The sequence below is a fragment of the Diadema antillarum genome, unplaced genomic scaffold, assembly GCF_040938485.1.
Source record: "Diadema antillarum isolate AM-2024a unplaced genomic scaffold, OU_Dant_1.0 seq00001224_RagTag, whole genome shotgun sequence".
Classification (NCBI taxonomy): Eukaryota; Metazoa; Echinodermata; class Echinoidea; order Diadematoida; family Diadematidae; genus Diadema; species Diadema antillarum.
Window position 1 is genome coordinate 121,356 of NW_027272014.1, and position 132,966 is coordinate 254,321.

At 38.6% G+C, this 132,966-nt stretch overlaps 2 protein-coding genes across 2 annotated transcripts; one reads left to right on the forward strand and one right to left on the reverse strand.

The window, feature by feature from the left end:
* Positions 1-21,388: 21,388 nt before the first annotated feature.
* Positions 21,389-84,211, reverse strand: LOC139744977 (dimethylglycine dehydrogenase, mitochondrial-like). Its single transcript, XM_071655386.1, has 14 exons — positions 84,108-84,211; positions 81,623-81,791; positions 63,468-63,566; positions 59,204-59,368; positions 54,350-54,554; positions 53,504-53,752; positions 29,421-29,619; positions 27,734-28,008; positions 26,444-26,664; positions 25,877-26,007; positions 24,871-25,088; positions 24,030-24,187; positions 22,662-22,856; positions 21,389-21,751 (listed from the first exon to the last, which is right to left on the reverse strand). The coding sequence occupies exons 2-14, from the start codon at positions 81,680-81,682 to the stop codon at positions 21,542-21,544; spliced, it is 2,385 nt and encodes a 794-aa protein (XP_071511487.1). The 5' UTR covers positions 81,683-81,791; positions 84,108-84,211; the 3' UTR covers positions 21,389-21,541.
* Positions 84,212-98,708: 14,497 nt separating this feature from the next.
* LOC139744978 (betaine--homocysteine S-methyltransferase 1-like) lies at positions 98,709-129,058 on the forward strand. Its single transcript, XM_071655387.1, has 8 exons — positions 98,709-98,901; positions 113,135-113,276; positions 120,670-120,788; positions 122,486-122,689; positions 124,217-124,364; positions 126,447-126,629; positions 127,250-127,478; positions 128,902-129,058. Exons 1-8 carry the CDS (start codon positions 98,875-98,877, stop codon positions 129,056-129,058), a joined length of 1,209 nt encoding a protein of 402 aa, XP_071511488.1. The 5' UTR covers positions 98,709-98,874.
* Positions 129,059-132,966: the final 3,908 nt, after the last annotated feature.

Sequence of the window (132,966 nt, forward strand, 5' to 3'; positions counted from 1 at the left end):
CAAAACTCGAACTAGATCAGTATAGTTCGATCTGCACACACAGATATAACTAAACAACACAGAAAACACTAGCGGAATCCTTGTACGGATGTACAGTCTTCAGGCATAGACTGCGGCACTATACAAAGTAGGCCTACATTGTGTCTTATGTGTCCTTAATTTGGCTTAAAGCACCACAAAAACACATATAGAGACGGTGGTTGTTTGCTATTTGTTTTGCAATACCATGTACCTCACTATTTTGGGAAAAACAACAAGGGTACTGACGGATGGGTGAATATTGATCATAATTATGTGATGACCGACATATAGACTGTGTTTTTCACGTGTTACTCCATCCAGGTCAGAGTGACTGAGAACTTTTTCTCGATAAAAACATATTACGAATGACTCACAAACTCGTGCGTGATTCCTATAAACGTTCGTATTCTGTGAAAGAGAAAGGGAGAGAAAGAGAAGGACACACATACTGGAGATCTGACATGTATACACACAGAGAGAAAGAAATAAAGTGAGGAGGCACTCGAGAAAAGAAATCGGAGTTTATATAACGATGTCTTTTGCGCGTGTCTTTTGCCTTTTGTCAGACTGTCTTTATTCATCACGTACGGTAGCTGTTCAATATCACGCTGACTTTAACGAGATCTTCGAGTTAACAGTAAAGCAGTTGCAGCAGAGCAGAGATCAAACTATTCACCGGCTGCCTGCCTTCCTGTAGTCCGACACATAGGTTGCAGAGACCCGAGTCTTGTACATGTACTAAGAAACTCCGTTATACATCAAAGCTCATGTATATAAGCTTAAAGGGTCATAATAGTTTTGGATGAGACCTAAACTTCTCTTTTCTAACATTTTTGGGTGAAATGATTAAAATCTTGTTGTGAAATATGAAAGAGCATATAATTTTTCCCAGAGGATGATACACTGTATTTGATGAAAATTGGTTTTGAAATGGCTGAAATATCCAAAACAATGTGATCCTAATAAAAGGTGGGCCCACCCTTTATTAGGATAGCTTTGTTTTACTTTGTTTTTGGATTTCTCAGCCATTCCGAAACCGATGTCCATAAAATAGATTTTGAATTTTGTGCTGTTCGAAAAAACCCCACAAACAAACAAACAAACAAACAAAAGCATGCCAACTATCGTCTGGAAGATCCCTGAATAGCAATGCAAGTACGTATACAAAGTATAGTCGCATGGAATTCGAAGGAGAGCTAAGGAGCATCAAAAATCTTCATTTAAATTGTTTACTCTTTGTCAATTTGATAGTGGGATGTTTTTGAAGCTTTCCGGATACCTACCACTTCAGGATTAACTGTCATTTTCATCGCAACCTACCCAGCAAACACTTAACGTTTACAAAGCGTTTCATTCTTCTTCTTCTTCTTGTTTCTTTTTGAGGTTCCGTATTAACAGGGACGATTTTGAAAACGCACATACAAATACGTCAAATTTTGGACTTAACATTTACCGCAAAGCACAGTTTGTGTGTTCGTTTTTTATAACGTTTTAAAAACGTCAATGGACGTTACAAAAAAAAAAACATTTTTAGTATGTCTGCTACGTCTTTGTCATTTATAAACGTCAACAAGACGTTTTTATTAGGTCTGCTACGTCGACTTCGTCTTAAATGAACGCTTAAAAAACGTTTTTATTGGTCCACTTCGAATTCGTCATTGGTTTCTATTTCATGAATAATAATGCTTGTTTATGAATATTCAAAAAAGAAAATCTAAAATGTGAAAACCAGTGGAAATAGATAAAAGACATTGAATCTAGATTACTTATGCTGAGTTCAAACTTTCTAACTGTGTTAAAATTTGTACTTCCGTTATTGTTCAGTTATTCACAATTTCAAATTGTGTTACGAAGAGGTATTTTCATATTTCAGTAGACCTAATTAAGGTATGTGTAATTAAATTTTAGTAACCGTGTCTTCACGCATTACATTTCTACTAGTATATAAAAGAATGTGATGCAGATACATCAGTTTGGAATAGGATGTAGTTTACCTGGTAAGGCATTAGGAACAGGTAAGGGTAGTATTATAATTACAGGATTAGAATAAGGGTAGGCCCTGCATTAATGCCAAATTGTACTTGTATAATCTCATACAATACTTTTATTCGATACAATTCTCAATAAAAAACAACAACTAGACGTTCTTAAAGGTTTTCTGGACGTTCTAGACGGATATGAAAGGTTCTCTATACGTTCTGGAAATGGTCATAAGACTTTTTGAGACATTCTTAAAACGTTTTTGAATGTTCTGGACGGTTTATAAAGATTTTTTTGGACATCCGCAGAACGTTGAGAGAACATTTTGAATATTCTTTAAAAGGTTTTCTGACGTCTATAACGTCCAAAAGGTTTTCAATAGGTCCTTAAAAATTATGAATTTTTTTTTGGTTTTTTTTAACGTATTAAGAAAAATTAATGTCCATTTGAAACGTTTTAAATACGTCGAAAACCTTCCACTAAAAGACGTTCTGAAAACGATTTGACAAAACGTCCAAATAACGAACTTGGAATGTTTCAAAAACATTCAGAAAACGTCCAATTGTTAGCTGGGTACCTCCCTTTCTCTCACAATTATAGTTCAATCCCTTTCGAGCTTTTTATATTAGTGTGCGCTCACGTGATTTGCAAATATCGCTTCGAGATGCAGGTGACAGCATAAACGCACATTAAAATTAGAACATAATTCTCAGAAGGGCTCAAATTCGTTTTCCACCATTATTGTATTTTGCTTACCATTTATATATCAGAAGGTCTATACAAAGAAACTTGTCTGGCTGACGCGATTTGCTAGGACAATGAGTTGTTTTGGAGTATTTTAGATTAAAAATGTGAAATAATAAAAGTGAATCATCCACACAATCATCACTCATGATATCTTCGTCATCAAACTCAATATCCACTTGTAAACCAATATCCGAATCAGAATTAATTCAGACACTTTGTCGACAAGATTTTAGAAGATCGAAAGAAAGTAGTCTATTATTGCCCTTACGAAAAAGTCCTGTGGTACTCCTGTGGTAATTACCACAGGACGGTACCACAGGACAGTACCACAGGAAAGTACCACAGGACAGTACCACAGGACAGTACCACAGGAATTGTCCTGTGGTATTTTGGGACATACCACAGGACAGTACCACAGGAATTCCTGTGGTATTTTGGGACGTACCACAGGGCAGTACCACAGGAAAGTACCACAGGACCGGTACCACAGAACAGTCCTACCACAGGACAGTACCACAGGAATTCCTGTGGTATTTTGGGATGTACCACAGGGCAGTACCACAGGAATTCCTGTGGTATTTTGGGACGTACCACAGGGCAGTACCACAGGAAAGTACCACAGGACCGGTACCACAGAACAGTCCTACCACAGGACAGTACCACAGGAATTCCTGTGGTATTTTGGGATGTACCACAGGGCAGTACCACAGGAATTCCTGTGGTATTTTGGGACGTACCACAGGGCAGTACCACAGAACAGTACCACAGGAACTGTCCTGTGATATTTTGGGACAGTACCACAGGACAGTACCACAGGTCGATCATTACCACACAGCATTTCCAAGGTACCACAGGAGAGTACCACACAGGACAGATCGAAAAAAAAAATCTGGGAGACTTTTAGCCACATTTCACGGAATATTCCTGATAGGTGAGTGATGGATTTCAGGACAAACATGGCCCTACTTAATAACCTGTCCTACTCCTAACATATAACCTCAAACGAGAGTCTAATGCCCAAGTGCCAATCTAGTCCTATAATAGATCTATATTCTATTCCTAGGTAGCCATCGACCCTATCAGTACATATATATATGGCCGTCTATCCGTAAAGCATTAAGGCATGGTTACTAACTCGATTATACTTTATTATCAAGATATGAAATTACACTTTCATAACAATATCTATGATATTGGGAATAACATAACATAATTAGACAATCTTTCATAAAGTTCAAAGTAAGTTCCATCATTAATACTTTGATTTTTTAAGACATATATGTATTTTCTAAAATCTAGAGTGCTTTTTATGAATATCCATGAGCTATGTAAAAATTTGTACCACAGGAGTACCACAGGAGTACCACAGGAGTACCACAGGAGTACCACAGAAGTCCTTATGAAATTTCTCATGCTTTACATCAGCACTTTCACTAAATAGGTAATACTGTAGGAGTATAGGACAGGATAAGTAATGGCAAATCAATTGTTATAATTCACAGCATAACTCATCTATCAATTAATTGAGGAATATTAATATGTGCTTTTTTGTTTGTATTTTTGTTATAAATTTCAGTTGATTCCGCCTTACAATTTTCCTGTGTGGTACTCCTGTGTGGTACTGCTGTTTGATATTCTCCTGATGTGATAGTCCTCTGGTATAAAATGTTAAGAAAAAAAAAGAATATCCTGTAGCATTTTTCTGTGGTACTTACGAATTTAATTTGCTGTGTGGTACTTCTGTGTGGAATAGCACCATATTATGATTTTCCTGTGGGATTTTGGACAGTTCCTGTGGTACTCTCCTGTGGTATACATCGAAAATTACCACAGGAATTCCTGTCGTACTGTCCTGTGGTACGTTCCAAGATACCTAAGGACAAGTCATGTGGTACTGTCCTGTGGTACTATCCTGTGGTATTGTCCTGTGGTACTGCCCTGTGGCACTGCCCTGTGGTACTGTCCTGTGGTACGTCCCAAAATACCACAGGACAAGTCGTGTGGTACTGTCCTGTGGTACTATCCTGTGGTACTGTCCTGTGGTACGTCCCAAAATACCACAGGACAAGTCGTGTGGTACTGTCCTGTGGTACTATCCTGTGGTACTGTCCTGTGGTACTGCCCTGTGGTACGTCCCAAACTACCACAGGACAAGTCGTGTGGTACTGTCCTGTGGTACTATCCTGTGGTACTTTCCTGTGGTACTGTCCTGTGGTATTGTCCTGTGGTACTGCCCTGTGGTACTGTCCTGTGGTACGTCCCAAAATACCACAGGACAAGTCGTGAGGTACTGTCCTGTGGTAATATCCTGTGGTACTGTCCTGTGGTATGTCCCAAAATACCACAGGACAAGTCGTGTGGTACTGTCCTGTGGTACTTTCCTGTGGTACTGCCCTGTGGTACTGTCCTGTGGTACGTCCCAAAATACCACAGGACGAGTCGTGTGGTACTCTCCTGTGGTACTATCCTGTGGTACTTTCCTGTAGTACTGTCCTGTGGTACTGCCCTGTGGTACTATCCTGTGGTACTTTTCTGTGGTACTGTCCTGTGGTACTGTCCTGTGGTACGTCCCAAAATACCACAGGACAAGTCGTGTGGTATTGTCCTGTGGTACTATCCTGTGGTACTTTTCTGTGGTACTGTCCTGTGGTACTGTCCTGAGGTACTGCCCTGTGGTACTGTCCTGTGGTACGTCCCAAAATACCACAGGACAAGTCGTGAGGTACTGTCCTGTGGTACTATCCTGTGGTAGGCCTACTGTCCTGTGGTACGTCCCAAAATACCACAGGACAATTCCTGTGGTACTGTCCTGTGGTACTGTCCTGTGGAACTGCCCTGTGGTACTGTCCTGTGGTACGTCCTAAAATACCACAAAATAAGTCGTGTGGTACTGTCCTGTGGTACTATCCTGTGGAATTCCTGTTGTACTCTCCTGTGGTACGTCCCAAATGACAATTCATGTGGTACTGTCCTGTGATACTGTTGTGCGGTATACATCCCAAAATACCACAGGACAATTTGTGTGTATACTGTCTTGTGGTACTGTCCTGTGGAACTCTCCTGTGGTAATGTCCTGTGGTACTGCCCTGTGGTACATCCCAGAGTACCACACGAGCCTGTGACACAGTACCACACAGTTCCTGTGTTAACATATATTTGTGTGGTACATTGTGTGGTACCAACCAGTACCACAGGGAGTACCACATGAGCCTGTAAAACAGTACCACACAGTTCCTGTGGTAACATTTATTTATGTGGTACATTGTGTGGTACTGACAAGTACTACAGGGAGTACCCTACAAGCCTGTGGTACAGTACCACACAATTCCTGTGGTAACATTACAAGTGTGTGGTACATTGTGTGGTACCGACAAGTACCACAGGGAGTACCACAGGACTTTTTTGTTAGGGTGGGCCTGATTTACCTTTCACCGGATATTATACGATTTTAGCATTATGATCATTGTAACGTTGTACAAGAATTGCGTAGGTGTGAATAACTTGACCGTTGAGCTGAACAAAATCTTCCATATCCTGCAATTTATATTTCGGAGAATTGAATCATCTACACGTCCACGTCTATACTCAATTGATAGAATTCCCAATGACTCGAGTCTCTCAGAATATGACAATTAAGCTGATCTTGTTTTTAGATACCAACGTGGTCGCTCTCCTTTGAACCAGTTCAAGCTTTCTTGCATCACACTTTGTGAGTTCACCCCGTTATACACGAGAACAATAATTGTTAGAGCGGCGTGACTAGGGCCTTATACAGTACGAGAACCACTTCCTTTAATAGTCTAGAGAGTGAAAATCCTTCTGATATTTAAAGACCAAGTAGGCCTACTAAGGCTAAGTATATAGTTTGGCAGCGATTTCATGATTGTGTAGAGTAAAATTGAGGTATGTATTTATAGGGTTGAATGATTGAATTTGAGCTGCGCCACATACATGCACGTGAGGAAGCCTCGAGCTTATGAATGGCTTGCTGCAGTTAATACTGTAATCTTCAGGACCACTGATAAGTTCAAGTATTACAGCCATCCCCTGCCAAATGGGGGCGCTTAACTCATAATAGCATGGACTCACACGGGCATTTTCCAAGCTTATGCATTATGCCGCTTTGAAAAAAGTGAAGTGCCTCACTAACTGAGAAAAAAAGAAAGGTAATTTGTACCAAAGTCAGGGCTGCCAACCTTGAGTGAGAGTTTGGCGTGAGACACTGCGAGGGAGCGGAGCGGCCTCCTGGCTAGCACCTGGCGGCCTGCTGTGCGGCCGTACGTACGTACGTACTACATACACAGTCAGTGTAGGCCTATGTAAAGCGATGTAAAGCACACGTCATAGCCATACATGTACTGTAATTTGCCAAAAGTACAAGCTACGCTCACGTGGTATAGGTAGAAGCCAATCGTAATCCAATAGCTCATCTTTGCGCGCGAACCGAAAACGATTATTATTGGTTAAGCTTTACACCCGGGCTGGAAAATCTCGACATTTTGGGCTTCGGCATATCGATATTCGGAATATCAGAGAATTTAGATAGAAAATTGGGGTTCTTGTCTATATATATATTTTTGTAGTCATGTACAGTCCATTTAGGGGGTTTAGCGTGAGATTTCGTTTATCAGAGTGAGACAGTCAAAATTGGTTGAATTGCGTGAGTCTCACGCTCAGTGCGTGAGAGTTGGCAGCCCTGCAAAGTGTAGGCCTACATGAGCTAATTACGAACTGGCTTATTACAATAGGGTATAGCCCTACTGGTGACTATACAAAGGGGTATGTAACGAGGATATAAAACAACCTTTAGTTACGATCAGCTCATAATCATGGCAAGACATTAACTTAGTTTCCTTGTTCAGTCTTATTCGATGTTTTTAGAATCCACTGCATAAATTTATTGTTAGCAACATGTCTACAAATTTCCATTGTCAGCACGTATCTTACTATGTATCATTATCAATACAATATGGCTCCAATAAAGAAGTCCAAAATTTTCATTGTCATTTTGAAGGTAGAATATCACACCATTTTTATGTTGGTCTGCCGTTTTAAGATCCGCATGGCATCTTAAATCTTTTGTGAAACACCCTGAATGAGAAATCGACTCATGATTAGCCGTAACGAGTTTACAGCACCTGAAAAATGATTTACACATGCGTAGAAATGAAATATTTCACCGCTAGTAATTAAGTGATTTGCGGGCCATCTGATTGGACCCTGCTCTATTTAGCGTATATTTGGAACAAACACTAATTTCTCCATTTTATCACAAGATGGTGGATATCAACACTTTATAGAGGTTTCTGTCTAAGAGTCGCATTAGAGGAAAAATGGATATAGCACATTTTGAAAAGGTACTCTTCATATACTGTAATCTAATTTTTCCCTCTTTGTATTTCCTTTGAATCACGACATTTTATCACCCCTAAATGTAATAAAAACGCCGAATGTAATATTCAACCGAAATGTAATACACTTAACCCCAAATATCATAATCAATATACAGTCAAACTCGGATACCTCGACATCGGATAAGCCGAATATCACTTACCTCGGGGGCAAAATGAAAGTCCCGATTGTTCCTATGGAGTTTCCGTGTATTAAAATTCGCGTAGCTCGAAAAAGATAACTCGAAGTTCGGTTACCTCGAAGGGAAATCTAATGTCCCGATCTTAATTAACTTATTGTTTTTCCCAGCATGTTGCTCGAATCGAAATTGTAAACATCACTCAGCATCTCCGATTAAGCGCGCGTGGACAGCGAAGACGTGTCACATGTTTTCACACTCGATTGTAAATATTCTGAGACCAGAACAATCGCGCGCCCAAGAAGAAATACCCGATACACAGCTGACAAGGAAAATCCCCAACACCACACGTACATGGGTATGCACATAGCACCCGTGCCAATGGAGTGCTTTACGATAGAGCACTACGCGCTGCCCCATCATTTGCTTTTCTTTAACCACTGTGTTTTGATTTTTGATCGAGACATTCATACCGTGCGCGTAGATTTCTCAACCGTCGGGGCGCACCTGCTTACGTTGACAGTTATATCTTTGCCATTAATCACGCTCCACTGTCAAAACATCAATCTACCTCGTAGTGCCTTTTTTTAAACTATTTTTTTTTTTGCCTTTCACGAAGTTTACTTCCCCGAGAACGCAAGCACTGAAACTTTTTTTTCCAGCAATGCGATTATGAAAATCTGGAAGTATAGGCCGATCACAATGAAGAATAGAATACACAGGGCTCCGCACTAAGTTTTATCGGGCCACCAATATCATTGATTTTTATTTTCTGGTGGTCGAAAGTAAAATCTGGTGACAAAAAAAAAATCAGGAAAAACATTAGAAAAACTAAATCGGTCCTACTAAACATAGACAAATTAATATTAAGCATTATTGAAGTGATACAGATGTCCATGTCTAAAACAAATGAATAGAAAATTCAATCATCTTACTTAGTGTTTAAAGATTTGACAAGTTAATAGGCGTAGATATTATTATAAAAGTTGATGCCAATATATTGAGGAGGTCAAAACTTACGTTTGAAATGAGAAAATGGGAGCATTTGCTGACATTTGTTAGCATCCGACATTTGTTTTAGCATTGTAAAAAACCGAAAGTTACCGTTATTCATTTCCTAATGTAAAAGCAAACAACCGACATTCATTTTAGAATCTTACGGAGCTGAATACTATCGTAATCCATTTCCAAACGTGAAAGCAAACATCCGCTATTTGTTTTAGCATCTAACTGAGCGGATTAATACCATTAATCATTTCCAAAATTTAAAGCAACAATCTGTTATTTATTTTTGCATCGTACGGAGCAGAATATTACCGTTATTCATTTCAAACATCCGACATTTATTTCATTATCGAACGGAGCCGAATGTTACTGCTGTCCACTTCCGAAAGTGAAATGAATCATCTGACAATTATTTTATCATCGCACGGAGCCGAATGTTACTGTTCATTTTTGAACGTAAAGGCAGACATCAGACATTTTGGACTATGAAACGTATAGCTGAATGTTACTGATATTTATTTTGAAATGTACCGTAGCAAATATCTAATATATATATATTTTTTTATCATCGTATGGGGCAGAATGTTACTGCTGTTCACTTCCAAACATGCCAAACGTAAAAGCAATCATTCGACATGTATTTTAGCATCTTCCGGAGCTGAATGCTATTGACATTTACTTTCGGACGTATCCGGCATTTATTTTATCAGCGTACGGAGTTGAATGTTATTGTTATTCACTTCAGAACATCAAAGCAAACATTCGACATTTATTTTAGCATCTTTCGGAGCTAAATGTTATTGCAATTTACTTTCGAACATAGAAGCAAACATCCAGCATTTATTTCATCATTGTCAGGAGTTGAATATTATTGTTACTCTTTTCCGAACGTCAAAGCAAACATCAAACATTGACTTTACCATTAAACGCAGCTGAATGTTACTGTTATTCATTTCGAAATTTAAAAGCAAACATCAGACAGTTATTTTAGCATCATATGGACATGATGGAGCAGAATATTACTGCTATTTTCTTCCGAACATAAAAACGATCATCTGACATCTATTTTAGCATCTTCCGGAGCCGAATGCTATTGCTATTTACTTTCAAAAGTATAAGGAAACATCCGACATTTATTTAACCATCGTACGGAGTTGAATGTTATTGTTTTTCATTTCCGAACGTCATAGCAAAAATTCGACATTTATTTCAGCGTCTTCCGGAGCCGAATGTTATCCTTATTCATTTCCGAACGCAAAATCAAATATCTAACATTAGTTCTAGCACCATACGGAGCTGAGTCTTATCGTTATTTCATTTCCAAAAGTATGAGCAAACATCCGACATTTATTTTAGTATCATACCGAGTCGAATATTACCGTCATTCATTTCCACAATTAAACGCAAAACTCTGACATTTATTTTAGCATCTTACGTAACCGATTGTTACCGCTGTTCATTTTGAAAAGTGAAGGCAAACATCCGACTTTTTTTTTTTTTGGTGGCGCGATCGGGCCACCAAAATCTTTATTTCTGAAATTTTGATTTCATTTCCTATTTTCACTCAATTCATTCATATAAAAGTTGATTCAATTCAAATTGACAAGCATGCAAACAATCACTAGGCACTATAACAGACACCATGTTGAACATCGATAAACGTTGAACATCGATAAACATCGGACAAGTCGAAGAAAATTCGACGTACGCGTACCTCGAAATTCGCGTACGTCGAACCATTTTCTTCAGTCCCGACGAATTCGAGGTATCCGAGTTTGACTGTAGTCAACCTTTAATGTAATATCATACTTAAATGTCATACCTCTTAACCCTAAATGTAAAAGAGCTTAACCCTTAAAGGAAACCCAAACCCAAAGAGAAGTGTGAATTGAGGGAAAACAGCAACATTAGTAGAACACATCAGTGAAAGTTTGAAAGTTTTGGTGTTGGAACCGCTGGATGAGGAGACTACTAGAGGTTACTAGTATGACGTATGTGTGGGCAATAATATAAAGAAAATTATAAAGGGAAATCCACAAAAATTCACTTTTCTAGCATAATGAAAGAGCACTTGACTAACCACTTTCAGAAAGAAGGGGGAATAATTGCTACCCTTAACATATATATCAAGTTGATGGAATGTGTAATTTTCATGAAAAAGGAATTTTTGTGGAATTCCCTTGATATTTTCTTTATATTGTTGTCCACACATACGTCATAACCTCTACTAGTCTCCTCATCTAGCGGTTCCAACACCAAAACTTAAACTAGAAATGTCGCTATGGCGACTGGTATGCCTCCCGCCATAATGCATGATTCTCCTAATAGGTCTATAGTATATGTGGACAATGTGTGATTACATTTTCACAAAATTGGCAAAATATTAAAATGACATGTTTGTCACAGATGTGTCGAATGTTCACCTTCCTTGACCTAGGTTTAATTGTATGAATGGGAGAGCATGTATTTGGAGATTTTAGGACTTTTACTTATTTTTTACAATTTCATAAGTTTATGCATTGAGCAATTTTCAAGGTACGGAGAAAAAGTGCAATTTCTGTATTGAATAGTAATGGTTACCATTTTCATCTGGCATTTGACCCTTGACCTTTGACCCTAAAATTCATAAGGGAATCATTATCAGGCAGAACATGCATAAATATGTACTAAGTTTCAAGATAACTTGAGCCACTTCCGAGATATGGAGGAAGAAGTAAAATTCAGCACTTTCACTTGATCTTTGACCTTTTTGGCAAAAAACAAACTTCCCAGAGAATCTCTATTGGGTTAAACATGCATACACCAAGTTTTTGAAAAAATTTTCCTGCAGGCACTGCATAAATATGAAGTGTTACCCTTGACCTTTGACCCCTGACCTTTGAACCCATGAACCCAAAATTCCCTAGATAATCACTGCCAATCAGTACATGTATATATACACACTATGTTCCATGAAGATAATTTGAACCATTTCCAAGATATGGAGAAAAATGTGAAATTTTAAAATTTTTACTTGACCTTTTGACCTTTTACCTCATGACCCCAAACTTTCACTAGAGAATCCTAATTGGGTAATACATGTATACACTAGGATTCAAGAAAATATCTGCAGGCATTGCATAGATATGTGATAGTGAAATTTTGAGCATTTGACCTTGACCTTTTGGCCTTTGACCTTGAGCATGTGCACTCAAAAGTTGATAGGCACAACTTCACCCCCTAATACACATACATGCCAAGTTCGATTAGGATACCTCAAAAGGTTTTTTAGTTACGCTGTCCACAAAATTCATTACAGACGGACGGAAACACGGACAGACAGAAGGACGGACAATCCGAAAACATAATGCTTCTGGCACCACTTCCAGGCAGAGGCATAAAAATTCATAACTTTTGCATTGATTGTCCAATTTTCCTCAAACTTTCAGAGATGTGTTCTATTACTGTTGCTGCTTTCACTCAATTCACATTTCTCTTTGGGTTTTTCATGTAATATCGACCCTAAAATACCAAGGTAATGTGTTTTGCCTGTAAATGAAGTACAAACCCTACACGTGATGCATTTCAATTCTAAATGTAACATAGACCTCAAATGTGATATTGGCCCTATAAAGGCAATATAAAACCCTGAATGTAAGTCATTTCAAACCTTAATGTAATATCAACTCAAAACGTATGGGAGCAGACATGAAAAAAAGACAACAGTACTATTTCTTTTTCCTCTTTGTTTGTCTTTGTGTCACCATTTATATCACTGGCTTTCATGTGGGACATGAATACAGATTAGGCAAACTAATTTGAGTGAAGTCTGAATTATTGTTGGGATCTTGATTGCCGCACAAGATATGTGTAACGTGAATCAGCAGGTACACATGTAACTAGAGATTGTAATTTGTCATTACTGACAAATTAAGGTGATCCGATTTTTTTTTTTAATCAATGATTCGAATCCTGATGACCATCATTACAGGTTTCATCTGTGTTTAGAGACATTGGCCGTGTGATGTTTGGATTCTCATTTAGAAAAGGAAGTCTGCCATCTTTGGTACCAAATTCTGTATGCACTAGATAACGAAGATACAGCAACAAATACATATGACCTTTGACCCACCTTTACACTCCCAAGATGGCATCTGAGGAAAAAGTGGTTATTTTGTGAAATGATTCTTGCGACATCGTCTATACGTGTGCAAAATATGGGAAAGATAGGACAGGTATTCACCAAGATACTAGATGAAAAATTTATGACCTTTGACCCTAATTTACATACCCAAGATGTTGTCAGATCAAGTAGTTGTCATTTTATGAAATAATGTACGTGACATGAACTAAACATGTGCCAAAGATGGGGGTGATAGGGCCTGTTTTTTTTCTTGAGTTATTACAAAGAAAGTTGCAGAAAGAAAGAAATATGAAAATACATCGAAGATAAGCTTTCATTTCACCAAGTTTTTTGACGTGATGCCGACGTCGTATGAAAAAGTGGAGGGCACACGTTCGATAGCCCAAAGTCTCAGCTACAACATATTAAAATCTGGGAGAAATTCACCGAAGGTTAAGTGAGCTAGGGCTCGATAAAGACAATCACGTCAATTTTCACATCTAGAAAAATTCTCTCCCATAGACATAACACGTCATAGCGAAGACACAGAAAGATGTACATATGACCTTTGCCCCCACTTTGCACAGACAAGATGGCATCTGAGCAAAAAGTGGTTATTTTGTGAAATGATCCTTGTAATATGGTCTTTGCGTGTGCAAAATATGGGAAAGATAGAACAGGTATATACCAAGATACAGGATGAAACATTTATGACCTTTGACCCTAATTTACATACCGAAGATGGTGTCTGCTCATGTAGTTGTTATTTTATGAAATAAGGTACGTGACATGAACTAAACATGTGCCAAAGATGGGGGTGATAGGGTCTGTTTTTCTTGAGTTATTGCAAAGAAAGTTGCAGAAAGAAAGAAATATCTCAATACATCGAAAATAAGCTTGAATTGCAACCAAAATTTTTGACGTGATCCCGACATCGTATGAAAAAATGAAGGGCACACTTACGGTAGCATAAAGTCTCAGCTAGAACGTATTAAAATCTGGGAGAAATTCACCGAAGGGTAAGTGAGCTAGTGCTCGAGAAAGATAGTCGTGTCAATTTTCATTTCCAGAAAAACTGCACTCCCATAGAGATAACACGTAAACTGGTCAAATTTGACAAGATTACTTTCAATCCATTTTTACGAGGTGATGCTGATATCCAATCAAAGTTTTGTAATCTTATGTTTGAAAGAACATTAAATAAACTACAACATACTGAAATCTGGGTGAAAATTGATAAAGGATTGATAAGATACGTTTGACTAAACTTGAAATTTGATGACGTCATTTTGAAAATTTACTTTTTTTACTTTATTAAGAAATTTGATATCTTTTAATCAATTTGCCAGCATTGCCACCCCATGAAATGACATGTACAACTCATCAGCTTTTAAAATATGTAAAGAAAATTGGGGGTCACCGTCCATCCTGACGAGTAAAATCGGATTTAAAATTGGCGGTTTTTTGGCATAGTTGCACTGTATATCGCCATTGACGCGCGCGCGGAATTTCAACTTTGACGGCCCGTATGACGTCATATAGAGTCGGATTGACTTGAAACTTGGTAGAAATATTCCTTGACATTTCAGACATCCGATTCATGTGAAAAAACGGGAAATTTCTATTGCATATGAGCTGTGCATGCGTATATGTGCGCGCGCGTACGCGTCCGTCCAATTTTTTCAATTTTTCAAAAAATGCTCCAAATGGTCTGAAACGTGTGCAAAAAAATTTTGAGCTCGATTGGAGCATACAAATATTTCAACGCGCGCGTACGCGCACGTTTTAAGGGTATAGATAAATTTTGAAAACATGAGTAGAATCAAGTTAATTTGAACTATATGTGACGTAAATTTCATTGAAAAATTCCATTCCATTATTGAGATATGAATGAGAATGTGTTTTCATATAATGACGTCATAGTGACGTCACGGTCGACTGATCACTATGATTTTATTAGATCTGTCGTCTTTGCGACATGATACATATATGGTATAAGTTTGACATTGATAGGTAATGCACTTTCTGAGCTAACCTCTGCACAACTTTTGAGGAGAAATAAAGAAAGAATCAGTACAGATACAGAAGGTGATCCGAAGGATACTCGGATCACCTAATAATGTTCACCTTGGAAAGGCAATTAAGCAGCATACGGAAACTATGGACAATTTCAAAACTCTCATGCCATTGTCTATTGCATGATATGTAAGAGAAGTAATCATACCACTACTGTGGCCCCTCTAACACACAAGATTTCCAACCTTACGTTTATATTTCATAACATGGGATTGTGATTTTCTCTATCAACCCTTGGCTGGCTTGCATGTGCAGTTACACAACCAATGCTTTCACTATAGACTATCGCTATACACAGAACTTACTCAACATTGCTCAAGGCAAGTTTTCTGTAGACGGGATCATTGCATCAAGTAGGCATCTTGTCTCTATCTTTCTCTATCTTTAACCCTAATCAGGCTGGGCTTTTTTAGCTATGCTATATCTGGGGGGGGGGGGGGGGGGGGGGGCAGATTCCGCCCCCCCCCCCCCCCCCCCCCCTCTTCAGATCTCGCCTATGGAACGCGTGATCGCGTCGAAAATCGGCACACGCGACGCCCGCGACGTACTAGTATACTATCAAAATGTATGGTTGCTTTCTCCGAAAAATTTTTCGTATATTTTGTATTAATTAATTATTGTAATTTATGCATAAAATCAGTTTTGGGCTCTAAATCACTTATTAATGCTCTAATTAAGCTAATTTCTTTTTAAAAATGTTTCTTGTATCATTCTCCTGAGACATAGGATAAAAAAAAATCTGTATCGAAATTAATTTCTTATGTATTTGATGGTTTTTTGAATTTCTTATGTATTTCGTTGTTTTTCAACCTTTTGTTTTTGTTTGTTTTTTGGCCAAAATTTGTCACAGACATTTTTTGAAGCTTTATTATGCTAAAATAAATTAATTTAGTCCATTCTAAGTCAAGATATGAATTTTTATGTGAATTAATTGAAAAAACACAATTTGCATTGGATTTGTACACAAAATCACGTTTTGGAGCAATTTTGGGGTTGACAAATTTTTTTCGAACGGGCGTCGCGTCAAAATGGTACGCGCGGGCGCAACAATTTTGGTCTCAAAAGTTGCGCGATACTTGAAAGAAAAAAGTCATGAAACATCGCGGCGGGAGCTTATCGCGCTGGGAAGATATCGCGTGAAACGTCGAGGGGGCGGATTCCGCCCCCCCCCCCCCCAGCCTGATTAGGGTTAAAACACATCACATTCACAAACAAAGCCACTTGAGCAATGATAACTAAAGAAATTATGAGTACTGTAAAACGAGGAATTTTCGCGTGCATTTTAATTTCGCGAATTTCGCGAGCACCAAAGTTCGCGAAATTAAACTGCACGTGAAAGCTTTTGTCTACACAACATGCATTGAATGCCAGTAGCAATTCGCGAAAATTTCATGCCACGAAAAAGGCTGTCGGCTCCAATTCGCGAAAATTTCATGCCGCGAATATATCATGTTTTACAGTACTTGCTAACATTTCCTTTCAAGCCAAAAGAATGAAGCAAAGCTTCAATTACCCCATCATGGTCAAAAACATCATTTGTCAACATATTTATCCCCAAGAATACTTGTGTTATATACAATGTATTACCGGTATTATTCTCCAACATGAATGAAATTAATGTAGAGATTCACTATGTGTGATGACTAAAATAGGAACACCAAGAACAAACACACAGGTTGAGGAACATGATAGAATTTAATGCATGCCTCTATGTCTTGCCTTTTGGATTTTTACCTGTACTACACGACAGACCAGTTAACGAAAATATTCAGTTTACAGGATCACTGTTTTATTTTTATTTTATTTTTTTATAAATTCCACTTAGAAAGCTTCCACACGTCTTGACCAACATAGTGACAACAAATTCCTGCAAAATGGACCATTATTATTCGGTATAAACTGTTGAACATCATTTTACAAGCTTCTAAATTATGGGGGATGGTTTCACTTCAGCATAGAACTCAGCCGATTGGTTTCATATACAGTATTAATTTTTGTGGAGGACAAAGGAAATGAAGCTGTTGACATCCGACGACTTCATGTGAGATAGATGGAGATACCAAGTCAGCTCCTTCCATTCTTTGGTGAGCAAACGCAGTATCCTACCTCCAAGCTTTGCCTAAAGATAGAATTAGCAGAGCTGCCAAATTTCACACATCCATCCAAATCGGAGCAGTTCCCAAGCATTATTACTGAAATACCATTATACATGTATTTGAATAGAAGATAATTCTAAAATCAGGGAGGCTTTTTTTCGAATGATTATTCATTAGTAAGGACATCATCATGAGATATTCAGAATCTTACATGTGAAATCAGGGGGGCATTTCATGAAGGAACTTGTCGGATAAAATATCTGACAAGTCAATTATATCCGACAAGTTTTGAGAAATTCTTTAGTCTGATTGGCTGATTTCTCTGAACTTGTCGGATATACTGTAATTGACTTGTCGGACATTTTATCCGACAAGTTCATTCATGAAATGCCCCCCAGAGAGACTTGAAAGGTCTGCTTGAAGCACTGTAATATAATGTGCTGGCTATCAGCTACAAAGTCCAAGACAGAGAGCATGGAATGTTTTGATCTCTATTTTCATAATAAAATGTCTTAGCTTCCCAGCTTGCTACCGTACGTGTAGCTAGGTTGCATGAAGGAACAAATTGGGCCGGTCCTATTAAGAAAATGTAATACACGTGGTACAGTGTATGACCAGGAGTTGGATAATGCATTTTGTTCATCAAATAAACAGTCACCCAGCATCTCATGCAGCACATCACTGGCCAAATGCTTATTTATTTTGCCAAAACATAGTCCTAGAAGGGTTCAAAACTCATCTTCTACCATTTGGAATTTGCTTCTAATATACATGTATCCAAAGTGTTTACCACGAAACTAAACTTGGTTGATGGGATTCGCCAGGATGATGAGTTGTTTCGGAGTGTTTTGAGATCAAAAGTGTAGAATAATTTAAATCCTACATGTAGTTTACAACTTCTAGTCCAGAAGAGCTCTCCCTGTTTAGAACCGTGGGAAGGTAGAATGTTACTTGACGACCGATTATGTCCAAACAATCATATTTTGCAACAAGCTCCATGCAATGCAGTCTAGTGCGAAGATTGGTGATTACTCCTATTGCCCGATTTGTCGGTTATCGATAACGAATTACAAAAACAAATACATTGCAACCACAATCAGGTATGCTCTGAGACTGTAGTACTGTTGGCCAACATTTTTGGCTAATTCTTTGCATTTTGTCATTCCCAAACTGAAACTGTGGTATCACAGCATTATTTCACACATTCCTTATGCGTATGGGAACCAACATTTTAGAACAAAACATCAACAGTCCTGCAGGCACATGAGAACTGTGTTTACACTTTAATAAACACTTTTTTCCCCTTTTTGGGGGATGAGGGTGTTAAAAGCATAATAAATTGTCACTGTGGATGAGACGGACTGACAGAAAACATGAAACTACACCCTTTGGGACATACAGACATAAAAAATATTCCTGAAAAAGTAAAGATGCTTTGCAAGCCATTAGGCTTCCCAACTGATCACAGAGAAAGGCAGATTTTGTCCAAGTCCTTGGCATACTGCAGCATAGCTCAAATGTGTCCACTTTTGTCAATACATATTTTGGCAATAAATCAAAACAAGTTATCACAGAATGGCATCTTGTCAAGATAAAGTGCACTGCTGCCACAAAAAGACAAAAAAACAACAAAAGAATTTAGCAAATTGAAAAAATGAAGGCTACATATACAAATCTTTGGTTACAATGTTAACCCACTGAAGACCAGTCCCAAATATACTTGGGCAGATGTCTATGGGAATGCATGTTAAAGCTAAATCAGCTCATCTTCAGTGAGTTAATGTGGCAGAGCAAAAAAAAAAAAAGAAGCATTTGTAATAACATACACTTCATTTCATTTCCTTTATCCATTTTCAACAAGGAATACAAGTGTACAAAACCTATCATGCTTTAAAAAAGGCAAGATACATATTCTCAATATATCAAAATATAGTATAATCATACAATAGGTTGTGAAGCCAAGATGCATGATATTTACTAGGTTAAAAAATTCAAACATTTTCTCGAAGATTTTCTCGCACTGACATGATAAGATTTTTATGCTATGTGCAAAGACATCTTAAGATGTGAGTTTACTACAGATGCAGTAAAAGTGGTGATGATCCAAACACAGAAAATCAAGTTAAAAATGACCAGACTAACTCATATGATAAAACATAATTGTCACAAACATGTGATGTCAGAAACTGTCTAATCTCTGGGTTTGAAATTTCATTTTGGGAAAGTTTAAAGTCCCTTGAATTCACCTTGTGGCATATTGTCTCCATCAAGAGTTTTTAGACCCTGCGGATGGATCATTATGTGTGTTCTCACCAATGCAGGTCACCTTCTATATAATGTCTTACACTTACAACAAATTTACCTTAAATGGGAAGCAGTAGAGACAGGAACACACCAAAGTTAGCCCAAATAATGATTAATTGATGCAAGTTCTTCTCATTCATCTAGTTGAAGAAGATAATGATGACTATTCAAATCAAAGAACTGAAAATAAACTCATTTTAAGTCATGTTTCCATAATTTTCAACTGGCTTCCATGGGCAAGTGGAGATCCTGTAGAAGGAACAGCCCTTTATGAGAAATTCTTAAGTTGGGGAGACCCAGAAATCTCTGAGGGCTTGTATGAATCATTGACTCAGAGCTCTACACCCACTGACACTCAAGTTAACATTCATTCGATACCAAGGGCATGATAATTTTGGACAAAGAATCCAGATGGTTTGAGCACGGTATCAAAGAGGCCATCTGGGAATGAGTGGAGGGACCCATACTCAACCAAAAAGGAGGCTTCCTCTACAACTTGTTGCACACATGGGACTGGGGCCCTCGCAGGATTTCAAGTTGCCTTTCAAGCACTGGACCTTTACACAGACTCTCCGCACAATCCAACTCAATATAAGGGCTGCTCCTTCTACAGAATCTTAATTTGTTCGAGGAAGCCAACTGATTACTGGCAAATGCCACTTCTTGGGAGCTTATTTCCAGTTCTTTGATTTAAATATACACAACACTGCACACTGGCACTGGTACTACAGTCCCTGACCAGTAAAAATTACTGTCGGTCCAGTAACTTTTTCTGGAATGGACCAGCAAAACTGGGTACCTTCTGGTCTGACAGACAAGTCAGACCAGTAGAAAAAATAGGTTAGTGAGGATCCCTGATATACGTCATCACAAATAATGATATTACATGTATTCATATTCTGTACCATCATGCTAGCTACTATAGAGCCTCAAATACAGGCAAATCACATGTACTCAATACATCCTTCATTTTCTTTGTCATAAAGAGCACCAAACTTCTGCCAAAGAATAGAGAAACACCTCCAGAGTTTATCATATAGAAGACAACTGCACAGGATGGTATAGCGTGAGCCAGCCCGCAAAAAGCAAAAGCAGTACGACATCAGAAGCAGGTATCACGATATGTCAGTTGACTAGGAAGTGAAACGGTTAACCCCAACACAACAGCCACAAAAAAACAAAGGTATTTGATAGAGAATCAATACTGCGTATACTAATGTTGTCTGAAGTGTCTCATTCACCACTGATTCCTCCACATCATCCCAGCTTAACTGTCCGTACTTTCATTGATTTGAGGAAGTCCCTAGCATCATGTGACAAATCTTACCAGCCTCCCTTTTTTGCTCTTACTCTACGGCAGCCAGGAATGTTGAGGATAATATTCAGCAAAGGGAAAGAAAAAAAATCCCTCAGAAAAGTAACTTTGAAATCATTCAATTCGAATCAAAGTGCACTGAATTACTGTCCAAACACATGATTTCTTTAATGCTACCTTCCTGATTACTCTTATGTTTTTGATTGTCAGTACTGTACATTATTTCACGTGTCTCATCCCATAAGGCAACAAGTAAAAATACAACATATTTCATATTCAGTTTTGTAATTGAGTTATATGTAGCTCGACACACTGAGTTGACTGTAAGGTAAAAAAACACCGACGTTAAGAGAAAGGTCCATAAATCATCCCCTGGCCTCTAGCACTCCTGTTTTCCTGCGAGCAGGCTCAGTCAACACAAGAGGCTCTTTCATTACTGTTGCTGGCCACTTCTTGCCCAGCAATTCCACCTCGACCTTTGACCCTACTTCCTGTAGATGCATGGGGAGGTAGGCATAGGCGATGGGTTGGTTCAAGTGGTAGCTGAAGCAGCCGGATGTGGTGTTCCCTATGACCTGGTGAGAAAGCAAAATGATCTTGGTTGCTTTGGCACATCACTGCAGTGTCAGTCCAGTGACCAGTAACTTTCTGTTGACCCCAGTGTCAAGGCAAAACTTCAGCTGCCATTTTAATTCAACTTTGCAGCCTGCATTTCACTATCTAGATCTTTAGCAGCAACTTAACAAGGTTTACAGTATTTGCAATGTTATTTGAATTACCAGGGGGCTGGTCCAGATTGGTTTTTAAAGGCTGCAAATCATCCTACAACGCATGGATTATGTTCTTTGCTATCTATTTCTACAAGGTGAATTCTTTCAAACCTTTGATGGCATGTTTAGGAGCTCCCTACAATCCAAGTGTATGTTTTCTACTATGGATGTATTTTGGTCTGTACACAACAAAATCACTAAATACTTCCATGACAATATGCATCATCAATCTTTAACATTTTTTTTTCACTATTTGTTTTTTTCTGTCCCTTGTACACCTCACCTCTAATAAAAATCCTCCAGATCATCTTTATTCATAATCGAGCTGTGACATCATTCTCCTGTTACACTTGAGCTGAACAACAGACGCTGATATGTGCCTAACCATTCATTGGTACAGTACATCAAAAAATGGTCAGAAATGCTATTATACAAAGAATATGCTTTGTGATGCCGTTATGAGTGGTATTTCTTGTGTAAAAATGCACATTTTGGAGATGTTACATTGTGTAGAGAAATATGTTACTTTATAGCCAAATCACAAAAAGTGAAGTGCACTGATCCTGGCCCAGCGTACAATACAGAAAGAAAAATAAATGAATCAAACAGGTCATTAAAAGAATCAAATAGTGCAAAATATTCCTTTCATTTCATATTATTACTTGTGATTTTAGGTTGGAAGATGATAACATGAAAGAATTTACTGACGCCTCACCTTCCCATCTTGCCAAATCGTTTCATTTCCTTCTGGGTCAACGTCCTCGGCATCGACCTTCAAAAGTGTGACCTTCCTACTTAGGCCATCCTTCTTGATCTTGCGAACCGCATCTTTCCCAATAAAGTTGGCTTCTTTCTTCATCTTGACGAATGGGGAAAGGCCTGCCTCAATAGGGTTGTTGTCAACCAACATCTGGGGAAGGAGGGTGTACAAAAATCCCACTCTTTAATAAGGTATATCAAACTCGCTGCTTCACGGCATCAAACTCATCACTACATCACTACAGAAAGGCAGATATTGTGACTCTATTAGAGTTTAACTGATATGTTGAAGCCAGCAATTCTTTCATTCAAGTCCCCCAAAACCTGGCCTGGTTTCTCCAAACCATAAGAGGACTATTATTGCACATGCTTAATTGGGACATCCTTTGATAGATTCCCATGATTGTTATGTGTAAGGTGGATTGTCTGTTCTTATCTGTTCTATTCTCAGTAAACTCAGTTTTCATTAAACTACCCCAGAAACAAATTTCTAGGAAAATTTCAAAATTGAGACTTTGATCCACACATTTTTTAAAAGGCTCATCCCAATGATGGAGTGTACCCCCTCTCTCATCACCCATGTCTGTCAGCCTATTTACCAAGGTGAGTTAACTCACCACAGCTATCCTTCCAACCCAAGTGCTGAAACAAATTGACAACTATTAGCTGGGTGGTAAAACACTCATAATTGCAAGTGCCCGTGTAAATTTTAGGGTTTGATTTATTTACTGATTTTTTTTAAATACTTTTTGCTGTACACACTATCAATATCTATATGCCACAAGTGGAAACACATGTAAAATATGGGCAAAATTCAAGGACAGAATACTCGAAGAAATTAGAATGTTGCGATGAAAGATAATGGACATACCTTTACTCTTTGGAGCATGAACACGGTTATTGAGTAAATGTTGAATGGGTGCTAGCTTTTCTTCAAAACAGAACTTTTAATTTTCTTTTCTTTTCTGTCTGACTATTACTTGAAAGTACATTTTGTGTTTTCAATACTTTTGATATGTTTCCAAACGCTGCTTTGAATGTGCAATACAATTTTACCTCAAACTGGTGATATTTTCAACAGGCTCACTTGGAAAACCAGCCTCTTGCTTTGAATTTTGACTACTAGGTACCTTGTTTGTCTGATTATAACTACTGCATATACTCAAACAGTTCATATTATTATACATTGCAATGACACACAACACTGCTCACACAGGACCTATTCCACAAGTTCTGTCCGAAGCTCTCGATCTTCGTACTGCAGCAGCACTGTAACTCATATTTTTCATGTACCATGACCCAACCTAACAAAACTTTCATTTACCTCTGCACCCCAGGCGCGGAAGCCCTTCTCAATCCGCAATACATTCATGACGTATGTCCCAAAGTCACCAATGCCGTACTCCTTTCCTGCAGTTAGCAAGGCCTTGTACAAGTCTGCTGTGTCTGAACGGGCATGGTAGATTTCCCAGCCAAGCTCACCTAAGATTAAGTAACAAGGAAATACGTTGAATAAACAAAATGTGTCTCCCTGGACACTTGAAAGATGGCATTGTCCATTTTCGAGAAAATTCATGATAAACATTCAAAATTTCCAGGCTTCACTTCCAAATTCCAATTTTAGATATATCAAGACTTCAGTAAACCATCAGGGAAGCTAGAAAGCATGAAATCTTTGGCATGTTCTAACAAGGCAGGCAGATGCATAACTAGTATGTTTCAGACAAAGACCAATGATTTCAAACAACTCCAATTACCCCAATACCAACCAATGTAAAATTAATCCACCAGAGATCCTCAAATCGGACAAACACATTCCATAATATGCAAAAATGTACAAGCAAAGCTTTGACTAAGCAAATCATGGTGTGTTGGGCACCTGATTTTTCTTTCACAGTATCATCATGATGATAGAGGTAGTTCCCACGCTTTAAAAAGTTTGAAAATAAATTTGCAGCCTCTGATTTTACTTCATTTTAACAGCATAGCAAGGGTAGACCTGAGACAAAAATAAACTTCTTATGACTGTAAAAGTTTGCAAGAATCCGTTTGAAAATATCCCATTATTCCTGATGCATTTCATGTCATTTTGGTAGCATGTGTCATACAAGTATATGAAAACTGGACACTATCTGACCAATACTCAACCAAAACAGCAGGCCCACCTGTATACGTGATTCTCAATGCCATGCACTTGACACCACCGATCACTATATTCTTGGCTGTCATGAACTTGAACCCTTCCTCGCTCACGTCTGCATCGGTCAGGGAAGCCAGAATGTCACGGGACGATGGACCGGCCAGACCTAGGCAGCCTTGCTCCTCAGTCACATTCACGAAGCTGACGTCCAGGTTATTTTCATATGCCTTCTGCTCCATCCATCTATCACAACAACATAGTAAAAACAGCAATACTAGGCACTTGATGGATAGGTACACTTGGTCACCTTTGGCATGACTTACTTTAATAGTGACAGGGATGCAAGGTCTTCCATTTATGGATGACAGTCTCCTTGTCTTTTAGATGCAAATGTTTCCACGGAGTTATTATTTTTTTTTCTTTCATGTTTGCATATGCAGTGTTAATACTTTTTATGGCAAATTTGAGACCCAGTGGAAGAAGTTGTATTCTGTAGGAAAAAGGCTGAGAGGGCAATCCTCCATTTCTTGGTACTGTATATTTCTTTGATACCGTACAATATCTTATTCGAATAAAGAAATAGAAACAACATCTCAAGAGGGCATATCCGCGCAATTACCCCTAGAGGGCAATTACCCCCCGGTTAAATACTGGTTATAGTGTTAAGGTTAGAGTAAAGATTAGGGTTAGGGTTAGGTTTAGGGTTAGGAGTTTGGATTAGGGATAGGATTAGGTTCAGGATTCGGATTGGGATTAGGGCCAGGGGAAGGGTCCAGGGTAATTGCCCAGGTGGTAATTGCCCTAGACCCCAAGAGGGACATGTAGTAAATTGTCTAAAGATGTGGGCACAGGTAGGATGTGAACCGTGAATCTCTCATTACCAAGCCCAGAGTTCATACCACAGCACTCCAACAATGCCCCCTCTTCCGAGACTGTATACAATGCACATAATCCTGTGTAATATGCACATCTCCATCATCCACGCTTTCTAAGCAACCAATCATTCATCAACCCGCCATGACAGTACTCACCTCAAGTCATGATTCTCAGAGCCAGAACCTGTGATGCAGAAGAACTGGTTCTCGCCGGTCTTCGTGACCGTGATCTCTGCGTAAACTTTGCCCCTTGGGGTCAGCATGTGACCTACCACACAGCCACCAATCTGAATACACAAAAATCAATATCGAACATTGGAACTCGCTGTAGTAAAGCAAAATATAACAACAAACAAAAAGTGGAAATGAAAACTCACAAGTCACTCAAAGTAGTATAAATAGCAATGCACCAGAATTATAAAAATAACTCTTCCGTATATTTGACATTACCATTTCTCTCTAACATCAGCTACATAGTGCAAATCTACGGTGTATGCAGTTGGAACAGCCAGCCAACACAAGATGTCAGTTTATAAGAACATTTGTATGTCATTTTATGAATTTTAAAAGCTACACTTAACTGCACTCGTAAGATTCCTTTCTTTTCCTGGATGAATGATATGGAATGCATCTCAGCAATCATCTCCTGCATTTGCAGAAAACACCATCTCCACACTGTATACATCACTTCTTGTATGCTCACATTCCCTAAAAATGTCTTACTGCTGAAGGTAGTCTGTTGGCCAGGACAAGGTCTAGGAGTTTGGTTGCATCTGAACCACTGATCTCAAACTTGGCGAAAGGAGTTAGGTCGATGACCCCAGCTCGATCCATGACGGTCTCATACTCTCGCTGAACGGGGCTGTGCCAGTTGGTTCGGCGAAAGCTGGGTCGATATCCAGCCTCATCCCCATCCAGGGCAAACCAGTGAGGTTGCTCCCAACCTGGTAAGATGAGATGACCTTGGATTAGTCGCTCCTATCCAACATAAAAATGTTGAGACACCCTCCTCCGCCCCACAACCACACTCAATCCCATCCATGTTTGTTGTACTACCCCTCACAATCTTTCTCGCCATATGACTGGGCACATTCTCAATGCCCGACATATACTGCACTAATGAAGAATACCAGGTACAGAAAAGGGGAATGACTATGTGGCATGCTCTGTCAAAATGAGTCATAAGTCAGGGAAAATGAAAATTTTGCTGAGTCCAGGAGATTTTGAAACAACATATATGAAAATCAACGTCTTTGAATAAGGAAACTGGCAAAACCTCATATATTGGGCGAATTAGTAGATAGTCAAGTTGATTGTTGCACAATTTGTTATCACAATTTTAAGGAAACTAGTTTCTGTCTCGCCCATATGGGCTTCATACAGCCTCTTATAGGCCTATTCAAGGGAAAATTGGCAATTCCAGTTGAACAAACTGTTGTTCTAGTTCAGTTTACTCCATCGTATGAAACAGCTAGACCCATACAAACAGATCTTAGCCAAATACTGCTCAGCTCATCAGATTTATACAATTTTGAAGTTTCTCACCAGACTGTGTGCCAGTCTTTTGTTCTCTAATGAGAAGGATTATAGGTCAGGAGCTATGGCTTATTAGCATATATGCCTTTCAAGAATACCAGCGTCTCAAGCTGCCAGAGTAGGAGCAAAGCAAAACACGAAAGCTATGGTTTGAAGAAAAAAAAATATTCATGCCTTAAAAAATAATTGACATAGAAAGCTATGATTTTAGGGACTGAACTCCTTTCTTCACACTGAGTTTTCAGTACTGGCAGATAAAACATAAGGGCACAAGAATCTGTCATAATGAAAGTTTGAACCTTGAATTGCTTTCCCATCACTTTTGACCCATCACCTGAAAACTCTGAACGCTACGTATGATTCATGTTGATGAAGTGGTAGTTATAATAAGCCCTCCAGCTGCCTGAACACCAACCAGTTTTTGAGGAGAGACAAATGAGGGCAATACACTCTCAATCCACAAAGAAAAGGACGTACCAGCATGGAAACCAAACTGGGCCCCTCGTTCCTTCATCAGCCCGTAGGCGCCAGACATGCGCGTTGTCGGCCGTCCAGCGAAGCGCTCTTCTTTGGGGAAGGCTACAGCATTGTTCATACCATACGACTCGGAGACTTTCACACGCTGGTAATCCAGTGTGCACCACTTGCCATACCGGTCCGGATCGGCTTCTATGAGGTCATAGGGGGGCTCCCCATCCATAATCCAATCCTTAAGGTACCTCCCTACTCCTCCAGAATGTACGATACCATATCTGAGGAGGAGCAATGATCGAGACCACACAGCATAATGAAATATTACAAGGAGAGCATGGAAATTTGGAAGGAATTACTACTGGATATTTATTGTCAACTGTTTAGAAAAAAAAAATTGTTGGTTTCGTTTTCATGACATGGAATACTCTGCACTATGAGCAAAAAAAAAAGCAATACAAATCCTGACTGAATACAATAATAAGGCCTAAAGAATCTAAAGAGGTACAATGTCTTCAAGTACTTTAAAAAGGGGCCCTGAAATTCAAATGCATGCTGATTTATGTTGATTTATGATACCCTCAACATCACTTTTGCGGTGAAACGAATATCTAGAAACATTCCATATTTTTTTTACAATTTTTTCTTCTATTTTTCTTCAGATTACTTGGGAACGCCCACAAAAAAAATCCTTCCAAACCAATATTCCTCAGATGACCTCATCTATCAATCATTGCTAAAGAACTGAAATGTTTAACAAAAGACATTGGAATGCACCTTCCCCTCGACTCAGCATAACTTGCATGTTTCTAGTGTGATATTAATGTGACTAACAAAAGACATGGTGAGGGAACAAGCAAGTTATGCTGAGTCGAGGGGAAGGTGCATTCCAATGTCTTTTGTTAAACGTTTCAGTACTCTGGCAATGATTGACAGATGAGGTCATCTGAGGAATATTGGTTTGGAAGGATATTTTGTGGGCATTCCCAAGTAATCTGAAGAAAAATAGAAGAAAAAATTGTTCAAAATATATGGAATGTTTCTAGATATTCGTTTCACAGCAAAAGTGATGTTGAGGGTATCATAAATCAACACAAATCAACATGCATTTGGACTTCTGGGCCCCTTAATCTGGAGCAATATCCAATAACATGACTTTCACTATCTTTAACTTATGACTGCCAAGCCCTCTCAATCTTCCTTTTCTAACTGGACTGTTCTGGTTGAATTTCATACCTCACTGATTTAAAGATATTGTAATTCCCTACAGGGTTATTACTGGCACCCAGTTCCTTTGATCAATGAGCATATACTTTCATGAGGCAAGGTGTGTACCTGAAGCCACTATGAGACCCCGGCCCCACTTCATAAAAAGTTGTTATGATAGCAACTCTTGCTGGAATGGCAATTGTCATTGTAACGACAAATATCCAGCTTCCTGATTGGCTGTTGCTATTGGAAGTTGCCATTCCAGCAAGAGTTGCCATCCTAACATTGTTTATGAAATGGGGCCCAGATCTGGCTGAACTTTGCATCCTTGTCTACAAGTATGGCATGACCATGTGCACTGATCACAGACCACATGGCAGTGGACTGCCGAGCCTAATGCACATTATGATTGCAGAACCTGGCAAGCTTTGTTGCAATGTGAATGAAGTATCACAATTTTTACTGTAAAAAATGATCAACATACGAGAAGGGAGCTGCCATCCAGAAGTTCTTTAGGCCGCGAGAGGGTCCAATCAGAGATACAATGTCTGGGGTGTACGGGATGGGGCCGGACACTACACTCTGGATGTTGCCCGTGGCGAAGCAGGGGAACATCTCCATGGCAGCTTCCACGTGCTCCTGCAACCGGTCCAAGTCGCTCTCGAACAGCTCCTTGCCAAAGCCTGCCATCATTGTCAGAGAGAGGGATAGGAAATGTGAGAGGGAGAAAGGGAAGGGAGGGTGAGAAATGAAAAGCATAAGAGTCATCTTGTTTCACAAAGGTAGCCTACTTGTTCCACCCTTGAGCATGCAGTGAACCTGTTCCATACTGAATTCTGAAATGCCCACAGACTTAATACACAGGCCACCAGGTTCCTGTATGGAATGGGTAAGGCATATACCATGCTGTGTTTCTCTCTATGACATCAAGTGCCTAATCTGGTTTAGAAGTGATACTCAGCATTCCTTGTCATTGAAAGGCAGTCCATCATCACTGACTTTCTTTCATCTGGTAAGATTTCAAATTTAATTTCTTCCCAAGTCATTAACCAAACATGATGTATTAAAAGTTAGAGCTACAGTGAAATGCAGTTTTCAATTCAATTTGAATTCAAATTTAATTCATTTCCATCAAACAATGTTTTGAAATACATTATACAAAATATATTTTTGACAAACTATATTGTCAAACAATTTTAAAGATGTACAAGTCATAAAGTTTGGGTGTAGATTGGAGGTGGGGGTGGGATTGAAAATCCTTAGATCTGTGTTTTTTCATTTGTTTAATTTTTCCATCTGAGAAGATGGCTAGCTGCGATAGCTGGTCTTCCATGTAGTCCAGGTGGATGTAAGGTGGCACCACTTCGCCGGTTTTGATATGCACCCTGCTCTTAATGAGCTGTTTATGATGAATAAATTCAAGCAAAGCAGGGACTTTAAAGTGCATAAGCTGTGACTCTTTCACACACATAACCTCAATTTTATGTCCCATCCGAGCCTCTTTTTTTTTTCATTCATTTATTTTCATTTCCAACAGAAACATATACATATATTACAGAAATTGAATACAAGTACATAGATTTCATCATAATACAAAATAAAGGATAAGTTTACAGAAGAATGGTAAAGTATACGAAAATGGTGGAAATGGGGAGGAATGCTAAAAAGCTAGGCTTGTAGGGTGCATTCCCCCCACACATAATACAAGAAATTATATGATCAATGGACTGATATACATTGAAAATGGATGAAACAAAGAAACTAAGACAAAAAGACCTATAACTAACCAAACTAATCCGAAACAAAAACCCTGAACAAATCCCTATTGACCGATTTTGTGACGCGCTATGTGTATTTTTGGCATGGGCAGCGCCATTACGCGGTGTCTTAGCCGACCCCCCCTCCCCTCTCCCCCACCCCCTTCCGCGCGTGGAATGAAAAACTGATGCATGGTTGTTTTAGCCAATGGGCGTGTTGTACTGAGTGCGTGAACGCTTGCTTAGCGCGCGAACCTTTGTTACAAGTGCGCGATAAACATGTTGCCTGTGGGGTGGGGGAAAGGAGGGGGGTCGGCTAAGACACCTCATGGCTGCGCCCAGTGCCTCAAAATGTCTGCTGCCCTCAACAAACCCGAATCGGTCAATACGCTAAGTCGCTGTCATGCCGGAAGAGAGAGGAAAGAAAGAGAGACAGAGAGGGAGAGAGAAAGAGTGGGGACATTATGATTACACCCAACACTGCTCAGTTAATCTCTGGAATTGAACCAGGTCCTTCAGATCTGGAAGCAAATGCAATACCAACTGAGCTAAATCATCACACTTTCCTGCACTTATGCAAGAAGCCCTGCCTGTGTTATGTTAAAAAGAAAAAAAATGATCCCATCATGAACTGCAGGAATAAAATGTACACCACTAAAGCATCACAAATTTGTGTTCAGAAGAAAAATGGACGACTGACTGAAGAACTCTTCACAGCAACGGTTTGATTTTGCTGCAACATGCATTTATTATAAACTTTACAATAAATTCCTCGTAGAAATGTATGCTCTTTGACATTTCATACAGCGGTTTCTAAGTATCTCGCATAAAGTTAAAAGCTGAATCCTCATCTGATCCAATACCATACCATCCCTTTAAAACTAAAGTCAGCACTGAAATTGGCCTCTAAGACTCACAGGTTGTGACAAAAACTGGTAATAATGATATAACCAAGGAGCTATACAATAGCTTCATGATGACACTTGTCTTGTTACACTAATGAAAGGGCAAAGCCCTTTGTTACAGAACAATGAAGCGAAAGTGACCATATAAGACCCGTTTACAGTGCAGGGCTGGGCTGAGCTGTGGCCGAGTCCGGCCTCGATTGCGGTACTCGGCCCTGCCATTTCGTCAGTTTACAGTGCTGTGCTCGGCCCAGGCTATTAATTCAAACCTTTCAATATTTTGTCGTAGTGGCCCTCTGCTTGTAAACCAATGACTATTATTTGGAGTGCGCCGGTCGCAATTTGGTACCGCATTTGGCCCAGTTTGCGTTTACAGTGAAATGAAGGCCAGGCTCGGATGCGGCCGAGCCCGGCCTTTTCACTCACTGTATTAACAGGGTCAAAGTGTTTGTATATCTGCATTGACCTGTGTCCAGTCAAGATCATTCCCAAGATTCGTGACTGTCAGAAAGAATGGATTGACTGCCATCCTGCGGTATTTGATAAGAGAAGGTGTCTCATCTCTTCCTGTCTGCGGAACAGGAATTAGATAGTCGAGATAACACGGGAGTGTCCCAAGAAAATACAAATTCCTACCTGCAAGGTTTTTATTTTTGTGTTTTTTGAGGCTGACTTGATCTACTTACTTTTGTCTACCCTCATTTAGGATGAAACATATTCCTCTGAGTATGTAAACATACAGTGTATCTTTTAGAGGAAACCACAACTAGGATTGAGTAAAAGCAGCAATTCTGGTAGAACACATCAGTGAAAGTTTGAGGAAAATCGAGTGAATGATTCAAAAGTTATAAATCTAAAGACCTTCCATGCTGTCATTGCTAGACGTGAGATAAGAAGACTACTAATAAACCCTTCATGTGGCCATTCTGGACAACAATCTAAAGAAAATATAAGGAGAATTCCACAAAATTTCAATTTTCATAAAATATGCACATTCCATTAGCTTATTACTGACATGTGTTAGGGTATAATTATTCCCCTTGCCTGCTTTCTGAAAGAGGCAAGTCAAATGTTCTTTCATTATGCTAGAAAAGTGAAAATATGTTGAATTTTCTTTGTATTTTCTTTATCGGGCCATGTGTATATGCGTGAAATTGAGTTGCTTAAATTGGAAGAGGTCTGCATTCTCCAAGTGCTTTTTTAAATTCCAAATGATAAGGAATCCTTCAAATAATTAAAAGAAAAGTTCTGGAACCAAACAGTGATCCAGTTCACTACTGAATCTCAATCACCTGTTCCTAGTGTCATTAAAAACTTTTCCTGAAAATTTCATCTAAAGGCATTTTCACATCAGCTCCATAACAAGAGACCCGCGGGTCTAGCGCTCACCTGAGTATCGCAAGTTCACCTTTCACGCAGTCACTAATCTAAATTATTCACAGCTCTACCAAAATTTGACCAGGCACTCTCAAGTAGAAGATGAAAATGTACAATAAGGTCCCATTTTTTTTAAAGATTCCTTAATTTGGGGGGATTGGGGCCCCCTGGGGCCCTCTGGGTGGGGCATGGTGCTCATTTTGATAAATTGTGATCCTGATCCCCTAGGGATGCTACTTGCCAAGTTTGACGAAAATCCATCATGAGGTTTTCAGGAAGAAGATGAAAATGTACAATTCAGGCCCCCATTTGGACCTTCCCAACCACCCCCCCCCCTCCCCGAGGGGCACCCCTGGATCTCCTATGAACAAACTTGAAACTACAGTCATTAATGTACTCACTCATAGTATTATCTTAGCTCTATAACTTCTGATACTAGAGAAGATTTTAAAAGATTCCTTCATTTTGGGGGTGTGGGCCCCCCGGGGGCCCCCTGGGTGGGGCATGGTGCCCATTTTAACAAATTGAGATCCTAACCCCTTAGGGATGCTACCTGCCAAGTTTGGTGAAAATGGGTCATGGGGTTCTCAAGAAGATAAAAATGTACAATTTAGGCCCCATTAGGATCCCTCCTCACCCCCCTCCCCTGGGTCCCAAGGGGGGCACCCCTGATTCTGCCATGAACAAACTTGAAACTACAGTCATTAATGTACAAACTCATAGTATTAACTTAGCTCTATCACTTATGGTTCTAGAGAAGAAGATTTTTACAGATTCCTTAATTTTGGGGGGTTTGGGCCCCCTGGGGCCCCCTGGGTGGGGCATGGTGCCCATTTTAACAAATTGGGTTCCTAACCCCCTAGGGATGCTAGCTGCCAAGTTTGGTGAAAATGGGTCATGGGATTCTTAAGAAGAAGATGAAAATGTACAATATAGGCCCCATTAGAACCCCTCCCCACCCCCTCCCCTGGGTCCCAAGGGGGGCACCCCTGATTCTGCCATGAACAAACTTGAAACTACAGTCATCAATGTACTAACTCATAGTATTAACTTAGCTCTATCACTTCTGGTTCTAGAGAAGAAGATTTTTACAGATTCCTTAATTTTGGGGGGTTTGGGCCCCCTGGGGCCCCCTGGGTGGGGCATGGTGCCCATTTTAACAAATTGGGTTCCTAACCCCCTAGGGATGCTAGCTGCCAAGTTTGGTGAAAATGGGTCATGGGATTCTTAAGAAGAAGATGAAAATGTACAATATAGGCCCCATTAGAACCCCTCCCCACCCCCCTCCCCTGGGTCCCAAGGGGGGCACCCCTGATTCTGCCATGAACAAACTTGAAACTACAGTCATCAATGTACTAACTCATAGTATTAACTTAGCTCTATCACTTCTGGTTCTAGAGAAGAAGATTTTTACAGATTCCTTAATTTTGGGGGGTTTGGGCCCCCCTGGGGCCCCCCTGGGTGGGGCATGGTGCCCATTTTAACAAATTGAGTTCCTAACCCCCTAGGGATGCTACCTGCCAAGTTTGATGAAAATCGGTCTTGGGGTTTTCAAGAAGAAGATGAAAATGTAAAAAGTTTACGCACGACGGACGACGGACGACGGACGACGGACGACGGACGACGGACGACGGACGACGGACGACGGACGACGCACGACGCACGACGCACGACGCACGACGCACGACGGACGCCGGACGAAGGGCGATCGCAATAGCTCACTTGAGCCTTTGGCTCAGGTGAGCTAAAAATCCAAGCTCGCTATTTCATTTCCTATTCACATCAGCCTGAACATTATCAAATAGCGCGCTAGTTCGCATTAATTATTCTGCTATTTCGGAAATTTCCTGAGTTGGACTCGAGAAATTTTCTTGATCAGAGCTTTAAAACTAGCGCATTAATTTGTGATCACATTATCAAATAGCGTGCTATTTCATGATCGGGTTAATTTCCCAAGTCAGAAAATAGCGCTCGAAACATCGGGCTGATGTGAAAACGCCTAAAGTCTGTTCAGGACTTTTTGAGTTATTTTGCAAACAGACAGACAGACAGACAAACCAATGCTAACAAAAACATAACTTCCTTGGTGAATTTAATCAGTCAGCTGAGTGTGCAGAGCATGTGACACATTCAAGCAATGTGGAGGAAATGTGAAAACCAGCTGTACAAATCTGATCAGTTTACAGAAAGAAAGCACTATTTGATGAATGGTGCATAGAATGTTACATGCACCAGGGATGTGTTAGAAAAGGAATAGAAACAATAGTCTCTACTTTGTACCCATGCTCCATGCAGCTGAGAATTTATGCACTCTGTATAGCAGGTGTTCATACATTGTTTTGACAAAAGACAACATTCTTGTAAGCATACCTTTCCTCATTCCCAACAAACCAAGTTAATCTGCAGTTTGCTGTCCCTTTTAACATTTTTGGGAGCAATTATTTAAAGTGTAGAAAACAGGACATATGAACAAATATCATTAAAAAATTACACTACACTGTAGTTATGTAACTGTAAAATGCTAAACATGCAGAAACAGGCATCAGCCAATCACAGAATCCCAAAGATTTTATATTCAGCTACTTAACCTGGCCAAAAAACAAACAAACAAACAAATATATATCTGTGTGTGTATATATATACATATATATATATATATATATATAATATACACACACAAATGTGTGCAAGATAGTTGATATATGTTAACTTTATATCAGATACTAATATTCCTTTTTACAGCCTTTGAGTATAGATAACAAAAGGATACGAAGAAAAACTGAAAGGATTTATTCCGTAACATATTTTATCGGAAAGAAATACAGCATAAAATTGTTAAAATCATCAACTTCTTCTTTGGTCTCCATGTTGAAATTCTATGGAAGAGCAGCTTGCAGCACGGAACATCACAGCTAGTGGAATGCTAGTCATTCACTTCTCATATACTAAAGAACTTTTGCATAAATTTGCACGAATTGGGAAGATATTCCACTCCTTCTCTATAATGTCCCTGCATGTGTTGTCTTGGATTATTCATGTCTGCACCTCAAATAACTTGAGAAAAATTATTAAGTGGAATACAAAAGCCATGTTCAGATGTATTTCTAGTCGGAGTAATTTTATGGCACAGCAATTAAAATTCAAATTAATACATTTTGCAGAGATCATCATGAAGGATCAGTGTAACTTCCGGAAGTGGGCAAGTCCATGAAAAAAGTTACCTCAGGGTGAAAAAATAAATTTCACAGACTTTAACTGAATTTATGTTCAAAGTATTCAGAAAAGCCTATATTTAGATGAATATAAAGAAAATTTGGGGAAAATCTAGCGAAATTGATTTTTTCACCATGTCAAACTAAATTTAGCTTCATTTTGAATGTAGAGCTCAAAAGCACTATTTTGCACACATTTTATTAATGAGAGAAAAATTACAATGTTTAAGCCCATCTTGGCTGCATTTTATTTTTTTTTCTACTGTCCATGGAATGCACTAAATGAAACAGAAAGAATTTTTCAAAAATATATTATATTAAGAAAATCACAGCGTATTGAAATTTGGTGATTTCTACCTTTTTGAAAGTGTAATGTCCGTGACGTTTTAGGTATAAAAGTTTTTGTACAGAGATTAAAATTGATCCAAGTAAGTTAAAATTTGGTTTGCAAAGCTAGAATATGATGTTACACAAGATTACAAATTAAATTTTGAAACACACGAATACTTTTCCAGTAAAATGCGTCACGGACATTACAATGTTATAAATCCCATAGACGTCACAGACATTACTAAGTATCAAAAATTTAGAAACAGTTTTTTAAAAATGCTGAAATTTTGTAATTAAACAATATTTTCTGATTATTAATCAATCTTTTACACAAGACTATCAATCGAATTTTGAAACACATGAATACTTTTCCAGTAAAATGCGTCACGGACATTACAATGTTATAAATCCCATAGACGTCACGGACATTACGAAGTATGAAAAATCTAGAAATACCTGTAAATAATGATGAAGTTTTCTAATAGTGCCTGTAATCTTTCTTTGTTAGTGTGAATGTGTGTGTGGGTGTGTGTGTGTGGGGGGTGGGGGTGGGGCATGTATATGGGGGGGGGGGGGGCAGGTATGTGTGTGTGTGTGTGTGTGGGGGGGGGGGTAATACCTTGTTCATCAAATCTTTACCCTTGTTTCTACTTTCATTATCTCACCAACCTGCAGTTGGGTCGTTCGTTTGAGTCATGTTCTTAACCAAAAAGTCAGTGAAATATTTTGTAGCTCAAATCACTGCAGTTCATGGAGATGGATGTACTGTTACATTCATGAAAAGACAGGGTACATCTAATCTGTTCGTCTATAGCAATGAAGGAGAGTCTTTCATCGAGAAGACACAGATTATTGAGTGTCTGTCTTCTCTAACAATGGACAATCTAAATATATGTTCCTTTAAACAAAACTTTGAAGCTGAATAACTTAAACTTTTTTACAAAATAGCAGTAGCAGTAGCTCACAATCTACCCTGTAGAAGAATTGCATCTAGGCATTTTTTGCTTTGGTTATGTGTTCTCTTAACTGTACTTAATTTTGTGGTATAATGAACCACTTAAATTAGCCTGTATTGTACCATGATTGTACATTCATGTTTATTATTGCCACTTATTAAAGAAAATCATGTATCAAAGAAATGCTATATGTTGTAAAGCTAGCTCATACAAAAAAGATGTCAGCAGAAAAAACTAAACAAAAAGTTAATCACTTATTATGTTCAAGGTTCATCAATGGTGTAATATCTGTAACATCGATAGGCTTGTTCCTAAAAAAGTTGTACCATCAATATCATTCAAATATCAGAGATAAATATCAATATTACTGATTATGTATTCTCCTTGTTATGATTTACTTTTTCGATTGTTTCATTTGTCAATATTGAGCCATTGTTTGATATCATTTCATTTTTGTATTATTACATTGCATCACTCATATAACATGTTTATTTTTACCTTGGAAGATGAAAAGAGAAGAGATAAATATTTCAGAGAAATTGTCTAAAGTTGACAAGATTTATTTCATGGCATTGTATGTTTAAAAAATGAGAAAAAATGAAAACAAAAGAAAAAGAAAGTATTAAGTAACTGACTGATATTTCATATATTTTCAAAGTGCATAAGATTGTAATGTCTGTGACATTTTAAGACTTTTCTCTTTGAGTTTTCTTTTCAGTTTAAGTTTTAGGGATTGCTTCAATGACAGTGTTTATGTATTCTTAGATGATTGTAGAAGACATACCATGTAGAATAGTCTAAATTGTGAAAGTACTTTCATTTTACCATATCTATATACTTTTATTAAATAATATTTAGTTGTTTATTGTTGCCATGGAAACTGAAAAACATTGTTTATTTCACAGAATGGACTAAAAAGTATCTTTATGTACCCTACAGTCCTTTTGCTTCAGAAAAAGTAGAAAAAATAGTTTTTCACTAACCATAATTTCAGTTTTTAATAAATGGACAAAAGTGTAATGTCCGTGACGCTCAAAATGTAATGTCCGTGACGCTCAAAATGTAATGTCCGTGACGCCAGATTTCTTTCCATCATTGTTATTTGAAACACTTTTTAATTTAAATTTGTTTGAAATATGATACAGCAATATCAAAACATTCATTGTAAAGGAATAATGTCTTATTAAGATGATTAAACTCACAGAGTTTGTAAACTATTTTTTGGCATGTAAAGGGTTGTGTCCAAAAAATGTAATGTCCGTGACGCACAACATTTTCTGGCATAATTAAACAACGATTGTATATTTTTTTCTTATATTCACAGTGTTGTTTTATCTAGATGAGTGGTGTGTGATCACCAAGTATTAGCTTCAAATAAATGTTTTCTCTTTTAAAACTAACCTCATAGACATGTCAAACAAGAGACCCGCGGGTCTAGCGCTCACCTGAGTATCGCAAGTTCACCTTTTACGCAGTCACTAATCTAAATTATTCACAGCTCTACCAAAATTTGACGAGGCATTCTCAAGTGGAAGATGAAAATGTACAATAAGGGCCCAATTTTTTCAAGATTCCTTAATTTGGGGGAATTGGGGCCCCCTGGGGCCCTCTGGGTGGGGCATGGTGCCCAGTTTGATAAATTGAGATCCTGACCACCTAGGGATGCTACCTGCCAAGTTTGACAAAAATCCATCATGAGGTTTTCAGGAAGAAGATGAAAATGTACAATTCAGGCCCCCATTTGGACCCTTCCAACCACCCCCCCCCCCTACCCCCAAGAGGGGCACCCCTGGATCTCCTATGAACAAACTTGAAACTACAGTCATTAATGTACTCACTCATAGTATTATCTCAGCTCTATAACTTCTGATTCTAGAGAAGATTTTTAAAGATTCCTTCATTTGGGGGGTTTGGGCCCCCTGGGGGCCCCCTGGGCGGGGCATGGTGCCCATTTTAACAAATTGAGATCCTAACCCCCTAGGGATGCTACCTGCCAAGTTTGGTGAAAATGGGTCATGGGGTTCTCAAGAAGAAGATAAAAATGTACAATTTAGGCCCCATTAGGACCCCTCCTCACCCCCCCCCCCCCCCCCCCCCCCCCGGGTCCCAAGGGGGGCACCCCTGATTCTGCCATGAACAAACTTGAAACTACAGTCATCAATGTGCTAACTCATAGTATTAACCTAGCTCTATCACTTCTGGTTCTAGAGAAGAAGATTTTTGCGGATTCCTTAATTTTGGGGGGTTTGGGCCCCCTGGGGGCCCCCTGGGTGGGTCATGGTGCCCATTTTAACAAATGGAGTTCCTAACCCCCTAGGGATGCTACCTGCCAAGTTTGGTGAAAATGGGTCATGAAGTTCTCAAGAAGAAGATGAAAATGTACAATTTAGGCCCCATTAGAACCCTTCCCCACCCCCCTCCCCTGGGTCCCAAGGGGGGCACCCCTGATTCTGCCATGAACAAACTTGAAACTACAGTCATCAATGTACTAACTCATAGTATTAACTTAGCTCTATCACTTCTGGTTCTAGAGAAGAAGATTTTTACAGATTCCTTAATTTTGGGGGGTTTGGGCCCCCCTGGGGGCCCCCTGGGTGGGGCATGGTGCCCATTTTAACAAATTGAGTTCCTAACCCCCTAGGGATGCTACCTGCCAAGTTTGATGAAAATCGGTCATGGGGTTTTCAAGAAGAAGATGAAAATGTAAAAAGTTTACGCACGACGCACGACGGACGACGGACGACGGACGACGGACGACGGACGACACACGACGCACGACGCACGACGGACGCCGGACGAAGGGCGATCGCAATAGCTCACTTGAGCCTTTGGCTCAGGTGAGCTAAAAATGTCTGAAATGTAATGTCAGTGACGCTGGACTTGCCCAAGTGGTAGCGCCGCGCACATCGCCATACTATACGATTTGTCTTCTCCATTCTTCTTGATGAGAATTTCTGAGCGATAGCTTCCTCGTCGCAATCAGCTAGGTTAGAATTGTACCGCACGCGCACGTGTACTAGCAAAATGTCTACATTGAGATTTGACCTCGGAAGTTTTATCTAGGTCGTAAGGTATGTAAAGGTCATAGATACTCTGAGGGCTTATCCACACAGGCAATTTACTCTGACCATGGACCTACAACATTGTAGGTCCACGCTCTGACCAGCTAGTCATGGTAGCGAGATACTGCTGAGAAAACTCAGAAGTATCTTGGTCAGAGGAAGAGGTCATGGTAAGTTCCCCTGACCGGAGGACGTTACCATGACCTTGTTCAGACGGGCACTACTCCTACCTTTCCTCTGACCTTCCTCCGACCAAGCTTCCCCTGACCCTTCCTCCAAAGTTACTCCGACCAAAACTGCCTTCGTCTGAACGCAGCTATTGATACTATTAAAGTTTCTCAACTCGGATACCTCCCATAGTGCTTTTTTCATTTTAGAATAAGAAATTGCACAATATGGCACACACTTAAAATACAGTTATACTTGCATTTTCTGATCAATGTGTTACGGATGATGGTCTTGCAAGATATTGCATTGAACATTTTTGCCCAAATTTGGGTCAAAGGTGAATGTATCTAGAACTAGAAAAGCACTCTGACAGCGCAGACCTCCGCCAAGCAGCTACTTTCCACTGATGATCTTGCTCTTCCAAAAGAGATTTTTCTCCTCTCCACCACTGGGGAGAGGCTCTTTGGGTTCTTCCATAGAGATCGGTGATTTCCAGCCATAGGTATACATGCTGAAGAATTGCTCGATTTCCCAATATATAAGCCTTTGTTACATCATAAACTCTCAGCTGCGTGGCACACCTCGCCCTAGCAGAAACTAGAGCACGCACTTAAGTGCACGTTTGGAAACCTCAAAAATGCGCAGCTTGAACTTCCAAGTTCATTGACCCTACCTGTCAAAATATCAAAAATCTTTCATAAATACCAAAAAAATTCTTGGATCACTACCAAAATTTCATCATTTGTTACTTGTGTCATTCTCAACCTTTCCTGTTAGTTTCATCCAAATCCGTTCACCACTTTTTGAGTTATTTTGCACACAGACAAACAAACAAACAAACAAACAAACAAACCAACGGTAATGAAAACATAACCTCCTCCCTTGGCGGAGGTAAAAATTGTGTGACTGACATGACTGAGTAGATGGCAGAATGTTTACAGACCTCTTTGGATTATTTTAGTAAAAAGTAAAATAGCTGTAAGATATAGCCATGTAGGTATCCTCTCCCCCCGCTTCACAACCAGTGGGCGGCGAAGCTCTCTCAGGTGGGCCAAAATGTCGGCCAAAAAAATTTTAAAAAGAGTGTTTGTCTATCTAATGGCCTCAAAAAAAAAAAAAAAACTTTCAGGAGCCAAAGTGGATCTCAGGTTAAAAAGGGTTGAGAACCACTGATTGTGTTTGGTCAACAAAAAGAATAACGGAAACAAAATTTACTTTACCTAGTTCAGCATAAGGGGGCATCTCATCCAATGTTTATTATTGATCTACCTACTGCTTTTTAACAACTTGTATCCTTTCTTTCCTTCTGGGAGGCATGAGAAAATGATTGCAGGGCGGGTGAGTGTGAGATGGGTTGGTGGGGAGCGAGACTTGGTAGGGTTAAAGCCAAAACATAGCTCTGGTACGCCTGTGAAAATTGTCAAATTTTGCTCCCAAATGTACACGCATGCCTAAGAAATGTGTAAAATAGTGCATGCATGAAAACAGCACACAACCATTTTATTACATGAAATCAAAAAGTACTAATATTACTTTTCTGTGCATGAATTGGCAGTTGGCATGGTTACTAGTGCACAACCATGGGAAAAAAAGGAAGAATATGTTATGTGGCACCATTTTACCCGATCACAATGATGCTAAAAATAGCATTATTTACTGTACAGATTGGAAAATCATTAACCCTATTCTAACTGGGGGCCCCCCCCCCCCTCGACGTTTCGCGCCACGATTCCGCAACGCGCAAAGATTTTGCCGCATCGTTTCATGACTTTTTTCATTGAAGTCTCCTGCATATTTTGAGACCAAATTTGTGACGTCCGGGTACTTCGTTCTCATGTTACGTAATGTTTTGCATATGCATGTCAACCCGAAAACGGCTCTAATTCATGATATCGTGTGCAAATCCAATGCAAATTGTGTTTTTTTGTTAAATTGACATAAATTAGATTATTTCAACTTTAAATCATTGAAATTAATAAATTCTAATGTAGATAAGCTTGAGAGAGTGCCTGCAATAAATTTTGGGAAAAAACAATAGAAAACAAAGGGTTGAAGAAACAATGACATACATAAGAAATTAACAAAACAATAAAAACAAAAGAAACTGATTATGCTATTTTTTTTACAGGAAAATTGTTTAATGTGTCTTGAGGAATTCTGACACAAAAATTTAGAAATCCTTAAGTCTTTTTAAAGGAGTTACAGGGGAGAATATGATTTCATGCATACATTTGCATAATTAATTTACTAAAAATAGAAAATCAATATTTTTGGATTGTATGACTGTGTAATCTTGTAGGTGACATCCGGCTCTATGTTCAGGCAAATTTTTGCGGCAATTGCGCCATCAGCAGCCGAGATCTGAAGGGGGGGGGGGTCAAATTGACCCCCCCCCCCTAAGTAAAAACTTGGTCTCAAATAGTCCAGTTAGAATAGGGTTAAGATGTCCAATCTAATCTTCTTGGCAAAGCACGATAGGTTGTAAATAGCCAAATTGTGGAAAACCTAATCGTGCACTGAACACAATAAAGGGGAGGATCAAGTCTGGTAAACACCTCCATGCTGTCAATATTGATGCTCCTCAATTTCTCAATCCACTGGTAGACTTGTTTTGTTTCCTGCTCAAACTTGTCCTATGTACACATGCCGTCATCTCCCACAGTTTTCACACAAGTCTAAACACCACATGGCTGCAGATGAAATTATACTCAGGTTCAGCCATATCTATTGTACATAATGCTGGCACGGCTGTATGTCTGTTGGTCCTATGATACAGATGTACTGACATTGCTGCAATAGACATTCAAGCAATATGGTGGAAGTAACTATGCCCCATTTTTTTTTTTTTTTTTTTGATCAAATAGTTAATGACAAAGATGCCTGTGAATGATTGGCTTCCATCACCCTGAAGGCAAGACGGGGAGAGGAGGGGAAGAAAAATAACACATTCGTACACCCTCACTCACATGGAAAAACAAAACAAAACAAAACAAAACCCTATGATATCAATTTTGGTTTTTAAAGGCAAAAACAGATCTACAATGTACTGTCACAGCAACAGCCTAATATGATGCCTGTAAAAAATATAATATTGTAAATCAATCCTCTTTCATATACCATTCCACTCCAACCCCTCTCCCCCGCCAACCCCCCCCCCCCCCTACACACACACACACAACTCCTGCCCCACTACCACGCCCTCCCACAATGAAATGCTTCCTCAGGATGACCCCCCCCCCCCCCCCAACAATACTCGGTCCACTCAAGAGAGTCAATATTGAGAAGTGCAGTGCACATCATTGTTAATCCACTTTAACAGATGCCTTGGCGTTCATCTGCATAATCTAGAGACCACACTGCCCAGAACTGGTTTGAAGCAGATTTCATTCACTTGAACGTAAACTATGTGAAACCTTGCACACGTGGATCATTGATAACATTTTCCTGCATTCTATTTGAACTCATGCCCTTACCTGTATGAGTCACAGATAAGGATCATTCATGATGATAACAAAGCCTGGGAATTCACAAGCTTGCATTTTATTAGTCATACAAATTGTTTGCATAAGTTATTAAAAAAACAACAACAACAAAACAAACAAATAAATGCAGAACATGTTAACGATGCTCATGATGTTGGTTCATCTATTTGGCTTTTAATAATGATCAATTTCACCTTCAGGAGCTTTACCACATGGCATCATGCCCAATTGTAATCTGGTTTACAGTTTGCATGTCCCCTTGGCAATCCTAAAAATTAGATGCCTTTCATAAGTTGGTGAAGTTGGCAATTCAGACCTTTCTCCAGAATAACTAATAAATAATACATCATATTTGCAATAATCAAACTGGAAAGTATACTCTATGATGGAAGGGGAATGAATACTATAGATTTCCAGTGTATCTTCATATTCTGACCCCGAAAAATTCCAGCCATTTTCCTTGATCATAAATGGGAGTGTGCTCTCGAGTGGCATGGTTTAGTTTCTATTTCTATTGATACTCTGAGGTGTCTTTGTTTAAGATTACATACATGGTGTTGGGAGGCATTAAGCCCATTCACATAGCCAATTTAATAGTCACAATTTATTTAGGTCGCAATTTCTGGTACAGGAGTAAACTCTCTTTGAAATTTGTGCAATTTTATGCATAAATATGTACGTAAGATCACATGGCAGTATTGAATGTTTCAGCATTCTGCTGGCTTTGATTTTTCATGCTCCAAGCCATTCTTCCATAGTTTGGATTATACACACCAATGAAGAAGTTCTTGATTTTAACCAATTCACCCTGTCTTTCAGAGGAAATGTTTGAATCCTGTATGGAACTTGATGGCAATATGGTATGGAACAAATCCTTCCAGATATTTTCTTAGAATTGTCTTTTATCAATGCCCTAGGACTTAGAAAAGGAATATATGTGTTGCATAAAAAGCTATCATTTAACCATCGTGTGTACATTTTTTTTTTTTTTTGGGGGGGGGGGGCAAAATTTTCAACACTTGAATGATATTAATCGTTAGGATGAAACAGTGCCTTAATGCATACTTCTGCATTTTAAAGGGACTGTACAGTACTGGTTGAGGTAGGGATTCATGTTTTGAACATTCCTTAGTGAGATAATGAAAAGCCTCTTATGAAATATGAAAGAGCATGTAATTCTAGGAAGGATTCAACGTTTATTTGATGAAAATTGGTTTTCAAATGGCTGAGATATCAAAAAAAAGTGTTAATAATAAAAGGCGACATGCCACAACTTTATTAGGATTTCTTTGTTTCACCTCGTTTTTGGATATCTCAGCCATTTCAAAACCGATTTTCAGCGAATAAACTTTTGATACCCCTTAGAACTGCATGCTCTTTGACATCTCATAGAGTGGTTTCTGAATATCTCGCAAAATGTTAAAAGCTAAATCTACACCTCGACCAGAACTGTACACACCCTTTAAAGCAACATTTGACACTTAAAGAAGTACAACTTTTCCCTGATTTTGTTTGCATCCTGCTCTCTGCACTCTGAAATAATTGTCAAACATATTGAAGGCTGGAGACATTAAACTGCTACTCACTTGGTTTGTTGTGATTGAGAAATAATACAAGGTTAAAAAGTGCACTCTTTGAAAAAGCAATTCACCAACACCTGCAATAAAGTGCTTAACTTCACTGTAGAAGGGACCATGGGCGAAAAGGACCCCGTTTACAGTGCAGGGCTGGGCCGAGCCCAACCTCAATTGCGAAGGCGAGCCCCGCAATTTTGTCCGTTTACACTGCCGGGCTCGGCCGCGCTTTTGAGTCAAAGCTTTCAATATTTTGTCATAGTGGCGCTCTGCTTGTAAACAAATGCAATTTGGTATTGTCTGGTTTCAGACCCTTTGCCAACTGAATTCCGTGGCGACGAAGTCGCCGTTCAAGCAAAGGCCTTTGCCGAAGGAAAATCCTTTTGAAGGACAAAACCGCCTTAAACTATACTAGTTTTCGACGTTGAGGGGGTTAATATCCTGAATAGCGAAATAGTACAGGCAGAGGGTTTGGAAGCCAGACTAAAATTGGCCGCGCATTTGGCCCAGTTTTAGGGATTCTTGTTTCTTCTCCTTCTAAAAGCTGTACACCTCCGTGATTCTGACATACAATAGCCCAATATAAAATCATGCTATGTGCTTTTCAAGTAAACCAAAGCCCATATGATAAATATAGATTGAATGAAAGCAGCAATATTAGTAGAACACATCAGTGAAAGTTGGATGAAAGTCAGATAATTGATTCAAAAGTTTTGGTGCCACCATCTCTAGATAAGGGGACTACTTCATTTCATGATATCGTATTAGACAACAATAAAAGTCAGATATAAGGAGAATTCTACAAAAATTCAATTTTCATGAAAGCGCACACTACATTATCATGTAACTGACATGGATGTTAGATAAGAGTAATATAATTCCCCTTGCTTTTTAAAAGAGGTAGGTAAAGAGCGTCTTCATTATACAAGAAAAGTGAAATGATGTTGAATTTTCTTTGTATACTTTCTATATTATTGTCCATAAAAAGGTCATGAAGGGTATAGTCTCCTTATCCAGTAATGACAGTACCGATCTGCTTTAGAAATTCATAACTTTTGAATCTAGTTTCCAATTTCCCCCAAACTTTTGTGTTCTTCTAATACTGCTGTTTTCATTCAATCAATATTTACAATTGGGCATTGCTTTCCTTTAATTAACCTGTGAGCAATACATGGAGAGTGGACTGTGTAAATGCTGGCATAGGGAGGACCTGATCAAACAAATTAGATCACACAACACTAGCTGTAACCTGAAAATAAAGCAACCTTGTGTGATAAAAGTATTGAACAGGAGCGCTGCAAGATTACAAATGAACTAGCTGTATCAGGAAATAATAAGATACGTGTAATCATATTCTGCCCTACTGCATGTCTCATCCCTGTGACAGTGGTTCTAAGCTTTGCACTAACTTCCCAACCCCCCCCCCCTTTTTTTTTTTTGGGGGGGGGGGGGGGGGGGGGGAGGAGGAGCTACATGTATCAGGAATTGCAGAGCAAAGACTACCGGTAATAGAAACTAGGCCCAACCACTTCACGTTTCCTTCCATTTTGCTGAATCAGCACATTAAGGGGGAGGCTTGTTTAAAACTGCTGACACGACAAATAATGAGACCTTGACAGGCAACAAATAATATTTACAGATCACTTTGAGCCAGCGTGCACACCTTGTAGTGTTCTGTATATTCACTTGTAAGATTAAACAAACAAAGAATACATCCTATACACTCCTGGTCAAAGTCTGGAGCCTATACAACCCATGATATCCATGATAACCATACTTAACCTCCAGTCAGTTTTTCAGCTGACATAAAAAAAAAAAAGATATTTTATCAACTCATTGATTCACATACAGTAGGCGTTGGGCAAAGAAGTCAACCTCAAAGTCTAATTTTCTGCATGAAGTATGTCACTGTTCACTGTTGTTTGCACAATCTAAAGCGGCCCGCTAAACAGTAATGCCTGCACAATGACAGATTGCTTTACAGCAGCAATAAAGTTGCAGTTATGAAAATGATATCCAGAAAATATGTTTGAACTACCTTTATTTAACTCTGGTTACAGCTGCAATGATCAGTGTTACATGCCAGCATTGAGTGTTCAAGGTACAGTGTAGGAGCTACGCTGCACATTTATGTCACCTTCACTAACAATGAATGACATGTTCATATCTTGCTGCCACTACACGCATGGTGTCATCTGTGTTTATCTGTGTGCATGTTTTACAACACAGTCATGATTTTACACATTTCTCTGGAAAGATGAAGATGGAAAAACAAAATACACAAAATATAAAATGATTCGAAAAAAAAAATAATCAGAGCTTTAACATTATTTGATTATACCCTTTCAATGACTAAACTATTGTTGAAAGCAGTACCTTTAAGATAAAAGGGTTATGTGTTTGTTTTTTGAGTTCTTTTACAGGAAGTACCAGTGAATTGTCTTGCAGTGAAGATGAAAGTGCAATGACCTTATTCTTTCCTAGGTACATGTAGTCATTTTCGGGAAGTCGTGTGCTGGCAGATAAAATTGATGTACCTCTAACCCTATGCACTGCTAGCAGAAACACAAGTTACTAGGTGATCCAAGTATCCTTTCCAGTGGCGGATCCAGAGGGGGGTGCATCGGGTGCGTGTCCCCTCTTTATTTGTTGTTAAAGCAAAAGAAATAAAAAGAAAAAAAAATTAGATGAAACCCGGAAGTAGCACCAGAAATATTGTTTGCCCCTCCCTTTACGAAATTCCTGGATCCGCCCCTGCTTTCGGATCACTTTCTGTATCTGTACAAATACTTTTTTCTTCTTTTCTATTCTTTATTTCTCCTCAAATCTTGTACAAAGGTTACCTCAAACATTCCTTGACTATCAATTTCAAACTTATACCATATATGTATCTTGTCCAAAGGGTGACAGATCTAGTTTGATTTGTCGTGCTGGGCATGACTACAAAATCAAATCCATCCTTTCTTCACCTTTCAAAGACTATTTTCATCAATCCCCTATGCAGACAGAGAGACAAAAGATTCAAAGAGACCAGATGATTCTCAGACTTTTACATTTGAACAACTGATTGAAAAATTGGTTAAACTGGGTAAAGAGTTTGAGACTTTACAGTGATTGGAATGAGAAGTAGGTATGTTTTTAAAAAATGTGTAACGATTCACAATAGGCTTTTTCACATCAGCCCGATGTTTCGAAATAGCACGCTATTTTCTGACTTGGGAAATTAACCCAATCACGAAATAGCGTGCTATTTGATAATGTGAACACCAATTAGCGCACTAATTGTATCGTTCTGATCGAGAAAATTTCTTGAGTCCAACTCGGGAAATTTCTGAAATAGCGGGATAGTAGCGCACTATTTGATAATGTGAAGACTCAAGAAATTAGCACGATGCATCCCGTCATGCCTAGCGTGTGTGACCCGATCGATCGAGGCAAACTGCACACAAATCATGAGGAATTTTTGAGAGGGCACACACATTACTGATGCTGTTTGCACATACCCAGCTGTCGAATTAGCTCGAAAAAAATCTGGGCTAATTCTCTTAGGGCTGATGTGAATAAGAAATGAAATAGCGCTCTGTAATTCGCAATCGCGAAAAATATCTCGAGCTTGGATTTTTATCGGGCTGATGTGAAAACGCCTAAGGAACAAAGATGGCATAACAGCTGAGCTTCACCACAAGAATGAATGAGTTGTGGCTTTTAAGGAAGCAGAACAACAGAAGAAAAAGAATGCATAAATTCTACACATTCAGGTGCACTTGTAACGCAAGCAGTACTGTAATGGAATTACATTGAAACATTTTCTAGATTTGCAAGCCTCCTATGCCATCATCCTTGTTCTGCATAATTAGTTAAGGATTTTTCAGGAGGATTGGTTTCTCTACTCAAGGACCAAAATTCATTCCTCAAATCATAACATAGTGCTGATGATGATGTGAAACCATGAAAATCATCTGGACTTTCCGAAAGATTTCCCTACAAACACAGAAACAGAAGAAACCATAGGGTCCCGTGCTTACCCGAGTATCGCAAGTTCACCTTCCACACATTCCTGCAGACTCTTTATACAATGTACCTGAGAACATTGCAAACTTGGGGACAGGGGACAGCTTTGAGAACTGGGGACTTGGTGTCATTTGCATATTCCTTCACACATGTAAAAATACCTGCCAAGTACACTGTACTTAGAAAGTTTGCTGACTATGCAGTTTAAAAAAAAAAAAGACCACTATTAAAAAGCTCTATCACTTCTGATTCTAGAAAATATTTTTGAATATTTCCTTACTTGGGAGGTTTGGGACATACAATAACCTTTAACCTTACTCTTTGATACTTCACCACTGTCATGTCATGTCAACTAATGGCTATGTCTATTCATACTTCCCAACACATCATATTGAAACTTCTTTGCTGAAGTTATGGTGGGGAAAATTGCATTTTTGTCCATATTTTAGCGACCTCTGATCTTCAGTAATTTTTCCCAAATTCTCATCAGTTCATCCACACCATGCAGGACACCTGGACCTGCATCATGATATGTCATAAATCACCAAATAAATGCTTTTCTGTCAACGCATGGTAACAAAATCTTGGGCACATTGATGACAGACTGACATCTCAAAAGCATCATACAAACTCTTTTGTGTTTTTCTTTATTTCTTGAGAGTTTGCTTTCCAATGCTCCTTCACCAGAGAGCTTCACAAATTCCAACAATTTCATAATCTTATTTACCAACTGGTGACCAAAAAGAGTTCTTTGACAATTTTGTTTCTCAGAAATACTGGATATTCTTTATGTCATGAGGAGAATGTCAATGATAATTATGATGATGACTATGATGATAATAAAGATAATGACACTAGCAATGAAAGTATAATACTGGCATTAAGATAATGATCTTCTTTTAACGTACCATCATGTACAATGTACAATTGGAGCACTCCCAAAAAAGTAAATTACTGCAATAATATGACAAAAGGTTATGAAAAAAAAAGGATGATGATCAGTCATAAGCTTCACATGAATTAACCCGTTGAAGACTATTCCTGTCAGGCAGGTGTCTACGGGAAACATGTCTTACAGCAAAATCAGCTCGTCCTCAATGGGTTAACATCTCGCATTTCAATTATGCCAAACTATTTGGAGAGCAAACTATCAAAAGGACCTTTGCTTGCCTTCCTCCAAGAGCCTTCAAGCAGCAGCCACGCTGTACATCGACCCAGCTCTGATCTTCACACCAAACTTATTACAAAGGAAGGAAATGTTTATTCATCCAGGGTCCCTCACTGCCTTAATTCTTCCTTTACTTTGCTCTTCTTCCATTGTGTTGTGTTAATGCAGCACCTTGCCGCTTGAATATTTGTATTGTGCTGAACTGTAAATCGACCAAAGTCACGAGCATAGTTGTTATATGCTCCAGAAAAGAATGACCCTTGATGAGCCTGCCCTTTATTAAAGGCAGGCCCGAACAGATAAGAGAGATTAAACAAAGTACAGTGGGCTGTTACACATGAAGACAAAGACTGCTTCAATTTGATAACAGTACAGTTAAGTGGAAATTAGAATGATAAGAAAACTTTGAAAACATACACACACCCTACCTTTGGTTAAAGGGTAATAACACCCAGATATATAGAGGGATTGAGTGAATGCAGCAATATTAGTAGAACTTTTCAGTAAAGTCTGAAGAAAATCAGACAATCTGTTCAAACACAAATCTTAACATTTTTGGTGCTGCCATTGCTGGATGAGAAGACTACAACAGCTTGTGATGTCACTGAAGGGCAATGATTTATAGAACTACATAAAGAATTCAACAGATTTTCATTTTCTAGCATTAAGAAAAAGCACATGACTTACCTTTTCCAAAAAGGATGAGTAATAATATTACCCTGAACATATGTCAGTACGAATGAAAAAGTCAAAGCAATGTGCACTTTTCCATGTAAAACAAACAAAATCCAACCTGAGTATCTTTGAAAAGTAAAACACACCAAATCCAACCTGTGTAACTTTAATACTGTTACTTGCTTCCTTGTGCTATGTTACTTAAGACGGTAGAGTAGCCCCATATTCATAGACATACTGGAAATGTTTTCTAAGGCTTAACCACCTCTCCCCCCCCCCCCCCCCACCCTTCCAACTTTTGGATACTGCACACATTTTCTCTATGTGTATGAAACTTTGTAATTGATTGCATTTACATATGAGAAAGGATGGTGTTTTTTTGATGTATTTCCTTTATTTCTAACTCATCAATTTTGTTACATGTAATCTCCTGGATACATATTTTGAGATAACTACCTTGATGTATTTCTATTCTTTTAATATTCTGATGAAGGAAATGGCTTGGAAAATTCTGTTCCAAGACAAATAAAATTTGACAAATATAAATACTCTTTTTGTCATCCCAATACATTTTTTTTTCCTTTTCAGATTAAGAGTTTATCATTTTTAGTCTTCAAAGTCTTTGTATTTCTCTACAACTTATTTTTCTTTATTTTCCATAGCCTATGTTTAATTTTGTTTCATAAAGCAATTTGCAAAATGGCTTAAACATTGCTGAAAACAATAATGGCTTTTGAAAAAAAAAACAACTTTACCGATTGAAAAACACAAGCAATTGCATTGTCACATCCACACTTGGATGTGCAAAGATACGCTATTGTCATTTTACCTCTTGTTATATACTGTAAAAGTGGACATTCTTGTACATTTTGTGCGACACAAAACAAGTGCGAATACAAAGAAACTCAAATTTGTTGTTGGTTTCATTCAACAGTACTTTATCATTTTATTCTGCAGAATTAAAAACACACAAAATTCAGTCAAGCATGAAAAATTTCTCTTGCCAAAATTTCCACTTTTACACTACGTCCAAACCCCTGTAGATGTGGTTTCAAAATGTATCAGAAACCGAGGGAAAATTGTAGAAAAATGTGAATGTGCAAGTAAGTGGCATGGTTGTTGAAAGGCAGAGGAAGAAATTGTAGAAAGGTTGGTGGGGGAGGGGGAGCAGGGTGTTTCGACGTTAATGACACAATGCCTGCTACTATCTATTCTCAACTAACTTAATTCTCTCTTTCTTCATACTTTTTAAAGCCATGCTGATCGACTTACACCATGTTGACATTGAGCTTCAGTAGAGCACCGCCTCAGGAGCTGATAAACTGGCCTGGTCAGAAACTAGTATGAGACTGTTGTCATTACAAATAGACTTGTCCTGTCTTAATCAAAGGTGGTGTGCCTTTTGTGGTCACGTCCTACATCATGGGAGGCAGTTTCCATGTGAAGCTGATTCAAGATGGCTAATCTCAACTGTAAATGCATCTTTACCATACATGCGTGGGCAAAATTTGAGAAAAGCTAAAGAATGCTGGGCCCTGTTTCACTAACATGGGAACTATATCGAGCCAAATAATGGTCCCACAATTTGGACAGATTCATATCAGATCTGGTTGGGAAGGAAACATAGACATCCAAGATGTATTCTAGAATGTGACAAGATGGGCACAAGATATTGTTCCGAAATGGCTTCAAATAGTGAAAAAGTTCTTTGCTTCCAAGGACTGACCGATCCCAAAAGAGTTCTTAAGATCAGTTGACTTGAACTTAGGATTGATTTTAGAGCTTAGTGAAACAAGCCCCCCCCCCCCCCCCCCCACAGCTCATCCCAGGCAAATGTGCCACAAAATCTGAGCAAATAAAGCACGCCTCTCCAAAGAATGGGGCACTAACCTGGAGGGACACCGTTGACCGCCCAGTCATCTTGCATGACCATCTTGTGTGCCTTCTCGTAGGGTCCACACAGCAGCCCATCACGTTCCATGCGCATGTAGTATGACCCCTCCAAGTCACGCATGACAGGAATCTCCTGCTTCAGGGCGGCCACCTCTGGGATGGTGGAAGTCACCATGTATTGATGGTGGACTGAAATCACTGGTATTTCTAGGCCTGCCATCTGTGCAACTTCCTTGGCCCAAAATCCTAGGAAAAAGAACACAACATGATAAAGGGTAGGAGCATTCACAACAGATTTGTTGAAAAAAAAAAAAGTTGACATTAATTGGGTACTTGCAGCCACCAGACTACCTCGTTTTCAACCTTCACTTCTAGCATTTACTAATGTGATAATAAGTGTGCAATCCAAAATAATTCTAATTGTCGGACATCCAGGTATTTAGCAGTGGCTGGAGTGAAAATAAACCCACGATCGGCTTTTTGTTTTAAACGAAATTATCTACTTTTCTTCCATAATTGGCTTTGAAATTCCATGAAACTGTCAGATATGGTCCATCTTAATATTTCTGATAGCCACAAGAAATGTTACTGACAAATTACAGAGTAAAGAATGGTGGATTGAGGATTCTTCCCCTGACACCGTACTGCAGATTTCGTACACTCATGCACTGCATTCACAGCAACTTCAACCTCTGCACATATAAGGTGAGCTGTTTGTTTTCACTTCAGCCATATCGGAAGTGACATACACCTAGGATCCATACCATGAGAATTGTATGCTTACACAAGATCTTACTTTATATACACTGACATTCTAAAGGAGGGGGGTATTCTAAAATTAACCTGCAGCATTGACGACCCTCTGTGCATGAATGGTTCCCTGTTTGGTGGTCACATTCCACGTCCCGTCAGCACGCTGCTCCAACCCCGTCACATCTGCAGGCATGTAGATGTCTGCTCCATACTTGCGGGCTCCGATGGCAAATGCTTGGGTCAAAGAGTATGGGTCAATGTGACCCTCGTCAATGGTATGGAGTCCTCCAAGCACCTAGAGGTGGGAAGTAGACGGCAATTTACCAAAAGATCGCTAGTGAAAGTTGCTGCAGCTCTGCTATGCCAAGGGCACATGTGTCATCCAAAATGAGGTTGATGAATAACAGTTAAAGTATGGAATGCCACATTGACACAGGTGCAATGTATGTAACACCCTGTTGTTCCAGCAATTCTGTGAGATGAAAAATAATTGTCAACCAAAGCTTCACCCACCCAAGTCCAATACAAGGCTCTTTGATGGAGGCACCTTCATATGTCTGTAAAAGGAGAATACATGCTAATATATGCAAACATAATGACACAGAGCACGAAAATTGTCCTAAGATCATAGACATCAATCAAATACCACTTTTGTCTCGAAAGATATACTGTAAAAGTGAACATTTTCACGGTGTTGAAAGTTCCGCACATTTTGCGCAACCAGAAACTAGCACAGAAATAAAAGCAAGCAAATATTTTTGCTTGCCATATGTTCCTGTTCGTGATGTCTTGATTCCATGGAATTAAAACACATGAAACTCTTGTTACCCGGCCAAGCGTGAAAAATGAGTCACACGAAAATATCCACATTTACAGTAGGCTGGAAATGGGACTTACAGCCCTTTTCATGGGCAATGCAATGAATGGATTAACATCAATGAATATAAATCACATCATCCACATACATATCATTGATCGCTATGTGGATGTCTCTGCTGAAACAAGAATCTGGATTAGAGAGAGACTAGGGCCCTGTTGCATAAAGGACCTGAGCAAAAAATTCAGGTAAGAGGTGGGTGTCAACACAAGCTTTATTGTTTGGTCAACTTCTCAGGTTAAACCTGGTGGGGAAAAAAAAACACAAAAACTACAGTTACAGTATATCAGTGTTCTTTTATTTGAATAAACTTGAATGAGGATGAAGAGGGGGAAAAAATCTTCTTTGACTTTCTCAGTTTTAAACTCCACATGCTGGGATTCAATCCGCTATAGTATAAAGATCTACATGATTATGAACAATGGTTCCATGACATTTGCTCCAGCGACAATTGCTCTAATGAAATATCTGCATCTAAGCCAAACATAAAATCTACCCAAAGACATAACCATAACCCTAATCCTAATCCTCATATCAAACTAAACCTAAAACCTCATACAACCCTAACCCTATAAGTCCTTTGAGAAAGTAAGACCGAACCAATTGAGTATGCAGGCAGAAGGTAGGGCCAACGACCTGTACATTGATGGTTGTGACAGACATCGGGCAGATCTGGGGGAGGAACAGGAAATTCCTGCAGCCTATGAGGTATAGGATTGTATAGTTTTGGTTGAGACCTAACTTTAGGTTTTTAACATCTTTTGGTGAAATATAGTAGTGAGAAACCTCACATGAAATATGAAAGAGCCTGTAATTCCAAAAGGGATTCAAAGTTTATTTGATCAAAATTGGCTCTGAAATGGCTGAGATACCCAAAACAGAGCGATACAAATAAAAGGTGGGATCCACCTTTTATTACGATGGCTTTATTTTAGATTGTTTTTTGATGTCTCCGATAGTTTAAAACTGATTTTTATCAAAGATACTTTGAATTCCTCTTTGAATGGTACGCTCTGTACTACAATGTATTTCATATTATAAGTAGTTTCTTGGTATCTCACAAAAAGTTAAAAGCCCAATCCTCACCTCCACCAATAGTATACCATCCCTTTAACCTAATACGATTATCACCCTGCACCAAGTCCCCAGGCCAGCCAGAACCTGCAGGGAACTGATGATGGTGAATATCAGCCACAGCCCAGTGGGGAAATGGCGCAGCCAGGTCCTTCATAAGCCAATGTAGTTAAAAATGCAGCCAAGAAGCAGCTTGAATCAACATCAAGAAGCATACAAAGGGATGTAACCAAAACTCGCAAACACGAGGTGCAACACAACCTATCCACACGCAAGCAATCCACGAGGACAGCAGGAGCAATATGGCATATACCTAAGTGTTACTACCAATAGATATCACATGTGAAAAAACAAACAAACAAACATGCCTGCTTCTTTCTTTTTCAGGAGTGAGTTTAGTGCCAAAATAGGCATTAAGAAATTACTGTAAAACATGATATTTTCGCGAATTGGAGTCGACGGCCTTTTTGCGGCATGAAATTTTCGCGAGTTGCCTCTAACATTCAATGCATATAGTGTACAAAAGAACTTTTGCGTGCATTTTAATTTCGCAAATTTTGTCTCTCGTGAAATTGAAATGCACATGAACATTCCTCGTTTAACAGTACACGTATACTGGTATATAGTATAATATATGTAGCCCTGCATCTCAAAACAAACAAAAAGTCGCCAGACATGAATTTTTCGTTAAGACAATATTCTGAAAGAGCAGACTTTAAACTTTAAAATGATGTATAACTAAAATCAAATGGACTCTCCTAACCTATCTAAATATTGGAAAGAAAGCACAAACTCAGGAAAAGTGTGAACTGAGAAAAGAGGCTCTGAAGTACAGTGTCTATTCAAGCACTTAATCTTTACCAAACTGTGCTGGCTGTGGGATGAATGGGACAAAAAACAGGAAGTAAACCACCAGAGTAACAACAATAAAGGGATTATCAGATTAAACTGAAATTTAGCATGCCTCATTAACACATTCTGTCCATAATTAATGCAAACGTTCAAAGCAGTAGCACTATCCTTTCAAAAGTTATTAGAGTTGAAAGTGAAGAGTGTGGACAAGGTTTTTCAGAAATGAAACAGGGATTCTAAAGACACACATAATCACACTATTCTACCAAAAATGTTCAAGATAAACTGCTAAAAAAACACACTTTCCTGCCCGTTTTATGATACCAAATTTTAGCATAATGTAAAAGAAGACCCGCTCTTTCAGAAAATATGAACAAGGAAAAGTAGAAATTACGCGGTGCGTAACATATGTCCCCGCCGGAAGTAGCATTTAGTGGCAAAATGTACAATATAGGTAAAAAATCAAGGTCAAAGGTCAAAATTCTGTGTAGAAGTTTTGAAGCCCTCACCTAGTGCCATCACATAAAGCAAACGGAATCGAAATCGGGTTAGAAATGGCGAAGGAGTAGCATTTTGTAGCCAATGTACAATATAGGTAAAAAATCAAGGTCAAAGAAGTCAAAGGTCAAAATTCTGTGTAGAAGTTTTGAAGCCCTCACCTAGTGCCATCACATAAAGCAAGCAGAATCGAAATCAGGTTAGAAATGGCGAAGGAGTAGCATTTTGTAGCCAATGTACAATATAGGTCAAAAATCAAGGTCAAAGGTCAAAGAAAACAAAGGTCAAAATTCTGTGTACAAGTTTTGAAGCCCTCACCTAGTGCCATCACATAAAGCAAACGGAATCAAAATCGGGTTAGAAATGGCAAAGGAGCAGCATTTTGTAGCAAAATGTACAATATAGGTCAAAAATCAAGGTCAAAGGTCAAAGAAGTCAAAGGTCAAAATTCTGCGTAGAAGTTTTGAAGCCCTCACCTAGTGCCATCACATAAAGCAAACGGAATCGAAATTGGGTTAGAAATGGCGAAGGAGTAGCATTTTGAAGCAAAATGTACAATATAGGTAAAAAATCAAGGTCAAAGATCAAAGAAGTCAAAAGTCAAAATTCTGTGTAGAAGTTTTGAAGCCCTCACCTAGTGCCATCACATAAAGCAAATGGAATCGAAATCGGGTAAGACATGGCGAAGGAGTAGCATTTTGTAGCAAAATGTACAATATAGGTCAAAAAGTCAAGGTCAAAGGTCAGAAGTCAAAGGTCAAAATTCTGTGTAGAAGTTTTGAAGCCCTCACCTAGTGCCATCACATAAAGCAAACGGAATCGAAATCGGGTTAGAAATGGCGAAGGAGTAGCATTTTGAAGCAAAATGTACAATATAGGTCAAAGGTCAAGGTCAAAGGTCACAACTGAAATTCTGTGTACAAGTTTCAAAGCTCCCATGCAGTGCTATCATATAAAGCAAACAGAATCAAAATTGGCTCACAAATGACAGAGAAGTAGCAAATTGAACATTTTGATCACACACGGATGCAGACGGATGGACGGACACACAGACACACACACGTACGGAGCCCGTTTCATAGTCCCCTGCTCGAACTCATTCGGCGGGGACAAAAAGTCAAGTTCAGCTAGGTTGACCAACTTCACTTATTTTCAGTCCTCACGCAAAATCAGTGTTTGCCACTTTATGTTCGTTTTGAGGTGCACGGTCACATATAATCATATTAAAGTTTGCGTGTGTGTGTGTTTGTGTGTGTGTATTGGCACTTATATAAAATGTCCAATTGATCAAACCAATAAAGTAACATTACACATTTTTTGTTATGAGAAATGGAGATGCTGCGGGATCATCGTACAATTTGTATATGATGCCACTCACAGAATGATCAAACTGTAAATCTTTGAAATGATTTCCAAAGTTTGGATCGAATCAGGTCAAAGTTACAAATTCAAAAGGGTTTCTTTTTTGTTTAATTCTTCTCGGCAAAAAAAATAATGCATAAACAGCAAAAAGAAATGGAATGTGTTCCCCCACCTCCCAAAGCACTTACTACGAATAATAATATCACACCAATCCACAAAAAAATAAAGCAGGTTTGGGAAAATGATGAGTTAAGGTTCAAAAAGCGGGAGCTGCTACTCACTTTGTCAATGTTGATGGTGGGGCATTTCTCCAGGACTTCTTCTGGAGTAAGCAGTGCCATGTAGGCTTGGTTCCAGTGCTGTCTGGTCAGCTGGTATTGTGCCTCATCCATTCGTGTAGGTGTCTCGAGAATCCGAATGCTGCCGGGAGTGTGGAACCCAACTGCCTGCTCTCATCACATTCAAAACACAGCAAGAGGAGGAAAATTATACAAATAATGTGTTATACCAAACATATTCTAATTTTTAAAAATCCCTCACAACACCTGCAACCATTCATAATGTAGTTGTACATACACTCAGCAAAAGAGAAAGTAAATACTTTTCCCATTTCATATTTCTCATACAAGATTTCGATAAAAATCATTGTGTCATATACCATAATAAAGATTATTTCATTGGCTATCAACCTGGATGGTTTACACAAAGAGAGTCTTTACACATTAGTGAACACATCTGTTTTTGTCCTCTATTAAAGTGAAAACTAAGTTTCGGTAAGTGCTTGAGAACCCGTCTAGCACCATTTCATTTTTTCTTGCAATATATCGAAAGAGTCCACTAAGAAACTTACCTGGCTGACGCGGTTTGCCGGAATGATGAGTCGGTTTGGAGTATTTTGAGAAAAATAATAATAGTAGGAAAACCGACTTTTATTCCAGAAGGCTCCAGACTAACTCGGTCTCCGGAAAAATTCGACCCTACTTCAGACAATTCACACGCAGTTCGTGATCGCCACATTCTACTGGCCACTGCATAATACCAAATGAGGCCTAACTGAATGGACAGGAAAGTGCATGCTAACGTAATCCTGTACAAACAAAACAAAAATGACAGCGCGCGGTCCTCAATTGCTGAGACGCGTGGTCTTTGGAGTTTTTTGTTGTTGTTTATCAAGCGCCTTTGATTGTTTTAGAGGTGCTTGATCTGCGCACACTAATTTTGCATGCGCGCAAAAGAGGTTTTTGATGCACGCGTTGTAACAACTCGGACCATTACTGCGAGTTTATAGCCAGAACACGAAGCGCTAGTTTATACAGGCCGCTCCCATAGGACAACACTGTACAATCAGAGGGACAACCATTACAACTCATCCCGCCGTCAAAGCGAAGCCGAGTTATCCCCGAGTCCGAGTTTAGCCTGACCCCGTTCGGGTAAGTACTGAGACTGAACCTTTTTTGTTAATATTTCGTATTTTCGTCGTTACCCATCGAATATCTTGTCATAACATCGTTATCCTGCACATTTCCTAAGCATACGTTCACATTTGGGAGCGAAATTTGACAACTTTTGCAGGCGTACCAGAACTTTGTTTGGGCTTTAAAGGCACAAAAGTAAAAGCTGCAAAAATTGACATATTGTCATTCATTTGCAAATGCCCTTCAAGATAGCAATGACAACAAACGACCAATTTAATGCACTGAGAGACATGAATGTAATAGCAAAAATAAGTTTTTGTTCCCTTGTATTTTTTTTATATCCTCAAACAAAAACAAAGTGAGGAATCTGAAGCGGGAACATTTTCTGTCAACTCAAACTTTAAATGACATAGGGAGTAAGCCGCAAAGGTGATAAAATGGACATAATTTCTTAATTTCATTCTTTTAATTTAGAAATTGAAGAATTCATGATACAAATTCAAGAACCAAATATTATTTCAAATTTTCTACCATCTTTGTTACTATTGCTTCTTCTCTTATGTCTTTTGAATATGGATTTGACAGAAGATTCTTCATTTTCCTCCATTACTTTTTTTTTGGGTCTTTCTTTATCTTTGGAGGCCTACAGAGACATTATAGAGATCATCTTTAGGTTCATTTTAGAAAATTAATTTGCATTTCATATTGTGTTGAATTTGTCTTATATAATAATTGACAGTACTTATATAGCGCATAACACAAAGTGATAATGTCCCTATGCGCTCAAAAAAAAAGAAAAGAAGGAAAGATTATACAAAAACATACAATTCCAATTACAGTGGTGGTACCGAGCTTCATGTATGCTTACACTGTACACAAATGTGTTTTCAAGGCAGACTTGAATCTATTTATATCAGTGATTTGTCTTTCTGAAGTAAATTATTCCATAAGGTAGGGGCATTAAAGACAAATGTTCGTTCTCCGTAAGATTTGATTCTTCCGGTTGGAATAACAAATACATTTTTACTTTTTGATCGAAGGTTCCTCTTTGGTGAGTAGATTTGAAGTAGCTCCCTTAGATAATGTGGAGCAAACATATGGAAACATTCAAATGCTAATAACAGTATCTTAAACTGAATCCGATTTTTCACTGGAAGCCAGTGTAAGCTTCTTAAAACTGGTGAAATTTGTTCATGTTTCCTGATTTTGGATACTACTCCTGCAGCAGAGTTTTGGATTGATTGTAATCTCTGTATCTGTTTGACCGGCAGTCCATAAAACAATCCATTACAAAAATCAAGGTGGCACATGACAAAAGCATGAACTAATTGTTCTGCGGTGTGTTTGTCAATGTACTCTCGAGTTTTCCCAATTTTGTAAAGTGCGAATGAAGCAGAGCGACATTTTTGCGGCACAAAATTTTCCATGAGCAATTTATCATCCAAGATTATACCCAAATTTCTGCAAGTGTGTGCTGCATATTCTCATTGTTAAATAGAAGAGCGCATACACATAAATGACAGGCGGTGGTATGTTTTCAGTTCTGTGTGTTTGTGTGTCTGTTTGTCTGTTGATCCATTTGTCTATTTGAATACAAGGAAGGGAGCCTACACAAATGCATGAAAAAAATATTCACAAAATTTGCAGGGTGGATTCACAATGAGGTAAGAAAAAAGAGATTGAATTTTGGGGTCATGAGGTTAACAGTCATATGGGGTCACAGAGGACATAAGATAAGCTTAATCTCCAAATAACTCACAGATGATCAGATACCAAACTTACAGAGTGTGTTTATAATGAAGTAAGGAAGAAACAACTTAATTTCTGGTCATGAGGTCAAAGGTCGTGGGATCACAAATAACATAAAATAAGCTTAGGGACCTAACCTATCAATAACTCAAGACAGATAGGCCATAATTGGATATTCATCAAACTTGCAGGGTGTGCTCATAAATGAGAGTGAATTATTAATCAATGAATTAATTTTTCTTTTCTCTTTTTTGGAGGGGGGGGGGGGGGCTTGTGAGGTCAAAGGTCAAATGTCAAAGGGGTCATAAAGGACATACATTGTAAATGACATGGAACAAGCTTAATCTCCCAATAACTCAAGAACAGATGGTTGGATTTTCACCAAACTTTGCAAACAGAATGTGGGGGTCTTGAGGTCAAGGGTCAAAGGGGTCACACAGGACATAAAATAAGCTTAATCTCCTACGAACTCAACAATGGATGAACAGATTTTCACCACAATATGCTTTGTGTAGCTATCCCCATATCTCTACATTTGTGTTGTTGATACTGCCTATGAAATGTCAATATTCGGTGTATACAGTACATGTTTGTGAGGGAGTATACATGACCCCGTTTACAGCACAAGGCGAGGCCGCGGCTGAGCCCACCTTCATTTCAGTGTAAACGTGCAAAAGGCCAAATGCAAGGCCAAAATTGGCCGAGCACTTGGCCACGCTCTGCAGGTGGTCTCCAGAGCGCCCGGTCTTTATTCAGTGTAAACGCAAACTGGGCCAAATGCGCGGCCAATTTTAGTCTGGCTTCCAAACCCTCTGCTTGTACTATTTCGCTATTCAGGATATTAACCCCCTCAACGTCAAAAACTAGTATAGTTTAAGGTGTTTTTGTCCTGCAAATGATTTTTCCTTCCGCAAAGGCCTTTGCCCGAACAGCGACTTCGTCGCCACGGAATCCAGTTGGCAAAGGGTCTGAAAACCAGACTATACCAGATTGCGTTTGTTTACAAGCAGAGCGCCACTACGACAAAACATAGAAAGGTTTGAATTAAAAGCGCGGCCGAGCCTAGCAGTGTAAACAGACAAAATTGCGAGGCTCGGCCCTGCAATTGAGGCTGGGCTCGGCCGCAGCTCGGCCCAGCCCCACACTGTTAACAGGGTCCATGTGTGCATTTCTTCCTTTTCCAAGGAATTCAAAATTTCAGTTTTGTAATATATGCTCCAGTTTAAGTCACAATAAGAATAACAGAGCATATTCATATCATGCAAGATAGAAAGCTAGCTCATTGTCGCACCATCTGAGAAAAAAACAAACAAACAAATTCATGTGAATTGGAATGGACCATTAGACAAATAGGGTACAGAACAATACCCCTTCCTCTCACCTGTCCTGTTTCTCCTTCCAGCTGGCTAAATACCTGGAGACTGTCATAATGAAGTTTCTTGATGTTAATGACACCATTAAATGCTGTGGTGAGTCCAGCCTGTGAATAAAACAATACACATACAAAAAAAAAAGAGAAAGGCATTATAATATCTGAAGTAACCTTTAGAGATGGACCATTCATATTCAATCAGTGCTAAATTGTCTCTTCTTTGCCATGGTCAAATAACTCTGACCCATCAAATATTTAGTAAATCTGACAATTTTTCACATTATGAAATTCTTCCGTTGAGCTGCTCTTATTGCAACTGATTAACAAATTGGCCTACATCGACATAAATAATCATTGAATTGATTAGTGTTTAAGTAGCAGCAATAACAAAAGAAATCATGGGCATACATTTATACTTGGGCAGGATTTGAACCTACGACCTCCTGATCTCTGGACAGGCATCTTATCCACTAGACCACCAAGATTCCACCCAACAGCTTGTGCTGGTTCAAATCCATGTAGTTTGCAGCAGTTACTGCGTAATTATTCAAATTATGAATTTCTTTTGTCAAGTTGTTTTTATTGCAACTGATTAACAAATTGCCCTACATTGATGAAAGAATTTCATAATTTGAATAATTATGCATTACCCACTGCAAACTACAATGATTTGAACCAGCAGTAGCTGCCGGGCAGAAGCTCCGTTGGTCAAGTGGATATAAAAATGCCTGCCCGGAGATCAGGCGGTCATAGGTTCAAATTCTGCCCAAGTACCTTATATGCCCATGACTTCTTTTGTCATGGCTGCTACTATTAAAAACAGTGCTCATTTACGTCAATGTAGGGCAATTCGTTGATCAATTTCAAATTTGACAATTGTCAACAGGCCATTAACGATTGCCCCGTCACAATACAGGCATGCTAACCTGGAAACATTAAACTGCACATTACTTGAATATGAGACCATTCTGAAGCAAATAATTTTCACACAACAATAGATCTATAATGTACTCTTAAATGAATCCCACAAGGATTGGAACAATCATCCTCTAGCATTCCCACTGATTCCCACTGATCAGTTACTACCATCCCCTTTAAAAACTGTTTGAGGTACCCTAATGAAACACGGCATATATGTATGTTTGAGTGGACGAAGTTGTGCCTATAAACTGTTGGATGTATATGCTCAAGGTCAATGGGTCAAGGTCAAATACTCAAAATTTCACTATTCCTCCACTTACATAGCGAATGCCTTGAGGGTACTTTTTTTAAAACTTAGTGTATTCATGTATAACCTGATAAAGATTCTCTAGGAAAAGCTTCAGGCCATGGGGTCAAAGGTCAAGTGAGAATGTTACGATTTTTTATTTTTCTCCGTAATTATATTATTTCCAAAATGGCTCAAGGACTCTTCATGAAACTTATTACTAGTACTGCCTGTCTGTATTTCTCTTTGGACTTCAAAGGTCATGGGGTCAAAGTCAAGGACAAAGGTCAAGGTTGAATTATCAAGATTTCATTATTTCCCCCATGCCATGCCTAAAGGTATTTCCTTAAAACTTAGTGCATACATGCATTGCCAGATAAAGATTCTCTTGGAAAATTTTGAGCCATTGAGTCAAATGTCAAAGGTCCAAAGGTCAGTTAAAAAGCCAAAATTCTACTATATAAGGCTATCACCATTGTCAAGTTCCTGCAAATGATGGTCAAATTGTTTTGTCTGCTCTGTCCACTGACTTATTTCATTATTGGATATTTCCTGCTATTAAAAGTAACTGCTCATGGGCATGGCCTTGCATTGGCAAGAGTACAGTGACCTTTGACCTTGTCACTTCAATTCATACAAACAAAAATAGATTTCAAACACTACATTTCCTGCCAACTTATTTTTCCACTTGGCATTCCTACCGGTATACAAAGTTGCAGCTAGAAAAAAAAATAACTAAAAATTTCACTATGGCGACTGGAATGCCTCTGCCATAACGCATGATTCTCCCAATAGGTCTATATAGTATAATGTCTTGACAATGCGTGATGACAGTTTCACATATATCTGGCAAAATATTAAAATGACAGGTTTATAACGAATGTGTTGAATGTTCACTTTCCTTGAACTAGGTTTAAGGTCGGGCGATTGTCACCCCTAATGTACGTTATTGCGTAACTCTTCCAAACGAACGATATTTGTGCATGCAATTGCGCAATGCCAGACTGCAGAGCTATCCATTTAATGTGTGGGACAGTGCTGCCACTGACACGTGTATGTGTTGCATGTTCACTTTCCTTGAACTAGGTTTAAGGTCGGGCGATCGTCACCCCTAATGTACGTTATTGCGTAACTCTTCCGAACGAAAGATATTTGTGCATGCAATTGCGCAATGCCAGACTGCAGTGCTATCCATTTAATGTGTGGGACAGTGCTGCCACTGACACATGTATGTGTTGCATGTTCACTTTCCTTGAACTAGGTTTAAGGTCGGGCGATCGTCACCCCTAATGTACGTTATTGCGTAACTCTTCCAAACGAAAGATATTTGTGCATGCAATTGCGCAATGCCAGACTGCAGTGCTATCCATTTAATGTGTGGGACAGTGCTGCCACCGACACGTGTATGTGTGTGTGTGTGTATGCATCATACACAAACATTGTGACCGCGAGCTGCAGTGATTGGAAGAGAGGCCAAAAGAGCCATGCGTCTTCTGGCCTCTCTTCATGTGCATGCACACTGTGAGTGTGTGTCCATTCGGCACTGATCGGAAGCTCTCGTGGCTCGGACAGCCATTTTGGGTCAGGTGATTTAGACCCCTGCGTGTGTTCGCTGACCCTTTGAGCCAGCACGATTCTCATTTGGTGTCACAACATTTGATACAGAATGCGGGGAGGCAGCGTGTTGTGTTCGTCTCCGTGCCGCACAAACCACTCGCCACGACTGTAAGGCTGAAATTAGATGAATGGCTACATTGTCTAAGAGTGCAGGTATTTGGGGATTTGAGGATCTTAACTTGACTTTAGACCCTTTCATAAGTTTGAGGAAGAAGTAAAATTTAGCACTTTCACTTGACCTTTGAACTTATGGCAAGAAACTTCCAAGAGAATCTCTATTGGGTAATACATGCATACCGTACACTAAGTTTCAAGAAAAATCCTGCAGGCATTGCATCTAGATAAGAAAGAAAAAGTGAAATTTTGAGGAGTTGACCTTGACCTTTTGAACCCCTAACCTTTGACCCATGACCTCTACATTTTCTAGATAATCACTGCCAGTCAGTGCATGCATATATATACAATACAATGTACTAAGTTCCATGAGGATACCTTGAACCATTTGTGAGATATGGAGAAACAAGAAAAAGTAGAAATTACGCGGTGCATAATATGTCCCCGCTGGAAGTAGCATTTTGTAGCAAAATGTACAATACAGGTCAAAAAATCAAGGTCAAAGGTCAAAGAAGTCAAAGGTCAAAATTCTGTGTAGCAGTTTTGAAGCCCTCACCTAGTGCCATCACATAAAGCAAACGGAAGCGAAATCGGGTTAGAAATGGCGAAGGAGTAGCATTTTGTAGTAAAAACGTACAATATAGGTCAAAGGTCAAGGTCAAAGATCACGACTGAAATTCTGTGTAGAAATTTCAAAGCTCCCATGTAGTGCTATCATATAAAGCAAACAGAATCAAAATCGGCTCATAAATGACAGAGAAGTAGCAAATTGAAGATTTTGATCACACACAGATGCACACACGGACAGACACACGAACACACACGGACACCCACATGTACGGAGCCCGTTTCATAGTCCCCAGCTCGAACTCATTCGGCTGGGACAAAAAGTGAAATTTTAATACGATTTTTCACTATGCTATTGACCTTTGACCCCGCAACCCGAAACTCTCTTTGAAGAATCTTTACTTGGTAGTTTAACACCAAGTTTCAAGAAAATACCTTCAGCAGGGCTGCACACTGGCGCCGGTCCGACGGTCAAAGACCGGTAAAAGTCACTGTCGGACCGGTAACTTTTCAGGAAATCCACAAGTTACCGGTCCGACATGACTAGTAAAAAAAAAGCATTGGTGGGGTCAGTAGAAAGGAAAAGAGCAGCCCCGATCAGGGAGAAACAGAATGCAAGATATCGCACTGTTCAACAAGCTTTACGCAAGTTTTCGTTTATGTCTATATACCGGTGCAATTTGTACAGTAAACGTAGTTTTGAGCACTAGCAGTCGACCAGTTACATTCGCGCTCGCTTGCGCATTTGGCGCTGCTCACGCACTGCCATGCAATGTAATACATGCAAAGCAAACGATGCAAAGCATGTACAGTGTAACTGCTTCTCGTTTGCTTGCGATCGGCGGTCATGCCAGACAAGAAACATTGATAGAAGCGCACGCATTTCTGGGTCATTTTACTCATGATTTTTTAACGCGCAAGATCGATCCGATCCCGGCTTCGCAGCAGCGTGGCAGTTATGTTAGAACTAATTTAGTTGTGTCGATTTTTAGAAAAAGTAAAAACACATTCGATATTCAGCGATACAGTAAACGGATCTGATTGCGTTTATTTTCATTTTGCACAGTCATTTCACAAATTAATATTTTCTTTTGCTTAGAATGTTCTCATAACGAAGATAGGCGCAAAAAGGATCACGAAATCGGCCCTTCCGTGTACTTTTTAAGAACGCATGCACAAAATGTGAAGAGATAATACTAGGGAGAAAAAAAAATCATGAAATCATGACAGTCCCGCTTACATATTTCAGGTAGAAATCGTCCCAAAAAGGATCATGAATTCGACCGCCGCGTCGTATTTTCCAAAAGATTATGTACGAAATGCGAAGAGATTATAGAGGAGAAAAAGAAAAAAAATAAAGGACACATTTTGGTGAGTGCATCATAAACGATTACAGCCGAATAACAATTCATGAAATCAACGTAATCCCGTTGAAATTTGAGGAAATAATAGGCGCAAAAAAAAAAAAAAAAGATCTTGAATTGAGTCCTGCATGCCGTCTTGGTTATCAAAAATGCATACACAAATGCGACGAGATTATCGGGAGAAATATTAAAAAGACAATTTTACCCTTCTGGTGCGTGTATAACAAAAGATTACATCCGAAGTAATTCATGAAATCGCCACAATCCCGCTGATATTTGAGGTAGAAATAGGCGCAAAAAGGATCGTGAATTCGGCCGTGTCGTATACCTTGTAAATAAGAACGCATGTACGAAATGGGAAAAGATTAGCGGGAGAAAAATAAAGGACACATTTTCATCCCTTTTGGCGCTTGCATCATATAAATTACAGCCGAATAGTAATTCATGAAAATTTCGCAATCCCGTTGGAATTTGAGTAAACAATAATAGGCGCAAAAAGAATGTCGAATTCGGCCCTACATGCAATGTATAATTTTGAAAACGCCAAATACGAGGAAATTATCGGGAGAAAAATAAAGAACGCATTTTCAACCCTTCTGGTGAATGTATCACAAAAGATTACAGCCGAAATAATTAATGACATATCGCAATCCCGCTGATATTTGATGTAGAAATAGGCGCTAAAAGGACCGTGAATTCGGTCGTATAGGCATGTACGCAATGCGATGTGATTATTGGGTGAAAAATGCAGCACACATTTTCAACCCCTTTTGGCCCGTGCATCATAAAGATTATAGAGCCGAGTGATAATTCATAAAATCATCTCAATCCCGTTAAAGTTTGAGGAAACGATAGGCGCAAAAGAATCATGATTTTTGGCCGTGTCGTGTATCTTTTAAGAACGCATTTACAAAATGCGAAGAGTTTATCGGGGAGAAATAAAGGACACATTTTCAACCCCTTTTGGCGCGTGTATCATAAAAGATTGCATCCGAAGTCATACATGAAGTCATCGCAATCCCACTGATATTTGAGGTAGAAATAGGCGCAAAAAGGATCGTGAACTCGGCCATGTCGTATACCTTTCAAGAACGCATGTACGGAATGCGAAGAGATTATGGGGAGAAAAATAAAGAACGCATTTTCAACCATTCTAGCTGGTGCGTGCATCACAAAAGATTACATCTGAAGTAATTCATGAAATTGCCACAATTCGTCTGATATTTAATGTAAAAATAGGAGATAAAAGGATCGTGAATTCGGCCGTGTCGTATACGCATGTACGAAATGCGAAGAGATTATTGGGAGAAAAATACAGGACACATTTTCAACCCCTTTTGGCCCGTGCATCATAAAGATTACGGCCGAATAATAATTCATGAAATCTTCGCAATCCCGTTGACGTTTGAGGAAACAATAGGCGCAAAAAGAATCATGATTTTTGGCCGTGTCGTATATATCCTGTTTAGAACGCATTACGAAATGCGAAGAGTTTATCCAGGAAAAATAAAGGACATATTTTCAACTCATTTTGGCGCGTTTATCATAAAAGATTACTGCCGAAGTTATTCATGAAATCATCGCAATCCCGCTGATATTTGAGGTAGAAATAGGCGCAAAAATGATCGTGAATTCGGCCGTGTCGTAGAACGCATGTACGGAATGCGAAGAGATTATGGGGAGAAAAATAAAGAACGCATTTTCAACCATTCTTGCCGGTGCGTGCATCACAAAAAGTTACATCCGAAGTTATACGTGAAATCGCCACAATTCCGCTGATATTTGAGGTAGAAATAGGCGCAAAAAGTATCATGAATTCGGCTGTGTGGAACATCTGTAAGAACGCACTTACGAAATTCGAAGAGTTTATTGGGAAAAAATAAAGGACACATTTTCAACCCCTTTTGGCGCGTGCATCATAAAAGATTACAGCCAAAGTGATTCATGAAATCGTCACAATCCCGCTGATATTTGAAGTAGAAATAGGCGCAAAAAGTATCATGAAGTCGGCATGTGGTGCATTTTTTTTAAAGAACGTACTTACGAAATTCGAAGAGTTTGTCGGGAAAAAATAAAGGACACATTTTCAACCACTTTTGGCGCTTGCATCAGAAAATATTACAGCCGAAGTAATTTATGAAATCTTCACAATCCCGCTAATATTTGAGGTGGAAATGGGCGCAAAAAGGATCGCGAATTCGGCCCTGCATGTCGTGTACCTTTCAAGAACGCATGCACAAATGCGAATAGATTATCGGAAGAAATATAAAGAACCCCTTGTAGCGCGTGCATCAGAAAATATCACAGCTAAAATAATTCATTAAATCGTCGCAATCCAACTGACCACCAAGAGCAAGTTACGCAGCAAGTTCGTGTGCCGATGTTTAGAAAAAGTCACAAACGCATTTGATACAATCTGATTTTGTTCATTTTTTACACTGTAATTCACAAACAAACATTCTATTTTTTCCTATCTTTTTTATTTTTTTTTGTGCAATAGATATCGCAAGTTTTTAAAAAATATATTAATCTGTAAAATGTACATGGGGGGGGGGGGGGTACGTCCATAAAAAAAACAAGAAAATAAGTTTGCAAGTCATTTAATGTTTTTTTAGGTTGTTGTTGTTGACCGGTAAATTTTCTGTTCGGACCGGCAAAAAATGGTAAAACGGGGCATTTACCGGTCCGACAGAGACAGGTTGGACCGGCAGAAAAAATGGGTTAGTGTGCAGCCCTGCCTTCAGGCATTGCATATGTATGGGGGAAATAGTGAAAGTGTGTGCATTTGACCATGAACTTTTGACCTTTGACCTTAAAGGTACAGTTTACCTTTTGGGGCAGTGATTTAAAAAAATTTTGAGATATCACATTGATGCATATGTGTAGGTCAGTTGTATCACAAAACATCCTACCATGTGAAAATTTTGCTATAAAGCCTAAAATATAACGAGACATCACTATGTTTCTTAATAAACCATAACTGTAGACGGTTTGGTCAAGAAACATTTTTATTATAACTATTGTTCACATAAACAATAATCAAACTGATTCAATTTTTTATTTTGGCTGTTTCTATCCATAACTCACAATTTAGAATTATTTTGAAGCACTAAAGCTGTTTTTTGTTTTTCATCTGCTAATGGTAAATTATGCCTTTAAGCTGTGTGCCCAAAAGTTGAGAGGCACAACTTCGTCCACTCATATACATGCCAAGTTTCATTAGGATACCTCAAATAGTTTTTTAGTTACGCTGTTCACAAAATTGATTACAGATGGACAAAACAAAAACATAATGCCTCCAGCGACACTTCGTAGCAGAAGCATTTTAAAACAAGGAAAAGTAGAAATTACGCGGTGCGTAATATATGTCCCTGCCGGAAGTAGCATTTAGTAGCAAAATGTACAATATAGGTAAAAAGATGAAGGTCAAAGGTCAAAGAAGTCAAAGGTCAAAATTCTATGTAGAAGTTTTGAAGCCCTCACCTAGTGCCATCACATAAAGCAAACGGAATCAAAATCGGGTTAGAAATGGCGAAGGAGTAGCATTTTGTAGCAAAATGTACAATATAGGTAAAAAAATCAAGGTCAAAGGTCAAAGAAGTCAAAGGTCAAAATTCTGTGTAGAAGTTTTGAAGCCCTCACCTAGTGCCATCACTTAAAGCAAACGGAATCAAAATCGGGTTACAAATGGCAAAGGGGCCATTCTTTGAAAAGTGAACCTAATTTCAAAAAAATGAAATTTGTTCTCTGAAATTTTGAGTTGATTTATCATACAGAGCACTGTCTGAAGTTGCATGAATTATATTTTTATTTTTAAATTGAGGTCTTTGTAGTGCTAATTTGCATATATTTACATAGGCATATATTATACAGGGAATATGGAGCGTTTTTGCCCTTTGTTTGACTGATGGAAAGATGTGTCTATTAACTTCCTTTCTGTGATATATGGTAAAAATATGTTTGTCCCCACGTAATTGAACATATCTAGCCTAAGAATGATAGACATAATGAAATCATAAGGAAGTAATTAACATACAAAGTTAATTATCTCTAAATGTCACACACGTGACCAAAAAACAGGAAGAGTTTATGCTAATCAAAAACCTGAGTCATGATCAACTTTCTTTTTCATGTCAAAAGCTAGTTTGATTGTATCTTACTTTCCACCAAATTTAAGCATCCTTCAGTATCAGACTTAATTAATAACAAGCAAATTAATTGGTCACACACGTGACCACTGGTCACGTGTGTGACTTATGTGTGGTCACGTGTGTGACCAGCAATTCATTTGTACACTTTAATAATGAACATTGTTGCCCTTTTTCATGACAATAATGTACCCATATTCAGTGGTACACTCTACACAGTTATTTCAAGAATGATACCCTTAAAACAATGGAGTAATAAGTGCAGTGTCCAGCTCTTGGTCTCAAGTTTGACACTTTTACCAGGATGCACAATTGTAACTTCCTATTCAAGCTGATGAGGAGTCTGCTGGACAATTGTGTTGCAATATGTCACTATCTAACAAAAGATATTCACATTTGATTTCTTGTTACACAGAAAAAAACCATATGATAGTGATTACTTATCTGATGAAGAGTTGTCTCATCTACGATATCCACATAAATGATCTTGTATGTTTCGTACGTGCATGTGTATTGCATGTTTCTTTTTTTTTAAGACTAGCAGTCATGTCATTGAAAAGAATTAGGACTGATATGTATGCAAACATGTAGTTATATAGCATTATCAGGTTATTCTACCCTGAATTCATTTGACATATTCAAACATTGTCATTTGAAGTTAAGTTAAACTGCACAGAATTTTGTAGTCATGTTTGCATGCTGCTCATCTGACGGACATGTACAGTGTATACACAAAATGTGTAAGCAACTAAGCAACAAAATTTTTTATAACTTTGATCATCTTTTAGAAGACATACCAGAAATGGGAACCGCACTTCATCTATCCAAATAATTGCAAGCAAATTGATTTCAACAATTAAAGAATTGATGAAGATATTTGAAAAAAAGAGCATCATTATTAAAAAATGATACAAACTGTTAATGATATGGGAAAAAGTACCTGATGCTTGATTTATGATATCAAGGTACGGTACCAATAAAGATTTGTTTAGTAATAAAAATCAGTATCTCTAAAAAAATCAAGGATGGATAATTGCAAATTGAATTAGCAAGGTTCAAAATAATTAAGTCAATCAAACAGTTTGATGTGAGTCTGATCAGAAATGTGATAGAAGAGTGAGGAGAGAATTAACAAAGTTCTTCTTTATTATAGTAATAAGGAAGGGAGATTGCTTGCAACTTCTAATTTACTTTGATAATCAAACTACACTGTCGATTGATATCATACATCAGATGAAAGTAGTCATTTGTGTGTCAATACATTTATATATAAGTTTATAATCCAAGAATTCTGGTTGCTTGTGATTGGCATGAAACACGGCATAATATCGAGTTAGAAAATGATTATATGATTTTGTGCATGTTTGTACGTGGGGTGTTGATTTTTGCATACTATTAGAACATGCACACAATAATTCAATGCAATCAAATATATAACAAATGGCCAGGTTTGTAAAAGACAGCATAACACATAAAATCAACCTATGTGCATGTTCATTATTGTATCATATACACATATTTCTGCAGTAAACATAAACATCATGTGAAACTGCCTGCTTTTTATACCATTTAATGAACTTAAAAAAAATTAAAAAAATTCAGGTCCCTTCTTGTGTCTTTATTTCTAAAATCAGCTAGACTAAATTTCAACATCAGATAAAACCATTGATAGCTGAAACTATGAATTATTAGATCTAATTTAGCACAGGTTTTCACCATGCAATGTTCCTGGATTTTCTTGGTCAGTATCATGTCACACACGTGACCACCCAAATGTCACACACGTGACCATACATCAGCACATAAAGTAATACATAAACAAATACCTGTAATAGATTTATACGATTTGTGGCTCATTTCCTATTCACAAAACTCTAATGCATGTCTGCTAGAATCATAAACATTCTAGCTTTTAAGAATTCACAGAGTTTGTAAGTTAAGTCTTGATCATGAAAAATCTCATTCCGTGCGAGGTCACACACGTGACCGACCTTATTTGACCTCTGACCCTTAATCAACAAAATGTACAAAACATTTCAAATTGTCACCTGATAGGTTTTGACATACATAAGTCAAATACACACAAACAACTAGTATACCTGTAAGGCCTTTAGAGTTATATGAGATACTTTTCCCAATTTGCTGTATTTTTGGTCACACACGTGACTAAGAATGGCCCAAAGGAGTAGCATTTTGTAGCAAAATGTACAATATAGGTCAAAAATCAAGGTCAAAGGTCAAAGAAGTCAAAGGTCAAAATTCTGTGTAGAAGTTTTGAAGCCCTCACCGAGTGCCATCACATAAAGCAAACGGAATCAAAATCGGGTTAGAAATGGCGGAGTAGCATTTTGTAGGCAATGTACAATATAGGTCAAAAATCAAGGTCGAAGGTCAAAGAAGTCAAAGGTCAAAATTCTGTGTAGAAGTTTTGAAGCCCTCACCTAGTGCCATCACTTAAAGCAAACGGAATTGAAATCGGGTTACAAATGGCGAAGGAGTAGCATTTTGTAGCAAAATGTACAATATAGGTCAAAAATCAAGGTCAAAGGTCAAAGAAGTCAAAGGTCAAAATTCTGTGTAGAAGTTTTGAAGCCCTCACCTAGTGCCATCATATAAAGCAAACGGAATCAAAATCGGGTTAGAAATGGCGAAGGAGTAGCATTTTGAAGCAAAATGTACAATATAGGTCAAAGGTCAAGGTCAAAGGTCACAATTGAAATTCTGTATAGAAGTTTCAAAGCTCCCATGTAGTGCTATCATATAAAGCAAACAGAATCAAAATCGGGTTAGAAATGGCGAAGGAGTAGCATTTTGAACATTTTGATCACACACGGACGCACACACGGACGGACACACGGACGGACGCACGGACGCACGGACGGACACACACACGTACGGAGCCCGTTTCATAGTCCCCTGCTCGAAAAAAATATATATCTGCCAAAGTTTAGTGACCTTTGACCTTGAGAGGGCTTTTGCCCAAAATCGAATCAGCACATTTACACCTAATTCAGTATAGCCCGGCCAATCAAAAAATCATGAAAAACTCATCACTCAAGAATGTTGAAGGCTTTTTTCTGAAATCAGGATTAAACAATTTGTGGGGTGGATGGATGGACAACCCCAAAAGGTAACGTTCCTGGCAACCTCTAAGCCTGGCTCACACCTTTGCGTTTTGAGCTTGCGTTCAGCTGCGCATTGCCCGAACGCAGTCTAACGCAGTCTAACGCAGCCTAACGCAGCACTACACAATGAAACAAGTTAACACAAGGTCAATACGCAGAATAAAGCAGAGGCTTTGCATTCCAGCTTGCTAGTTTGAAAATTTTTCAAACATCCGCAATTGAACGCAAGATCAAAATCTATTCGAGCCAAGACAAGTGGCAACCAGCTAATGCGAGCAAGGACGAGCGACGAGCTAGGGCGAACTGCGTAACGCTGGCAAATGCAGCTTTACTTTGAACTGCGTTTCACTGCATATGGTTGCGATACCTGCTCGCTTCACCTCGACTTACCTCGCTTTAGTTCGCATTACCTTGCTTTAGCTCGCATCACTACACGCTATTCCTAGTACTCTGCTCGCATTAGCAAGGACCATTGCATATGTAGCTCGCTACATTGCGAGCCTAGCTCGTCCGTCGCTTGCTCCCCCTCGTTCCTCCTCGCCTTACCTCGTTCCTCCTTGTTCCTGTTTGATGCTGCTCGCTTTTACAATAGCTCGCCATGACTGTGTATATATTTGTGATACAAAATCTAGTTAGATTTAATTAGAATTCACTTAGTTGACAGAAGAAAAACAACATGCTTATCAAATCATGAGGCTTTTGTAATGATTGTGTTCTTTCAGCAACATCTGATTAAAACATTTTTCAAAAACACCTCTGAGTACCCACATATTACTGCAGGTTTTTGTGGAAATTCCAGTTTTTCTCGAATTGTATTGCCACACATAGGTATTGCATAAAATCAATTTTGTCTGTTTGTTTCTTTTTTACACCAGAAATATGCTCTGTTCTGTCCTCAACAACTGCAGGTATATTAGCAAGGTTGTCATTCCTGCTATAGTGACCATAGGCAAACCATTTTGAAATAACCTGTTATGAAAATAATGTCTTGACCCTCAAGTGATATTTAGGGTGACCTTATAAGAAAAACTTGACTTCAGACGATGAAAACAACATCAGAATCAAATTCATTGACCCAGAAAACCTTCAATACAGATTTTGAAAATGATTGTAAAATGTTTACCTTTTTCTACATCCAAGTGACTTTTGAATTTCAGATGGCGGCCATATTGGATTTGACCAATCTGACAGTCCCAGAGGGCGCCCTTCTTGGCAGCCATCAAAAATCGAAATAGTATGGTTTGGGCAACGTGTGTAGACCTACCTAATTTGGTGATTTTGAAAGAATTTGAACCAAAAAGTTCCTTGCGCCCCCCCCCCCCCACCACAAAATGTCAAAAACGTATATAGTGCCTACCCGTGCGAACTCTCTATGAGCTTGTACGCAGCAGGGCGAAATAATATGCAGCGGAACGAGCAGGAGCGAGCAGCAGTCGAGTTAAAGCGAGTGGTTGAGCAGTAAAACCAGGAGAAACAAGTTAATGCGAGCTGCTTGCGAGTTAGTGCAAGATGCCAGCGAGCAACGAACGAGTGGCGAACCGCGAACAAGGTACAAGCGCAACGCGGCAAGCAGTCTTCGGATTGAATTGCAATGTTACGAGCAATAGCGAGCTGGAGTGAGGTGAAAAGCAATCGAACGCAACAGTAGGCAATCATTTTGTAAGGAACATAAAAGCTACAACGCAACAATGTGACTGCTACGGAATATTTTGCCGCGGAGCGCTGCATTAGGCTGCTTTATGGCATGCGTTTGGCTAATGCAGCTGTAAGAATGCAGCTAAAACCGCAAAGGTGTGAGCCAGGCTGAGGCACAAAAAGTTATCTTTATGACATAGCTGCACGACTATAAAAATAGATACAATAAAATGATGAAAAATTGAATGAAAGCTTTGAATGATGAACTTTGTCCGAGCTGTACCTTGAGCAGAATAATTAATGGGAGGATATGTTAGAGAAAAGCACAATTAACTTTGTGACCTTCAGAGGATACACAGATAAGAAAAAAATTATAACCCCTGTCACACATAAAATTCTTGCAAGATCATATGTTACAATATTAAATGGGTTAGTCAAATACCGGTTAGTGATTGGCTAAACACAGTCACGTGATGGAGGCACATTCGTTATGTTCGCCCATGGGCGAACATGTGTATTCTTTATAATGTTCTCCCATGGGAAAACATTTTCACGTAACAAATGACAGAAGTCCTAGGACTGCGCGCACAGTGAATTTGGCTCTGCGCGAGCGATCGAGTGTTGTGCTGGTGGATGGTTACGTTGACGTTGACCTATTTGACTAACCCATACAATATAACAGATGATGACTTTTGTTGTCAGGAACATGTACCAAACGTTCCACCCTCAGGGTTTGAAATGCTATTGAGGGAGGCTATAAGTCCCTCAATAGCATTTCAAACCCTTCGGGTGGAACATGGTATGTTCCCTCCCCCGCCAGTCATCATCTATACAATGTTCTACAATAATCAATAAGAGGACACCGAGACATGGAATGGCCTTGTAAGAATACACTGGTACAATAATCTTATGAAGTGGTACCCACATCATCATTTCCTTACTATACAGCATATTTTTATGTGAGGTTTTGATATATCCTTGGCATTCAGGCTGGAAGAATAATTTGAAGTGGTTTATATAACGCCCATACATCATATAATGAGAATTTTGGAGGACGACATCGCTCATGCAGCAGTTACTTCTGACATTATATCCAGGATAATACCACATGAATTAATCAACTGCATGGTATATTCAATGTCAGTCATAGTGTAACTTCAGAATATTTTCTTCTTTTTTTCAGCAAAAAGTTTCCTCACAAAACATTTGCTTCTACTGTCATAGTCAACAATTGTCATTCAAAAACAACATTCTGAGCCCCATTTCATAAGAATTTTACATAATACAATGTATAGCAACTCTTCATGCAATGGTAAACATCATGGTAATGACAAGAATCCTGCTTCCTCATTGGCTGTTGCTAAGAGAAGTTGCCATTCTAGTGAGAGTTGCTATCCCAACATCTTTCGCTAAATTGGGCCCCAGTCTCTCTGAGGCTACAATGTACATCTCTTTCCATCACTACGAAATGGAAATTACGAATACAGGTAGTGTGCGCCCATCACTAACAGGGAAAATGTAATACAGTAAAACGAGGAATTTTCGCGTGCATTTTAATTTCGCGAATTTCGCGAGCGCCAAAATTCGCGAAATTAATATGCACGCGAACGCTTTTGTCTACACTACATGCATTGAACACCAGTAGCAATTCGCGAAAATTTCATCCCACGAAAAAGGCTGTGGGCTCCAATTCGCGAAAATTTCATGCCGCGAATATATCATGTTTTACAGTACTCAGAAACTCAAATCCTTGTACAACTTTGAGGATGACAAACTATGAAACACAGAGTGAACATTTCATGAATTCAGGGATCAAATATCATTATGATTACATTACTCTCAGTGACATATGAAAATTAATGTGATTTAGTTTGCCAAAATTAACAACAAGGCAAGTGCCATAATGTGTCTCGCCCATTCGCGTACAAGAAATTGTATGCGAATGGGATATAACAGATAAAAAAAAGAGATATAACAGATAAAAAGAGATATAAAAGAGTAAAAATTTATGGCAAAAAAGAAACGTGCCATAAAAACTTAACATTGAGCCCTTAAAGTTCGTTGACCCCTGCCTGTGACCTTTGACCTCGTGGTGACCATCCACTCCCCAAGAGACATAACGATCTACCATCCAAGTTTGGTAACAAACGGACCTATGGATCAAAAGTTATGACCCATGATAGAAACGCGCCATAAAAACTTAACATTGGGCTCTAAAAGTTTGTTGACCCCTGCCTGTGACCTTTGACCTTGTGGTGACCATCCACTCCCCAAGAGACATCTACCATCCAAGTTTGGTAACAAACGGACCTATGGATCAAAAGTTATGACCCATAATAGAAACGCGCCATAAAAACTTAACATTGGGCTCTAAAAGTTTGTTGACCCCTGCCTGTAACCTTTGACCTTGTGGTGACCATCCATTCCGCAAGGGACATCTACCATCCAAGTTTGGTCACAAATGGAGTTATGGATCAAAAGTTATGACCCATAATAGAAATGCACCATATAAACATTGGGCTCTAAAAGTTCGTTGACCCCTGCCTGTGATCTTTGACCTTGTGGTGACCATCCACACCCCAAGGGACATCTACAATCCAAGTTTGGTCACAAATGGAGTTATGGATCAAAAGTTATGACCCATAATAGAAATGCGCCATAAAAACTTAACATTGGGCTCTAAAAGTTCATTGACCCCTGCCTGTGATCTTTGACCTTGAGGTGACCTTCATATATGGTAAAATGTGAAACTTTGTATGACCCCTCTTCCCTCGAAGTTTGATTGCAATTGAAGCTCAGAGTAAAGAGTTATTGAAGTTTTTATAGCGTTACGGACAGACGGACGGACGACGGACAGACGGACGGACGACGGACGGACGGACAGACGGACGGACAGACGCCGCAGGCGATCCCTTAGTCTCCCCGCACCTCCGGTGGGCTCGACAAAAATTACAAAACACCCTACAGCTTTTTGATTTTTAATCTAATGTAATGTACAAGTTAAGCTATTACTGTTCTCATTTGTTTGGCCTTACTGTTTTCCTCAAGGTACCCTAACCTTGAACTCAGGGTGTGGCTCCCCTATAGCCAAACATCAACACTTGAATAATATAAATTATCATCTATATAGGACATTTTAGCGGCGCATTAAAAACACGTATTGCAGTCCGCTCAATTTTTACTGTTCAGTATCACAGCATATTGAACGAATCACATAGACCAACATATTAATTCCCCATAGGCTACCATTGTTACTTGCCGTTCAAGATCACATCATATTCAATTCTGTCTCGTTTTGCGTGAGTGCTTGCTGAATGCGCAAACGCTTACTACTAGTGCGCGTCATTTTGTTACATTTTCACAAGCGCACAAACATCTCGCTGGTTGTTTGTTTCATACGCAGTTTTAGGGTCTTCCCCTTTTCAGCGCTGGGATGGGACTGCCGAGTCAACTTCAAAGACAAGTAGAAGCCGGGTAATTTTGTGCAGTTCATGGTTGCTCTACTTGATTGTATAGATTTGGATGGCCTTGATTCATGGAATGCCACGGAATATTGCACTCGTTAAGAGTCAATATTGCACTCATCTTCGATTCGTGCAATATTGGCCCTAACTTGTGCAATATTCCCTGTTATAAAATGGGTTCAAGAATGTAGCCAATAGGAAGCGCTGAAATGAGTGACATGTGCTTTGGTTACTCAGTCCCACTGCACTGCGTGTTAAATCCTATTGCCGATCGTCTGTGCGCGCGGCGGCTCCTTTGAATTGCATGCATACGCACTGTCAATCCTGTAAACAACTTCTAGTTCGGGCTGCCGGCCGCCGGCCTTTCTTCCCTTGTGCATAACATGTGTGGTGTACGTATAATACGTACAGTACAGTAGACCAAGCGTTGTGGGACCGGACGCGTACATGGAGTCACTTTAAAGGGTAAATCCAACGATTTAGCAGGTTAATTCTCACGCCGTTTTCAAAGTATGTTGTCTAGTAGGCCTATATGAGGAGTCTATATCAAGTCTTTAAGGTAAAGGGTGCATATTCTATGTAAAATAAGTAAGTTTTCATGCGGGAACTTAAGTGTCCGGAAACCCAAATCATACTTATATGTGCGGGACTTCCGAGTGCGACGTGCGTAAATGTTTGGGACAAACATCTTCGGACGTCTTGACCCACAAAGGTACGTGAAAAACGCTGTTAGTTTTCAAATTTTCTACCCATTTTATAAAACAAATGATGCACAGGATTATTTCGTGGCGTTAGTGTAGGCGTATAGTGCACTCGAGGGTATTTACAATTGTGAAACATGCACGAGGCGTGCATCATTTGTATAGTATCCCATTCATAGCCATCCAATATAATATAAATATTCATTTGTTGAACTGACTCACAGCGTGCCAAGTTGATCCTGCAGTGAGTTCTGTCTTTTCCAGCAGCACCACGTCCTTCATACCAGCCTTGGCCAGGTTGTAGGCAATGGCTGTACCTACAGCCCCACCCCCAATGATCAAGGTTTCTGCTTTGTCCTTCCATCTCTTGTTCAAGCTACCTGATGTGGCTCTGTGGATTACAAGATACATTGTATTTAGAAAAAACATTTTTTTGCAATACAATTTGCAATGCTTCACAATGGCACTGGTCTGACAGTCCAGGACCAGAAAAAAATCACTGTCGGACCAGTCCTTTTTTTTTTCAGGAATAGACCAGTGTAATAAAATTCCAAAAAAAGAGGAAAAACTGGGTACCTACTGGTCCGACAGACAGGTTAGACCAGTAGAAAAATGAGATAGTGTGCAGCCATGCAAATTGTGATGCAGATTTTCCTCTACTAGCAGTGTTACCAGCATCATCCACACTGAAAACTCTGCGCAGGGACCAACCATTCTTGGCATGGGATAGTTGAGACAATGAATGAATTACCGGTAAATAACAAATAGAAAAATATGGCACTCATTCTGATGAAGACTAAAACTAACCCACACATAATTGGCCGGATGACAGAGCAACGATGTATATATAAATACATCCATCGTTATCTACAAGAGCATTCAGAAAACACTCAGTAATGCCTCTCCTTTCATCTCTTTGTTTTCACGCTCTCTCTCTCTCCATCTCTGTAGTCTGTTGCTCTCTCTCGAACCTTGAGGTACAGGACCAGGTTACAAATCACATTGGCTGCATGCACAAGACATTTCTAATGCAGATATGTGTCGTAATCTAAAGTTAAAAGCTCATCATTCAAGAAGTTAAAAACTTCAAAGAATACAAATGTCATGGGAGACTATTGTATCTTTGATAACACAAGACACATCTACCATTAAAAACCCAGAAAGTATCTACATTCACTAATGTAGTTACATGGAGTATTTCTAGTTTTGAAGTTGGTTGCTTTGTTCATTGTTTGTTAGATTTTCGTTCTTTTTTTTGTTTGTTTGTTTATACATTCTCCTCGCATCATGTGTCCCAAAAGGAGGGGGGTGGGGGATGGGGATACATGATGCCCATTTGTTATATAAACTGACATTTATATACCCTGGTGATAATGTCTGCCAAAGTTATTGAACAATTTGAACATCGTATGTAAAAGATGAAAATATGAGAATTAGGCCCTAATTTAGTCCACCTCACCCCCTCCCCCCACAATGGCCATCCCTGGATCAAACCAGTCACCAATCTACTTACTCACCACACTAACTTAGCTTATCCCTTGGGGGGGGGGGGGGGATTGTGCCCACTTGAATGATTTGATCCTATCCCCTATATTGAGATGCTTCCTGCTAAGTTTGGTGAAAATCCATCATGGGGTTTTCAAGAAGAAGCTGAAAATGTAAACTAAAAGTTTATGCGCAACACAAGACAATGGCGCACAACACATGACACACAATGACAATACACACACATAGGACAACGCACACCAGACAATTAATGAATAAACACAATTATATAGCTCACTGGTCCAGTTGAGCTACTCTACAACTTTGATACACTCGTCCACAAAATAATATTCATATGCAGGCAAAGTACACTGCAATTGGCCAAATTATGAACAATCATGTGAAACTGAACATTCCTCTCTTAAAGTAGACACTAGAAGCAAGATACGTTAACCCTGGGGCACTCCCTTAAATGTACAGTACAGTTGTAAACTGCACTTTGTGTTTGGGCTGGTAGCAGTTTAAAGTACATCAACTTCTGTGGGAAACCTCTGCTTGGTTGTATCCAATTCCAAATATGCCTACATCAGGCCATCGTGGCTTCAAATTAATAATTGATTAAATTTTTTGAATCATCCATAAACACTCATAAACATTCATTCATAACATGTGTTGTACTATCATCATGATCATGTGGTTATACTGTAGTAGACCATCCCCACAGGTAGAACCCTCTGCAACCAGGCATGTAATGTATTCTGGAAAGGGTCTACATTTTTCTTTCTTCTCCATTGCATATTAATTAGGGCCCTACTCGCTATGATGGTTGGTACACAGCTTAATTTATAGTTAGAGTTTAGACTGTCATGTGTTTGTGCTGGACGGTTGTTTCTCCGACTGGAGATTGTCGCAATTACGCAAGATGGATAGGGCCGACATATGGCATGGATGGTTATAGTCCACTGCGGACATACTTATGTCATACTGTAGTACCCACGTTAATAATCTATCATGATCGTACTTCCGCGGTGGAGACAATTGAGCATGACAAGTCCAAGTGGCAAAGGACTCCTATACAAAAGAACAGTCATATTATCACGATTATCGCACGAGTCCAGAGCCTGAGAGCTGCAAATACTTTTCGAACATGACGAAGAGGCTCTCGACTATACGATTATAATTATAATATAATTATTTCGCATTCAACAGACGTCCTACTCACGATGTCTTTGTATCGTTAGAATGTCTGTTGCTTCCCGAGAACGGCCTAGCGCAGTTTACCGCTGCCAGCCCCCGCCGGCATGGACCTCGGACTCGGAGGGTTTGAGATAGACCAACAGTCCTGTGAATGCCATATTCTATCATGCGAAACGCCATTTTCTGCTTCGCTTTCACTACTCGACGTAATCGTATCGATATTGAGAAACACAGTCAGTTCTGCTTGCTTGTTTACATGTGGCAGAGATGAAAGAGGGGTCACTGACGACACGTAACTACTTAGTAGATGCTCACTCCAAAGGGTCGAATGTTACAACAACAGACCGTCGTCTGCTATATGCATGACGTCTGCATATGAAAGAACAGTATGAACACAAACACACAGCACAAACAGATCAGATACAGAGGCCTAGTTTCCGGAGAATTCCTGGTCGGTTGACATTCGGCTGCCCGAATATTACATCCAACACACACACACAATTATGGCGCATGGCGTGGGCCGACTCAAGATGTGAATTCTAGCGACCCGCGATTTTTCTCCTCACTGGAAACCACATCGTGGATGATGGCGGCCAGTGTGAAGGGTCTTTGAAGCCCCGCCCCTCGTAGTTCTGACACTTCCAGACCCGAGATACACTGAAAACACATCCATGGCATATGAGTCGGCTGCTGTCCAGGCACCCGCAAAGGTACGTTAATGCAAGGAGCTATATACACATATAGCTCCTTGGTTTATGCAAGGAGCCACATGGCAGTGCAGGTGTACAGTATGGTCAACATGACATTATGGTCAAGTACATGCTCATGCAAAAACATGATACATGATACTGTGTAAACTATTTCAAGAGTTCGAGCAGAACGGTGACAGAGAAAGGACATTTTAACCAAGCTGTTGCAATGTCGTAAAAAATAGACCTACCATTTTTTTTTTGGGGGGGGGGTTGCAAAATGTTTTGCTTCTGTCACCTTGTCTCTCAGCTTGTTTCTACTAGGTGTTACAAAAAAAAAAACATTTTCCACTTTTGATCCTTAATAGTTCGAAAACTATACATCAGGTAACACTGTCATTCATATGAGTAATAGCTGAATAGTGTACAATTAAGTTGGAGGTGATTTGAATATGAGAGCATGAATCAGTTTTGTTAAATCCATGATTAATTCTAAAGTTAAGTTCCAGACTTTGGTCAAATTTGAACCCTCTGTACAGAATTGAACTTTACATAAGAACCAATGATGTGTATGTGAGTGTGTGCTTACAATGACCTTGAAAAGTAGACATGAATGCCACGAATACCACCTTTCAAGAGCTCTGTTGACTAGCCTTCCGGACTCTTGCTCCATTTCAGGCACTTGAATGCTTACTAGTATTCATCCTGGATTGCCCTGGGCACTGCTAGTCTGAATTCATGGCAAAGGGTAAAATGTATGCACATAAAAAAAAAAAATAAATAAGCACATGTTTTCATGTGCTTGCATGCACTACATTTCAGGATGAATAAAGACTAAATTTCTCATGAGTATGCATTCCAAGCCCAATCCTGGCCATTGTTCAGGACCATTGTCGGGACGTTACCCACACACTCCCATAGGCCTACACACATTGACCCCTGTGTAAAACTTTTTTATTTTTGTACAGAGGGTTGAAATCAGAGCGAAATCTGAAACCTAACTTGAAAATAAACTTGAATTTAATGAAACTGATTTATGCTATCATTTCTAAATTACCTCCGACAAAATTTTACACTATTCAGCTTCTGCTCATATTAATATCAGTGTTATCTGACATACAGTTTTTGAACTATTAAGGAGCAAAAGTGGGAAATGTTTTTTGTAACACCTAGTACTATCTTCAGATCACATGAATAGATTGATAATCAAAGTGAATGAAAGTAAACGAATGATCCTAGGGTGTGCCTACGATGTGGGCGAGAGAGAGAGGAAAAAAAATCCTCGATTTTTTTAATGTTTACAGGTTTCACGATGTTCTATGACAAGTATTAAACAGTTGCAGGAACTACGTGGGGGGGAGGCTTTCCATGGGCCTTGATCTTATACCAACTATTTCCACTGAAACGTTATGCAAAGGTGGAATAAGCTTACTTCACTTCGCATCACAAATCAGTGCTTGACACAATTCCTTTGCAACACTGCAGAGTATAGCTCTTGAGATAGTCCTGGGTGATCTTGAAAAGTTAATTGTTTAAGTACAACAATCATGTTAGTTTGTAGTCGTGTTCGTCGTCGTCGTCGTTGTTGACTCGTACTCTAGACGGGTAGGGCCTATCAACCAACTCGAGAGTTTAGCTTGGTTGCCACCTTGACAACCTTAGGCAACTTTTTATTAGCCTAAGTTAGCAGAGTTTCATCCAAATCAACATGAGGCTTATGTTGCTATGCACAGGGAGCCTGAAAACACGAATAAACATCACATTTTCTAAAGAAAAGAATTAGCATTAACAAATTTGGCAATTAGTTTTAATGCATTATACGACATGATATTTTGCAAGGCAGATCGAGGATAAACAGGGGGAAAGGCCTGTTATAGAGCATTTTTCTCGCCCCGTTTCGCCCGGTTGCCCGTGCAGAGGATGGATGAGGACATCGTCTGCTGTCCAGCGCGCGAATGCATTGCCTGTCCCAGTGGCGGATCCAGAGGGGGGCGCAACCGGCGCACGCCCCTCCCCCTCCCCCCCCCTTTATTTTTTCGTAAAAAACAAAAGATATAAAAAGAAAAACAATGAATTAATGAAACCCGGAAGTGGCATCAGAAATATTAGTCACGCCCCCCCCCCCTTAACAGAATTCCTGGATCCGCCCCTGCTGTCCTATGGAGTGCTGACCATCCTGAAGAGTTTGATCATTGATATCAAACCCGAAGTATACGAATTAAATGATAGACATGCTGAATCAATAATATATGCTGAGTTTTGCTCTTCAAGCAAAAACAAAAAGAAAAAAAGGAAAAGAACAAGGAAAAGAACAAGAATGGGCACTATAAGTCTTGGTTTTCAATAGCCTGAGGGTCCCCTCAATCCATGTGATAGCATAATCATTGAAAATAGGAATATATTATCTTCAGTCTGTATTATGTTTGGTTCTTTAAATGAAAATATATAATCTCGTAGTCTTGTTATATAATTTTGATCGAAAGTACAGGCGAAAATCAAGAATTCATAAGTGTAAACTGACAAGATTCTTTAAAGTTTGTTATACTGACCTAAATGATCAACTCCAAAATTTGATCTGCTGCAATATGACCTAGGGGGTGTTTCACAAAGCTGTTCTTAAAGTTACGAAGGACTTAAGAACGACTGGTGATCAGTCCATAATGTGCTATACTTTTGAATAATTCAGCACAAGAACTGATCACCAGTCTTAAGTCCTTCGTAACTTTAAGAACAGCTTTGTGAAACAACCCCCGGGAATTGTAAAAGGCCAACGGCAGTGGCCACAGAATACGAGTAGTCATTGTGTAACATGTGTGTGTGTGTGTGTGTGTGTGTGTGTGTGTGTGTGTGTGTGTGTGTGTGTGTGTGTGTGTGTGTGTGTATGTGTGTGTGTGTATGTGTGTGTGTTGTCAGCCTGTTGGCGGGCTGATTATATAACTATATTTACTATATTGTGATGTGTAGGCAAGAGCAGTTAACCAAATTAGGTGCATGTGTTATGTGTGTGTGTGTATGGGTGTGTTTGTGTGTGTTTGTGTGTTGCATGTGTACAGATAGGGGTGGGGGAGGAAACAGGAAGGGAGGGAACTGGTGGGGGTGGTCATAGGGACTCAGGAAGGGATATGAGTTAGTAGGTGGGCGGGTATTGGTTGATAAATAATATGGTTCCATTATTTATTACTGTATAATTTTGCTGCATAATTCATTTGGATGATTATTAAGATTAATGCTAGAAGAATTGAATTATCACTGTTAAATTCAAGCAATTTTTTTGAGAGCATAGGGGAAGTGACTGTATGTAAATTGATAATTGTTCATGAAAATGTAATTTTTGTTATGTCATTATGTACAGCAATAGCAAATTTGCTATCATGATCACAAATGTATATTTTCGTCATTTCAATTGTAGCAAACGAAAATTGTTATTTTTTTATTACTTTGAATGGAACAGAATAAACATCGTTGAGAAAAAAAAAAGTATGTGTGTGTGTGTGTGTGTGTGTGTGTGTGTGTGTTATGTGGAGGGGGGTTCTCTTTCTCAAGCACGGCCAGGTTCTCGGAGTTGGTTGGGTCCCTCCCCGACCAATCCACCCCAGAAAGATATCCGGGGTCGAACTCTGGAGAGTCATGGGTTTTCTTGTGTTTTCTGGTTTGTTACCAGTATTTGTTTGTTTTTTATTTGTTTGTGGTGGTTTGTTTTTCAGCCAAACCCCCTGGATGATTCCGCGGCCCCAGGACGGGGAGGTTTAGTACCGGTATTATTTAACAGGCAAAATTGGTCTGTATTGTTGTAGACTAGGTAAAGGGGCACAGATTTATTGCAGTGCGGTGGGCGGGGATTGCTTCTCACGGGGTTAAGCCAATCAGATAGTCGGAATAGGTGAGCCCCCGTTCATTCAACGGAGTGCACAAGATAATGTATGGAACGCCATGTGTTGCAAAAGTCGGTAACGTCTGATACTCAGTAACAGGTTTTAGATAAAACTATACTGAGTACAGTTCTGCGCTAGTGTTATGATGAGGTTTTTACTCTGCGCAAGCAGCAGAAAAACTGCTAATCCGAGGCGTACCAGGCAAAAGGGTGCTTTAAATTTTCGCGACGGGGACGTTCAGAGAAAATAAAAAACATGGCAAAAACGCGCATCAAATCGATCTATTTAGAACTCGCGTCGTCTGAGTTTTTCAATACGCGTTCTGGGCTATTTCTACGTCCGCTCAATTCACGACGTAGAGAGCTTTTTCATGCACTGATCATTTTTTTATGGGACAGCCATTCTATTTCTTTATAGGATGCGTGATCAGCGTAATCTAAAGGTACTTTTCAACGCAACGCAGGGAAGAGGAAAACGTCCAGCTCCAGCGTCGTCTCAAACGTCCGCGCGGCAAATCTAAAGCTCCCTAATTACCCCCGCGAGGACAATTACCACCGGCTAAACACTGGTTAGTGATAATGTTAAAGTAAAGTTTATAGTTAGGGTTAGTTTTAGGGTTAGAGTTTGGGTTAGGGTTAGAATTGGGTTCAGGGGGTCTAGGGCAATTACCCCCTGGGCAATTACCCCGCACCCTTCCCCTGGCCCTAATCCTAATCCTAATCCTGAACCTAATCCTATCCCTAACTCAAACTCCTAACCCTAACCCTAACCCTAACCCTAATTGTTACTCTAAGCTTACCACTAACCAGTATTTAGCCGGGGGGTAATTGCCCTCTCGGGGTAATTACCCGGATACGGGGTTCAGGATTAGGATTAAGGTAAGGGGAAGGAGTGGGGTAATTGTATGCCCGAGGCCCGATCAGAGGATAACGCGGGGGTCGATGGGTGACCACATTTCATTCACTGCCCACTGAGGTACCGTGCATATAGCACTAGTCAGCAAAAATCATGTGCATCAAGCATATCACACTCATTGGTAACGGTCTGCTCCACGATCCATCAGTTGAGATTATCATACTTACTGACATAATTATAGAGATCAGTGATAAAACTGTACACATTCATTACGGGGATTCTCAAATAGAGCCGAGCAGGGACTAAACGCGTTTGGTTTTGGAAACTAACTACCAGCTATCGGCTGGCAAATGAAGTATATAGTTACCTTTAAAAACACAGCCGGATGCAGAATGAGGAGCATCAACTATTCTCACAGGTGTCCTTTGTCAATTCTATGGCGGGAAATTTTTGAAACTTTCTTTATTATTTGCCTTTTCAGTAGTTTTTACTGTTATTTTGATTGTAGCAATTGCCCTTTCACTCGAAGATGAAGCTAGAAAGGGACTGATCTGATATCTAAGATATCGGATCGGTCCCTTTCAAGTTTGTTTGTTTGTTTGTTTGTTTTTATGTATATAGGCTTAAACCTCCGAACCTATATCGCTTCCTATAGTTCAGCACTATTAAATATCTATATACATTAACTATTACAGGAGGGGAGATCAGTAAATAACTGATAATCGTATTTTGAATACTTCAAATTGTATACTTCAAGGAAAATGTATCCCCATAATCAACATCTTACATGACAGGACCGGCGGAACCGGGGGGGGGGGGGGGGGGGTCTCGCCCCCCACGTTAGATTTAACACCATGGGTGTTGAATCTAACACCGATCAAACTTCAATAGAGGACCACATGCCCACAGGTGTAGAAAATGCACTGTGATGGTGTTGAAAAGTGTTCACCTGACACTTCGTGGTGTTAATTTGACACTGTACCTGGTGTTATTTTGACACTATACTGGTGTTAATTCAAAAATGACACCACATGGTGTTGATTTGATATTTGTTGGTGTTAATATCAATGGTTTAACACCCGTCCAGCTTCAATAAGAGACCACACCAGCTGGTGTTACTGTGGTGTAAATCTATTTTCACATTTTTTCAAAAATCTTGTATTTTAATGTAAAATTCTTGATCGTCTTGTTTAAATTAAAAATCAACAAGAAGTGTAGTTACTAAGAAACTCTTCAAAAAAACAGTTTTATATTTGGAAATGACACCCGGAGGTGTTAATTCAACACCATAAATGAGCACCGAAAATTTAACACCAGCTCGGTGTTCACTATTTAACACCGGACTTTTTGCAGTGTACGGTGTCATCACTTTGGGCTCCTCCACTCTTTTTTCTTACCCGTAAGTGGCATTATGATAGAAATAGAATGAAACCTTGAATATAGCTGATGAAACCCGGAAGTGGGCCCCTCCTCCTCCCCCCCCCCCCCCCCCACTTTTGTAAACGTGGCGCCGGCCGTGTATAATGTTGCTATAAACAATTGCAAAATTTGTGTGTGAGGGTCTAGACTAATGTTTGATCATTGTGGAGAAATAGGCACATGAATTGAGTTGATTTGTTCAAAAGAATGGACAAATCTTCATAATAATTATTAGAATCACATTCAAGATATTCAAGCATGTATGACAGCGCACCACGAAGGTGTTATATCGAGAGAGAAAAAGAACGATACCACACCAATTTTCTTCTGCCCCTGTAGTCCCCCCCACCCTTAATTGAACCCATCCTATTTTGACTTCATGAAATTCAATGAAAAAGAATGAGAAAAATCGACTGAAGATTAACTTCTACGAATCCTTAACTTTGAACATCACTTTTTTCAAGGATTTTTTTTTTAACTTCCGCTATTGCTTATGCAGTCAATTCGTCACGAATCTTTTCCAGAATTAAACCACAGGGTGGCACAGATTATTTTGATGAAATTATGTGCACAATCCATGCAGGTATCCCTTTAGCAGCTGAAGATTCCGTACATAATGGCGTATTGTTCCTTAGAAGGTACAGCAATATTACTCTCATTTCTTTCTAAATTCTTTCTAAATTATGCATAATAGATCACTGCATGTTTATTTTTGTCTATCATAAGTTAAGTTTAATTGAAAGCCTATAAAGACTTTACCAAGAGACTTATGTGTTACAGGCAATAAATTATTTTAAGACCAAAATGAACAATAAAGGCGCTTTTAGTATAGCCTCGCGTCCTTCGATATAATGATTATGTGTCCCCTGAAACAGGCCTACCTTTTATAGTAAACCCTTTAATTTTTCCTTTTCTTCTAAATTTTTCCAGGAGTATACGAATATTTTTCATTGTTCGAACAATGCAATCACATTCAAGCTTTTAATGAATACATTTCAGACTAAAATCGACTAGATGGCGAAGTAAAAAGTGGCTCACCAATGCATGCTGGCGCTGACTTAGCCTATATGCACCCAGCGGCTCATCCGCATTATGAAATCTTAGAGGTAATGGCCAATCCCAAGATGGTTAGCGAGTAACACTTGAGTGACTTTATCATGAACATTTCCAATAGTTTCGGCTCATTAATAATGGATTATCGTTATAGAAGCAGCCATCAACGTGTTTTGTTTTACAGAAGGCTGTATAGTCTGGAGTCATATTCAGGAACTTTTCTTTAGATTTGCTACAAAAAAAAAACACAACAACATCAACTAAAGTTTGTTCGTAGTAGAGTATGAATGATGCGAATAAAGAATCAAAGACAATGTAATTAACTTTAGAACAATCCGCGTTCGAACTGACGCCTCCAACACCTGTAGGCCTATCGCTTGGATTTCTTCTGTTACGTATGACGTATACGTAGGCTTACTGCGTAGTAAACAGCTATGGGGTCTGGCTTGTGCATACACTATGTGCGCGTCTAGCGTGCGCAATGGTCCTCATTTGGACGGTTTCAGGCGGTTCAGTAATGGGTTATATACATGTAGCTCATCCAGCGCTTTGTTTAATACAAAATTTACATCAATGCTCTCGATTGTGCATGCGATCTCATCTATCAATAAAATTTATAATTTCACGATGACTTCATAGGCACATAATTTGCATAGTTTCTTTTCTACAACAAAAGGTTCAGTAATCAACTGCTCTATAACCTTCCTGCTATTAACACATTTTCTATATACTTGATCCATTCATAACCAACTATTGTTAGATAATGATATATCAGAAAAATCCCAGATGTACTCTATGCATCACAACGAAATAAAAAAAACAATAAAAAAATTATCAGCATGCATATCTAAAAGGAATCTCTCATCATTATAGGTGCCTATACATCCGCGACAAAAGCTGTTACACAAACTACTTCAAGGGACAGATAATATCCTGATCCACATGCCCCTTCGAACTCCAGTGACATATACAATTCAGATGGTGTCATCCCAAAATGTGCCACTTTCAGTTACTGGTATCAACCACATCCAGTAATGAGAACAATAATTCTGGTAGCTGTTTCCTCGCAATACAAGTGTTCAACAAAGTCACCAAGCTAACTTTTCTCTATATATTTTAGGCCTATGCATGGAAGTTATTTCATCTCTCCATTATTGAAAGGATTCAGCCGAAAGTATATAGCTATATACAGGCCTACAACCACGTAGAGGAGAGCCTCCCTGATATACCATCACAACCACCCAAAACAAGGGTAATTTCTACCCAGTTCTAGCGCTTGTCCACTATTCACGTGAACTTTAGGGGCAGGCCAGGGAGGTTAGACTTCTCACCTCTCGGGATAGGCAAAGAGCAAAACCACATGTTCCATTGCACAGCCAGCATCCTCGACCGGATAAAGGCTGAAGGCGATAACAAAACCCTGACCTTGGTACGAACTGGTCCCCTTGACCTCAACGGCTTTGTTCTTTACCACACGAGGCCCATACAGTGAGTGTAGGCCTACTGATCTGCATACGCCTTCGTTCATTGTCATTGACCTATACTCCGTCTTTATGAATATCTAAACCAGTTAAACTAATTCAACTATACCTCAACATAATAATAAACATGACTGCAGAAATCAGGAATGGGTAATTGAATGTGTAAAATTGAATGGGCCCCTATGCACTAGAGGAGGCTCAGGTTGGTCGAGAAGACCCATGCATACCTGCATGAGACTATGAAATACAAGGTCACAAGAGTTCAGCGAACGCCTCCATACTACAGTATACTAGTATATCTGGAATAGTCGTGCAGTGTAATACAGGAGCCGCGGAACGTTTTTCAGGGGGGGGGGGGGGAGCGCTGCGGGACGGGGGTGGGGGTGTTAAGGTCAAGGTTCCCCCCCCCCCCACCAGTCCAGCGCCGGCGTAGCCAGGTATATGATCTTGTGGGGGGGGGGGGGGGGGTTACTTTGCGAGGGAGCGAGAGAGAGGGGAGGGTGTGGGAGGGGGTGTCCCCCCCCCCCCCACGGTGAGAACTTTTGGCATTTTTATGTTGTAGGTATGAATGGTGCAATTTGATGCATGTTTTAATTTATCGACTTGAAACGGCCCCACTTAAGGTAGCAAGATATTTTGATGTGGATTATTATCGAAAATTTTGCCTTTAAAGTGGTAGCATTTAAATAAACTTCTTGTATTAATTCTTGCAATAAATTTCATGAACGCTGTCAAGCAATCAAACAGAAAAGGCATGCACACGAGGGCGTACACAAGATAATGGATATGTTTCTCCTCCCACACGAAGGTGATGTTACATTTTCAGACCTGAAATTCAGCGATCTGGTGCAAACTTTTGGTGCAATACAATCATGTACTTGGAATTTTTTTCTAGCCCCCCTCCCCCCCCCCCCCAAAAAAAAATAAATAAATAATAGAAATAATTAGGGCTTTTTTTTTCAGGGAAGTGTTAATACCAAAATCATGGCATTTATATAGCTCTTATTTCGCGTGTGCATCATCTATGTGTATATACAAAGTCTTATCACTGGGGAGGGGGATGCCCCCTCCCGCTCGACGGAGCTTTTGTGTGTTTTTAAAATTGAAATAAAGCGATCTGAAGCACACTTTTTGTGGGAAATTCGAAAATTTGGAAATTCAAATTCATGGATGTTGTGATTTTTTCTCGATTTTTTCCCTTTTTTTTCTTTCTTTGTTTTTTTTTTTCCCCACGAACCAAAAGTGTGTGTGTGTGTGTGTGTGTGTGTGTGTGTGTGTGTGTAGGGCGGGGGGGGGGGGGGGGGGGCTACAGCCCCCGGTTCCGCGGCCCCTGTAATAGTTTTTATTGTTCGTGTTTTGACCGAAGTGGCATGCAGACAACTGATAAGAACTGAAGAGGAATCACCTCTTGTTTTGGGCAAGGGAAGGAACATTTAATCGTCGAGTTTTTCTATCATTTCATGGGAATTGTAGCCTGCAAAGAGAGGAACAGTCATCCTGTAATAGTGATACACTTATCGACTTTCTTTCGGAAAAGTTAGTTTAGTACATGAGTGGCCTTGCTTTCTATTGAGAGGAAAGATGGTGCAAGAATTTGCTACTTTGTTTATTGAAATAGGAGGTGCATAATAATCATACACGATGCATATCCCACGGAATTTGAACGGCGATTCCTAAAAAAGAACGGCCTATGGCAATTCAAACTTCGCACGAAATACGCATGAAAGATTATGAGTCAGTCGTGTCACGATTAATCTGTCTCGTCACCTCCTTGGTTGTACCAATTTAAAGGGGAAATCCAGTCCAAAAAATAAGTTAGTCTCATTATAAAGACTAAAATCTTGTACACGAGTTCAACGGTAAAGATTTGACTGAAATTGGATGAAAAATAAGAAAGTTATGAAATTTGAAGTTTTGCTAATTTCTGCAAAACATGACAGTTCTTGTACAGTGGATATGAATATGATATGCAAATGAATGAGCTGACCATGTCATAACCTCACAACCTTCCATTGATCGTGTACAAAAAAAAATGACAATAATTATATGTTGCTGTCACTGAATTCTGAAACGTGATGTTATTACTGATTGAATTACTTCAAAATAGTGATCAGTTAGATATATCAGGATTTGAGCCTCGTGCATAATTGCGTTTGAATGAAAAACGGGAAATTTCACAATTTTATGTACAGACACATGGCAAGTTGTGAGGGTATGTCATGCTCACTTTGCCATTAGCATATTCATATTGACCGTTAATTCAAGAACCTTTTTCCTCAAAAATTAGCGAAACGTTAAAATGTCATTGCTTCCTTATTTTTCATGATCTGATTTTAGTCAAAATTTTACCATTGACCTTTACTCTTTCTAATCAGACTAAGTATATTTGGACTGGATTTCTCCTTTAAGGAGGTGTTCTCTTCAGTTTGTCACAATGTATCACCAATCTGATAGCTGTCATTATAGTGGCCTGACACGTTTCCTATTTTCCCCCTAAGAGATATGCGAATGGGCAGTGTTTACAAGAACTGCAGTGATATTCGCAAATGAGAACGCAGTGTGAGTTACTGCGGTATGCACTGGTACCGTGATATTTCGTCAATGACAATGGTGCCAATGTATTCCCGAGGTGTTTGAATAATCGATAGTCGAGTAGAAACTTTTTAGACCTGGAAAAGTTTTTAAGTACAAGTTTTGTTGTTGTTGTTGTTGTTGTTGATTCGTGTTCTAGAAGGATATTGGAGGAAAATTAGCTTGGTTGCCACCTTGGCAACCTTGGGCAACTTTTTTTATAAGCCTAATTAGCATAATTACGTAATTAGCATATATAAATATGTAATACATTCCTAATTTTGATACAGGGAACCAGAAAACATGGGAAACAAAACTTTTTAAGGGTTTTCTATATCGAGGAATCCATTCATAACATTATTTTTTTTTATTTCAAATTATGTAAGTGTCTTAAATACCGTAATTAGCATGATGAGCATATTTGCATACGTATGATAGTGAAGTATATGGTAATATACCATTGATATGACCTGAAGATGCTGTTAAGCCCAAGGTTTTATTGCACTATTTCGTGATATGATTCATACCCAAGTCTCGCATGTGTATTTTGTACAGAGATGGATTTTGCGCCATAGATATCACGGTATTTCGCAATGTATTTCGTTGTGCAATTCTTGATATAAATTTTCATTCACATTCAGACGTAATATGTCTCACGTCTCCAGAATTATTTCTCACGCTCTTATTTCTCGTGCTCACACGCCTGACGTTGGTGGCTTTTTATCACGCCTCACATGATACCCCCTCCCAAAGATTTTAAAAAGTTAAACTAGAAATGTCGCTATGGCGACTGGTATGCCTCCGCCATAATGTATGGTTCTCCTAGTAGGTCTATAGTATACATCTTGACAATGTTTCATGCAACAGTTTAACATAATTGGTAAAATATCAAAATGAGAGGTTTGTCACATGTGTAGAATGTCCACATTCCTTGAACTAGGTTTAATGGGATGAATAGCTATATTGTCTATGAGTGCAGGTATTTGGAGATTTGAAAATTTTTACTTGACCTTTGACCCTTTTATAAGTTTATGCATTGAGTAATTTTCACGGTGTGGAGAAAAAAAAATCTAATTTCAGAATCAAATAGTAAAATAACGGCATTTTAACCTGACCTTTGACCCTCGACCTTTGACCCTAAAATTCTCAGGAGAATCACTGTCGGTAGAACATGCATGTACTGTTTCAAGGATACCTGAAGTTACTTTTGAGATTATGGAGGAAGAAGTTGAAATTTAGCACTTTCTCTTGACCTTTAACCTTTGACCCTTTGGCAAGAAACTTCCCAGAGAATCTCTGTTGGGTAATACATGTTTATATTAAGTTTCAACAAAGGTGCTGTATAGACATTGCAGAAATATGAGGGAAAATAGCAGGTTGGAAAATAGTGAAATGTTGAGGACCTTGTCCTCTGACCCGACCTCTGGTCCACGGACCCCCAAATTCCCTATATATAGATAAATTGCCAGTCAGTATATAGAATGCTAGGTTCCATAAAGATACCTCGAATCATTTGCGAGATATGGAGGAAAAAAAAGTGATATTTTACCATTTTTACTTGACCTTCGACCTCATGACCCGAAACTCTCTCTGGAGAATTGGTCATTTATACACTAAGTTTCAAGAAAATACCTTCAGGCATTACACAGATATGGTAAAAACAGTGAAAATTTGAGCATTTGACCTTGACCTCTTGACCTTTGACCTTGAGCTTGTGCGCCCAAAGTTGACAAGTACAACATCGCCCACTCATATGCATGCAAGTTTCACTGGGATACCTCAGTAACGTTTTTTGTTGTTTTTTTTTTCCACTTATACGCTGTCCACAAAATTTACGGACGGACGGACGGACGGACAATCCGAAAACATAATGCCTCCGGCACCACTTCGTGGCGGAGGCATAAGAAGCCAAAATAATTAGATTATTCAAGACGACAACTTTCCATATATTATCTGCACATGGAGGTGGAAAGAGACCACGTCTCTACCGGGCGTTATATACACCGTGACTTCTTAAGTATTTCGTTTGATATAGTTTACTGACAAATGAATGAAAAGGATTTTTGTGTTGATCTTTGTTATCTATAAAAGCTAGCACGCTTTGATGGTTTATGACAGGTTCAGATTATGTGTATGTGTTACTTAGTACGCGTGATCGTTTTAAAGATAGTACATCTATCATTCCATTATGATAGAGGGTAAGGGAAAAGTATAGGTAAAGAAGTGGGAAATGTGTAATTAAATTGAACAGGAATGTTAGTACACTGTCTTGATTACTGACACCTCCCTGCTGAACATAAAGTGCATGTGCCTAGTCACTGAAGCGATTGACACAATCGAGGTGCTGTGAATTTGTCAAAACAAAACAAAAACATAGTGCATACAACCCACTGAACTCAGGAACACTACGAGTTCAGTGATACAACCACTACTGAGTTCAGTGGATACAACCCCTGATCACCGGATATACGCGCAGAAATCATAATACGTGTTATTTCTGGGGGTGTCAACTTTAATCACATATGGCGTGCCATAAGAGTCGCGTGTTTACTACGTTTATTCTGCACACGTTACTAGAAGAAAGGAGGAGCTTGTTGTTTATACGCGGTCTGCACTACATGCTTCTGTTCAGCAGTTGTGTCGCATATAATGCCGTACCATTTATGTTGTTCTTTTCTCAGGAAGAGAGAGCTTTCATCCATTGTGATCCAGCCAACTCGCGCCAAGAATCCTGCTCCCATTGTGAGCTAGTACTAGTAGAGTGCCACGCACGCCATTCTCCATCACCTCAACAAATCACAACTCCAACATCTTCCGTTGAGTAGATACTGTACATATCACCAGAATTGACGATGTCGGATGCCAAGAAACCCAGAACTGTAAGTGTTAATTTCTCGTTTACTTTATGTAGACGACTATAATGTGTGTCCTCAAACAAGTTCAGCGCTGCATCGGACTGCATCTGCTCTTAATCTGTAACTGGTTATTGTGCTTCACTCCACACCAGAGTCGCAGAGACAGAGTCGGAGAAAAGACAAAATGGCTTCAGTCGTGCTCTTATCTCAGAAACAGGGTCTTTCCTCTCTCAACCATGTGGTGCATAGCCATTTATCATGATATCATGGAGAGGGGTCTAACAAACCGAGTTGTTTGGGGATAACTTTTTGAATAAACTAAACCAGTCTAGTTTATGATTAGAAAGGGCTCAAATGGAAGAAATATAATTTTCCTTTTTAATTATGATTAAATTTATGTCATGACTCGTGATCGAGTCTAGGCACTAGGGGTGGTATTCTGAATCTGAAATCCTTCCTAACGTTGTTAGGAAGAAATTTCTTCATAGGGCCTGCCCTAAGTAAGGATTTCTTCCGAAGAAGTGGTAATGGTATTCTGAAAATCTTCCTAAGTTTCTTTCCAAGTCTGTTCCTAAGTTGACACTTGTACTTAGGAAAACAGTAAACTGTGTTAGTAAAACGAAGGAGGTAGGCCTACCAGTCAGTACATTTGTATGCTTTAAACTAAGCTGAAAAAAAGAGAAGAAAAAAATGTAGACTCTTTCAAGTCTTTGTTAGGCCCTTATAATTAACCTGCTAAAATTGGACTTGTCTAGGGTCTATTCCAAAAATGACTGAAATATGAGAGTTTTACTATCATTATCAAATTTATTTTGACAGCAGGTAGAGAAAAGTTTAAAGGGGAAGGCTAGTACCTGATCAGTGGGAATCAGTGCGAATGCTGGGGGATGATTGTTCCAATCCTTGTGGAATTCATTTAAGAGTACATTACATATCTACGGTTGTGTGAAAATCATTTGCTTCACAACTGTCTCATATTCAAGTAATGTGCAGATTAATGCCCCATCACTGACCAGGGACGCTTACCTGGAAACATTAAACTGCACATTACTTGAATATGAGACCATTCTGAAGCAAATAGTTTTCACACAACAATAGATATGATAATGTACTCTTGAATGAATCCCATAAGGATTGGAACAGTCATCTCCCAGCATTTCCACTGATTCCCACTGATCAGTTACTAGCCTTCCCCTTTAACTCTTCAGGTATAAATTGTACAGATTTGATTTTCTTCTTAGTCAAACTTAGACATAACCAGGTATTTTGGTCATTTACAAAGAATTCTGGTCTTCTTTACATTGGTTTTAAGTGGGGTGGTCACACATGTTATGTGTTTTACAGTTACACAAGTTATGGCAGAAAGGCAAATCAAGTAGTTCTAAATGTTATTTCATTGGTCGAAGTGATCAACTGATCATACTTAACAGTGACTGACTTATTCCATTGTCCCAGAGTGGTTTGAAACCTTTTTCCCCAGTCAGGAATAGATGTCAAATCAAATTTTGAAAGGCCCTATCAACAGCATAAAATCACTTTTAAATACGTAGAACCTGGCATGTGTGGTAGTGGTAGGCCATTGTGAATGTTTCAGTAGGTCTGTACATGTACATACTTACTGTAAAAGTGGAAATTTTCGCGGTGTTGAAATTTTTGCGCAACCAGAAACTAGCGCAAAAATAAAAGCACAGGCATATTTTTGCTTGCCACACATGTATGTTCCTGTGCGTGATGTCTTGATTCCATGCCTGGAATTAAAAACATGCTAAACTCTTCTTACCCGGCCAAGTGCGAAAAATAAGTCGCGCGAAAATATCCACTTTTACAGTATGATGAAGGAGGGTCACAACGGTACCTTGGTCAGGTAACTTTGCATAAATTGAACTTACTTTATTTGTTTAAAAAGTTTATATCCCTCTTCCTCACAAGATCTTCAACTTCCCAGAAAGTTTGTAAAGGACATATCTTTCATATTCCCATGGATATTTTGTTGGAAAAAAAAAAGTGAAGTCTTTTACCAGTGTCGACCTCTTATTGACTGTGAAATGATTATGGTGCTTGCTGAAAACTCATTCAGTACATAAATCAGAAAAAATTGTCCTGTAAAATGCAGAATTTTCCAGGAAATCAAATAGTGGAAATTTGAATGTAATTGGATGATTCATTCAAAAGATATACCAGTACCAGTACTTCAAAGTTATGAAACTTTAAATTTTCATGAAATCCTTGTGGAGCTCTCTTCATTTAACGACTGTGATGCAACATTAATATGGTTGCACTACACTTATGTTCCTTCATAAAAGAGAGATGGGGTGTTCACTCACGTTACCCTATTCTTGAATGTTTTTATTGGCAGAACTACTATCCAAGTCATTTTAGAAATCATGCAGACTTGCTTCATTATGTAGCTTGGCATTTTCTACCCACACATATTTTGATTATCATATTAGGGCACTTACCCCCCCCCCCCCCCCCCTTGCAGCTAAATACTGGTTAGTAATAAGGTTAGAGTAAAGATCAGGGTTAGGTTTAGGGTTAGAGTCTGGATTAATAGGGTTAGGATAAGGGTCAAGGCACTCAGACATTCATTTTGTTTCACAAGTTTTAGAATGGAAAGCAATTTTGTGTGTACTGTGTACATGTGTGGATGTTTGAAATAGAGAAGAGTAAATCCATGACTATTCCTTGCAGGTTATGTTTCAAGTGTCATCACCATGGTAACTATATAAACACATTCTCTTCTGTGGCAATGGGTGTGAGGTTTTACCTTTATGAGGAGCATGCACTTTGGAAAGTGTATCAGGCAGTGTTGATAGGAGAATTCAGGATTCCTGAAGTTGCATCGAAAGTTACCTGCTTGAAAAAGAAGACCTTTTCCATGCAGGAAATGTGTTTTTCATATCAAGGAGCTTCTTTGTTTTACCAGGTGGAACATTTTTCTGGTTTTGTGCTTCCAATTATACAGCAGACACCATTTTACAGGTACAGCACCATGGTAATATGAAATACCAATTGTGGGTATATACAATGTAGTACCATTCAGTGTGAGTGGGTGTGGTGTTTGTGTGGACATCAAATTTTAAAGGACAAGTCCACCTTCCTGTAAACGTGTGGATTAAGTGAAAGCAGCAATATTAGTAGAACACATCAGTGAAAGTTTAGGGAAAATTGGACAATCCCATCAAAAGTAATGAATTTTTGGAGTATTGATCTGCACAGTTACTGCTGGATGAGAAGACTGCAGCTGTACTATAGTGTATGATGTCACATACGTACAACAATGTAAGGAAAATATTACTATTATACTAAAGAGAATTTCACACAATTTTGCGTTTTGAAAAAAAAGTGCACATTTCCTCAACTCGTCACTGACGTATGTTAGGGTAATATTATTCCCCCTTGCTTTCTGAAAGAGGGAAGTCAAGTGTTCTTTTATGATGCGAGAAAAGTGAAAGTATTTTGCATTTTCTTTATATTTTCTATATATCGTTGTACACATGTGATATCACAAGCTGTAGCAGTCTCCTCATCCAGCAGTGACTGAGCAGAAACTTCAACATTTCTTAACGTTTAAACGGATTATCCCATTTTCCTCAAACTCTTGCTGTGGGTGTTCTATTAATATTGCTGCATTCACTCAATCCACGTGTCCATGAAGATGAACTTGTCCTTTGGAGTCAGTCCCACAGAGGAGCAGACAATTGAAGTAAAGCATGACCTTTGACCTGAAACATACAGCGGATTTGTGTGTACAGTCAGGCAGAGACCTATACCAGGGAGGTGGGAAGAGAGTGGTTCCCACCTTCCTGCCTGTACTGAATGTGTAGTTCATGTGCATCTAACATTTCCTGCTGAAGCAACCTTCAAAGGCCATTTGCTACCAGTAATTAAAATTCCGTCGTCATGGGAAAGATTGAGGCATGAGGCCTCTTTCAGGTACATGTATGAACATCACGTAGTGAAGTACAGTAAGTCAATATTACAGTTAGTAAATCAATCAGATGTTGTGATAATGTTAGGGTGAGTGGGATGCCTGTATTTAAAAAAGGAAGGGAAGAAATTCAAGAAATATTTCAGATCTTTCAGTGGAAACTGATAAGCATTAATTAATAGACGAACATTTAAATGATACATTTGAATTTGATACATGGTGGGTATTGCTTGATTAGTATCAAAGGTGATTAGTGTCAGGTTTGATGCAAGCCTGACAGATGAATTGCATTGTACTATATGTTCATCCGACGATATAGGGGATGAATTTCATTATATTTTTATTTGTCCCTTTTTTAACAAAGAGAGATTATTGTATTTACCAAGTAGCTTGACAGCCAGTAGACCAAGTGCATTACATGGTCAAATTATTCAATTCAACTAATGCATGCCATTTGAAAAAAACTAGCCAAATTTGTCTGAATTATTATGTTTCAGTTCTCGTCAATACCAAAGAAGAAAGACAGTTGTTTTGTAGAAAGTAAAGTAGATGTGAATGTTTGTAGACGTAGTGGTAGAGTAGTTCAATGTCCTTTATGCCTTGTTTTGTAAACATATTTATTTATCAGTTATTTTCACATGTACATACTATCACTTATATTTTTGTATTCATATATTGTACATTGTAAATATGTTTGTACTCTCATACCCCGAGAGGGTCTCGATAGAGTCAATAAAATCTTACAAATCTTACAAATCTTACTAATCTTACAAAATCAAATGATACACACACCACTTTCTTTTTTTTTTGGGGGGGGGGGGGGTAAAGTATGTAGTTCTTCATGAATTACTTGTAAGACATTTTCATAATTGGTTGGTCACATGATTGAAAACGTTTTCATTGAGGGAAATAACCCTTTACAGAGGAGTCAGGGATATCCTACCTTTGAGATGATACAGTGCATTTTATCTGAGAAAGGAGGCAGTATTTATGTTAGATTCTGAATCATAACTGGCCATTTTTACAATCAGTGGTGTAACACACGGTTTTGGCACTAATTGCTGTATAACTTTCTTATACACTGACAGATATGCATTATTTTTTCTCATAAACTTACCACCCACAGTGTCTACCTTGGGTACCTTAATAAACTTTCCTCTCTTTTTCTTTCAGATGTGGCATGCACTTACATGCTTGAAATCCAACACTTTTGGTGTATGCACTCTGACATGGTTTTTTTTGTCAGACCTAGCATATTAAATTGTTTATTCCTGTTCATTATTTTTGTTGTTGTGGTGATAGACAGGTATCCAACATTAAGAACTATTATGTTTACCAGGTTCTGCTTTGTCTTCTTTAAAGACTGAAATTGTCCAAACTTTATGTTTCGGAGGTGACATTTTCCGTTAACAATTAACCCCTCTTTTGAGTTAGCTCTTGCTCACAATTATAAAATTCAACTTTGCTAATTTCCATCAAAACAGAATAGTAATCAATCTGACTTAACTTCGATCCAAAGATTATTTGATTTAAATAGCTTTTTTTTTTTTTGGTGAGTGTTTATAAATTTATGCAACTTTTCCGTTAACTTTTCTGTCACCTCCGAGACAACAGATTTATGTATTTGATTTTTTTATTCTTGACATCAGTTATACATTACATTTACAAAAATGTAACATATCCCCTCACATTATCTCTGAAGGAAGGTAGTAGAAATATAGCCTGTTGTTTTCATTTCGGAGCAATTTACAATTTTCCGTTAACACTTGTCACCTCCGAAACAATCGTCACCTCCGAAACAACAAGCGTATTATATTTGATAATTTCTCGAAGACAAAGCAATTTTGTTTGATTCTGTCCAATTGACAGGAATCTCTTTTGGATGAAAATAGTAATATGGCAACAGGAAGTGAGAATTTTCGAGAGATTAATAAAAGATCTAATAAAAACTAAGAATTACTGTTTCGGAGGTGACAAAACACTGTTAACAAGAGTTTTTGCTCATTTCTATTGAAGAGAAACCACATCATGTACACCAATGGTTTCATTTATTTTAGTAACATAAGTCTCAAAGTGGAGAAATCAACTAACACACTCTCACTCTTATTTTTATTACTATACTGTACGTTTTAGGGCAAATTTGCATTTTTTCACTTTTTTAACAAAGAGAATGCACAAAATACACCCATCTGTTGTATATATAAAATTGAAATCAAGATCAATTCTCCTGCTTTAGTTAAGTAAACATATAGATGCTTTCATCTTAGAAGCTTGATTTCCAATTTAAGCAATTTAGTTGTGAAGATTTACCAATCACAGCTTTCCATGTAGGTTGCTTTTTCTTGTGTTTCGGAGGTGACATTGTTTGTTAACACCATATTGTTATGTGATTGTGAAAGGCAAGACTTCAGTTCCTTTTCACTATCTACTAACATTTTCGAATACATTTAATATCTACAAAATCATTACAATAGAAGTGACTTTTGTAGATATACCTAGCTCACCAGAATTCCCTTGATACCAAAGTGATACATGTGGCAGTTCATGCATGCCCTAGTCCACAATCTTAAAAAAATCATAAAATAATCAAACTCCACAAAAAGGCCACATGCCTGTAGCTGGTGCACAACTTGTTCTTGAATTCTTAGTTGTTGTTTTTCCATGTACAATGTGGTAATCATAAACAAAATTATGTGATTTTTTTTTTTTTAAATATGACAATAATTATTACATTTTCCAAGTTGAACCAACTGTTTATGACATTGTATTTTTTGACAACTAAAGTGATTTTGACAACTGAAGTGAACAGAGGAACAAGTCCCCAGGACTGGAAAGGGAAAGATCCAAAAAAAAAAAAAAGATTTGTAGTTCTATCTCAATATAATTTTGATGACATGTTTACCTTTTTTTGTTATTATGTTTTATCTTAGAATTTGGCTTTAAGTACTGGAATTTCAAGGAAAAGAAAATGGTTTCTTAAAGGACAAGTCCACCTTCATATACATGTGGATTGAGTGAATGCAACAACATTAGTAGAACACATCATTGAAAGTTTGGGAAATTGGACAATCCATTCAAAAGTTATGTTTTTTTTAAAGTATCTATGCAATCACTGCTGGATGAGATGACTACGACAGTGTATGATGTCACATGCATACAACGATATAAAGAAAATATAAGTGAATTTCACAAAACTTTACTTTTTGAAAAAAGTGCACATTTCTTCAACTTGCTGCTGATGTATGTATGTTAGGGCAATATTATTCACCCTGCCTTCCAAAAGAGAGAAGTCAAGTGTTCTTTTGTTATGCAAGAAAAGTGAAAATATGTTGAATTTTCTTGATACTTTCTCTATATCCTTGTACACGTGTGACATCACAAGCTATAGAAGTCTTCTCATTCAGCTTTGACTGAGCAGAAACTTCAAAAATTCATAACTCTGGAACAGATTGCCTTACTTTCCTCAAACTCTCACTGATGTGTTTTACTAATATTGCTGTATTTACTCAACCCTCGTGTCTATTGAGGTGAACTTGTCCTTTTTCGGTCCCTTATAGGGTTATTTGAGACCAGTTCGTGTCCGGGACCTTCTGAGAAGTTGATGGGTAAAATTACTTAACCAAAAAAAAAAACTTCCCCATAAGTTCACACAAAAGCATTATGTTGCTCTCTTCAGCTGGGAAACACAAACTGTTGTCTTAACCAAACTGTAAAAACTTTCTAAAGATTAGTATGAATTACAATCTAAAACAAAATATGAGCTGGTATCCACTATCATGAAAGAGAATAACTAAACAAAATAACAAGTAAGAACTGAAAGAAAGAGCTTATATTTGAAAATTAAAGCCATGAGGAAAGACATGAATGTTCACAATATATTAGTTAACACCTGAGAAGTTGGGTTGTCTCTGTGTTGTGTCACCTCCAAAACAATAAAATGATTTTTTCTTATCTTATACTTTTTACTCTCAAAAGTGACTAATATATATGATTTGCTGGTAATTTTCAAGCAATTCAGAAAGATACATAAAATACATTTTAGTAATGTCAATAGTTTAAATGCATCTGGTATTATAGAAAATTTATCCCAGATGAACCAAACACCTTTCACCACTATTATAACATTTGTATGGTGGCTATCAAGAATGATGAAGAATTCATGAACATCCTTGAATTAATCTATTTATAATACTATGTGCAAATAAAAACATAATACAAGTCAAATAAGAATTTTTGCTGTTGGCATTCATAACCTATGGTGTATGTCCCCACCAAAAAATTACAATGGTACCCTCCGCAACGATAACTTTAAAGATAGTGAATCAATCTAAAATACAATTTGAGGGATTGAAAATATAACTCATTGCCCACACCTTACAGAAAACCCCATTCAATTTGCTTCAGAGGTCAAAGAGAAATGAGAATTTTTGTAGAGCATGTCAGGAATCCCTTCCCTCCAAGTTCTGTATATTGTGTTTACACATTAATATGCAGTTCCAAGAGCATCCAAGTGCTAAACTTGAAAGAATCAGACTCCTGACATCCTTGATAACAATCCACATTTCTTTGAGACCACTTAACCAAATTGACTGGGGCTTTCTGCAAAATAGAGCTAAGATGTTATAATTTAAGACCCCAAAGTAGATTTTAGCTGATTTAATCATGTTGGGTGCTATCAATGTCAAAATCTAATAGTAAATTTGGGGGGGGGGGGGGGGGGGACATACACTGGGATGAATACTTGAACACAATGTTAACATTGAATGTCACCTCCGAAACAAAGTTATTCTTCCCTGGTGTTGTGGAATAAAATGTTCCGAGAGTAAAGAAACATTACTAAAATGATCTTACACCCTCATTTTAATTTAAGGTAGAAAATGGAATGCCATGTTTCTTCAGGTTACAATATCTAGCTTATGTCTATCATATTCTTACTGTAAATGAATATTTCAACACAATGTTAACATTGAATGTCACCTCCGAAACGAAGTGATTCTTCCCTGGTGTTGTGGAATAAAACGTTCTGAGAGCAAAGGAACATTACTAAAATGATCTCACACCCTCATCTCAATTTAAGGTAGAAAATGGAATGCCATGTTTCTTCAGATTACAATATTTAGCTTAAAACCTTCGTCCAAATGGAAGGCAAACTACCGGTACCCATGCTAATTAATGAAGTGTAAAAAAACACTTGTTCTGTGTGGTTTATCTGCTTGAAACAGGAGTTAATTTCTTGTTCTCGAGTTATAATCATTAAAAACATTGATAAAAAGAAGAAGTTTTGTGTTATTGTCACTTATTCTCAAAAAAACTGAGTGTTAATATTAATGTCACCTCCGAAACATTCTATTATGTTAACTGTCACCTCCGAAACATCCATGTGTGAAAAATCCAAGATTTAAAGAAATGATTGGAATTTCATTTAACCTACATAGGAAGGTAGCCCTTCTTAAAGACTTGTTATAGTATAGAGTTTGACCTGGCTTGCCCTCCAATAAATAGTTAAAATCTTAAAAATTGCATGTCAATTGGTATTTTTACCAAAAATTTATAAATCTCATGTATTTTTTTTAAAATCACTTTATATTCAACCCCAAAATAGTTTTGATTCACAAACTATATATTGTTGTTAACCATATAAACTTTGCATGGTGAAGTTTGACTACAGAGTTTTGTCATTATGGTGCAATTCATGAAAACAAAATTTTGCTTAAATTTACTTCAGGTGCCAGGGTTTTCCTTAAATTACACCAATAACTCTTCAGCTTTAAGGTCTGAAATGTTATTTTTTCAAAAATTTGAATACTTTCCAACAGGAATCAAACAGAATAATGAAAAAATATTTTGTTTGAAATTTTGACCCTCTGAGTACAAAAGTTACACCACTGATCGTAAAAAAGGCCAACTGCAAAATACTAGTACTTATCATGTACACAGCGATTGGCAGAGGTTAATTAAATACAACCAGTACTGTACTTGAAAGACGTGTCTCGTGGCTTTATTATGCCAGGGAGGTTGGAGGAGGCTGGTATAAATCGCTGTGTAGTTGGTGATAGTGCAGCTTGGCATGAAGCCAGAAAGCCAAGGTATTATCATATTTTCTTTTTCTCTAATGGTTTGGGTTTGGTGGCTGGGTAAAACTGGTTCTGGCTGGATTGGTAGGGAGATGATGTGTGTGTAGCAGTCCCTGCCCTGTTCTTGAGATACTCGAAGGGACTGATGGAAAGTATGTTTGTCCCATGTGTTAGTGTTTTGGTGTAGAGCTCTGTTGAACAAATTTCCTGTAATGAGAGCAGTGATAGTGTATTGAAATTAAAATTAAAGGGTACATTGTACATGCAGTTCTGGCCTGAGACCCAAGGTCAGGTTTCTAACATTTAATTGTTGGTGAGATAATGAGAAACCTCTTATGAAATATGAAAGGACATGTAATTCCAATTCCAAGAGGGATACAACGTTTATTCGATGAAAATTGATTTTGAAATGGCTGAGATATCCAGTAACCTTTTATTATAGGACCACTTTGTTTTACTTTGTTTTTGGATGTCTCAGCCATTCTGTGACCGATTTTCATCTAATAAATTTTGAATTACTCTTATCTTTGTCTTATGTCATAAGTGGCTTAATTCTTGGTATCTTGGAAAAAGTTAAAAGCCCAATCCTCATCTCAACCAACGCTGTGCTATCTCTTTAAACAGGAAATCAATTTTTTGACCATAGAATAATCCCGAGTATCAGTAGGCTATAGCTTTCAGTGAGATAAGAAAAACAAGATTAGGAAACTGAAAGTAGTAGAACATGCTTATATTAAAATCTATGGTGCCATTCATGAGACTTAAATGGAAAGAAGAAATAGTACGTACAAGCTAGGTCATAGACTGGAGGTCAAGGAAGTGCAGACCTGTACAATGTAGGCCCTAATGGGACAAAGTTCATTTCCTTTTTGTCTTTTTGTTGGCTGTTGTGTATAGGGCTGTCCTACATGGCACATTATTCTGAGACTGCAAAGCAGGAGTGCTTTTGAAAAGAAAAACCTTACTCAAAGTCATGTACAATGTACCTCTTTGTAGAAGTGTTTTTGCTAGAATGCGTGCAGTACATACAGCAGAGTTGTCAAGAAATTGATGTGAATTTTATGAAAAAGCTATGGCTGTAATGTTTATTTGCTGTGTAGTAGTACACACTGACACTGGTCCAAAGGTCCTTGTCCAGTAAATATCACTGTTGGTCCAGAAACTTTTTTTTTTTTTTTTTTTTTTTTTTTTTTTAGGAATGTACCAATAAAAAAAAAAAAATGAAAAATTGGGTACCTATTGGCTCAACAGCAAGGTTGGATCACAGAAAAAAAAAATGGGTTAGTGTGCAGCCTTGAATATTTATATGATATGGGATGGCTATGAATGGGATACCAGGGAATGTTGCACAAGTTAGGGTCAATATTGCACTGCAGCCTTGAATATTTATATGATATGGGATGGCTATGAATGGGATACCAGGGAATGTTGCACGAGTTAGGGCCAATATTGCACGAATCGAAGATGAGTGCAATATTGACCCTAACGAGTGCAATATTCCCTGGTATTCCATGAATCAAGGCCATCCAGTATAATTATTATCATCTATACAATCGAGTAGAGCAAGCATAAACTGCTCAAATTTACCGGGCCTCTTTGAAGTTGACTCGGCAGTCACATCCTAGCGCTGAAAAGGGGAAGCCCTTAAAACTGCGAATGAAACAAGCAACTAGCAAGATTCATGCGCTTGTGAATTGTAACAAAATGGCGCGCACTAGTATTGCGCATTCAGTAAGCGCTCGCACAATAGACGAGACAGAATTGAATATGGTATGATCTTGAACGGCAAGTAACAACTGTAGCCTGGTGGGGAATTAATATGTTGGCCTTAGATGCGTTTTGTTCAATATGCTCTGACAGCTGATATTGAATGGTAAAAATTGAGCGGACAACAATACGCATTTTTAGTGCGCCGCCAAAACGTCCAATTTTATGATAATGGAAACTTATTGATCAGCTAGTTTTTGTCTCCATTGTGAAAATCAGTGAATTTGAGGAAAATATTGGATATTTCCAAGTGGCTGACTCGGCCAGGCTAGAAAAGATGGCACACAAAGGTTCAAGCAGAGTTGATCATGACTGCGCTCAGTGTTGCCCCCCCCCCCCCCCCCCCAGCATTATCTAAATAATAAATTTAATTAATTCCCATCAAGCTGCCTGCATGTTTTTTCTGTTGAAAGTCATGTAATACTGAAGGGCAACAGTACCATGAATGATTGAGTTTGAGCTAGATCATCCCAGGTTACAAACACAATAATGACTGAGAGTGTGTGAAACCAGTGGCGGATCCAGAGGGGGGCGCAACCGGTGCACGCCCCCCCCCCTTTATTTCTCATTAAAAACAAAAGAAATAAAGATTAAAAAATGAAATGAAACCCGGAAGTGGCACCAGAAATATTAGTTGCGCCCCCCCCCCCCCCCCCTTTCACAGAATTCCTGGATCTGCCCCAGGAAACATTCATTTTTTTTTTTTTTTTAAATATCAAAGTTATCCACTCCGAAGGATGCCAGAGGTACTGACTGCTGTGTTTTAGGGTAGCAGTAATCTGAGATATTGTTGCGTTGTATTAATAAAAGCTATTCATTGGATTTCCTGGTACTTTGCTGAGGTACAATAGAATGCACAACATACTAGGGCTGCCAACACTGGAAACTATACATTGTAGTTGAGAGTGAGACTCCCATAGGCCAATGCTATCATTTAGGAGTCAAAATGAGTGAGATCAATAGAAATGCATGCATATGAAATAAAGTTTTAGAGTGAGAATGGACCAAAATGTGTGAGTCTCACGCTCAATGCGTGAGAGTTGGCAGCCCTGACATACGCTGGATGAGATTCAAGGCAAAATCATCAAGATTATTAAGGGTCAAAGATCATTGAATTTTTGCCAAACATAGCATTTTTGACATAATTCAATGACATTTGATCGGAAGGAAAGAAATAGCAAATAAAAATAATACAAGCTTTGGATTGTTCATGAAATGATCGTGGGGTGAAAGGTTGGAAGGTGCAATATGCCGGTACATATGTACATGTACGTATGAGTTTGTACAGGAGAAATACACAAACAATTCCAATGAGTACTGATATTTAAGCTATACACACAAGTACATTTACGGTAGTAATTTAGCATACTTGTATTGGACATAAATAATTAACACTTATTTGCTTGAAAGGATTAACAGTTGTAGCTTGAAAGGCCACAATTCAACAAAATCAAAGATCAAGCCTGCAAGGTACTTTGGCTGTTTCCAGCCAATATTTCAGTTAGAAATGTTTTAAGGCATGTTTTGTATGAAGGGTAGCAATTTAACAGATAGGGCCTGCATTTAATCCATCATTTACTTGATAGAATATATGATACAAGGTAGTGGTGGTAGGTCACTGTATTCAGTGAAAAAAAAAAGGTCACTTTCGAGCAGAAAGTTCAGTTAGAAATGCCCAGTTCTAGTACAAGTTGTATGTGTGACTTAAAGGACATGTCCACCCTAAAGGATTGAGGGAATGCAGCAATATTAGTAGAACACATCAGTGAAAGTTGAGGAAAATTGGACAATCCATTCAAAAGTTACGAATATTTTAAGTATCTGTGCAGTCACTGCTGGAAGAGAAGACTACTACAGTGTATGATGTCACATGCATATAACTATATAAGGAAAATAAAAAGAGAATTTCACAAAACTTTACTTTTTTCAATAAAGTGCACATTTCTTCAACTTGCTACTGACGTATGTTAAGGGTAATATTATTCCCCCTGCCTTCTGAAAGAGAGAAGTCAAGTGTTCTTCTGTTATGCGAGAAAAATGGAAATATATGTTGAATTTTCTTTATTCTTTCTTTATGTTGTTGTACTCATGTGACATCACAAGCTATAGTAGTCTTTTCATCCAGCTGTGACTGAGCAGAAACTTCAAAAATTCATAACTTTTGAATGGATTGTCCGATTTTGCTCGAACTCTCACTGATGTGTTCTACTAATATTGCTGCATTCACTCAACCCACATGTTTATGAAGGTGAACTTGTCCTTTAAGAAGGAAGCATAGAAACTGGTTCCCACTGAATTGCCTTAAATCCTTGGGGTGAAGGTGAAGGTCAATATCACCAACTGAAAGATCTCTTCTTCTTTTTTTCAGACCACATAATTTCCCCGAGGAAAATTCCAGTAATGTTATGTGGTACTGGTACATGTATATAATGATATTCTGGGAGAAACAATGGTTCTAATGCCCTGGATTTGTGCTGCTTTTCAGGACCGACGGGGTCTGCTTGAGCGTCTGGATGGTGGGGAAATTGTCATTGGAGATGGAGGCTACGTCTTTGCACTGGAGAAGAGAGGCTACGTGAAGGCAGGACCATGGACTCCCGAAGCCACCGTGGAGTATCCAGAGGCAGGTCAGTTTCCCTTCCCACTGGTCCTGGCAACTAAGGATACCTAACAATAATAACATGGCAGACTTGGCTAATTCATATGAATCCATATTTGCAGTTTCATTTCAAGGAGGTCATTTCATTCTCCATATCTGGAGACAAAACTTTGTTCATCATTAACCTCTAGCTGCCTCTGAGATTTGATGAATTTCTATGTGGAGTTCATACAGGGCACACCAGGTTGGCATTGGACTCGGTTAAACATTTTCAATAAACATTAGAAGAGTAACAGATGAAATTCATAGGGGCAATTCCGCGGTTAGTAACGTTACATTTGAACAAATTCAGATATTTGTTTTTACTACTAAATTACCATTTATTCATTTCAAGCCAAAATTATGTCAAAAACATGTTCATCCTTCCCAGGTTTATAATACAGAAAAGAATAAAATACAATCCATGAAATATTAGAATTGCTATGGCAACTTAAAGGGCAGGTGAGTAACGTTACGAAAAAAGGACATGACAAAAAAATCAATGTCTTGTAACAAAAACTGTGCAAAAATTCAAGTTACTTCAAACAAAGTGTTGCATTAATTTTAATTATTGCATCATGACAAATGTTCACACACATTTTTTGAGCAGTTCGACCAATTATTTTTTAGCTAGACCCCCAAAAGCATGGTTAGTAACGTTACGGTTAGTAACGTTACATTTGTCCGGAGTAATTCCGCAGGTCATTTCAACCTTTTGTAATTGACAAAATGTCATATGACTTCTGGAGTATTTAAATGTATTCATCTTTTACCCATTAGTAAAACTTTGAGGAAAAAATTTCAAAGGAACCCACTGTAATTTGCATTTAAGTGAATTTCAGCATCCCCAGTCCCACATGTACATTTTAAATGATGGTTTTAGATCTCGCGAAATCAATAAATACGAAAAATAAAATCTACTGAATTTGAAAGACCTTAATGATTGGTGAACATCCATGGCATTAGTTGGTACCTAAATTGAAGAGTAAGATAAAGAGGCACATTTCTTTTATCCATGTCATGTCCACCTAACTGCGGAATTGCCCATAGCATTATATTGAGAAGCCTACATGATTTATTTATGTGCACTTTTTTATTTATTTATTTTTTTTTGAAGGGAGTCAAGGGAAGGCATTTAACAAAGGGGGGGGGGAGTTCCTTATGTAGGTGTTAATAAAATCTGTGGAGAAGATGTGTCTACTGTCAGATATTAGAAAGAGAAAGAGAGAGTGAAAAAAAAAGAAAGTAACAGTCTAATATTTATTGTAAGCTTGAATACACCAGAAATAACACCAGACCAAAATCCAAGTGTTCATTACTTCCCTTGTGTTTATTGAGGTAGTGATTCAAACATCAGAGCATAATCACAACGCTGGTACTGTACTAAAGTGCAGACATGCATCAGCGTACACACAAAGGATATAAAACAAAAAGAGATAGAATTAGAAATTTGTCAAGATGATAAATTAGGTGATCCTTCTTTGAAGTGTGAAAGGACGAAGTTGACAAAAGATTAATAATGTGCTAGTATTTGAACAAAGCCATGTCAAGTAGGGTAACAAAGAAAGGACAACAAAATGCCATCAATTTAACACTTAAAATGGGCAAATTTTATAAGGTTCACTGTAATTTATTTTGTCACAGTGGTGGCAGCATGTGGCAGCATCAAAATAATAAAAAATAAATGTCATTGACTAAGATAGATTTGCATAAACTACAAAAAAGTGAAATTGAGGGGTTGATCAAATTGACATTTAACCCAAATTTGCAAAATGTAGAGCATCTGATCAAGATGTTATTTTATGAAATGATTAATCTGATATTGTCTGAATAAGTGTAAAATATGAGAGCAATAGGCCATGTAGGTCATAAAATAGTATCAAATCAGAAAAGAATAATTGACCTTTCACCCTCATTTCCATACTCATTAGCTCTTTTGAGATGCCAAAGTATTCCTGTCAGGAGGAAAGTATGGGAAAAGCAATGAGGTCCTCCCTCTGGTTAGATGTTCCCATGGCTTCACATACCCCGCTCTACCTTGACCCTACATTTTGAATTCTCCTTATCACATATAGCCGATATCAAGTTATAACACCTCGCGATACCGATATCTGATCGATCACTTTTGGGACGTATACTTGCAGTTCTGGAAAATCATACCAAAGATCCTGCGTAGTGTAGGATCTTTTAACGTACGCTCCTTTCTTGGAATGTCTCAAACAAATACGCAAGTTTGACTTCGGGTCAAAGTGGTTGTTCCACACTCTCCGCTGAACTTTGTCGTGAACTTCACCCACATCACATCCTTCATCTATGGATATATTTCCATAATTTCGTTGTTAAGCATTATCGGCCCAGCACTGGGCCGCTTTGCAGAAGGATCTCATTTATGTAATGTAAAGTTTCAGATTAGAAAATAACTCCATTATTCGCAAAATAAGACAGAATTTGATACGATCCTATAAATACTAGCCAGTACTTTGGCGTTCAATGTGCATAAAAGTGTACATTTACACATTGCACGTTCATAACGTTTATATCCCAAGAATTAAAATTAAAGATAAAAAAATTAGAGTGCCTCACGCGGTCAGATTCGGAGAGCTATATTGATGCGAAAGGGAGAATTGACAACTCGATGCATTTGGAACTAATTTTAGTTCATTCAAAACAGTATGCAAAGGCACCTAATAATACCCATGTTGGATGGAAGTGTCATCATTCGACAAGTATCTCAATGTCTCTCTTGGAAGCTATTAATGTTCTACTTTTCCTTAGTCACTGTTACCCTTTTCAGAGAGCTGAGCTGGGCTCGGGCCAGGCTTTCTAATAGTTCTTTTTTTTTATGCCTCCGCTACGAAGTGGTGCCGGAGGCATTATGTTTTCGGGTTGTCCGTCCATCCTTCCGTCCGTCCATAATTAATTTTGTTGACAGCGTAACTTATAAACCTTTGGAGGTATCCTAATGAAACTTGGCATGTATGTGTATTAGGGGGTGAAGTTGTGCCTATCAACTTTTGGGTGCACATGCTCAAAGTCAAAGGTCAAAAGGTCAAGGTCAAATATGTAAAATTTCACTATTTCCACCATATCTATGCAATGCCTGAAGATATTTTTTTTGAAACTTAGCGTATACATGTATTACCCAATTTTAATTCTCTGGTGAAAGTTTGGGGTCATGAGGTCAAAGGTCAAAAGGTCAAGTAAAAATATTAAAACGTCACTTTTTTCTCTGTACCTTGGAAATTGTTCAAGGTATCTTCATGGAACATAGTATATACATATACTGACTGGCAGTGATTATCTAGAGAATTTAGGGTTCATGGGGTCAAAGGGCAGAGGTCAAAGGTCATGTACTATAGACCTACTTCAAAATTCTACTACATATTTCCGTCATATTTATGCAATGCCAGCAGGATTATTTTTTTTTTTTTTTTACACTTGGTGTGTGCATGTATATTCTGATAGAGATTCTCTGGAAAGTTTCTTTTTTTTTTTTGCCTCAAAGTTCAAAAGGTCAAAGATCAGGGCAAGTCCAAGATAACACGCACGTTACGTATGGGACATTCAGAGACTTTTATGACCTGAAAAATAGTGTTAATGGCCTTTGATCATATTGAACTTCATCATGGTGATTGATATCTAGGAGAAGTATATTCATGTAAAAAATTGAGAAAAATGACCTTGACAATTATATTCTAGAAGAGAAAATATGTGCCGTTACGTATGGGACCAGAAAAATTTTGTTTTTTTGAACATTTTTTTCAACCTCAAAACTCTCTGAAAGTATATCATTCTACAACTTGTAACTCACTGTGATGAAAGTCACAACACTCAAGATTATCACGGGTAAGTTTCATGTCATTAGGCAAAAAGCTCTAATTACAGGTTCTAATTAAAGACAGACATGACGTGTTACGTATGGGACAGTTACGTATGGGACAGTTTGTCCCCCCATTCATTTAGTGTGTGAAGAACCATGTTTATGGGTATTTTGCATGATTATTGAAGTAAAATCAGTTAAAACTACTCAAATACTGATCCGGATTGTCAAGGAAACAATATTTCCCAAATATTCACCATCATAATCATATTCAATCATATTTCTATATTTTTATGACCAACCTAGGTATGCATGCCCTTTGTCCCCCATTCGTTTAGTGTGTGGAGAACCATGTTTATGGGTATTTTGCAGAATAATTTTGCAAAATACCCATAAACAAATTTTTGCATAATTGTTGAGGTGGAATCACTTGAAATTACTCAAATACTCATCCAGACTGACAAGGGAACAATATTCCCAAGATATTTACCATCATTATCACATTCAATCATATTCTATATTTTTTATGACCAACCTGAGTATGTATGCCCTATTTTTATCAGGATATTTACTACTGAAAAATTGAATAGTTTTAAAGTGTTTACTTCCATTGATGAAGGGCAGTTTGCCTTTTAGTTTCAATAAATAACAACTTGACACAAGAAATATTAAGTTTGATAAATAAGCAATACCTGCTGCGTGGAACCCCAGTGATTGAGTAGATATATGATGTCTGTCTAGCAGTCAGGTCATTGATTCGAGTCACACCTCAGTATGTATACCCATGAATTTTGTTGTGGCTACTACTGAAAACTGAATAAGGACAATTTGCGTATCACTTGCAATAAAACAAAATCATATTTACTTTTTTTTCTATATATATCACAACCATTTCAAATTGGATCTCCATCACATAAACTTTGAATTCCTCTAGTCTGAGGATTTTATGCTCTTAAGTAATTCATATAATTGGTTTCCAATCATCTCTTTAAATGTTGAAAACTGAATCCCCATTTCTACAAAAAACTATACCATCCCTTTAATGCTGATTTTTCATTGTGTATTTTGGCATTTTCCCCTCCCCCTTTCTGAAAATTGTTCAGTCAAGTTCATGTATTGTTTCAAGTGTCTATAACTCAAAAAGTAGCTACAATGTTGGGATGCTTTCTTCAGGATGATTGACCATTTGTGTACTGAGAGACCTTCCCAGCTAGCTACATGCATTCACATGCAATATATATGAGGATGTCCCATACGTAACGCATTTGTCCCATACGTATCATTATTTCAATGCCTAATAAAAGATATTTCTTTTACTTTTTTTTCTTTTTTCTCTGGTATTTAATTTCTCTAAACAATAAATTAGAACTTCCCAAAAGGGCATTAAAATAACCTTAGCAATTTCAGAAAAAAACTAAAAAAATGACCTCATTTTGTTACGTATGGGACATCTCATGATAGGACACGAGCTAATTTGCATAATCATTTGCATAATCCCTAAATTTTCATACCAAGTTAAACTATGTGATGAACTTCTTATGTCCACATATTAATCAAATATTATTTGCTTTCCTTTGAATTAATATGAATTTTTATAAATGTCCCATACGTAACGCTGTGTTTCACATTTATGCAAATGAAGCCCTTAAAATTTGCATAAATTTACATAATATCATTTTTTCCTCCACGGAAATCAAAACTTCAACTCATAAGCTTCAAAATGATACCAAACATGTCAATATTGAGCAAAGATGAAATTTTGCCTTCTGAGGGGACCTTATCTTAGACTTGCCCATCAAGTGAAAGTGCTGAACTAGCTTTTTCCTCCATATCTCGGAAGTGGCTCAAGTTATCTTGAAACTTACTACATAATATGCATGTTCTGCCTGACAGTGATTATCGTATGAATCTTAGGGTCAAAGGCCAGATGAAAATAGTGACAGTTAATACTATTCAATACAGAAATTGCACTTTTTCTCCTTACCTTAAAAATTACTCAATGCATAAACTTATGAATGGGTCAAAGTCAAGTTAAAGTCCTTAAATCCCCAAATACATGCTCTCCTATTCATCCAATCAAACCTAGGTCAAGGAAGGTGAACATTCAACACATCTGTGACAAACTTGTCATTTGAATATTTTGCCAATTTTATGAAAATGTTATCACACATTATCCACATGTACTATAGACCTATTAGGAGAATCATGCATTATGGCGGAGGCATACCAGTCACCATAGCGACATTTCTAGTTTTTTTTTAAATTCTCACACAGACTTTACATTATAACATGCATCAACATTTGTATCCAGTTGAACAGTTTTCTTAACTTCGACTTAAACCTCCCAAAAGTTATTCAAAGAAGATGAAATTAATGAAAAGCGGGAAATATGGTATATGATATAAGTTTTTGAGTTTTGCTTTGTTTTGTTTGTTTGTTTTCTGTTTATGGTCTTGTTTATATACCAGGGTTAAATTCTAGGTCTACTTCAGTTCCTAGTGCATCATACTGCATGAGAGAAGACTTAACAAGTTTGATATTGTATTGCAGCATGGAAGCAATATCTCCTGTCACATGCGAGGAGTTAAAGAAATGTGATAGTGTATATTCTAGTTCCTTACAACTTTTTAATAGTTCTGTAATGATTTGGGCCTTTCATAGATCAAACAAATTCTTCACTATCAATGATGAGTGCTCATTTAAATTTTATTTCCTCCATTATATTCATTAATGTTTTGTGTTTGTTTGTTTGTTTTTGCACCATGTGTGTTGCTCAGGGTGCAAAGAATTAAACATGCATTCTTAATGGATGATTGGACATTTGCTGCTTTTCACTATTCTTTGTAACAGTCCAGATATTTTAACATCTTAAGCAGTAACCATGACATTGACATTCGCTGTGTGAATAGCTATCAGTTTCATATGTGTAATTTTGAGTGTATTTTGACATACAAATCCTCTAGATGTTTATTATCTTGTGCATTTTCAAATGTTAATAACCCAATGTCAGTTTTGGTCTTGATCACAAACTGTCAATGTTTAAAATTGTGTTCATCAGTTCAGTTTTGTGTTCATGCTTGTGTACTAACATCTCTGAATGGTTTGACCTGTGTCCAAGCTGACTTGCCCTTGAGTGTATGCGTGTGCTGAAATGTCTTTAACCCAGTTTCATGAATGTTATTCAGGGAGAAGAAAATTGAGAAAGAAGACATTCATGGACGAAGAGAATGAAGACCAAGAAAGAAGAATCATCTTGAAGAAGATAAGCAAAATCAAAGATGGCAGAGAAGTGGAGGGAAGCAGATGATCTCTTGCGAAGGTAAAGAATGATGATATTTTCTCTGTTACGAGTGACTCCAAACGATGGCAGAGTGAGGTAAAGTGTAGAATGTTAGCAGTAAGTATTAAGTAGCTTTTTGCACCTTTTTATCACTATCATTTCATTTCACCCAGAGACCTCTAGCATGATTAAGTGAACAGCACTTGGCATGTTTGCTGCTATCATGTCAGTTATGACATTACTGCTCTCATGGATCAGTTTCACTTTGCCCTTCCCTTGCAGTGAGGCAGATCTCAAAAGAATTTCTGCGAGCTGGGGCAGATGTGATCCAGGCATTTACCTTCTATGCAAGTGACGACAAACTGGAGAATCGTGCCAACAAATCACTAGAGAAGCACACAGTAAGTACTCCAGCAATGAGAAGGCTTTTTGGCCAAGGGAAATGAAATGGAGACACCACTGGTTAATAAAGCACACAGTTCAGATTTTTTTTTTTTTCTGTAGTCCAAGATGGGCAGGGATTCCACTTTAAGTGTTGTTACTGTAATTTCTGCATCTCTAGGTATTCAAGTTTGTTTCACATTTGTATTAGTTGTGTCAGGACAGAGACGCAAGGTACAGGATACACCACATCTACCCATAAACTCAACATGAATCTTTTTTATTCAGTATTCCAAATTTTTACAAATAACAACAATTACAACAAATTAATGTTAGGGGAAAATAAAAGGGGAAAATTTAACTTCTCCAATTTGATTAGCAGTTTCGATCAATGGAAAAATATGTTAAACAGTTGTGTACAGTCCTATGCAAAAAACCTGCTCCACACAAGAAATTTTGTATAGCAATCGTTGAAAAAAAAAAATGCATAGCAAATTGCGATGTGTGATACCAGGAAAATTATTCCTTGTATGTTAAGCATGATATATGAACATACGCTTGAAAGCAAAGAAAAAAGATGAGCATGTGCAAAACCTGCCTTCATAAGAAATATTTGTTCAAATCATTGTGTTATCGGAAAAGAGAGTGCTTAATTACTACACTCAAATCAACCTTTCAGAAATGTTCTTGCAAAATCCGCACCTTCTGTATGCTTCACACCAAACATCAATTGACCAAACATCAAATGTTACTTTAATCCTGAAATACCATGAGGCATGATGGCTATGACTTTGTACAAATGTACCCAAACTAGGCCTACATACATGCTTACATACGCATAACACATGGTGCAATCATGAGCTTTAGCCATGCAGTTCAGGTACATTTGAGGGCATTTTCTGAGTAAGCCAGTTGCATCTATTAAGTGCTCAGCTGTTCATAGGAGTGCACTATAGATGAGAGACTAAAGCAATATGAAAATGTGTTGTGTCAGACAAAGCCAAAATAGAAAGCATTATCCAGAGTTTACATCTCTTGTTTAATAAAAAAAAATTACAAGAAATAAGAAACACACACACACACATACAGATACAGATGGTGTACATGAATCTGGAGGGAAAAGTGTGCTAGTACAACTGCAGGACACCCATTTTGAGCAGAGAAGAACTAACTTTCTCAAAGATACCACAAGGCTTTACTATAGGGCCTACATCATTTTCTGGCGTCAGTTACGACTTTGTGCAATTTTCTAAGTACATATTCATCCAGAACACCATAGTTATCTAAACAGTATTTGTGAGATCCGTTGTGTATGTCACTACCATTGCACACGAGCTTTACATGTGTTTGTGTTTGTGTGTGCGGTGTTTTAATTGTATGAAAAGAGCAATGCATTATTCAAAATGTTCATCATATCCTGCATTTTGATGGATGTTTTCATTTCATTTTTGTTGTGGTGTGCAATATGGGTGCATGTCTGAACAGTTGTCATCAAGAGCAAATGCTGCTAAATAGAAAGGTTCAACATTTTTTTTTTTTTTTTTTTTTTTTTTTGGGGGGGGGGGGTTGTTCCACCATGTCTTTATCTTGGGACAGTCTTATCAGAATCGTAGTACAGCTTGTATTATGCCTCACAATGTATTTCACATGACATCTTGCCTATGTATTTAACAACGGTTTATATTTAGTCATTGCTTTGTTATTTGTTTACATTTAGGGTGCTCTTATCAACCAGAGGGCCTGTGAAATTGCCCGTGAAGTTGCTGAACTGGGCAACGGCAATGGGCCAGGGCTAATGGCAGGAGGAGTCTGCCAGACTCCTGCCTATCTCTCTGGCGGCACTAAGGAGCAGGTACAGGCAGTTTTCCGCAAGCAGGCTGAGGTGTTCATCAACAATGATGTCGACTTCATGATTGCCGAGGTCAGTGCAAGTTGGGACTTAGCTGGTCCAAACCTCCTCTCTTTTATAGGGAAGCTTTTGGGTTTTTCAGTTCAAAGTAACTTCTTGGAGCATGTTGCATTTACTTCATGGAGTGGGCTGCATTTACTTCATGCGGTGTTACAACAGTACGCTTACAGTGAATAAAATATGTGACCAACAGATTAGGCATTGTAATATTAATATCTTTTGATATGGCAGTATAATTCTAGTGATGGCAATTAATGTTGTATCCCCCAAAAGTAGCCAGTTGATATCATCATTACTACCCATTTCAGGCATCTTGAGCAGTAACATATACAATCATTACAATGTAAACTTTTTACAACTTTCCTTACTGATTTTCACTCAGTGCCAGCTCTACACCACTGCAACCTTATCATGCATGCACACATGCGCAGCTCATCTACTGTAAAAGTGGATATTTACGCGCGAGTAATTTTTCGCGCTCGGCTGGGTAAGAGGAATTTTGCGTGTTTTTAGTTCCACAGAATCAAGACACGCATTAGCGGCACATATGGTATGATGTGCAAAAATATTTGCGTTTTATTTTCGCGCTGGTTTCTGGTAGCGCGAAATGCGCGCAAATTTCACACAGCGAAAACATTTCCACTTTTACAGTATGTGGCAGGCGTAACAGCCAGCTCACACAGTGGCACGATCGTCCTCTATTTTTATGTGTTAACGTATGGGAATTTGCCCTCCGTCGCGAAATTCTGATATGCAGAGCGTGTTACAGCCATGCACGCACAGTCACACGTATGCCTAAACAGAAGGCAGATGCAGCAATTGTCCTTAATATTTCGTGTTAACGTATGGGAATTTGCCCAGAGCAAATTTTCATCATTGGGAGCTCAAGTGCTCGGATGCTATATTATCCTCTTTTTTTAACACGCAAGTCCTGTAGGCATTTGTAAAAGAGGGGAATACAATTTCATAGAACCACAGCTCAAATGTCTGATGTGGGTGATGATAATTGATACTTGAAGGAGATATGGTGCTGGCTGGCACTTTAATGGCAAGGTTTAATGATAAATGTGCTGCATAGTGTAGCATATTGTTGTGCCGTGGAGCAGTATTACTAAGCGCATTTCCATTCGGAGCAGTTGTTGCACTATTGATCACCAAGTGCACTTAGTATGAAAGTAGTATTCAGAGTAACTTCGCAGTTCAGAGTGAGTTCTTCAAAATTTCCAGCAGTAACATGCATTTTTACCAGACACAATAATGATAATGATCAAGCATGCAGTGCTACACCTGTACCAAGTAGCATTATGTTCTACCACCATGGAAACCTTCAAGAAATATTAACTATGATGAATAAAAGGCTTTTTCCACCATGCAAAATTGTTGGCACAAGACAAAGGCCTTTCATGTGTCTTAATAACAAAAAGCTGGGGAAATCATAAGGCCATTCATGCCATCTCGTGCTCAAACTATCCACATCTTGTATAAATGCATTAATCATAACTAGTCTTTATGCTTTCCACTCATTTATGTACCTTTCAGTACTTCGAACATGTTGAAGAGGCAGAATGGGCCGTTGAGGAGTTGAAGAAGACGGGTAAACCAATTGTGTGTTCACTGTGCATCGGGCCCGAGGGTGACATGCACGATGTGAGCGCTGCTGAATGTGCTGTCCGCATGGCCAAAGCAGGTAGGTAGGAAACCCTGGTAAATACTACTGAAAGTGTGCACATAATCTGCAACCTTACTTCTCAACCTTTTTACAACCCAATGCCTACTTTGGCTCCAACATTTTTTTTTTAGGCCCAGAAAGATAAGGTATGAATCCTTTTAATGTTTGGCTGACATCACGGCCCACCAGTTGAGAAGTGGGGATCTAGAAGATGTGTTTACACATGTAAATGCAACAGTTGCCTAAGAATGAATGGGCTTTGAATTTTGTTACATGTATATTGAAAATCTCACAAGAAATTATTTGTAGTATGGTTGACTTTTAGAGTTCCTGCCAAATTGACTGCATTTGCAAAATTTTATCTTTAGGTACGAAAATGTTAAAGCGCAAAAGCCCATATCATTCTTGGGCCACTATAACATTTGTGCCATCTGAACACAATTCTCATGAGATTGGCTGCATCTTAATGATTAAAGGGTGTTGCCAGATTTGTTAATAAGTGAGGGAAAAAAGAGAAATTATTTAAAAACTCTCAGGGTTCTTGGGTTGTGATGTAATACTTTTGAGCATTAAGGCTTATCTACACCCGAGGTAATGTTCTTTATGAAGAAGCATCCATCTTAAGGCCCTGTCACACCTTTCTGGGTAAGCTATGCGGGCTTGCGGTTGCGAGTAGGGATTTTCCAGCACGCATGAGAATTTTCTGTGGGCGGACAAGGATGTTGGCGAGTTCCGTATTTGCGTCTGACTGCTAGAGGCGTGCTATTTACCTGCTACTTGCGTGTACTGTAAAAGTGGATATTTTCGCGCGACTAATTTTTTGCGCTTGGGCGGGTAAGAAGAGTTTCGAGTGTTTTTAATTCCGCGGAATCGAGACATCACGCACAGGAACATATGGCTAGCAAAAATATTCGCGTGCTTTTATTTTCGCGGCAGTTTCTGGTTGCGTGAAATGCGCGAAAATGTTAACACTGCGAAAATTTCCATTTTTACAGTATTCCGTGTGACCTGCGTGAGAGCTTTGAAACCGATCCATTTTCAGTTACGAGCAACATATGGGGACTGTGAATTACTTGCGTTACAGCAGCTGTAACGCAGGTACTTCGTAGTCCCCATACGCGGCCAAGATAATGACATTCTGTGGGACTTGTGCCATTCATTCAGAAAATTCCTTCACTAAATTGTCAGCCCCCACGCGCCAGGCACGCAGGTCACACTGAGTACCCGCAAGTAAAACTTTAGTGGAACACGTCCAGCAAGTAAGACACAACATGCAAAACTCGCCCTAATCCTTGTCTGCCCTCATAAATTATCCGGTATGCTGGAAAATCTCCCACACAACAAGCCCGTGTAGCTTGCCCGGAAGGGTGTGACAGGGCCTAAACATGGCTGCGGGTAGAAAGGATTTGCTTGCGCACCTCCGGGCGACTACGGGTGAGATACGTGCTAGGTACTGTCATGAGCGGGTCATCTGCGGGGACCTCCGGGTGGTAAAGATTGTTCTTCGCAAGTCGCATGCAAGGCTTGCTTGGAAAGGTGTGACACAGCCTTTAGAAGAACCTGTTCAGGAATTTTTGTAACACCAAAAGCAGATGAACAAAAGATGTGTTGACAGTAATTCATCTTACTCTACATTTTGCAAGTCTTATATCAAAGTGGGGATTCTGCTGTAAATGCATTTTATTATGAACAGCCATACTATTAAAAATAATCAGGTTTAAAAACGAAGCGAAAATTTGGTTTATTGTTTCAAGGTTTTTTCACACTACAATAGTTATAGCCTTTCTGTGGTGGCAGCACACTGTCATCTGAAATACAGGCAACCACTGTTGCATGTATGACATGACCGGCAGTTTTCTTTCATGATGTCAACATTTTGTCATAGCTGAACAGTGAAGTATATTTGTATAAGAGGTATAGATTATAATTTTTGGACCTTGACGTTCACTTTGTTGAAACCAGAATTTAACAGAAATGCACTTTACAACTGGACAGTATTTATGACGTTTTAATCCTTTTGTGTCAATTTGATGATTGTTCACCATCTTGGAGAGAGTGTACTTCCACTGATTGAAGAACAACATGCCTATTTTTGTGTAGGAGCCGATGTGGTCGGCGTCAACTGCCACTTCGACCCCTTTGTCTCCCTGAAGGCGGTTGCACTGATGAAGGAGGGTTTGGATAAGGCAGGCATTAAGCGTCATCTCATGCTCCAGCCCCTAGCATTCTCCACCCCAGACTGTGGTAAGCAGGGCTTCATCGACCTGCCAGAGTTTCCATTTGGTAAGTGAGCCATGCAGTTTGATTGCATTGATGACAAACGCAAGAGCTACATAAAAATGAAAGCAAAGTCTCTCACATCCTCGAAATTACTGTCAAGATTAAATTGATCCTGACTCGAAACACTTCACAGGGCAAAAAGGTTTATCCAGCATTGCCATACTGGATGAAAAGTGTCACGCAAGCCTTTGACGTAAATGTTGTTTGAGAAAATATGTGTAATTTAACTAAGTTTGTTTTCACAAAACTTTTTTCATTCAGAGTCATTTTCCATCAACCTACACCTGCGTCCTTCATGAAGCTTGCATTTTGTAATATCAAATAAGCAAATGCAATGCAAAATTGTGGGTTACGTACTTCCAGATGTCATGGTTGCTGCAAGTATATCTATTTTATAAAACATTACATTCCGCAGTAGGTCCACCCTCATTTGTGTGTTGTCTTTATAAGCAGTGTTAATAAATGAAGCATAGGTACCAATTACATATGCTTAAGTAGCACCTTGTAGTTGTTTTCATAAAAATGTATCAGTGAAAAGTGCCATGTCCTTACATTATATCTCTGGTGTCGCTAACCCCCCCCCCCCCCCCCCCCAAAAAAAAAAAAAAAAAAAAAAAAAACAGGTCTGGAACCACGAATTATGACGAGATGGGAGTGTCACCGTTATGCTCGGGAGTCGTATGACCTTGGAGTCCGCTACATCGGGGGATGCTGCGGCTTTGAACCCTACCACATCCGTGCCGTCTGCGAGGAGCTGAGCAAGGAGCGCGGCTTCCTCCCAGCTGGATCTGAGAAACATGCTCTCTGGGGAGATGGTCTGCGCATGCACACAAAGCCATGGGTCAGGGCTCGGTGAGTTTAATGCAGTGTAAGATTCATGAATGTATAAGTTCTCTCCGTGGTTGTCACCTCTGTTTCTATCAGTACATTACATTGTGATGACAAATGTTTGACGGGCACACTTACAATATGAATTAATCAAAAAATAGGTGGTGTCCTTGAGTGTTACAGTATTTATTTGAGAGGGGTGACTCAAGGATGTGATTCCATAGATATAGAGAGTTGTTCTACAGGTGGTTTGACCTCATTTGCGTATAACTCGCAACACTACTTCGTACATCAAGATTTCTGTACAACCTCCTAGCTGATACAAAGCTTTTAACCCGTCGAGGACGAGTCCCGAGTATACTCGGGCAGGTGTCTATGGGAAATGCGTGTAGTAGCAAAATCAAACTGTCCTCAACGAGTTAAGAGCAGGGCAATGCAGTAAGGGGTGTGTGTGTGTGTGTGTGTGGGGGGGGGGGGGGGGGGTAGTGGGATTAAGGCTAAAGGGATATCAGTCTGTCTGTGCAGAGACTAGGTTGTTATCACCATTTGTAAGATGTAGATGACTCCCCTTAAAATGAAGTCCGCGAGACCAGCATTTTTCTTTCATCATATCAAAATTTCGTTATATCCGAACAAATAACAAATAAAAGCCATAGAGCGGATGATGTTGCAGGCTGAATTTTTATTTTGTTGTTTCCCGAATTTTGTCATAACCATGTTTGTTATAACGGGAGTGCACTGTAGCATTATTCTGATTACAACAAAGTAAAAATTACGCTCAAAAATTGTCATCTACATAATTATCTTTATGTACTTTACTGTTAAGCGATACAGTGCACTCCCATCATAAAGAACATGGTTTTAACAAAATTCCGGTTACATGAAGTAAAAATTCAGGCAGCAACATTATCCACTCTGTGTATTTTTATTGTTCATTTGTTCAGTTATAATGAAATTTCAGTATTAACGAATGAAAACTGCCGGTCCCAAGGACTTTGTTAATAACAGGAATCCTCCACTGTAACAAATTTTTGATATAGCAAAGGAAAACTGCTGATCCTGAGGACTTTGTTATACTGGGAGTGGCCTGTATCTGTTGATAATGACTATGTGCGCTCCCATTATAACTAACACAGTTAGAACAAAGCTGTTATTACAAGATGAAAATTTGGGTTCCAAAGTAATGTCTTTATAATTTTATATATTTTATCATTTGCCTATAATGGTGTTTCATTATAACAAAAGAAAAATGCTTTGTCGCAGAGAGACTTGGTTACAATGGAAGTTGCCTGTACAACATACTATTGCAGGAAGCAATGTTGTCCCTTGACAGTAATTCTTTGCAGTACACAACTTACGCTGTTTGACAGGGAGCCATAATATATAGGATCCAATAGACCAGTCAATGACATGTTGCCCATTCCTTCACTTTACAGAGCTAACGCAGTTACTGGGAGAACCTGAAGCCAGCCAGTGGCCGGCCATATTGTCCATCTATGTCCAAGCCAGACAACTGGGGCCAGACTCGCGGAGACAAAAATCTGATCCAGAAGGCCGATGAGACTACTGATGATGAATTGAAGAACTTGATGAACAATAAGTAGTACCTCAACGCTATCACAGTTACCCCTCCCCAAGAATGAATCTCTCAGGGGAAGTGCTTTGTACATTTTGCTTGTATTTTGGAAAATATGTGCAGCTTTTGCCTGTAATTAGAATTTTAGAAGATAAAGGCACTTTTATTTGATTTATTTTCCTTCTAGTTTTCTTTTATTAGGAATGTACAGTGTATGTTAGACAATAGTTGTCTTTGATTTAAAAGAAATTGTAAAATTAATTGGTATCAAACCATATAGGGGAACCAGTTTGGTGAAAGCATTTCAGTTTGTTGTGATGTACCTCCCATACGAAAATAGTTCTTTAAAGTGATCCAGGTACACATTTCCCCGGTCAGTGCCCTCAATTAGAACAAACTTGCAAATTTCGTTAGTACTGCATATCACCAGCTAATGTGAAAGCAGAAGACGTAAGGAAAAGTTGCTTCATATCCTCTTACAAGTAGAATGCTAAAACATGTAAGCATTCATAGACTTTTAGATGTTATGCTACATGTATTTCCACTGGTTTTCAAGGGTATGTATCATTTCCATGCTTGAAATGATGTATTTATTTTTTATGAATGAGTGAATGCAAGAATTTGTGTACATAAGTTGGATAGTCGACTGGAGATTCACCAGCACCAATCCAAAAAGAAAACTGCACACTTGGTGTAAAAAATTGAGTTGTGCTGGTTCAAAGAGTAGGCCATCATGTGTTTTTAACTCATTGGATTTCATTTGTTTCCTGTGTTGCAATTCTTCGCCACATATCTTGATTAAGTAAGGCATGGCAAATTAATGTTCACATGAAATTAAGGGAGTACTTTATTCAATTTGTTATATCTCTATCACTGATGGCCTGTTGTTTTTGGTCTGTTTGTTTTTTTTTTTCTTGGGGGGATTTGTTGTTGCTTTCGTATTTTGTGTGTTTGTTTTTTTAAACCAAGAAATATGACTTGGGATAAATAAGAGTGTCATGAAGACCTACTGAGAAAAGTGGAAGTATGCAGATTTGTGGTTTTGTGGATGATGTTGCTTCTGTATTTGACACTACAATACATGTATGCTAAGAAAACAACTCCTCAATTACAGCATTGCCTTATACTGTATATTAACCGCAAATACATGTAGTCTTATGTGTGTATACTTGTGTAGCACCTACTGATTTCGGTTGAAACAAAGAAATTTGTACTCTACGGAGTATCTTGTAACAGGATGTGTGGTACAGGTCCAATAACTATCCTGTCAAACATTGTTTTAATTACTCAGATTGATGATAATGGATGCATTTAAATTGTGTGGCATGACAGTGCACTACATATGAACCTAGTAATTATGAATCCCCTCTGTTTGGACCACACTAAGTCATGAAATATCAGTGACTACCTTGTATTAAAAATTTTGGGGTCCCACCCCCATAAAAAAACAAAAACAATGAATGCTTTGTTGTGATTAATATTTTATGATGAGAGGTAGAGTGATCATACAAGTATACTTTGCTAGTTTCTGATGAGATAAATACACAACCAGGATGATATAACAAATTAGCACACAATGTACATTCATTAAATATTGGGTTTAATTGGCAAAATACGCAAAATAGAGGTACATGTGTATATTAACAAAATTGCAGACAATTTGCAAAGTGAAAATTCCTCATCACTTTCTAGCTAATTTTGATATTGGTAACAAAAACTAAGAATGGTATATAAGTTGCATGTTACAACAAAATTGTAATACATTTACTTTTCTACAACCATATACAGTGTATACTGATAAGATGAGGTAAAATAGTTATTATCTCATTTCTTTCTCTCTCTCTCTCTCTTTCATTTTAGGCATCAGAATCAATTGTTTGAATAAGTGCCTGTGTATTTCCACAAACAAATCCATGTCTCAGTGGTAATTGATACTCAAAAATAAGTCATTTTCATCACTAAATTATTTTGTTCCATTTCGCATCTGGAAGAAAAATACCCATTTCAATCAATGAAATATAGAATAAATACAATAGGCATGAACAACAGATTGATACAAGTCAGAATTAAAATATGTAATACTGTACATGTATATTCTATTTAAATCCTGCAAGTGAGGTGGGCATGTTGTACAACAGTACGGTGCGCTCCCGTTATAACAAAATGCTCGGGACCGGCAGTTTTCTTTCGTTATAACAAAATTTCGTTATAACCGAACAAATACGATATAAAACGAAAACAAGGAAACCACGTACATATATCATATTCTGTTTGCTGAATACTCGTCATACACAGGAAAGCTATGTGAATGTGATGGGATAAGTTACAATAATAAACGCAAGTTCCCCTCAGAAACTGTGCATGACACAAGGAGCGAACACACAGTGGTGTGAAGCGTTCACCCATGCAGAGACGCTATATTATGCTTGTTCCACTACGTATTTTCGAAAGCAATTCGCATTTCGTTATAATGGAGCACATTTCTTTTGTTTTTCTTTGTCTGTGGCGCTCGGAAAAGATTTCGTTATAACGGAAATTTCGCTATAACCGTGTTCGTTATAAGTGAATTTTGTACCATAGACTTTAATGGTGATAATTTTGGGACCAGAAGATTTTAATACTTCGTTAAAACAAAATTTCATTATAACCGTGTTCGTTGTAACGGGAGTGCACTGTACTAAAACCACTTTCCTTGTGTGAACACTTCCAACAGTGATAAAACCAAACCACGCCTTCCTCATGTGAACACTTCAGAAAAAAGTAAACAATTGACTCCTCAACTTCAAATGCATTAAAACTGATCTATGATATTCTATGGTATAATGGACAGACATTCCAAATACACATATACAGTGTGTCAATCAAAATACGTATACAGTGTATGTACAATTGTTTATCACAAAAAAAAGAAAAGAAAAAAGAAAAAATCCAACTTTAGAGGGTTACTAATTAATGTGTTAATTATGGAGTGCACAATGTTGGTTGTGGGGAAAGGGCAACTCTTCCTTCCATTGATACCTAACTGTGCTGATAAATGCCATACATAACTGAGCACAAATAGCTTCAAAGACAATGACAGGTTGCAATTTTTCCAATGAAATCGATGAGATCTGTCAATGAAAGCAGTCAAATAAACAAATTGGCACACACTGTACATTCATTGAATACAGTATTGGGTTTAATTGGCAAAATATGCAAAATAGAGGTACACTGACAAAATGGCAGACAACCTGCAAAGTGAAATTCCTCACTACTTTCCAGCTGATTTTGATATGGGTAACAAAAACTAAGAGCATGGTATATAAGTTGCATGTTACATTAAAATTGTAATACATTTACTTTTCTACAACCATATACAGTGTATACAGATAAAGTGAGGTAAAATTGTTACAGTGAACTCCCGTTATAACGAAATGCTCGGGACCGGCAGTTTTCTTTCGTTATAACGAAATTTCGTTATAACCGAACAAAAACAATAGATAACGAAAACAAGGAACCACGTATATATATCATATTATGTTTGCTGAATACTCATCATACACTGGAAAGCTATGTGAAGTGTAATGGGATAACTGTAATACAATAATAAACGCAAGTTCCCCTCAGAAACTGTGCGTGACACAAGGAGCGAACACCCATGCAGAGACGCTATAAATGCTTGTTCCGCTACGTATTTTCGAAAGCAATTCGCATTTCGTTATAACGGAGCACATTTCTTTTGTTTTTCTTTGTCTGTGGCGCTCGGAAAAGACTTCGTTATAACAGAAATTTCGCTATAACCGTGTTCGTTATAAGCGAATTTTGTACCATAGACTTTAATGGTGATAATTTTGGGACCAGAAGATTTACTTCGTTATAACGAAATTTCGTTATAACCATGTTCCTTGTAATGGGAGTGCACTGTATAATCTCATTTCTTTCTCTCTCAATGCAAAC

Bases quoted from the DNA above. Each gene is read 5' to 3' on its own strand.
- LOC139744977 (XM_071655386.1), bottom strand. From the start codon at position 81,682: ATGAAGGACGTGGTGCTGCTGGAAAAGACAGAACTCACTGCAGGATCA. The intron at 54,555-59,203 runs GTGAGTAGCAGC...TCCCACCTCTAG, and splicing joins CCACCATCAACATTGACAAA to GTGCTTGGAGGACTCCATAC. The intron at 29,620-53,503 runs GTTAGTGCCCCA...CAATGATGGCAG, and splicing joins GGTCAACGGTGTCCCTCCAG to GCTTTGGCAAGGAGCTGTTC.
- LOC139744978 (XM_071655387.1), top strand. From the start codon at position 98,875: ATGTCGGATGCCAAGAAACCCAGAACT. The intron at 120,789-122,485 runs GTAAGTACTCCA...GTTTACATTTAG, and splicing joins AATCACTAGAGAAGCACACA to GGTGCTCTTATCAACCAGAG. The intron at 122,690-124,216 runs GTCAGTGCAAGT...TGTACCTTTCAG, and splicing joins TCGACTTCATGATTGCCGAG to TACTTCGAACATGTTGAAGA.